Genomic DNA, 140,340 nt, shown 5'->3' on the forward strand with positions numbered 1-140,340 from the left:
ACAAGGCATTGTGGATGACAGGCTTCTCTCTGTTGGAATGGAGTGTTTCACTTGGTTGTGATTAGTAACACAAGATAGTAATCGAGCATTGGCCCCACACCCACTTATTTGGTTGTGATTGATAACGGATTGAATTGGTCCAACTCAAATCACCAGCCATACTCACCCTTATTCTCTTAGATCTTCCTCTCAATCTACCCGTATTGTCGCCTTTATGAAATGGTAATATCTAGCAACTTTAGCGTAGGCCTCAGCTCACGACAATGACCACCTCTCCAAATGCCCATCTCTCTATCTATGGACTTAAATAAAGATAATTTTGAATCCTAATATGCTGCAGTGCAGCACAACGTTCGTTTCATGACTTGACTATTACGATGCTATGTTTGCTTCGCGGAAAGGAATAAAAATAAGAACCAAACAACCGTTCCATAGGAACCGAATAGAGCGGGAATACGCATGGAATAGCTATATCTTCCATTTTGTTGTTACCTAATGAAATAATTATTTTTCAATCCAATTTTTAGCCCACGGGCCTCATGAAAATCACAAATCCAACCCAACCTGCAAAGCCCGGATCGACCCGACCCGACCCGACCCGACCCGACCCGACCCCGTTCCGCTAATTAAAAAAACAGCACACCGTTTTGTTATGTTACTCACGGTCGGTGGGATCGGATCGAGCCTCTGATATCATATTCAACCCGAGCAAAAGCCAAAAAAAAATTCCGTCGGGCCACCTCGTATAAATTCGTGGAACTGAAATCATATTCAATCTCGTATAAATTCGTGGAACTGAAATCATATTCAATCTATTTCCGTTAATTCTAATAAGGCGACAGCACAGAGGCTTTACATCTCTCTCTCTCTCTCTCTCTCTCTCTCCTCCCCTGTTCGTTTTTTGGATCCATCTGCGGCTTCGTCTCCGACAAGCATCATCGTCCAGAGGTAAAAATCGCCCCTTGTCCACTTGTTCCTCTTCCGTGGCTTCTGGGTTCTCTTTTCATCGGTGAAAAATGGTTTATTTCTCGTCGAGGATGAGCTCTGCTTTCTTGTTTGTTTGCTTGGTCGTTTGATTTGACTTGGGAGCTTCTAGTGTTTCCGATGCGAAATCCAGAACAGAGGCCCGAGAAAGTCGAAAGTAGCGAGCTTTACGTTCTTTCCTGTAATGGGTTCGTTCCGGACGTGTTGGGTCTTTTCGTGTCGTGGGTGTTGTCCGTCGGGCGGTGATTCTTCGGAGTCGCCAAGATCAGCGCCGCTCGATCCGATCGGATTTGTGGTGGCCTGCGAGTTCTGATTAGGGGCGGCCAAGGTGCTTTTGAACAAATTCATGCGTGTGGTTTCTTGTTTGTTTTCTTTTTCCCACGTGATCGTTCACATAGTTAAAATCTGGTATCAGGTGTTGATAAACTCGAGCTAATCGTTTACGTGTACGTAAGAACAAGCTGGAGGTCGGTTATGGTTTCTTTCAGGTAGAGGATTGGCCTCTTTCTGAGTACAACGAACATTAGACGTCTGCTTTCTTTTTCTGTCCATCTTGATTCATCGTTTCGGTTTCCTCTTTGGCCACGATCCTCATTAGGTTCGATGAGCTTTTGACCCTTTTCTTGAAATTGTTTCGAATGAATTTTTTAGCTACATATATTGTTGCAAAGAGGCGGGGAAAAGGGTTGTTGTTTGCGATGCATTCGTTTTGTTTCCGGACCTTTGCCATCGTTCAGCCTACCTCGATGCACCAATGATTTGCTCAGCCTATTTATTGTGATGTGCATTCATTTATCGTTCCTGCTGGACTTCACATGGTTCCTAGAAACTGATCTCTCTAGATTGGACTGATTTATTTATGATTTCTTTATTTTGTCCGTATTGTTCCTTCATGTCTTCACTCTGCTCTTTGATATGTATTTGCAAAGTCCGCATGCACAACCAGCGCACAATTTAATTCTAAGTGTATGTATGTCTCTGAGCTAGTTCTGCTCTAAAGTGGTCATGATTCCTGAAGGCATCTCATTAATATTCTATTTGCTCTGCGAAGGTATCCGATTTTACTTTCTTGTTTACTGGGATCCCTTCTGTATGTGGTAATAGCTTGTATGGATGTTCAAACGTTGATGTTTGGGTTTTTAGTGCCTTTGCTCTTTCGGAATGAATATCAGATACTTTTTCTTGTTATGTTCAATGAGAGTGTTAAAGGCTGTTTCATTGATTGTTTAGTAAACATTCTTCCTTTTGTATTCAGGTTGGAGGATTTATTTGTCTGAACATTCCCCAAATTATCAAGTCTCTCTTGAAAGCTTTAGCCTTTTATATAACGTCTTTCAGGCCTCGCTAGATCTTGCTCAACAGGGAACATTGGGAATGCTGAAAGATGTGTCCAACAGAATTAGACCCCGTCTCAAGTGTTCATGAGGTTGGAAGAGTAAGAAAGCTGTCCTTCCCAATGCATGATGAGACTGACGATTTAGCACGCGACTGTTTAGATCTATTGCCTCAACTTCAGAATGGATCCTCTAGTCATGTAACGGCTGTTGTTCTAGTGCAATATTTCTGTGGAGACGCTTAAGCAGCTTGAATATATTTACTCCAGCACCATAGCATTGCTGTTTAGATTTATTTATTTATTTTTAATTTGGTATGGAAAATAAACCCAGTGTGTTGACTCAAAGATATGAACTAGGAAGACAGCTTGGTCAAGGCGCCTTTGCAAAAGTCTACTATGGGAGAAGTCTTCAGACAAGCCAGGGTGTAGCTATTAAGGTCATAGACAAAGAAAAAATTTTGAAAGTTGGTCTGATGGAACAAATCAAGCGAGAAATCTCTGTTATGAGAATTGTTAAACACCCTAACATTGTGCGGCTTTATGAGGTAATGGCCACCAAGAGCAAAATTTACTTTGTCATGGAATATGCTAAAGGTGGCGAGCTCTTTAATAAGGTTGCTAAAGGAAAGCTGAAGGAGGATGTCGCCAGGAAATTCTTCATACAGCTTATGAATGCTGTTGATTTCTGCCACAGTAGGAATGTTTATCATCGAGACATCAAGCCAGAGAATTTACTCCTAGACGAGAACGACAATCTGAAGGTGTCAGATTTTGGATTAAGTGCTCTTGCAGAAAGCAAACGCCAAGATGGGCTGCTCCATACAACTTGTGGCACTCCTGCTTATGTGGCTCCTGAAGTGATTGGCCAAAAAGGCTATGATGGGGCCAAAGCTGATATTTGGTCATGTGGAGTGGTCTTGTTTGTTCTATTGGCAGGCTATCTTCCTTTTCATGATTCAAATTTGATGGAGATGTATAGGAAGATAGGCAGTGCAGATTTTAAATGCCCTAGTTGGTTCCCTCCAGAAGTTCGGCGCCTTATAAGAAAAATATTAGACCCAAACCCTAGTATGAGGATTTCCATAGCCAAGATAAAGGAAAGTTCTTGGTTTAGAAAAGGTTTAATCTCCGACAAACAGATTATGCGGAAAATGGAGAACAGGGACAAGGGTGTTGTGCAGTCAAGCAGTTCTAGTTCTTCTGAGAGTAGCGGTATTCCTAACAAGTCAAAGGCAGAGCATGAAAAACCTCCATATCTGAACGCTTTTGATATCATCTCTTTTTCTGCTGGCTTCGATCTTTCCCGCTTGTTTGAGGAATTCTCCCCGCAAAGAGAGGAAAGATTCACCTCAAGACAACCTGCTTCTGTCATCTTATCTAAGCTACATGAAATCGCCAACTGCTTTAGGCTGAAGGTGATGAAGAAGGAGATGGGTTTGCTGAAACTGGAATGGACTAAGGAAGGTAGGAAGGGGATCCTTGGCATTGATGCGGAGATCTTTGAGATCACCCGATCTTTTCACTTGATCGAACTTAAGAAAGCTAGCGGGGATACGATGGAATATAAGAAGGCAATAAAAGATGATATAAGACCTGCTCTTGAAGACATTGTTTGGGTTTGGCAGGGTGAGCAACACCCACGGCCACAGTAAATACAGGACCAGCTGCAGCCACAATTTTTTGATAACTTCCTGACTGACTTCTCCAGTTCTCTTCTTGTGCGTTTTTGCTTGCTCTTTCTTGTAAATGAGATGTACTTGATTTCCTCTGCTGTATGTATTGTTGCTTTACTTACCACCTGCCTTAGGTCAACTGGAGGCATATTGATTTTGTGTAACCTCTGTTGTGACGAAGAGAAAATAATGCACATAGATGTGCCTTGGAGCGCACTGTTGATGTGGCATTTTACGTTCTTATCATGCAAACTTTCTTATCTGGGTATTGCTTGTGGTGACCTGAATAAAGTCGCCAATGCGCCATTTGCGGTGAAATGCGAAGCTCATGATAGCTTGTAAGTGGTGACTGACTGCCCTTTGGTGTCCACCGGGCCAGGGCATGTAGAAAGAAAGAAGGGGGGAACGTTCAAATGACGTCGTTAATTTCTTACACTAGTGATTCCGAAAGGGAAAGGTTTTGTAAGAGCCTGTACATGACTCTCTAAGTTTGAGTAGTCTAGGAATCATAATCACATACATGGTTTTAATAAACCAAGTATTTTAAGCAAGGTTCTTGTGCAACTATGCACTTCTTTCTGTAATCTATTTTCTGTACCCAATGCCAAGCCAAGGTCAAGACAAGGATGCCATAAATCATAAGCTCAGCAATTAATAGATCTTCAAGAGGACGAGATAATTTCTAGAGGGTGGTAGTGGGGTCACTGCTCATTAGGGATGAGGCGGCAAATTGGATTGTAGCTTTCAGGAACGGTAGGTTCGTCCGGTTTTGAGGTCGAAACTTGGACTGCGGAACGATTTAATTTCCTTATTTTTCTTTCGAGGCTTTTCTTCTCTTCATTTGGCCGAAGGATGGTCTATAGTTGGCGATGCAATTGCACATAATTTCTAGTGTATATGGATGCACAAAGCAGGGAGTCTTGATTCGATACAAATTAACGACTCCGAATGCCCCAAGGCCTCCTATGTTTTTTCCATAAAAGTTTATGGACACCTTCCGCTGTTTCGCTCCATTCTGGCTCGAGCAGAACACTTGATGGGTTCGTGATATAACACAATATATGACACGTTGTTATATGCTCTTCCCTCAAAATTCGAACATTTTGCTGGTGTATTTCGTATATTCGCCAAAGTACAACTGCTGCATCAGCTTCTCCCAAAGTTAACAACAAGTTACTCGTCCTCTAGAATGCAACCAATCGCCTTCACAGGAAACAGATCGCCGGAAGTGATCTACTTCACGTGCGTTTATTATAAAGCACAAGCGGAAGTTACATCCTTACAGATGATTCCATCATTATTCTGAAGTTAAACTACAGCATCCTACACTCAACATAATTAGACAAAAATGGGAGACTGAGTCAAGTCGATAATTTTGGGACCTATGGTTGGAACCCTTCTCCTCTTACCCGTGGAAGATGTATGATTCGGCGATGGGGTGAAGAGGTCTATGATCTCAATTTCCTCGGATGCAATAAATCTACTGGTCTCTTGGCTGTTATTAGCAGTCGACGCTGTCTTGGGCAATTTTTCTTCTAACTGCTTATTTAACTCAGCACTCCTCCCCCCTTCATCTGAGGAAAAAGAGCTGGGGTTGACTGAAGATTGTACTCCAACTGGCGACAAGCCGACACCATAATCTTGACCATAAAGGGGCTGGTGTACCCTTGGTTCGTCGTCGCTCAGATTTTGAATCGTGTCATCTCTTGCCGACTGCTCCTCCAATCTGTGAGCATCACAGTCCTTGTCGTCAAGCTCCGCCTCGCCTTCCCATTCATCGTCTGGCATCGAAACTTCAATTCCATCAGAATAGCACGGGAGCTCATCCACTGGGCAAATCTGAACCTTCATGTGCCCAGGCAAACTCGGGCAACCAGCAGCATGCTTTGTGTATTTTGTTGAAAAGTAGTTCACTCTGATGTTGAAACTAGTTTCCAGGGAAAGAATGCGTAAGTTCCGGGCAGACCGACCTCAACTCTAACAACCAGCACAGTCCGACACAGGTAAATAAATGAGTGGAAGAAAAAGGGAAAGCCGGTAAATACCTTTGCCAGGATGGGAGATTAAGCATGGTGTACGCCAGTTTAATCTTGTTGCCAATCCCGGACAAGGATTTGAATTCCGAAGCTGCCTTCCTTACAGCCAAGGATTCCCTCGGATGCTGCCAGGCCCATTCGAACTGTGGTTTTTGAGATCGAATAAAAACGCATCAGGCAAGAACACGACATCGACCCATACGGCGACTACAGCTAGAGCTCCATTCAAACGCAAGACCACAACAGCAAAATCAAACCTTTCGGCAATTACACTTCAAAAGTGCACGAAAACTATAGGCTGAAAACCCAATCTAAGTCACCATCATGAGAAGCAACAGAGCGAACTGAGACCCTGAAATTGTTTAACTTTTTTGCAAGTCTAGACCCGCATATTAAGGGGATCTCTCACCTCGAAAACAACAGATAAATCGTGTCTCATTCGCGACGGCTCAATTCATGAAAACAGTCCGAGAAAGAGATCGATTGACTCGTGCTCTGCAGAACGAACTTCGAAAAAATTGCTATTGAAATCGTTCTTCCAATTTCCGAACCTGAAGAGCGGAGACATGGGAGGGGAAGCCGTAGATGCAGAAGACCATTTCCCAAGGTCGCTTTCGCTTGGTCCTCCACGCTCCGCACATCAATTCCCCGTTGTGTTGCCTGATTCGCCGTCTAGGGTTCACCGTGAACCTGCCCGAGATAGACACAGAAATCAAGCCGCCGGTTTCAAGGTCAGCCCGCCGTCGACGACGAGAGATGCGCAAGAGAGCCAGACCCGTCGCCGCATCGCGATCGGCGACGGGAAGTGAACGGTGATCGGAGCCCAAAACAAGGGAGAGGAGGAGGGAGAAGAGATGGATGGTTACCCGATGTAGGTTTGACCCTTGTGGCGAGGGCTGAGGGAGACCAAGAGGTAGCACGCGAAGAACTTCCCACCCCCGTCTCCATCTCCAACTCCTCCTCCTCCTCCTCCTCCTCCTCCTCCTCCTTCGATCTCCGTCGTTCTGGCGGCTAGGTTTTCCACCTCCTCCGATCGACGCTTTCTCCTCCCCATCTCTCTCTCTCTCTCTCTCTCTCTAGGCGCTTGTCTCCGTCTCTGCAATTCGACCGTTGATCATACGCGAAGAAAAAGGGGAAAAATCCAAGGGGCATGATTTGTAAATATACTTTGAAATTGGGGTTAAGATTTTGGGCTGGACTCTTCTGTTCAAGGATTGAGAGGACCGGTTTTTTGGGCCGTTCACGGTAAGATGGAGCGGGCCCAGAAAATCTGACATATAATATATGTAAGGTTGTCTTTGATTTAAGCTCATTTAGTGAAAAATTAACTCGAGAAAAACATTTTCCTCATTTTTCAGCATTTAGAATGTTTACGGAAAAATGGATCAATGAAAAACTTCATGAAACAACTGAAAATCTACGGTGGCTTCCTCTTTTAAAAATCAAGGATCATTTTCTACGTTACAATTTTTACTCCCACCTACACTGGATCATCTCCTATAGTTGGACCGAGATGTCCCACTAAAGGGCTTGAGGCCATGGATGGTCGGACTTGGGATCCCTCAAAATAGGTCCCATGAGACCTAAAACACGGTCCCAAGATGGCGAGCACTCGGACTCGGGTGCTCTCGTTGACGGGGCACAGAGCACCTGATACCCTGGTGCCAGGTCCAAGGTCCCCAAGCAATACTCAATTGTGTTTGGGCAATACTTACTAGACAAAAATGCAAGCATTACTCAAGTAACCTTGCCGGATATGACTTGGCATCCTCACCGTGCCGTTAGGAGCCACATTAACCTCAACTAAAACTTACACAAGAACACTAAAAATATGGAAAAATTGTCCAAAAAATTCAAGACTTATTGCACTTTTACCAATTTAGTCCCAAACTTTTTAATTTTATCAATTTAGTTATAAACTTTTTCACTTTATGCCAATTGAGTCCATCTGACCAATTTTGACAGAAATTTGCTAATGTGAATACTAGCCATATTACGTGGCACGGTCGGCGTTTACGTGGACAAAATTTATTAATTTATTAATAATTTTCTCTAATTTTTTAATTTTTTAATTATTTTTCTTTTTATTTTGCCCTATTCTTCCCCCTAGCGGGTCACCTAGCCTCTAGCAACCGGCTAGAGGCTATGACCATCGATGGTCAGCCTCAGGTGAGGTCACCCTCGCTGGCCTTCGGCGTGGGTGACCCTTGCTAGCTTCGGGTGAGGCTCAACCTCGCCAGATTTGACGGGGGCAAGCCTCATTCGAGGTCGACAAGGCTAACTCTTGTTGTTCATAGCCTTTGGCCGGTCATTGGAGTCTGGGCTATTGACTAGAGGAAGAAAAGGAAAAAAAAAATTCAAAATTCAAAAAATATTAATAAATTAATAAATTTTGTTCACATCAACGCCAATTGTACCATATCAGTAAATTTCAACTAAAATTGGCCGAATTGACTCAATTGGTAAGAATTGAAAAGAGTTAGAACTGAATTGGTAAAATTAAAAGATTTATAATTAAATTGACAAAAGTCTAATAAGTTTAGGACTTTCTAGACAATTTTCTTCTAAAAATATTCAACAAAATTTTAAAAAAAGGAAATTGTAACGCCCGAGAATTTCTCTAATTCTTTGACTCACCTTGTTAACCCCGCCAACATAAGCTCTGATATTAATACTTGTAACACCCATGAATTCACTCATTACTTGTGTTAATCTCAATTTCACCAATTAAGATTGCATTCTCTACTTTTGGGAATGTAAGTTTACATCCCATCTAGCAAATGAAATTTGTTAAAATGCCCTTCGAGAAAAATCCCTATAGTCCTAGCTTTCGGCCACTAAACCAACTCACCAAAGGCACCCCTCCGTCTAAGTCGGCCACCACCCTCCGCCATAGCCGGCCACCGCCTCCTGCGCATGTGACCACTATCGATGCCGGATCATTGCCAATCTCCCCTACCAGCAACCCCTTTGGCTCCATACCCACCACACCTTGAGGTAATGCCACCATCGATGCGACCCATCAATGAAGCACCACCGGCGACATCGGGTTCAACAATATCGCCACAGTAACAAATTATTTTTCTTATTTAGATCGATGGTTTATCAAATGACGTGACAAGCTTCGGTCGGCAATTTAAGCGATTGATTTTGCGTCGGGTTTCGATATCTCCAGCCCTGCGATCTCCTGCGATCATCACTATCCGTATTTATCATGCCAGATCCAGCTAGACATATAGTGTCGACCATCTTGATCTTGTTTTACCAACAAACGAAATGATACTTCCTCGTTTCCCCTCTACTCTATTACAATCGCATCGCAACCTTATTGACGTCGCCGCAACCACGAAACCTCGCTAGTAACCAACACGGTCGTCCTCGTCGTCGGCGGCGGCGAACAAGTCCCGGCACAGCTCGCGGTAGAATCGAGAGACCAAGTCGACGAAAACCGGGCACGTGAGGTTCTTCCAACAGAGGAGGAGCTCCTCCACGTCCATGAGATCCCTCACTTTCCCTTCTTCCACCATCATTTCCACCAAGTAGTTCTCGAAGCTCCTGCACGCATCCTCCACTTCGTCAACGCCGCCGTCGCTGTCCCAGCCCCTCCTCTTCAAGGACTTGGAGGGAGCGCTGCCGATTGCTGAAGGCGCTGCCGGCGTGATCGGCGAGGGAAACAGCAGCCTCTCGCGTCCGGAATACGAAGTAGCCGACCCGGAGAGCACCTTCCCGATCTTGCTGCCGCCCGGGGCCTTGCCCTCTCCGAGCCTGCCCCTCGCGCTCATCTTCTTCTTCAGGGATCGGACGACCGAAACGAAGGCGGAGACGGGTAGGAGCCTTTTGAGCGGGGAGGCTCGCCCCGACGCTGTTGTCGTGTAGCGTGGCGAGGACCCTCGCGCCCTTCTTATGGTGAGCTTCTTCTTGAGCCGGAAGACGAGGAGGAGCTTCCTGCATGGACGGAGAAGCTTAGATCCCAAGGCAAGGCCGACGCGTGCATTGGGTTTCATCTACTTTGGTAATGATTGAGGTTGATGAGGCAATGATGGGGAGACGGTGAGTGCGTTCGCGGGTGCTTCAACTTCAAGAAACGAAGTGGACAGGACCTTTGATTGGAAGAAGCTGGTGGGAGTGCTGTTTCGACCAACTTTGGTTATGTGAAAGTTTAAAAAATACAGAGAGAAGTTCGTGGGTGTGTAGGGTTTCTGGTGGCGTCTATATAACAGGAGATACGCTGAGTTGACCGACTGGGTTGGTTGGATTTTGGAGTGCATTTCACGTCTTCGAGTCAGAGGAGAGGAATGCCATGACATGCTTCCATGTTTCTGTTCTATATCTCATGAGAGGATGACATGTTGGGGTTCTTGGAAACTGATTTATATTGTATGTTGTGTTCTCTTGTCGGACTTTGGATATGGCCCGCTTATTTAAGTCTTCGTTCGTGCTTTCATCATTTGGAAATCGAAGGGAAGAGATTATTATGATTTGATAATTGCACGCATTTCAACGTATTGGGGACTTAAATCCACTTACACTCCGTGCAATCGAAGATGCGTGTACTAGTACTACATGTCTTGATCGTAAATACACGATGATCATAGCTGCCAGTGGGGATCTAGAAACTATTTTGCTGGTGTAATAATTTGTTCACTGTTCAATTTTCTATGCAAAAGAGGTAAAAAAGTGAAGAGGGGGACAACTAAAGCAACTATCTCGCTAGATGAGACTATATAGGCCGTCTCGCGTAAATGAATGTTTAGTTTGAGTCATAATTATTGCATATAAGCATGGGCTCAGTATGTTTGAGGACGGCTATACCCAGAAGATGGCGAGCTTGTTACCACAGCCCTACCAAGACGCGAGAGGTCGGCCATTTGAGTTAGATGCACGCAAACACAATCTGGCCCGAAGCCCTTCAACACAGACACAATGGACAAGACCCCTTTTCAGACATAACCTTAGAAATTTAATGATGCTCTTGAACATAAAAAGGGAGCCAGGTTTTGCAAGAAAGAAAGAGCAGCAATACACCCACCACGAGAGCAATCCCTAAGAACTTAATCTCACATGACCGGTGCAAATACAAAGATGTCATTATGAATAACCTTATATATTAGCAGGCATCACCTGATTATTTTTGCATCAGACACTCGAAATATGTATCATTTGCATCAAGCTAAACGTTTATATGAAACTTATTTAAGCTACAAGGCTAATACTTTTGATCTTTGCAGGGTGGATACAGTCCTAAATTGCTGACATTTTGATACAAATTACCATCTTTAGATGCTCATGAGAGAGGGCAGATTTCAGTTTCTTCTGTTTTGAATCCTGTGGCCCTTTTTATTCCTCGAGCTGCTGATGAAACTAGATCCGCCAATCCGGGGGGCGTTTCTTGATATCTCAAAGGGTGCCTGAAACCCGATGTTCTCAACTTCTCCGACTGTCCTGGACAGCCTCCGCTTGCTCACCTCCTCCAGCAATGAGAGGTGAAGTAACTGGCTATGAACATCTACCAGAGACCTATTCCGTGAAAGTCTGTGGCCGGCCATCCTCCGGTTAATGACGGAGGAAGAATCTCTATCTGACCCTGTCAGGACCTGGCATTGCAAGGTCTGACTCCTATCCTTGAATTGCCTTGGCCTTTGGTAGTCGTCGGCGCAAAACCTCGTATGTTTGTTGCTTCTGCTGATAAGGTGTTGATCTGGGTTTGAAGGACCGGGGTTCACTTCTTGATCTTCCGGGCAGAAGTAACTTGTGTGGGAATATGTGCCAGAATGTATGGAGCTTGGAGAGCTCATATCATCTGGCACATCTGCAAAACGGGGCTAATCTTCATGAAAATTGAGGTTGGATTTATTTCAGGTCGAATTATACAGATCTGGCAAATAATATGCAGTTAAGAAGCGATGACGTTCCCAAGAAAATGAGCATTTTCTATCCTTGTTCATTCATTTCCATGATTTGTTGATTGATGGAATAAAACTGCATGAAGTATCATAGAGATATTCACTAAACAAAGTTGTCTTTTGTCGTTGGCGTGTTAGACTCTAGATCAGCTTTTTGACTACCTTGTGTTGTATCAAAATCTTAATGAGCGAAAGGAGAACAAAGCTATACCCTGGAGACAACCGTAGTCAGACGCGATTTCATTTTCCCTGTAGGCCGTAAAGCCCGATGGCGATGCCTGTGATGACGAACCTGAAGAGAATGAGAGAAAAGGTGGAGCAAAGCCGTCGTCATTTTCCTGATTGTAGTCTGTCATGTCCTGTTTCGTCCAGTTAGGTACTAAAGCAGAGATTTCTCCACCAATCATGTCGGCTATCTCCTCCGCTTCCCAGTCCATGATCTCCAGTTCCTTGACCATTTCCTTCGCGACATCAATCGGAGTGTCATTTAGAACGTCAAAAGGAAAATAGACATTTCTCGCTGAACCTGCATGGGTAATGGGAAGGAAATGAAGACAACCTTCATTAGTTTCATCACTCTGGAAGATCTGTGAAGATAAGTCTGGCCAGAAATTTCTATAGTCTCTAATTTAACGAGTTCTGAGAATTATATGCGTTCAGCCATTTTCCCCTTCAACTTCTATTTAGGGCAATATATAACTAGTTTGAGGCATCGATTTTTTGCAAATGGTACCGGATAATAATCCACAATCTGCATGCTTTCTTCTTAACTAATTTACAAAACTTAGTACTGATGCATCAGAGAAATTGTGTACAGTGATTCTGTGCTCTCAATAGTTCTAATGGATTGCAGGAAGATACTTGGGATTCAAACCATTTCTATCAGCAATCTGAACTTTCAGAAAAATGGTGTCACCCTCAGGATTCAACTTTCCCGTAATCATCATGTCGGTCCTGAGTGGATTATCCCTTGCACGCAGATTATCTACATCTCTCCCATTCAAGAATGGCTCCGGCATTTCGAACTTCAATCCTGGGAGGCGGTCACCTTCATCACTTAGAAGAAATGGGTCGTGTAGCAACTCCCTTGCCGATACTCTACATGAGACGTTTGCTAAGCATTTTCCAATAAATTTCCGAGCTTTTGAGTCTTTGATACGGTAGAATGCTTCTGGCAACTTTCCCTGAGTAAGAGTGGCACGCTAATGAGGCGTAAATCTGTTACTGTCAGGATAAGTAAACCATTGGGACTGGACTTTACCGACGTGACTTTCTTGTAAATTTGAGCCGGATTGGTGCATTCAATGTAAGGATACTCGCAAGTAAGCATTTCCAAGACACACATGCCGAATGAGTAGACATCGACCAGCTCATTGTAATTCTCGTCGTAGAGTTCTGGTGCCATAAACTCTGGAGTGCCTGAGAGTGTGTACCATCGGTAAGTTGACAGGTAATCAGATATCCTGAAGCATCGATGACATTACCATGCTCATCGCTGGAAATTGTTACCTATGATGCTATGAGCTGCTCGAGAACCATGAAGGATCGCTGCAAGTCCAAGATCACCAATTTTAACTTGTCCCAGATGTCCATTAACAAAGAGGTTATCACACTTCAGATCTCTGTGGATTACTGGCGGATCGTGGCTGTGCAGATACACGAGGCCGTGAAGTATTTGAACAGCCCAATTCTTTATGGCTCGGATGTGCAATCGTGGGTATTTCTTCCTGTAACTGCATAACCAAGCAGACCTCTGTTACAAATTCACAAGCGAAAAGGCCTAAATCAGTCGATCACCAAATGGCAATCACAGATTACATCGAAAGCCTAAAGAGCTTGTAGAGTCGAGGAAATGCTTGGCGAGAAGGTTACATAGAGGAGAGAGATTACTTTCTGAGGGTGCCTGAAGTGAACATTTCGGTGATGAAATTGAAGGCCGTCCCATCCACGTCGACCCATGAAGTGTGGAATTTCATTATGGAGTCGTGATTGAGGGTGCTGAGGAGGTGAACCTCCGAGATCAGACGCTGATATTCGTCCGGAGACCGAAACGAATCATTCAGCTTCACTTGGTTCCACGCCACCTCCATTCCCAGGACCTCATCGATCGCCTTGTAAACTGTCTTGGTCGCCCCTTTGCCCAGAATTTCTTCAAACTGCTCGCAGAGATGGAGGAAAGGAATGAGAACGGCTAACGAAGAAAAATGAAGACACAAGAACAAGATAAGGATCGATCTGGCTATAGTTGCCACCAAACGACCGTATAGCAAAGACACTTGCGGGAAAAAGGCAAGGTGGAGAATCGAGGCCAATCTAGTTCTCCAACGAGCTAGGACAACACTCGACGCTATCGATGCGATTTCATCATCAGTTAGATGCATTCACAACAATCAGAGGAACTCCTGTATAAACAGAGGTTCTTTGAATGCTCCTTTTGCCTGCCAATTACTAGCTCAGGAACAAACAAACCATACAAACATTCAAACAAAGGTTCGAGCATGGAACTTTGTACACAGCTCATCCTAGAACCCAAACAAAGATACGGGGAGAGCTCCTTCACCAACGCAGCATACATCTCGAACCGAACCGACTAATGATTACGTGAAGTCATTAGCTTTTGCAAGATAAACAAACCCGCGAACCGAACTATAAAGTATTAAGATGGTGTCTGATGGGAGGTGGACTGGTATTTAATAAACAATCAACGACCGAATCGAATACCAACAAGAAAAACAGTATCGCCGGCTCGCGTACCCGAGCATACCGACCGGTGGGATCGGTCTCAACACAGTATCCAGGCTCGACCCGTGCCGCTGCTGCCGACCCTGCTTGTATTCTGTACATGTCGAGAGCAATCTGGACCGGCTTTGCCCCAGAAACTTTATCAGGAGAGACACAGACGATCCCCCTAAGGACATTATCCACGCAGAAGAACCGAAAGGCGGCGAATCAGAAGACAAAGCTTTCGAGCAGTCAAACGAAATGACGAGGTGGGTTCGGGCTGCGCTGATCAAGATGCCACGCCGAAAACGCCACGTGATCGTTACATGTCGGGCAACTTTGGCCACAGCTAGGGAGGGGGAAGTGGGGGAATATCGGGCGCTATACTAAGGGACGGATTTGACTCGAAAGTGAAAGGTTTCGGACGGATGTGGCTGTCGTGACGTGTGGCAAATATTCAGTGCTGCAGAGTTTCCTGCTCCTCTCAACCTTCGTGGGCTGCCCGAAGCGACTGCACTTAGGCAACAAGCTCGCGTGCTCCGACCTTCCTCCGTGTCGCGTGCAGCCGACACGTGGGAATTCGAGCGTTCTCGTCCTATGTGCGGTTGCGTAGGCGTTCTTGGCAATTTGCATAATCGGCTGAGCAGGGCCTGACAGAGGTGAATTGCGATGCCCAGGCCCGCCCAATTTTTACGCTCTGGGGGTCAACCGGGCCTGAGGGAGCCTGGGCAAACCCAATGCGACGCCTAAAGTATCACAAAATCGAAACTTTTAGGGAGATTGACACAAATTGACCCCAAATCAGGATTTAATATACAATATGATCATTGCCCTTTATTCAATATAATTCTTGAACTTTAGCCTAATGTACATTGTTCAATGTAATCTTTAAATTTTTTATACACGTTTAATTTAGTCACTGAATTATATGAAAATATTTAATATCGTTCATAATCTTGAAGTAATTGAATGACTACATTGAACATCTTCGTATAATCTAAGGATTACATTGAACATGTACCAAAAGTCTAGGGATTACGTTAAATTAGGTTAAAGTTCAAGAACTATATTGAACAAATTAAATTTTCAAGGACAACATCACACATTGAATCGAAATTCAAAAATCATTTGTGTCATTATTTAAACTTTTAATCACACGATGCCTTAGACATAACTTGTTTATTGGTTTTCGAGCCCCTTAGTCCCTGCAAATAGCGCCACATGACATGTCCGTTCATAATCCATTTCTTGATTCAGGACAGATTGGGTTCAAAAAAGGATCTTAAAGAGTTGGAATGGTCTCTTAACACCTTGTCTTGTTTGTTTTCTTTTCTTCGGTGTCTCCATGCTTTTTCTGATGTGGGTTGGGTTGGGTGTTAAATTATGACTCGAGTTTGAGGGTTTGCAAAAAACGCGATTCGCTGGATTTTTTGAAGATTTACAAAAGTGGATAATCCCACGGCATGGGCTTTCTTGTTTTAGCCGATGAAGATAAAATAAAAGGAAGAAAAAAAGGCCACGAAGGAAGCTGCATCGTAGAACCCATGAAAACAAAAGTCGGCCCAGGTCTTCTGTTGCGTTGCCGAATTCCTTTTGGCGTGAAGACCCTACACATAGACAAAAGGAAAGGTGGGGCCCAAGCGTATAAAAGTAGAATTTTGCAGGTTTCTCTTCTCTTCCTAAAAGTTGCACGCCGAAGACCTACAAAGAAAGGAGCCGCACGTCCGCCGAGCTGCGAGAAGCCGCACGCTGCTAAGAGAGAGAGCTAAGCTGGAGATTTTTCTTTTCTTTTGGCGTACGACTTAAACGCGATAATTTTATACCGTGAGTTTATTCCCAAGTGAGTTGTTTATTTATAAACACTTTAGGTTTGGGGTTAAATCTGGGTATGGAAAACACTTGAGCGATTGAGCGATTGTAAACTCTAATACTTCGATTATAGTGGATTATTTGCTGCTGGCTTTCCCCATGGACGTAGGTACCGATACTCAGACCGAACCACGTAAATTTATGGTGTCCTTATTTTTCTAATTTATTTCTCTGGCGATTTCGCATTAACGTAAATTGCAAGATCCTGTCGTTTCCGCGCAATATCCCAACAATTGGTATCAGAGCTTGGGGTTGGATTTCTTGATTGTGATTTGGGGCTTTTGCTTGTCTGATTATTATCTGGAAATTTTGTTATTGCAATTATGTCTGAGAGGAAATCTGAGATTGAGAAGTTTAACAGGAGTAACAACTTTGTGTTATGGAGCATCAAGATGTGAGCTTTATTGACAACACAAGGTTTGGCCAAGGTACTGGATGGTGAGGATGAGTTGCCGATTATAATGAAAGCCTCTGAGAGGGTAGAGCTAATGGAAAAGGCAAAGAGCATAATCCTGTTAAATTTGACGAATGAGGTCTTAATAGAGGTTGCTGAGGAGAAGGATGCCGCAGCATTATGGACAAAACTTCAAGCACTCTATGTAAAGAAAGGTTTGAATAATCGCTTGCATATGCTGAAGAAGATGTTTCAATTTAGATATACTAAAGATACGTTTATCAAAACCCACCTAGATAAATTTAATAAACTCATGTTGGATCTGAAGAACGTCGGTAAGATACTTGATGATGAAGAGTAAGGCATGATGTTGTTAGCCTCTTTACCAAAGTCATGGGAGCACTTTACTGATTCACTGTTGCAAGGGCGTACTACTATTACCTCAGAGGAGGTAAAGTCCGCCTTATTCTCTAAGAAGTGGCAGAGAAAGTTATGAGATAACGATTTGATGAAAGGAGCAGTGCAAGCACTGACGATTTTGGGTAGAGAACAACATCAAGAGCCTAGTAGCAACAGATGTAAAAGCATATCAAAATCATGCCATAGAAAGTCCAAGGGACGCGTGAAGTGCTTTGAGTGTCACGAGAAGGGGCACATCATGAGAGATTGTCCAAAGCGGAGAAATAAAGTTTGATAAGCAGAATGCCACAAGTAGTGTGGCAAACGTTGCTGAGTGGAGCACTAGTGATGCAGAAGTTGTCTAATGTGTGACTGCTACTTCGTTAGGAGACGAATGGGTGCTAGATTCGGGGTGTTCTTATCATATGACGCCTCATAAGAACTGGTTTACTACTTACCACGCTACAAATGGTAGTAGGGTTCTTTTGGGGAATAATGCAGTCTGTAAGGCTGTGGGGATAGGAACACTTCAAATCCGAATGCACGATGGGGTGGTTCGCACATTGACAGACGTGAGACATGTATTGGAGCTCAAGAAGAATCTTATTTCTCTAGGGATACTCGATGACATCGGGTGTAGATACACTGCTAAAGGTGAAGTACTGAAAATCTCTCAAGGTGCCATAACAATGATGAAGGGGAAGAAAGTGAATACTCTTTATCATCTACTAGGAGAGACTGTGACCGGAATCACTGTAGTTTCATCAGGTAAGTCAGACTCTAACTTGACTCAATTATGGTATATGTGTTTGGGGCACATGAGTGAGGCAAGTATGACGATACTGAGTGAAAGGGGGTTGTTAAATGGTCAAAAGACAGGGAAGCTAGACTTATGTGAACACTGCATCTATGGGAAACAACACCGAGTTAAGTTTACTACAGCTATTCATTCGACCAAATGACCAGTTAAATATATTCACTCAGACGTTTGGGGCCGGTCTTCGGTTCATTCGAAAGGAGGTGCCCGATATATGCTGACATTTATCGACGACTATTCAGTGAAGGTATGGTTTACTTTCTAAAGCACAAATATGAAGTATTTGATTGGTTCAAGAAATTTAAGGCATTGATTGAGAAGCAATCAAATAAGTAAATCAAGTGCCTGAGAACTGATAATAGCATGGAGTTATGTGGTAAAGATTTTACCGAGTTCTACAAGAAAGAAGGTATTATAAGACACCACACAGTACCTAGGACATCATAGCAGAATGGCGTGGTAGAACAGAATAACAGAACTTTGTTTGAGCGAGCTCGATGCATGCTTTCGCATGCAGGACTTGGCAATGAATTTTGGGCCGAAGCAGTGAACATGTCATGTTACCCGGTTAATCGATTTCCATCATCTACTATCGAGTGGAAGACTCCTAAGGAAGTATGGTCAGGGAAACCTGTTGATTATTCTGGATTATGTATATTCGAATGTCTTGTGTATGCTTATGCAAGTGATGGTAAGCTTGAGCCGAGGGCAAAGAAGTTCATATTTCTGGGTTATGCACATGGGGTGAAAGGCTACCGGCTGTGGTGCACTAATCCTAGATCACCCGATTTTCTAATCAGCAGAGATGTGATTCTCGATGAGACTGCAATGCTTCAAAAGATGAGTTCTGAGACACAACCAGTAGAGAAGACAGATCATGGTGTCATTAGTAAGGTGGAGCTTCAAGTGGAGACTCCAGAGAACTCGAAAGTAACTGAAGTTGAGACTGCAGATGAAGCCGCAGTTCCCGAAGTTGGTGATAGTGAACAACCAGCAAAGCCGCAGTAGACCATAGTCACAGATAGACAGATAAGGCAAATTAAATTACCGATACGTTATGGTTATATAGATATTGCTTATGCATTAACTGCAGGTGATGAGATGAAAATAGATGAGCCTTCGTCTTACTCTGAGGCGATGGCTAATCCGGAGTCGTCGCAGTGGCTAGGAGCTATGAGTGAAGAGATGGAATCACTCCATCAAAATCAGACATGGGAGTTGGTCAAAGTACCCAAGAGCCAAAAGATTGTCGGAAATAAATGGATCTTTAAATGGAAAGAAGGCATTCCCGGTGTTGAGGCAGCAAGGTATAAGGTGAGACTTGTGACGAAGGGATATACACAGCATGGGGGCATTGACTACAATGAGGTGTTCTCTCTTGTGGTAAGACATACTTCTATTCGTGTTTTACTTGTCTTAGTTGCTTAACAGAATCTCGAGTTAGATCAACTAGATGTGAAAACTGCATTTCTTTACGTTGAGTTGGAGGAGTAGATTTACATGAGGCAACCAAATGGATTTGCTATTCCGGGTAGGGAAGATCATATTTGCTTGTTAAAGAAATCTTTGTATGAGCTAAAACAATCTCCTAGGGAGTGGTATAAACATTTTGATGGTTTCATGGCTAGTCAATACTACACAAAAAGTCAGATGAATAGCTGGTTTACTTTAGGAGATTGGAGAATGATTATTTGATTTATCTACTTTTATATGTTGATGATATGCTAATAGCAGTTAAGAATATATCTAATATTGATGTGCTGAATAGGCAGTTAAATGCTAAATTTGAGATGAAAGATTTAGGTGCTGCAAAAAAAACATTGGGCATGGAGATTTTGTATGATAGGACTGCAGGAGTTTTACGTCTATCTCAAAAGAAATATATCGAAAAGATTGTGGCACGTTTTAATATGCAGTTGGCTAAAAATCTGTAAGTACACCTTTAGCAAAGCACTTTAAACTTTCAGATAAATTATCACCACAGACTAAGGAGGAGGAGGAGCATATGTCCATAAAATAAAAGGAAGAAAAAAAGGCCACGAAGGAAGCTGCATCGTAGAACCCATGAAAACGAAAGTGGGCCCAAGTCTCCTGTTGCGTTGCCGAATTCCTTTTGACGTGAAGACTAGAGGTGGCAAATGGGTGGGTCGGGTTGGGTATGGGTCGGGTCAAAAATGGGTCGGTACCTACGTCCACGGGGAGAGCCAGCAGCAAATAGTCTACTATAATCGAAAAGATTGTGGCACGTTTTAATATGCAGTTGGCTAAAAATCTGTAAGTACACCTTTAGCAAAGCACTTTAAACTTTCAGATAAATTATCACCACAGACTAAGGAGGAGGAGGAGCATATGTCCATAAAATAAAAGGAAGAAAAAAAGGCCACGAAGGAAGCTGCATCGTAGAACCCATGAAAACGAAAGTGGGCCCAAGTCTCTGTTGCGTTGCCGAATTCCTTTTGACGTGAAGACTAGAGGTGGCAAATGGGTGGGTCGGGTTGGGTATGGGTCGGGTCAAAAATGGGTCGGTACCTACGTCCACGGGGAGAGCCAGCAGCAAATAGTCTACTATAATCGGGGTATCGGTACCTACTTCACTGAAGACCTTGCAGGTAGACAAAAGGAAAGGTGGAGCCCAAGTGTTTAAAAGTAGAGTTTTGCAGGTTTCTCTTCTCTTCCGAAAAGTCGCACGTCGAAGACCTACGAAGAAAGGAGCCGCACGTCCATCGAGCTGCGAGAAGCCGCATGCCACCGAGAGAGAGAGCTAAGCTGGAGATTTTTCTTTTCTTTTGGTGTACTACTTGAACGCAGTAATTTTGTGCCGTAAGTTTATTCCTAAGTGAGTTGTTTATTTATAAATACTTTGAGTTTGAGGTTAAATCTAGATGTGGGAATTGAGTGATTGAGCGATTGTAAACTCTGATACTCCGATTATAGTAGATTATTTGCTGCTAGCTCTCCTCGTGGACGTAGGTACCGATACTCGGACCGAACCATGTAAACTTTTGGTGTCCTTATTTTTCTTGTTTATTTCTCTGGCGATTTCCCGTTGACGTAAATTGCAAGATCCTGTCATTTCTCCGCAATATCCTAACATTGGGGAACATGACACCAAATGGTCAATCGGCGGCTTTGACATATTCCTTGGCTCAAATCTCATCTCATGGAGTTTCCATAAGCAACAAATGGCCACCTGATCTAGCATAGAGGCTGAATTCAAAAGCTTAGCAGACATTACTACCAAACTCATTTGGATCGAGGCTCTCCCACGTGATCTCGATGTCTCTTGGCAAGGCCCTCCAATTCTTTGGTGTGACAACATCTCGGCCATCTATCTGATAGGGAATCCCACTTTCATGCTCGGACAAGGCACGTGGAAATTGATTACCACTCTGTGTAAGAATGGGTTGCCAAAGTACATCTGCACTATTGATCAACCTATTGATATCTTCACCAAAGGGCCCTCCATTGCTTGCTTTCAACTTCTATAGTCAAAGCTTACTGTGTGTTCCACCACATTAGCTTGCTAGGGGGACTATTAAAGGAAACAATGACGTATCCTGATTCAACTACAACCTCTCCACCACTTGCTCATCAAGTAAGATCAATTCTTTCCAAAGAGAAGAGATCATGACGACGTGTCTTAATTCAGTTACAATCTCTCTACCACCATCATCCATAACCTTGAAGTAATGGAATGACTACATTGAACATCTTCATATAATTTAGGGATTACATTAAATATGTACCAAAACTCTAGGGACTATGTTAAAATTAGATTAAAATTTAAGAACTATATTGAACAAATTAAATTTTCAAGGACAACATCACACATCAAATCGAAATTCAGAAACCATTTGTGTCATTATTTAAACTTTTAATCACACAATGCCTTAGACATAACTTGTTTATTGGTTTCCGAGCCCCTTAGTCCCTGCAAATAGCACGACTTGACATGTCTGTTCATAATCCATTTCTTGATACCGGACAGATCGGGTTCAAAAAAGGATTTTAAAGAGTCGGAATGGTCTCTTAACGCCTTGTCTTGTTTGTTTTCTTTTCTTCGGAGTTATTCCACGAACGCCTGTCTTGGTTAAGAAGTGAAGAACGAGCACGCTCGGGGAGCGCAGGACAATAGAGCCGTTTGTTGCATCCGATGTTAGCCGTCCTTGAGTTGCGAATTATACTACTCTCTCGAATCAATGAGGGGTTTCCTTCACACAAATAGCGTATGCTTTTACTTTATGGATTTGATTAATGGACTTGTTAAGGAGGGCAACGGTAGCAAAACCCACCGGGTAGCAAAGTCCAAGTACACAGATTACTCCACTAATATCATGGACCACAATCATAACTACATGTTGAACGTGCTTCGTAAGAAAAATACTTGATTTCAAAGTATCGAATACTTAAATTGTTGAAGAAAGTCAATCCATTGAAAATTCTCATGTGAAAGTGACATGCAAAATTAAATCTAGAGTAGGGGTGAGTATCAATTCGGGGTTAACCTTGGACTAATCCTAGACCGGTTAAGGGGCTTGAGTCAGTCCTTAGTCCTAAGACCCGTGGATCTCGCACTGTATAAGTTAATTCTCGATCTTCGGAGTTTAGGACTGGTCCAACGCAGACCAACCCTTTACATAATATTATATGCATTTGTCTAATCTAAACCTTATTGTCTCTTGTTCTATTCTTTTCATAGTTCAATTTGGCGTGTAAATTAGAAAGTAGAAAAAAACCCAACCTTATTCGACAAAAATAATAATAAATAAATAAATAAAGAAACCCTCTTGCTTGCCTTGGGCTCGCTAGCATCTATTTGCTCGCCTCACGTATTTGTTTTTATGGTTTGTTGCTTTTATCAAGTGTGAAATTTTTATTATTATCTTATCTTATATTTATATTTGATATGGATTGGTGTTCATATTTTAGTTATTCGATGTCATTAATTGAAATAGTATATTTATCCTTTTAAGGAAGACAAAAAATGAAAAAAAAAAACAAAATCAATCGGTCCATGGTCGACCTTGGAATTGGATTGGACGCATAGGGTCCGTTCGATTTTTGGTCATAGGCTAAACATGATCGGTTTTTGATCCAAAAAATTAAGAATCAACACCATGTGAATTGAATATTTGGATTAGGTGTTGGATTGACCCAATTTGAACTATGTTCACCTTTTAGTCTAGAGAAACAATGCAAAAGGTTTACAAAATTCAATTGATGCACCCAAGGTCAATGGGCAAAAGAGATAAATATTTACCCAATAGGGCCCGGCTTCCACTATACGCTTCATCAAAGATCCTTAATCGAATCTCCACAAGGACTTTTAAGAGTCGAAGGTTGGCTTTTCAAGAATACTTGCAAGCTCCCCCAAATCATCAACCTCTAACAAATAGGTACGAAGCGTGTTAGCATTGTCCTCTGTTCACCACTTGTCCAAGTATCGATTAAGCACAAATCCCGCACGAAAGAAGAGCCCTCCCCTGAATTTGTCGAGGACGGCGACAAGAATTGCCTCCAGGGCTCACATGCATCAGGATCATCTCATCCGATGATTCTCCATAGAGGAAGGTCGAAAGCAACGGTGGGGCCCACTCATTTGTCGTGGGTCGAGATGCTGATTTCAAAAATGGGCCTACAATCAGGTTTTGTCGGCCAGTCAGTGTACGCTCATTCCGAGCATCGCTTGAGAAACTCCTGGACGAAAATCTCACTCCAACATCCTTAACCTTCTCCTGTTGTGCTGTCTTCCTGTCAAATTCCCCCGTATTCTTAGCAACAATGTTTTGTGGTCGTCAAATTCTTGCTTGTCGCATACAAAACGATGAAGCATAAAATAAGCAAAATAGATAGTTCCGTAGCCGGAACATCTAAATAACAAACCTTTGAATCATCCAGCACATGGGATGGCGAGAGCGATATTTGCATCCAGTTAAGGGATGGCATTGAAGTACAAAGGCAAATTAATTGCTCCTAGCATTTGAAAGTTGTCATTCCTTTCTTTTACCTAGTTGATTTTCTGCCTACATAATCATCTCTCACTCCACATTGAATTGTAAAGCGAGAGAGAGAGAGAGAAGGGGGGGTGTTAAAGTATATAAGCCAAAGTCGAAAACAAATGCTGGAGATCAAGAGCCAAGCTTGAATGGAAACAAGGAAGATGAAGTAAAGAAGTTCAAATTAAAGTCAAAGATAGATACTGATGTACGGGAGTTAAGTTCTGGTGCAAACAGGGGAAGTAAGACAAGGCAGACTGCTGGCTTGGGAAGTGCAGTAACAAATGCTGGTGCTAATGATTCGATCAAGGATGGAAACGATAAACTCAACTCTACGTGCGAGGATAAAGAAAAGAAGAACAAAGAAAGCATGAGTTACATCAACAACACGTGCTCATTGAATAATAGATATTCAGTTTTAAGTCAAAACTGAATATTTTCCATGTTCTGTTATTTTCCCTCCTTCTGTTTTCATTTCTGTTAAAACAGTTGTACAAGTTTTGTTTCTCGCATATAAATACGGAATGTACAAAGAACGAATACAAGAAGCACTTTATGAAGTTTACTCTCTCTCTTTTTCTGAAGAGCAAGAGAACCAAATACAGAAGCTCAAGATCATTTCTTTTCTTTTGAGTCTTCATCTTTGTCAAGCTCGTTTCTTCATCTTCTCTGTTTCTCCTTCCTGTTCGTGTATTCTTCACAGGGGGGAGGGGGAGGGAGTGAAAACATTTCTTGCCTAACTTCTCTACAGCCCTTTCCATTCCATATAAAATTACTTGACAATAAATGTGCATATATTTATGGTCCCAATTTTCCACCCTCCTCATCAATTTTCCTACCTAATTTATCAGCCTTTTCTCTATACAAGATTAATAGTCTTCACATAACTACGCCTGTAGACCCCACTCTGCCTACTCTCTTTCTTTCCTTCCGTTTGGCTACCTGAGTCCACTATGTAGAAGTTTCCTTTACTGAGACTAATTCAATTCAGAGCAGAAAGTTCAAATAGAAAGATCTCAAATTTGGTTCTTATCTTGAGAAATTGCATTGACATTTCACATTGGTTCCTTAACTTATGCTTTAGAGAGAGAGAGAGAGAGAATGCTGCAGATAAACAAATTTTTCAAAAGATAAGTTTCAGTTCTCAAAGGACATAAAAGCTGTTATTTTCCCAACACAAGACACAACATAAGTTCTCATGGCAACTCCTGAATATGCTTTGTCCAATTCTTCATATTTTAATACTGTCCAAGTGAAATCAACAGCCACCAAAAGTTGAATCTCTGTGGAGACTAACTTCAAAAGGATCTTGGCTTCAAGACGATGGTGGAGTGCTTCAATATGTGCAAGCTGAATTGGCCACCCTTCTCAGTGGTGTCGAGCTTCGATTGTCCAGGGGGCGGCAAGAGCTCGAAGTTCTGCACCAACTGGCCGATGGTGACCCCGAGGATGGGCAGGGCCAGGATGATCCCAGGGCAGCTCCTCCGGCCGACTCCGAAGGGGAGGTACCGGAAGTCGTTCCCGTTGGCCTCGACCTTCGCCTCCTCCTCCAGGAACCGCTCGGGCCGGAACTCCTCGGGCTTCTTCCAGTGGGCAGGGTTGTTGGCCAGCCACCACGCGTTGACCAGGATCTTGCTCTCGGCGGGGATGTCGTAGCCCCCGAGCTTGGCGTCGTGGAGGTTCATGTGGGGCACGAGGAGCGGGATCGCCATCCGGAGCCTCAGGGTCTCCTTGATCACCGCCTGGAGGTACGGCAGCTTGTAGAGCTCGGGCTCGGTGACTGGCACGCCAGGGCCCAGGACCGCGTCGATCTCCTCCCGCAGCTTCCTCTGGATCTGGGGGTGGTTCACGAGCTCCGCGATTCCCCACTCAATCGACCAGAGTGTCGTCTCGATCGCTGCACCATGTCGACTCATCAGCATTCCATTCGACCACAAATGTACGGTCGAAGAAACAAATCGACGGCTCATTTTCTTCTATGTGACATCGACGCCCGTCAGTGCTCACCTACCACACGAGAACTACTCCCCCTCACGCGGGCACGAGCCTATGACCGACAAAAAGGACATGAACCGACGGGAAAAAAGGCACGGACTGGTGCGGTTGGTGTGGTGCGTCTTGGTAGGTGAGTATGACGCGGGAGAAGGTGGGCTTTTCGTGCGGGGGTTGGTCGGGCAACTTCGTTCATCAACCGTCGCGCACCCGCGCACGAAGTAGGTTTCCATCGGGCGGTTGACATTTCAACCCCCGCGTTGGAACGCAAGCCACGCCAATCCTTCCCACCTTCGGGACCCCACAAACGTTTCCTTTGCTTATTCGACTCGCACACCTTCTCCAATATCGGCTTTAACTAAGCAAATCGAATGGAAATTTGGAAAAAAGGCGCTCTCGAAGCCGAAAAGGAAAAGTTGGAATTTTCAATGCGCTAATGGCCTTTTTCCTATCATCGAAAATCGCGGCGGGAGATGGTCCATGAGTACGTCACGAGCCGGACGGGCAAAAAAGGGCCAACTTCACATTATCCTCTTGCTTATCCTCATATTAAATAAATAGCATTAAAGTGGGGCACCAGCCACACCGCTAGATCGGGTGGCAAATGGACCGTCATCGTTATCGAGCTTTTCATCTGAATTTTTGGCCAAATAAAATAACACGATTTCGCCATCTGATCATGTCCATCTCCCCCCGAAAATGGCTTTGCTATTTCCCCAGCCTATTTTATCGGTATTTTACCGAACTGCCCCTCTTGTCTAGCAGCAATGATAACTAGTCAAAGCGGTTGACCCGATCTTCCTCTTTTATCATGGTTTCGCTTCACCTATACACAACCATATATGGGCTCGAGAAGTGGCCCCCAACCTAACACGCGTCGCAATCTTAACGGCAAGAGAGTACAACGACATGCCACCCGGCAGCCGGCGTTACTTACGTTTTCTACCCCACAAACATCCAAGTGGTCGATTTGACTTCAGGCCGGCAATGACGTGTTCTTCTAAACACCCCATTTCTTCCATTCCTATCCTAGCTCTCCCCTGTTTTGTCCGACGAGTTCGATTCATAGGTTTTACTCGAAATGGGCAATTGCCCATTTACTTTGTGGATCCAATTGTAAAGATTTTTTGCCAGTACGGGCTTAATTGCAGAAAGAAAAGAAGGGCAAGCAATTTTTCGAGAGGTACCCGCAACGTTGATGTTCTCGACGATGTATAGAACGTTGTCCTCGTTGATTTCGCCCTTCTGCTGCGCCTCAAGGATGTGGTCCATCGCGCACTTCAGCCCCTCGTTGTCCATCCGCTTCACGCTGGCCAGTTTCCTGCAGAAGTTCTTGACATTTTCAGTTTCGGGCCATCAAAAACTAACTTTTCACAAACCCCCGGAAACTCCAAAATTCAATTCGAGCACCGACGGGTTACCGGTCCGCCATCGCTGGCGGCACTCGGCGGGACTTCCGGTTTCCACCATTCCACGTCAGCACTCAGAAAAGTCATAAATTTGCAGACAATAACCCCCACGGATTTAAATTTAATGCAGCTTTAAAGTGGGAAGCTCGATTTGCCGTTTCCAGCTCTGCCCCCCGTCACTACGTTTTGCATTCCTTATTTTCTGAACTAATTGCTAAAAAACAGAAGAAAATAAGATTATCGTCATGGTCTATAGGGCATGAGCCATGTGGTTGCTTTGTCACCGATGGAGCCATCTAATAACCATCTAAGTGGGTCAACTTAGCCATCCTCTCATTTTCACGTAATAACTACGCCGACAACGGCGAAATCAAAGACAAAAAGAGATCCACGTGCACTCATCAAGGCTGAGGACAGTAGCCTGCGACCCTGGCTATTTAACGAAAATAAATATAACTTATTTTACTAAAGAAAAAACGTAAATTAAAAAAAAAAAAAAAAAAAAAAAGAGTAAATGAAACTAGCTATGATCTGAGGTAGTCAGACGATATGGAAGAATGAATAAATGGATGAAGGGGGACGAGATTGCTTACTTCCTCTCGTCGACGAAGTAGTCCTTGAAGAGCTGCAGCCTGCGCTCCTTGACCTCCTTGCAGATCTTCAGGTAGCCTCGCAGGAAGGGCCTCAGGATGGGGATGAAGTCGCCGTAGTTGTAGTCGAAGCTCTGCGCCAGGCGGCTCCGCTCGCCGTTGAGGGCCTTGAGCTTGACGAAGAGCGGGTCGTCCTCGCTGTCGAACCGCCGGTCGAACATGATCCGGTACATGTTGTTGTACATCATCATCTGCAGCCTGCGCCGGAGCACGATCCCCTCGCGGGCGGCGGCGGGGTTCTTCTTGACGTCCTCGACGACGGCGGCGGCCTCGGCCTCCCACCCCTCCCGGTACTGCTGCACCACCTTGTTGGTGAAGAAGGGGACCGTCATGATGCGGCGCATCTTGCGCCAGTGCTCCCCGTACACCGTGAACACCATGTCCTGCCCCTTCCCGGTGAAGATGTCGAAGACGACGTTCCGGGTGCGAGACCCGAACTCGACGCCCTGCGTGTGGAGCACCTCCTTGGAGAGGTCCGGGGACGAGACGACCACGAGGTTGCGCTGCCCCATGCGGAGGAGGAGGATGTCGCCGAACCTCTTGGCGAGGTCGGTGAGGTTGCGGTGGTTGAGGTCGTCGCCGACCTGGAGCCAGTTGCCGAAGATGGGCACGGGGAGGGGGCCCGGGGGGAGGCGGAACCGCTTGCCCCGGAGCTTGGAGACCGCGATGGCCACGATGGCGGCGGCGAAGAGGCCCAGGAGGGTCTTCTCCAGGAGGAGGAGATCCATGGCTGGCGGTGACTGCGGACAGAGGCGGAGGGCTTTTGCGGGGCGACCAGGAGGAGGAGGAGGAGGGGGAAGAGGAGGAGGGAGGTGGCGGTGATGATGGGGGGTGGGGGTGATGGAGTTTCGGGCTTAAATAAGCGAATGCTAATTATTTGGTTTTGGCGAAAAGAAAATGAGAAAAAAAGACTGGAAAATGCAAACATGGACGGACGGACGGATGGATCGTTGGATGGCGTGACGCGCGGCGGCGTTAGGTGGAACGTGCGCGGGGTTCGGCCTGGGATCAATACGTGGAAATACGGACTCCGTTAGAGGACAGGAGGGAGGGAGGGTTGACGGCGTCACTTGACGGTTTGGGGGAGGGTGCGTGTTGAAGTGGGTGTGTCAACGAACGGGGTAGGTGAGCGTGGGGAATTCTTTCTTTTTTTCTTTTTTCTTTTTTCTTTTTAATTAGTAGTATCTTATTTATTTTATTTATTTTGGGAGTGGGTTGGTGAGGGTAAGGAACGCATCTGACTTTGAGGAAGTAAAATGCCTTGCCTTGGCCTTGCATTCACCCCTCTCTCTTTCTCTCTCTCTCTCTCCACATGGATAGGGCAACTGCAACTTGGGTGTAACTCTCTAATTCTAGTATCAAATTAATTAGATTGCGTTTGATGGACAATATTTGAAATGGGATAAAATTTATTATATTCTATGTTTAGATAGAATAAACTCAAATATAAAAGGTATATGATCCGGATAAAATTATCCCATGAAATAAGTAAGATAAAAGTGGATAAAACTTCTAATATTCATAATAGGAAAGTTATTTTTCTCAAAATAAAAATTTTATTAATAAAATTGAAATCATATTTCAATATAAACAATAAATGAAAATTCAAAATAACAAGAAATAGAAAATTATTTTTTATTTATATATTCAACTTTATCTCTATCTTATAATATAAATTAAATATATAAATATACATTTATATTTATTACATATTTTATGTATTTTTGCATTTTAGGTATATTAGTATAATTTACTATTTAATAAAATTTTATTAGAGAATGATGGAAGAGAAAAAAATAAATAATAAATAATATAATATTAAAAAAGAGGGAAAATATAATTAAAAAATAAAAAGTAAATTAGGAAATAGTGTCGCGAAAATTTTTTACCATCTCATTTGTGAACTTTTATATTCATTTACACCGATAAACTGTTTATACTAAAAAAACGTACATGATGTGATGCGAATATATTTGACTTTACTATTGTTATTTACTAAATAATGGATAGGACATAGCAAAATCTCTTAATGTCATATTCTATTACATCCAGTCCTATCTTAATTAAAAATTCAGACAATAAAACGTAATCTTAGTGTATAATGCCAAAGCATAATGCCCAAAAGAAAAAATTTAACTACATGAATTGAGAACATGGTAGTACGCCAGCATGCATACCAAAAGAGCAGAGGAAATTATTAAGAAAGTCCTAACCTACTACACCTATGCCAATTCATACCTAAAACCCTTTAATTTGGCCAATTTATTCTTACACATTTCGATGATTTGCCAATAAAGTCCACCCAACTTATTTTGACAAGAAATCATTGACGTAAACATTGGCCGTCCTACAGAGCATAATTGATACTAACATGGATAGAACCCAAAAGCTTTGAAAGAGACCATATGTGTATAAAGAGCTTATAAGCATTGTAATTAAGCGATATAAGATATTTTAACGCCCCTCTCAAACACAAGTTAGATTAGGAACAATGCGTGAAATTCGACGAATGGGGCCGCACGCACAAAATAAACTGGGCAAGACCTAACGCTGGTATCATGTCAGAATAACCAAATCAAAAACCTAACATGTCAACCAAGCCTCGAAAGGAATACCCAAAGTGGCGATTATTTAGGAATGGGTCTTATTAACGAACTCCTTTACGTCATTCTCCAAGCACTTGTCCCTCATTCTAGAAGGCCACCAGGAGACGTACCTTATATTAGGTATCTCATATTGGTCCGAGGCCAGTCTATTCTTGAACCCCACATGTAGCGATTCCTGCTCTAATAACATTCGCAACAAATTACTTCACAAGATTTCTCCCATCCTGAGACTAGATATGTCATTTTTATCGACTGTGCTCAATCGACTCTCTACGAAAAGACGGAGCAGCTTAAAGAGAATGCAAGTTAACCCTTGGGCTGTGTTTGTCAATCGGGATAAAATTCGGGATATGATATGATTTATCATATCCTACTTTTGGTACTCACTCAAGACGGGATAAAGTCGGATATAAAATGAATATAGACAGGATAAAATTATCCTATGATGGAGGTGGGATAAAAGTGGATAGGATTTCTAATCTTCATAATAGGAAAGTTATTTTTCTCAAATAACAAACTTATTAAATTAACAAAATTGAAATTATATTTCAATATAAATAATATTTGAATTATAATTTCAGAAATTAAAAATAAAGTATATATTTTTTAATTAATCTTATTTAATTCATATAGTCAACTTTAATTCTATCTTATAATAAATATTCAATCTATAAATTAAATATTTATATTTATTATATATTTTAGGTATTTTTGTATTTTAGGTATCTTAGTACGAGTTTACTATTTGATAAAATTTTATTAAAGAATGATGAAAGGGGAAAAAGAAATAATAAATAAAATAATATAAAAAAAGAGGAAAAATAAAATAAAAATAAATTAAGGAATAGTGTTACGAGAAATTTTCACTATCTCCGTTTATGAACATTTAGATTTATTTACAATGATATGCCGTTTATATATATATATATATATATATATAAGTATATATATATAATGTGAATATATTCGACTTTAATATTGCGATTTACCAAACAATAGATATGATATAAAAAAAAAATTCAAAGATTTCTTATCATATTATGTCAAGTCCTATTTCGATTAAAAATCCGGACGATCAAATATAGCCTTGGAGTCTTTTGTATGAAATTTTGGGGAAATACTTTTCTGAATGTGATGATCAATTGTCAACATGGGTTCAGTCAAATAGAGCGGGTCCAAGCAAATATTTCATTAGAAAGACGTCCAGGAGACAGAAAGAATCTTAAAATCAAGCTTTATATTTAATGTTTTTCTTTTTATATGTAGCTTCTTAGAGTTGTGATCTTAGGCAGATGTTTCGATATTTAAATGAGGGATCGGTGGAGAGATTTAAGGGAAAATAACAAAAATTCAAAACGAATGATACTTAGGAATTTAGATTAAGGGCTTGTTCAATAAAATTGAAAAAGGAGTGCTGAAAATTTAAGTAGTGAAGTTTATATTTCAATAGTTTTAAATGATGAAAATAGAAGTAAAAAGTTATTCGAGTTGATGATAAATTATTATTAATTTATTGACATTCATGGAATTTTCATCGTTATCGATGTGCTTTTGTGATATGATTGGTAAGATTCTAATTCCCAAGCTATTTTTTCTACTTCAAGAATTAAGTTTCCCCTTCTTTAAGTGACTAGTGATCTTTTATTAACTTAATTGAATCTTTTAAGTTTTTGTTAGTCATGATTATCACACAAGCTAAATATCATTTTTTTTTTCTTTTTTTGGGTCTGAAGCTGAATATCATTAAATGCTGGATTTAAAAAAAAAATTACAGCACTCAATTAGATAATCAAATAGGCTTAAAGTGTTATATTAATTCCATTCATTAAATGCAAAAAGACAAGTTAAATCAAGTTAACTTGCGTAAGAAATTAGTTCTCCTTTAGGAAGGGTATCCATTATTTGATAGTGATGAAACATTGTAGTATTTACTGTAAAGGGATTGAATTTTGCGATTCATGACTTCCACGGAAAATTGTTGTGCTCATAAAAGTTAACATATAGCCGTACCAATAATGAGGAGAAAATGTAACTATGACCACGAGATCCGCTATCATTTTCCAATGAATAAGCCAATCAGTACGATGCAAGGTCGATTGTGTCCAAATTCTCATTTGCCAGTGATTTAAAAAAGGAAAATGAAAAACTCATTTCCCTATTTAGGGTAAGAAAAACACACACATCATAGAGTCAAATTTGTGGATTTTGTTTAGGTATATGTTTGTTTTGTTTATTCTTTAGGAAAATTATCTAATCAATCCTAAATTTATTATGTGAATGTCACTTTTCAATTTTGTCAATTTAATTATAAACTTTTGAAATTCAAATGTATTCATTTCGATCAATTTTATTAGAAATAAGTAGTGTCTCAGTCCAATCATCGCTAGTCGTTTTGCGCGGAGTGCTGCCACATCAGCGATTCTTGGCAAAAATTGTCTTGAAGGATTATATTGAAATTTTGCGCAAATGTTATAACTAAATTAGCAAAATTGGAAAATGTGTAACTGAATTGACATCAATATTATAAATTTAAAACTGATTGGGTAAATTTACCTTAATACGGTTTTTTTTTTTTTTTGTCGTAAGTTTCCCTTACTATTTAAGCTTCTACAATAATGATTTAAAAAAATAAATCTTATGATTATGCCTTTTGCTATAGCTGAGTGTCTGTTTCAGATTAGGGTTTACTCGTGGAGGAGCAAGTAAGCATTGAGTACTTTCGCTGGATTAATTACTTATGATGATTGATTTTATTACCTTGAAATTATGTCTGGAAACATGTTTTATGTGAACTTAGGCATTTTGAACTTTATAATCTAATTTTCAAATATCAATGTGGTAAAGAGATAATTATAATCAAATTTTAATTTAAAACAGAAGAACTATTCTAAGGCAACGGAAATAAAAAAAAAAATTTACTACAATGCCGAGCCAGAAATATAACCTAATGCGATAGAAAAATTTACCTAAAGCAACAAGTGTTTTGTTACCTATGGTGGCCATTTGGCATGAAAATTAACTGAAGCCGACAAATTTTTGTCACCATAGACTTGACAATATGTCATATTTCCATCACCTATTGGCAACCCATGGCAATGAGAAATGAGTTTTGTCATCCTTGGCCAGACCATCTTATTATGTCCCTTTCGGTTTTCAAAGGTGATAAGTTTTATTGTTCGTATTCATATACATTTTGACATAGGTGAAAGCGACGGAGTAACAGATTGACCCTTTCTTCTCTACGGCGTCTCTCGCTCTCTTCCCCTCCCAACACCCGTCGGACAAGCTCACACCCACACGCCCAACACCACATAATCCATTTCATGTCGGAGGCCGTCACAACCGTCGCCCAACCTCGAAATCCGAGGTTTGGGTGTCTTTTTACAGACCGTAGAGATGTAAAATATAGGTTTGGAAATGTTATGATAATTCTTGACTGGAGATTAAAGCCGAGGATGATTCTTACAATTTCCCTTCTATTAGTAGCAACTCTCCATGGCCAAGCATACCTCGCAGTGTCTCCCATCCTCGGTATTATCCATGCCCCCTGTCTCTACTCGACCCAGTCAAAAAAATACATGAAGTTATTAATATTATTTTTTCTCGTTTTGTTTGGTGGGCAAACGGGAGCAAAAGTCGGACTGTCCATCACGTTTGGCCCATGCTCGCAGACGGTGTTTCTCTTACTCTTCGTCCAAGGAATGGAAGAGTCAATCCATCGTCCTCATGCCCACCTACCACCTCCTTTCAATTCTCGCATCCCCACCATCTCTTCGCCTCTACTAGCGAGGGCAATTCCCGTCAATTCAAGCCCGGTCGTAGTCGTCGAGTCTCATTGGCCATTCGATTTCTTAACCCTCTCCTCTCCGCTCTCGCTATCCTTCGATGCGATCTTCCATTCGTCTGATGCGGTTATTGTAATCCTATGAAAGAGTGTATCGACACTTGTGTCGAATAGGATCGAGAGGAGGTAGGACAAATCGCACAGCCACTGGTGATGCATTCTTTGATCCTATGATGTCTCTAGTATCCAATCGAAGTTTCGACAACAGGATTTTCATACGTAAATGCACACGAATGAACAGAGCCCGATGAATATCTACGCATCTAAACGGCATATCCATTGCAACATTAGGATATGCAGCGAACGAATAGAATCCGGTGAACATCAAACCGCATATCCATTGTAACATTAGGATATACAGTGGATGAATGAAGAATTCGGTGAATATCTACGCATCTAAGTCGCGTATTCATCGTAACATTAGAATATATAATTAATAAATGGAACCCGGTGAACCGCACGATTATCATCCTCGTGATGTCATGATTGCGACATTAAAGGCTAATGAAATTGCAATATGGCGGGGGGATATACGAAGAAGGGTCGAGAAAGCTGGAGAGCGGACCGGTTCAAAAGGAGGGGGGATCGCTTCACCTACCCCGACGGAAAGCGACGTAGGGAGCAACCACGACTCACCAACCTACCACCAAAAAGCTAACCCCTATCTTTCATGTCATGTTCTAGCTACCCCCTCCCTTTGATCATCGCCTTCGTCGTGCATTCGGCCACGTCAACGCCATCTCAATAATGTGATTATTTCCGCACGAAGAAAAAAGAGAAATTTCGTGACCATAAATTATTGCGAGAGGAAGGAGAAATTGTCATTGACGTCGTCCGCCCGTCTTGGTGAATTCCTTGTTTTTTTTCTCTTTCTTTTGACCCCTTTTTGGGCCGGACATTTACGGGAGTTCGTGTTTTTTTTTTTTTTTGTCAATCCTACTCTATTCCTATTCTACACTCACTCTCAAACATTTACGGGAGTTCATGTTGGTGTACTTAGGCAATGAGATCTCTTTGGGCTTTGCATTTATTTAATTGCATCGAAGAGAAAAAGTTCCGAGAGAGCAACGTGGATTTAACATCATTTACACTTTGGATTTTTGGGATTCATCTCACGTTACCGAAAACCCAGACCCTCGTTGTCATAATCTCGGTTTAGCGAGTGCCCCCGAAGACACAGGATTAGCATATATCATATGGATTCTTGAAAGAAAAAACAAATCAATAAATGCGTTAGAAATTGCAAAACCAACTTAATTGATTGCTTGATGAGTGCGCTCTTGCACCACCCTTCAACAAAATCGAAATTCAAAGTAGCCGTAAACAGGTGATCAGATGCCGCTTGTTAACAAAATCATTTTCCAAAATGGCCGAAATCTATGGCCATGGGACCATGGCCGCACGTCCATTTAGATATAAAGGCGAACCGGCCTATGCTGGTTAAGTTTCTTTTCAATACTACGGTACGTAAAATATCTTTGATGGATACTCGTTCGCAAGACCAGCTCTGACGCCGTTGCCAATGCATTGATTGCTTATTCTAATCTTTCGCAATTTGAAATGGCCGCTTTGATTGCGAATTGAAGTGAAATCGCCGGGACCACACCACATAGAAAACAAATGTGCAGTTAAGTGTTATCTTTTTTTCTTTTTTTCTTTTTTTTTTTTGTTTTTTGTGGACAGGAGGAACTGGTATTCAGCCTACAGTTGCGCCGTAATTAAGTGTTATCTTTTGTTCCTTCACTTTCGCGCTGAAAAAGCACACTTGTCCTCTTGAATTGCAATTCTTCAGCATTTTCATATGGCAATTTCACGACAGAAAGAGCTTCTCTTTCCTTTTCTTTTTTTTTTCTTTTTTTTTCTCCATAGCTACTTAGTACATGAAGTGTCTTCTTAATTATACGTAATGAGGTTTCTTGAATAGCCATTTCCACAATTTGATTTGTAGTGAACATTTTCCTTCGGTGATTGCGAAATAAATTATTTTGTTGTTGGGCTTTTCTTAATTAGGCTCCATTTATTTTGCAAGAAATGAATAATTTGAAAAATATTTTGCTAAAAATGGTCGCATGTATTGTTTAAAATAATTCGTTCCTAAAAATGTTTCCAGTATAGATAACAAAATATTTTTGAATATTTTCATAAATGACAAAATTAGTTTTCATTCATTCTTTTTTGTAAAAGATAAAAGTAATCATTTTTAAAAAATAATTTTTAAATTATTTATTTTTTGCAAAATAAACGGAGCCTTATTATCGTTTTTTTTCGTCCTCTCTCTCTCTCTCTCTCTCTCTCTCTCTTTATAACCATCATTTCTCACTTTACTTGCTATGTCAATCCTCTCTAGAATCTTATTAGACACCATAGTGTCTCTCTCTCGCATCATTCCTTTGCTTCACTCATTGTGTCAATCCTCTCCAGAATCTTCACATCACTCATTTATCTTACTTCAAAGACACCACCCCCCAACCATTGGGGGTTCGCCCCAGTGGCCACCCTTCCAACTTAGAAGGGGAAGGTGAGGGTTCAAGTCCTCACATTCTCAAGGGGGATTGGGGTGGGAATGATTTCATTTCAGGAGTGGGTTTCAACTCCCACGTCCTGCAAGGAGGTAGAGCAAAAGTCTGAGAGTGAGTGTTAGAATAGGATTAGAGTAGGACCGACCGAAAAAAAAAAAAAAAAAAAGACACCACCCCCCTTCTCTCTCTCTCTCTCTCTCTCTCTCTCTCTCTCCAATCAATCGCACCTCACGTTCAATTTCGCCCCAATGTTCACCCAATTCAGGAAATCATATCGAAATCCTAAACATATTAGAGTAATACAAAGCACAAAATCGTGTGTTTTAATGAAGAACGGAATTGACTTTCCTTTCCGTAGAAAAGAGTATCTCAATTCGATTGTTATTCAGTGGCAGCAACTTCACATGGTAGATGCTCCGATTCCTATGTATTATGATACCTAATAGTCGCTTTTTCTTTCTCATGCATATAAGCATTCTTACATGTGACTTAAGCCCGAACGAGTGATAATTGATTTCAATCATTCAACGCACCGTACTCACTCTTTGTTTTTGGCAATCATTCAATGTGTTCAAGTATGATCATACGAATATGCAGTTACCTCTCTCTCACCATCATTTCTCTCTTTACTCGCTATGTCAATCCTATCCAGAATCTTCCTAGACCCCATTTTAGCGTCTCTCTCTCTCACTAACCATCATTTCTCGCTTGACTCGTTGTGGCAAACCTCTCCAAAAAATACTAAACGTATTACAGTAACCACAAAGCACAAAATCTTGTGTTTTAATAGAGAATGGAATTGGCTTTCCTTTCCATAGAAAAGAGTATCTCCATTTCTCCAAGAATTTTTGCCGAACAAATGCAAATTTACATTTCTCAATTTGATTGTCCATCAATGGCAGCCAACTTCACACGGTAGATGCTCTGATATCTATGTTTTATTTGATACCCAATAGTCCATTTTTCTTTCTCCTACACATGAGCATTCTTACCTATCATCTAAGCCCGAATGAGAGGCAATTGATTTCAATCATTCAATGTGTTGTACTCTTAGTTCTTTGCAATCACTCAATGCGCTGGACCATGATCATATGCCTTTCTTTGTCTGTGTAGATGGGCATGTGTGGCATCCCTAGCTTAACTTACTCGATGTATTGTTTGTTTTGACCCGTCTTATTTCAAGTCTCGTGATTTAGTCCTTTGGACGTACACATAAACGCTCACCACAAAGTTACCCATAAAAATTTTTGTGCTCTCACCTAAACGTAATTAATATTGGAATTTTAAATGCTATATGATGTTATGTCAAAAACATGTCTTTTCATTTGATTTTAGTTTTAAACATAAAATTTAAGAACACTCTTCCTGTGTTTGGCACGAAATGTTTCAATCTATTCATGCCCTCTTCCCATTCTAGAAGGCTACCAAAAGTTGCTCCTTATTTGGATCCTCTCATTCTAGCAATCACTCCCCATGTTGGCTGGGCCTCCCCTGTGGTGGGCGACACAACCCTTGCCCAAGCAAGGTTGTCCGACCATGTCCTGTGACTAGTCACATGGAAGAAGAAAGGCAAAAAAAAAAAAAATCAGAAAAAGATATTAAAATATTATTAAAAATGGTCAAAGTTAGTGCTGACAGTGTCATGTAAGTTGACCAACGTCCATGTCAGCAACGCCAATCAAAATTAGTCTAAATGATTGAATTTGTACTACATTAAAAGGTTTATGACTAAATTGTCACATTAAAATGTTTAGAAATAAATTGACATCAATGCAAAACGTTCGTAGTTTTTTAACACTTTTCCCGACCAAGTGGTCACATTTGAACTGTCGGATTTCCTTGCACATATTATGGGACTGAACTAATTTATCAAGGGTAAATGAAAGAGGTAAGAAATTATCACATTTAAAAGCTGGAGATCTTTGAAAAATTTTGAGCTAATATCTTTATTATTCTCTATGTACCAGGATAAATGCAGGAACTGGATAAAATAGGTTTTCGAATCTCGGATACAATATCTCCTAGAGATATGAGCAAGTGATTCAAACACATGATTTAACAAATCCTAAACCTTTGATGAAAAAAAAGAGTCGAATAATATCAATGGCCAGTATCCGACGAATAATAATCGTACATTTCTGAAAAATAGACAAAGTGATAATTATTAAGTGTCCGCAGAACATTAATTTTAAAATCACATGAATCTCCCATAGATTCTAAATGTAAAACATTTCTTCCCGAATTTCATCTTCTGAAAAAAAGCCAAACCACATTCTTTTACGTTTAATCCTTTTACGCGTGGAAACACGCATGATACGTGATGAATGCGATGTGCTCCCGAACCCTAAAACTTCTGGGGAGCTGCGAGTGCTAGCTCGTTTGGTAAAAAAAAAAGAAAAAAAGAAAGGTGGATGAAGAGAATTTGCCAGTACCAATTCTGTTTTTAGGAGCTATTTTTAGACAATTTGGCCACGACCAGCTTAAATAAAATAATTGCAGAACAGCGAAGTTACGCATTGATTAAGTCCCAATTGATCGGATCATCTCTGTACCTGTTCCGTTTACTTTCGCATCGATCAGGGATCACGTCGGACATAAACGTCTATTGATGTTAACTCTCGAGCTTGAACCGGTCTTGAGATCTAGAGACGAAAGAGTCTGGATAATCACAACTGCCAGTTTCGTTCGTCATCATGAAAGCAGACGTAGAAAGAAGGAAGTCTTCGACGTTTTTACTATCTACACGTGAATAATCGTCTTTGACTGTAGCTTGCAGGGAGAAAAAGAAAAAAAAACCCTTTCCTTTCGGAAACTCAGACGAGTACAGATGGGAGTCCCACCTTCTGACGAATGGAAAGCTACTGTTCCAACACGTGATATCTGTACATCATCAATAACGTTGTCGCATTTGAAAGTAAAGCATGTATGTAATAACACCAGGCGATCCCAGAGGACAGGAGGCCATGAATTGGAATCTGCTTGCGGTAGTACCATGTGCATCTCGCCTGGATGAATGGCTTCTCAACCTCTATCTCACTGCGTTTTCTGGTGACGAAGTCGGTCTCTCCCTGCCCTTTCCGGTTTAGCTAGATGTTGAGTGTTTTTTTTCAGGCTATTAGAAAAATTACAATAATCTGGGTTTGAGTTCCCATGGATGGATATCATACCGGATTTGCTGCCATCTATTTCCAGAATTTGGGATCGATCTCAATTGACCAAAAACCCGAGCACTCGTTATCATAATCTCATGTTAGTGATTGCCCTAGAAACATGTGTTTTGCATATTTAGTATGAATTCTCAAAGAATGGATATCTAGAAACTGCAAAAGTATTTTAATAAATAAGTATCTTTGATGCACTTGCTAACTTCACCGGATCTGATTTTTACCAACGGATTAATGGCTTATTCTAATTTTTCCATGTAAATAGCATGCTTTGATTAAGCAATATTAAAGTGAAAAACCGTGACTTCGTCAGGACCATAACACATAGAATACGTAAATAAAGCAACCTTCAGCGATCGGTGGGAAATAGTAGATCTGATTTGGAGGTTCCATAGGAAAATTTATGCAAATCTTTCGTTTTTGCAGGGGTTTAAATCCTCACATTCTCGGGAGGAATGGGGTGAGAACGCATAAATTTTTCGACTCCCAAATCTTTCGTTTTTGAGTAGGAATAGAATAGGACTAACAAAAAAAAACTTTAACGTTGCAAAGTACACTTGCAATTTAAATGGGAAACAATAAGTGTTAAACTGGTATGCACGATTAGAATGAGCAAATAGTGCATTAATTAGAGGAGAGACATCAATGATGGGGCAAGTTTCGCTAGTCCAATTGGCTTAAACCTAGACGTTAATGCACACTAGAAAAGAGTAAAGAGTAATTTTATATAAAATGTGACCAGAGATCATGGATAATTGTTTATTAGTATTTAAGCTCCGATTCTCTCGCAAAAAATAAATAATTTTAAAAATATTTTCTTAAAATCGACTATTTGTATCGCTGATAAAAATGAATGAATGAAAAACATTTTCATCTTCTACAGAAATATTTAGACATATATTGTTGTCAATAGTAAAACATTTTTCATTGACTAATTATTTCCATAAACCATATTTAGAAAAATATTTTTAAAATCATTCATTTTCCGCAAAGCAAATGAACAATAAGAGCTACTTGTGTACACGAAATGTCTTCTTGATGATATAGAATAATAGTTTCTCCAACGGCCATTTCCACAATTTGTTAGGTATTGAAGATTTTCGTCCAGTGATTGCGAGAGAAATTATTTCGTTATTGGACTTTTGTTATTTCAGAGTTCATTCCCCATCCTCGTTAGACCGAATAGTCACATTATGAATTATCGAATTTCTTTCTGTGCTTGAGCTAATTTATCCAAGGGTAAATGAAGAGGTAAGAAATTATCACATATAAAAAGCAGGAGATCTTTGAAACATTGCGAGCTCGTATCTTTGTTATTCCCAATGTACCAGGATAAATAAGGAGGTGAATAAAATAACATAGGATTCAAATCTTGGATCCAATGAATCCTAAAGATATGATCAAATTAATTATTCCCCCATACATATGCATCAGCAAAAGCATGTGGTCCTAATATTATTCTACAAATGGAAGAGTTTGTGATTCAAACACGGGATTTAACGGATCTCGATTATGTCCTATTGACCGCTCGCCAATAAAATTCCTATTAAGAGTATATTCATGCCGGCTTGCGCATGGTTCAAGCAGGCTTCACTTTCGCAAATGGTTGTTTATATCTCTAAAATGTAGAGCAAGCCTTACACCATCTCCTTTTGATGAAAAAGAAGTCCAATAACATCTATGGCTAGCATCCGAATAACAGACAAAGTGAGGATTAGAAAGTGTCCATAGATTCTAAATCTAAAACATAATTTCCCTAAATTCAAGTTCATTTTCTTGGAATAAGTCAAAACCATATAATATAAATTCTTGGTTTTCCCCACTTTTAGGTGTGGAAAAACATAACTTCTGGAACACCGCGAGTGCCAGCTTGTTTGGAAGAAAAAAAGTGGATGAACAGAGTTGCCAATGCCGATACATTTTTTGAGTAGCTTATATTTGACAATTTGGCCACGACCAGCTTAAATAAAATAATTGCAGAACAGCGAGGCTGCGTATTGATTAATTCTAATTTGATCGGATGCGTCCGTACCTGTTCCGTTTACTTTCTCATCGATCCGGGGTCACCATTGAAAAAAGTCGACCCTCGTGCTTGAACCGGTCGTGCGACCTAGAGGCGAAAGAGTATTGGATAAACATGGCTGCGAGTGGCGTTCATCTTTATGCGAACGGACCTTAAAAAAATGAAGAAGGGAGTCGGCTTTCTGGAGAACGAGAAACCATTTGGTCCAACACGCGATGTCCATTCATGGTCAACATCTTTTTCATATTGAAAAATGGATCGCACCTGTAACTTTCCTGATGAACTAATCTTGTGTCAGCTATAACCATTCATTTTATCCATTGCCCTACAGTGCTTGGACAAAAAACGTCATTTATAGACCATATTACCGAGAAATGAAAGACGCATCTCCATTCTCCATCACCAAGAAGCTTTATCGTCGGTGTTTGCTCCATCTTTTCGGCTATAGAAGTAACATAGACCATGCCATTCGCATGCTTGCTGGTTGTGGTAGTGTTATGTGATGAAGCTCATCTACCTTGGACCGATGGCTCTTGAATGGTGTCGAGCGATGACATCTCTATAAAATTAAATCCGAACGTACCACAGCTGGGATTTCAAACTTCTCGTAGTAAAGCTCAAAGAAAATTGTCAGGATGATCCTCTGACTCGTCTCTCCCTTGCCCCTTCTGTTTTCTTTTTGCTTTCGGCCTGCCCTTTTTGGTTATAGCTATTAGAAATTGAGTTTGTTCCTGAGCTATCAGAAAAAATTACAAGAAGGACGAATCAAAAGGACAGACAAGATCTAGGTTGGCGGCTCATGGGTCCAAAGAGCCCCCCACCCATCATTCAGAATGGGCTTGTACAAAATAGTTTTCCCATGTTGGAGTGGCCCAAAGATGAAACGACTACGCACCGAGAAGAAGTTGGTCATCTTTTCCCTTTCTTTTGGCCATAAGAAGTTAAAAAAGGAAGCAGCATTAAAAATAGGAACGTGTTTACTTCCCTAGATATTTCCTAGAAAAAGATAAGACACATCTTTGGCGGGTAGAACTTGCTTGTTCGTTTGCCTCTTTAGTGCTGAAGCGATACGTACTAGCAAATCTCCACGATCCCAATATAATAATCCACTGTAGATGCTCTCTTTAATCCTAGGGACCTCCGCTTTGCAAGGATACATCCAAGAAGTTGTTCCTTCTGTCTTGATTTACATTAGCCCATGAACGCGTACCTTCTGCTTCTGCCTGTTATAAAAATGAATAAGGTTTTCGTCGGGCTTACCAAGCATAGTTCTTGTTCTTGTCGTTATAATTTATCAAATATTCGGAGTATATCTTGTCAGGGACGTTTGATTGCTGCTATGTGCTGTGTTTTTGGCGGCAACCGTCTTCTGGCTCATTGTTCTCGGTGTTTAAATGGTACATCGACAACTTGAATTTGGCTCAGGCAACCATCCTTTGGCTTATTGTTTTCCAGTATCTTGACTATTCAAGTTTGGCTCTCTTCAGCTTTGTGATCGATACTGAAGACACGGATTGGTTGCATTAGGGATGGAGTTTTCAGGGAAATTCGGTAGCAGAGCGGGGTTACTTTGGCTTTCCTTCTGCATCCTTCTCGCACTTTCCTGCGCCAAGACTGAAAGTTGTGCTTCGTTCACCTTTCTTCTAAAAACTAACATGAAAAACATTTAGGACTGCCCCGGGTGATATTCTAAAATCCTGTCTTGTGTTCTGCTTTTTTTGGTGGTTTCAGAGCCCCTACAGAACGTCAATTTGAGTCCGTTCTGGCAGTGGAGGAGCGCGTACGAATGCTTGCAAAATGTACTCTCTGTTTTCTATTCCATGTCAAATTGCGATTACCCTCTTGATGTGTTTTTGTTGATTTGATGTGCGTGATGCGAAGTTGTGGATTGATGTGAACAGACATCGAGCAAATGTGTGGGCAAGAATCTGGATATGACGGGAAATATCCAAGTGACTGGGAGCGAACTGACGGACTATTGCAATGGATGCAAGCCGTGGACCATCGACGTGCTCAACTGCATCCATTCGGTTAAGAGGGACTTCTGGTTCAGCAACAACGCCACCATCAAGCAAATCAATGACTCCATCAACCAGGGCTGTTCCACAAAATCAGGTAAGATTTTCATGAAGAGGCGAAACAAACGCATCGAATTTCTGCGGATAATTCAGACCAAGAGACCGACGATTCACAATTTGAATTTTGCAGATATCGTCGTCCATGGCTTCCCAAAAAGCAGCAGCATGAGGAATTTCAGCAGGACTTACATGGCTTTGTTCTCGGCTTTGGCCTTGGCAATTTTCTTGTTTAGCACCTGAGGATGAGGAGGGAAAGACAAGCATGCCGGTAGTCAATAAAAACAGATTGCCCTCACACAAATAAGGAAGCCATGATACCCATTGTGTTTATATTAAAGCAAATTACAGACACGTGATATCAAATAAACTAAAGAGAGAAATTAGATCGACGCAGCAATCTTCATCGTCCTAGTTTTTGGTTTTTGTTCACAATTGCGAGTTTACTGCTTGTATGAGTACAAAATCGAGTGCAGGTATATAGCAATTGGTAATCCTCATTGCGTGATGCTCTGCTGACTCACGATCCCAAAATAGCAGCCAAGTGCTTTTAATCACAACCGAAGTTTATTCCACTGTCCGACTCTATTGAAACTACCGTTCTGAGATGATGTATGTAACATCGGAAACCTGTATTGTTCCCAGTCGATAAGACCTTATAATGCAAACACTAGGCATCGCATCGAATAACATCAATGTCAACATGAGTCTTAGATGATCAAAATGAGGAGAAGAACGAATTCGAAAGATCGGCCAGCAAGGCAGAAACTTTGTTAACTGAATCAGAGTTTCCCTCGTCGAGCTCGAGTCTTGAGGGATAGAGACGTTTACTTCTTAGATAGCGACTAGCAGCCTAACATCCTTATACTGAAGACTCGAGAGTTACATTGGAATCGCTTGCTTTCGATGTTTAGATTTTCGATGTCGGAACAGATTTGTGGTAGGAAACTGCATTTCTCGGGCAAGTTATGGAGATTGCAGTTTCCCTATCTTTAGTGAACTCAACAAAAGGGACATCAACCTCCTGGCACCAATATGCCTCATCATCTTCTGTCATCCCAGCTTTTACGGCAAAAAAAAAAAAAAAAAAATGATGGAAAGATGAGCTAGTCATAATCTCAGGTTCAACCAAAAGTAAGAGACATCAACGGTTCGGATGTACCAACACAGTGACACAAGTTGGCGAAAATTATGAGATCGATAACATCGTTTTGGGTTAGGACCTCATAACGAGACTTCTATCAACCTTCACGGCGATGCTTCATCAGGAACATCATCAAGATTTGATGGCTTTACGAAACAACGTGTCTTTTCTTTCACACATTTCCCTGGATTAATTGCGCGAGAATGAGATTGAAGGCAAAGTTTATGTTAGCCTTTGTTCTTGATTGCTACAAAACATAATGATCTGGAAAGAACACGAGATTGAAGGCGAAGTTTCATTTGAACTGTTAAAAAAAAGCTACGCTGCTTCAAAGTACCGACCTATGTCAAAAGACTCGAATCGCATAAGTGGAAATTACTTAGGTACTGAAAATAGATTCAATCCATTCCTCTTGACAAGCTCTAATTGCCCTTTATTGGGATTGTACTGGAAATAGTGCGACGGGGTCGTCTAGATTTGGCCAGCAATGAGGAATCTCCACCCGACTGCGAAATGAGAAGGTGAAATACGATGAGATTCACAGGTAGCGGAAACCTGAGAGAGAGGGGGACATTCACTTGAAGGCGAAAATCCTAATGCCGCACCGGGGCTCCACCCCTATGTCGACCTCAGCTTGCTTGAGGTCGGTGCATTTTATTACGAACGGCAATCGATGCAACTTGAAACTTCCAAAGTTGAGTCCTAACATCCCGTTCAAAACCACATCGAGAACTATCGCTTTGCCCTTCGCATTCGATGGCAGATCTTGCCCGTCGTCCTTGGGAATTACGGAGCGGGTGGCTTGAGTCGCAATTTTGAGTATGGACCGGCTCCTCGGTTCCTGTAAGAACCCGGAAACATGCGCGCGCCCTATCCTGATTTCCTCCACAGAAATTTCTGCGGTCATCTTTTCGTACGAGATGCCAACCTTCGAGTTTTTGTTGGTGAAGTTGAGACGCAGGTCGACGCCTGTGTCCAGCCGGGTCTCCTTGGACAAATTGGCAACGCGCAGGCCTGGAAAGGACAGGCTGTGGACCCGCACCTCAGGCAGGTCGGACTTGACAAACGACACGAACCAGACTCCCAGGACTAGGAGGCCTAGGATCACCGCGACCACGCCGAGGCACGCCCAGGCGCAGCAGATGAAGCAGCAGGACCCGCCGCTTCTGCAGCACTTTCTTGACTTCTTCCTAGGGTAGGTACCCGGGACCGAAGAGCACTCGGAGACATCCGAGAAGGCGACACGCCGGGTTTCATTCTGCTTTTTACCCGCAGGGTGGCCGCCTTCCGACAGCGGCGGGGTCTCGATATCCGACATCGGACAGAGAGACTCCTAGGGACTGTTGGGGAGGAGAGGAGGCGCCTTCCAGTGCAAGATTGGAAGGCTCTCATTGGAGATCATTGGACCAAGATCCGTCAACAAAGTTCCATTGTTCTGAAACTTTCCTGAGGTGGACCGCAAGAATAGAGAACGACTCGCTGTAAACCGTAGCCCAAAAAAGCTGAAATTTTGTACGATCGATATCTCGTAGCCTTTTATGGACTTACTTTTAATGTCTCCATTCACGTTGTCCTTCATAGCGTTAGTAGATTATTGTACTAGCTATTCTCCTTCTAATGTCCACGATAGCAGGACTAATTGTCCTCAGATGCAATCCAGAAACAGGGCACGGACACGGATATAATCAAAGACACGAGAGAACGTGGGAAATTCATTTGCGAGTCGGGTGATATGTTCAACCCGAATATCGACATAGTTAGGAGAAAACCTTCTTGCGGAATAATCATTTAATCGGATTAAAATCACATGTTTTATTTATCTTTTAAAAGAAATTCTTAATAACACCACTCACTACAGGTTGCGAACCCCCAAAGTAATCGGATAGACTATGGGAATTTGAGAGATAGTGACACGTGATAGACATGCCATAGGGTAGGAATCACAATCCGAAATAAGAGAACGGTCGGTTAAAACCACGACATTCCTCGACCGCTTTCCTCAGGGCATCTTGATTCTGATAACAAGTATCTCGGACAGTAACTAAACCATGAGCAATGTTCTAATACGAAAAGCGGAGATTTCTTGATTTATTCTAGAGTAAGGAAAACGATATATCTACTTTGCATAATATTTCACAAATTTTACCTGGCGATTCTATTCTTTTTTTCCTCAAACCCCATCTCGAATGGCATTCTTGGGGGCATTTTCATGTTCATCTTCTTCAGTGGGCCGTATTGGTTTTGACCCACTTCCCTAGCAGCATTCTTGTTTGGGCAATGGCCCATGTTTCAGTTCGCCCGGCCTGCGTGTTTGATTATTAGCCTCTATTTGTTTTCCTGAAAAATGATGGTTCGAAAAATATTTTTATTAACAATGATCGCTCTTGTCACTCATGAAAATGAATGAATGGAAAAGAAAAAATTCATCGCCCACAAAAATGTTAAGACGTGAATTGTTGTCTATAATGAAAACATTTTTCATTAGCTAATTTATTTTGAGTAATACAAATGATCACTTTTAAGGAAAATGTTTCCGAATCATTTATTTTCCTAAAATCAATTGCTTGCATCGCTTAAAATAAGAGAAAAACTTATGTGACTACCATTAATCCGCCATGAGATTGGCAGCCTGCTTAAGGGAAAAAAAATACAAATAACAAGTACTTGAAATTTGTTGTTGAGTCCACTTATTTATAAATTTATAGCTCAAATCATATTGTTATTTTCACAATAGCTCAAAAATTATCATGCTAGCGAAATCCTTAAAATAATTAGTCAATGAATAATAACATTATCATAATCGACAACAATTTATGCCGAAACATTTTCGAGAATGATGAAAATATTTTCCGTTTATTCATATTTATAAACGATATAAACCATTATTCTTAGAAAAATATTCTTTAAATCGACCTTTTTCCACGGAACGGATAGCGCTTAATCTAATCGAAGAATGATCATTTTTCTTCTACCAAATGTGTGTGGGGGTGACGCAACGATGGTGAAATGGGGAGACCGTTCTCCATTCACGTGCTCGTCGTCAGGAAAAAAAATGGAAGAACCTGATTAGCGGTTGCAAATTACTTGTCAAAGCCGATCACCACCTAATAGATTAAAATAAAAATAAAAATGGGGTTTACTTGTCAAAGTCGCAGATCGCCCGGTTAAACAATGGCGAGAAGACCCCACAAAACTTGTTGCGCTCAGCAAAAGCTCTTTGGGGGACGGCATGGAAAATGGCGGTATCCGACGAATTGACCTCGGATTTGGACAATTCATTAGATCATCTCCTTCAAGTCTCCGTGGTAGGTAAAGGGGCAAAAAATTGAGACTATTGTTCGAGCACGATTGCGTCCGAGCCGCGGTGTTCGGAACCATCTTCGTGTTCGCGTCGCGCGATCCTCGTGCGCGGTCAGCGGTAATTCCCGTGAATCATTCTTGTTACCGGCATGAGTTTGCGGTGAAGATTATGTGCAAGGTGCAACGTTTGAGGGGAAGAAAACGATATAAATTGTGGAACAATGGAAGAATTGTTGAGTAAATGAGAAAAAGTCAATCCACTGACGCCGTTCGAATGAAATGATTCCACTTTGACTTTGGCCTCGCGTGAGGGTGTCCTTATTGGGTTGATGAGGAGTTTGGTCTTATCAATTATTGTCCTATTAATGATGACAATGGCGGCATGGGGGTCCTTGTATTGTGTTGATTAGGAGTTTGGCCTTAGCAATGACGTCACGAGGGGCGTCAAACGTCCAATCGCATCAGTCCGACGCAGAAATCTTGAGATATATATATTTTGTTTATTTAAATCTTAAAATTTTTAAAGTCCATCTATTTAGATATATATATATATATATATATATATATATATTTATGGGTTGCGGCTTTTTAATGTGATTTTCTCAACCGTTTATGTGGCTGACGAGCATCATTAATGTTGATGTCGAAATTTTTTTTCTATAATAAATGAAAATGGAAATTTCTAAATTCTAAAAATAGAAAAAGCGACTCTGCATATTTAAAAGCAAAACTAAATACGTAGAAGAAAAGTTGTTGGATCATGGGAGGACGTGGGCCAGCGGAGAGAAGGCGATGCTTGCCATTTTTTAACTTCAACGAAGCAAAGGCTCGACTGCGGTTGCCGGCCCTTGCGAGAATTTTTGAGGTTTTTCCACATTAAAGATAACTTTTTATAACGTGTCATCAAGATAAAATTATGTCACCATCACGGATATATTTAGAAAAAGGCAAAATTGATCAAGAAAAATCTTTGCACAACCTCTTCCGCCTTCAACTTTAATAGTGATAGTGAAGTCTTTAAATGCATTTCGCATGCAAATCTTAGAACATAAATACTCTAAAAATCTGTAGGACCGGAGCGTTGGATTGGTGCAAGTTCAACGAATCCTGTTGACAAATGTTACAAAGAGTCCATTTGTTTCAATCGGGATTTTGTTAACATCTTTTTTCCTTGACACTTGCTAAACATCTAATTAACAATAAATATATCATTTTCGAACGTGATATGTATCTTGTGTTACATATAATCGATGCATTAAAAGAATAAAAAAATATTTATTTTAATGGATATGATTAATTTGTCTAAATAGCACTCGTTAATAGTACTCTTTTAACTACCTAACTTTCTTTCAATTAAGTCAAGAGTTTGAATTACGACACATTTCACATTTTATCCAAAATCATCCCTAAAGATCATAAATTCGTGTTCCTAATAATTATCGGTTTACAATATAATGCACTAAAATAAGGCTCGCGATATTTTCACTCTCTTAGGCCATGTTTGGTAATGTTTCTATTATTTCTAATTTATGTTCTTTTGTTTCACGGAACAAAAAAAAGAACAAAAATCTATTTAGTAACGTCAATTGATTTTTTTATTCCCCATAATAGAAAAGTGGCTAGGGAATAGATTTAAATTAGAAACAAGAGTAAAAAAAAAAAAGTAGCTTAACCATCACCTTGGTGGCTGTGATGGTTTGGGCTCTCTCCCCCTCACGAAAGGGAGGAGTTCGAATCTCCTCACGGTCGCTTAAGATCTTAAATTGGATGCCGGGAGTGGTGAATCCTCCCGCTTATGTGTCTCCCCAAGTTTACTCGCTAGCTGCCTAGGAACAATTTCTATAAATAAGTTATTTTTTCTTTTTCTTTTTATTTTCTTCTTCTTTGTTGTCCCTTCCCTTCATTGTTGCCCCTGCTGTTCAGCCACCGCTGCTGGCTGGCCATGCCGTCACCGGCCAACTGCCATGCCTACCTCCCGCCGCTCACCGCCCATCAGTCAACCCCCTCCCTTCAGCCGCCGACCGATCGACCGCCAACTGGCGCCGTCGTCGTTGTTGTCGCTCGCCACGACCTACTGCCAATGACCATTGAGGCCACCGCTCGTCAGGTGGTCAATAGCCGGCCACCGTCACCACCATCAACTGCCGTTACCACCGTTGGCCGTCATTGTTGCCAGTTGCCGCACCCACCATCGATGACGGTTAATGCCACCACACGCTGGCTAGCCGACCAACCAACTGGCGCTGATGACCATTGCTAATCAACAATTGACTGTGGCGATTGGTAGCGGCGGGCGATAGTCTGTCGTTAGCGATCATTAGTGGCTGGCGGCGATGGGTGGCAATGGTGGCGGTCGACGGCAAACACCGATGGTCGGCCGATGGCGGTGATAAATAAGAATAACAAAAAATTCAAAAGAAATTATACATTGTGAATCATACCAAAGGCATTTCTATTTTTTTTATTCCAAGAATAGAAATTTTATATAATTCCCAAATGCGTTCTTTTTATTGAGAAATTATTCCCATGAATAGAAATAGAAAAAAAAATATTTCTAAAAAGAAATTGTTCCATAGAATAGAAGCTTACCAAACAGACCCTTATTGACTTTTGACATCCCATTTCATGTTGAATTGACTATATTATCCTTTGTAGGTCCCACTATTGATTTAAGATTATTTATTGCATTTTTCCTTTTTCTTCTTTTGTTTCAATTTTACTAGAAAATAAACTATCCATACTTCTCTCAAACAACATTTTTAAGGTTAAATATAGGGCCTACTTTGCTTTCTTTTCTTTTCTTCTTTTTTGGTTTTTGTTTTCCTTTTCTTTCTCCATTTGAAACAAAATTTGTGTACCTATTTTTAGAAAAAAAATAATTATTTGGTAGATAGCCAACTAGTTATTTGACCAGAAAAAGCTAAATATTGTGTTAATGAGTTGTATATTTCTTTTTTTTTTACTAGGATATAGTACACATTTCCTTTAATCATAACTTTAGCATGTGTCATTATGTTGTAATCCGTATATTTTAACAACTTATTTTTTATTTTATTCAGTGGATCTAATAGTGAAATTTTCAATTATTTATTGTGTTTAAGTAATTTGAGTGACCCCGATCCATTTTTTCTATTTATAGCAACATAATAGTCAATTAAACAAGATTCGGTCTTTCTTCTTTGATGTTTAATAGAAATATTATGTCGATCACGATAATTACCTCTCATTTCGCAACCAAATAACATTTCACCCAAGTTGCATCTCAAAGTACTTTTTCAATTATGGTTTACTAAATAATATTTGCATTTCATCAAATCCCTTTAGACTAAAGGCATTTGTATTTCCCCAAGAATATCCTTCCAAAGTCAAACCAAACGGATCCCATATTTGTGTCTCTTTGAACTTTTTATAGAGATATCATAACTTTGACTCTAAGCAAGAAGATGCATCTACACTCTACTTAAAAGATCCTCTAGTGTTGGAAAAATTACTTAGTAAAGTTTCAAATGAACTTGTTGACATGGTTTCATCATCAACAAATACATTAAGCAAATAATAATATTGTTTTCCATAGTGATTGCACTACAAAAAAATAATATAATAAAAAAATGAGTAAATTGCGTATGATGCATGTATTAACTATAATATCGAAGTAGATAAATTCGTAATTGTGAGGATAATCTAAAGAAATAAAGTAAATAATTCGCATATAGAATTTGATATATGATTAGTGCTTTGCTTATATAACAAAAATGGAGAATAAGTTTAGAAAAAGACAAACATGAAGGAAATATTGAATGTAATGAGTATGAAAGAAGCGATTGAGATACCCAACTACAGGCAGCGCAGTTGGTGTAAGTTCTCTTCCTCATCGTCGAGGTCAAAAGTTCAAACTCTTTTGTTGCCAAAGTGTCTTAAGCGGAGGTCCTGAATTATTTGAAAAGGATGTCGATAGTTTTGTCTTTTAGTAAATTAAAATAAAAGAAAAAAAGAAAAAGAATACAAAATATAATTTTCAGTCGAGAGTGAAATTTGTAAAGAATAATATAATCAATTCAATATAAAATAAGGGTCTCGAGAGTCGAAAACATATCGAAAAGTAAAACATATGCCAATAGCACGAGCCTACGATAAAACAAGAACGTAAACCTCAAGTTATATTTTGGGCCCCTCGTTGGACAAGATATCCTGCCATGGCCGAGACATAAACCCGGGATCGGTCGGGGGGGAGAGGCTGTCTGCTCGTACTGTGCAAAGAACAGCTTGCGCCGTCCCCACCTTCCATGGAGAATTTAAAAGCTTCCCCAATCACCACAACCACCCTCCCACCATCGAAAGTCAAGCACCCACTTAACAACTCCCTCTATCTCCGTCGCTGGCATTAAAAAAGTTGCTCTTTCACACCCATATTCGACCATCTTACCTCACGATGAATGGGACGTCTTTCACCACCTTCGTCGTCGTGGCCGCCGCCGCCGTCGTCATCATCATCACCATCGTCCCACTATTCCTCAATAACTGTTGCTGCCGCTGCTGCTGCTGCTGCATTGGCCTTCCTCGTGGAGACCCGGTCAGAGGATACCCATTTATCCCGTTCCCACCAAAGGTCGAATCTTTATTGTTTTTATATTGGTTTGGTTCGCTTTCGTGCTCGAGTCTTACCTTTGAAGCTATTTACCGAGTCGGACAACCACGAGAACGTGTTTTCGTCACTGGGTTGAAGAGCTTCTTATAGTTCGTGCGCAGTTTAGTGTTCCCCCACCTGCGTATTCGAAGTAAACCATTTTTAGTATTGCTCCTGACGCTATGTGGGAAGCGAAATATTCTGGTACTTGAAGGTGCTTGTTTTATAGGATATGTTTCAGTTCTTTGGCTTCAAGTTGTTGTTGTTGTTGTTGTTTTTTTTTTTAAATTTCCTGCTGAATCATGCTTGCTGGAGATTCGAATCTTTTGTTGGTGTTGAGCTATTTCTTTCGCCTGAGAGGTGATTTTTTTGGTTTCAGCTGGAGAAATCTTGATAGAGTAAGAGGTTTCCCTGGTGGGTGATAAAGATGCTGCATGGTTTTGGGGATTTTTGTGTCCTTCATAGAAGCAAGTCGAAAGTTCCGACTTATGGAGCGTTTCTGGCCATCTGTTTCTGTTTGCTTTCATTGCTTGCCCAAGCGCAGGATAACATTACAGACCCTGCAGAAGGTATGTGTTTGTTATTATCTGGGCGTATCTAAGCTTTACGTTTTAAGATTCTGGAACTTCTTGTTGGTCCTGGTTGGATGGAAAGGAAGTGTTTGCTTTTTTGTAGTTTTTGCATGGGTGCCTGCTGCAGCAATTAGACTATAGCGTGCTGTTAAGATTGAACTGAGGGCTTCTTGATGCTTGCTTTCAGCTGTAGTTACCTCCTGTAAATGATGTTAAAAGTTGTATGTTTTGAAGAGGCTTACATTGGTGTTGCCGGTTTTCCTGTTGCAGTGAAGGCTCTGCAGGACATCAAGAAGAGTTTGATCGACCCAAACAAGAATCTGAGCAACTGGAACCGAGGAGACCCGTGTACATCCAACTGGACAGGCGTTTTGTGCTTCAACAGAACTTTGACAGATGGTTATCTGCATGTTAGCGAATTGTATGATCCATCGTTCTTCTCCTTCTTATACTTTTGTTGGCAATCTCCTCAGTAAGTCCTTTTCCCTTTTCCCCTCTCTATGAGCGAGTAGCTTTCAGAGAAGCTCATCAACAGGGAAAAGAAATGTACCGATGAGGACAAATGTGATAACATGATTTGGTTCAGCAGTCTTTCTCTCCATTCTTTCTTTCTCATGCAAAAGACTGGCAACAGAATCTGCGGTCCCTTAGGGTATATTATGAATCTGCCTGCAGTGCCACCTGGAAGCAGAAGGAGATGTGTGAGTCTCTGTGGTATATGGTGTGTGTGCTTGTGTTGTGAGGGGGTGAGAGAAGCTCAGGGTCAAGTAAGAGGGTTCACAGGTTCGTTCACCTGAGAAGGGGTCAGTTTTTTCTTACATATAGAGGTCTGGGAGTCCCTTTAGTTATCCTAGAAATAATCTAGCCTTTTAATTGAATTTAGTGGAATCCAAAAAATTAGGCCACATGTGAGCTTGTATTGCATTCTGTCAGCACTGGCAGCAAACCTTGTTCTTCATAAGGTTAAATGCAGACCTGGATTCCAACTTCAAGAGTGGATTCTGTAATCTACTCTTAGTTTAATAGACACAACTATTTGTATTCCATAAAGATTTTTGTTTCAAACATAACTCATATTGGAAAGAGTGACTGCTGTAGTTTTGTTCCCAAGAATCTAGTTGATGCTATGTCATTATTCAAATTGTAATCTCACTTTGAGGAAATGTAGATCAGGTAAGTCGTTTGCTGAAGTTCTTTCAAAGTGCATGTTAATGTGTGCACTAATTCTTTATTTATTTGTTTGTTTGTTTGTTTGTTTATTTATTTATTTATTTTTGGTGATTTGCAGGCAATTGCTTAATATGAATCTATCTGGAACATTATCACCAGAGCTCGGCCGCCTATCTAAAATGATAATACTGTGAGGCATATTTCCCTAATTATTGTTTCCACCACTATAGAATAAATGACTTATTTAGAATCTCAATGGAAAATCTAAAAGCAATTTCTTACCATTTTTTTAATCTATTTTTCATCTTTTGTTGAAGGGACTTTATGTGGAACAACATAACTGGCAGTATACCAAAGGAGATAGGCAATATTACATCTTTGTTCCTCTTGTGAGTACAGAGTTTGCTTTTCCACAGTCTTTTAATTAAGAAGTTATTTTTCCTGTTCTCGTGTACAATTTTAATCTGTTGAAAGAAACTTATCCTTGATATTAATTGCTTCCAGGCTTCTGAATGGAAATCACTTAACAGGTCCGCTGCCTGATGAGCTGGGTTACTTTCCAAAGCTGGACAGAATTCAGATTGATCAGAACCAAATATCAGGACCAATACCTAAATCTTTTGCAAACTTAAATAAAACAAAGCACTTGTGAGTATATTTTATCAAATGTACTCTGAGAGTTGGAGCGGGTTTCTTTCATAATTGCTTTCTTTACATTTCGTTTCTCTTTTACCTTCATGAGCAGCCACATGAACAATAATTCACTGAGTGGACAGATCCCACCAGAGCTATCACGATTACCAAGTCTTGTTCACTTGTAAGTTGTTCATTCACTACAGCAAAGTCATTGTTCTGCACCATAATGAGTGTTTTTGCAGAGCTTGGTGATCTCCTACCTTTTCCAGATCTCTCTCTCTCTCTCTCTCTCTTCCTTACATTAACAGTTCATCTGACAAACATCTGCAGCCTGGTGGACAATAATAACTTATCCGGGTACCTTCCCCCAGAGTTCTCTGAATTGCCAAACTTACTGATACTGTAAGTTGTTTCATTTCTGGGTATTATTTATTCCATTAAAGACACAATGAATTCAATTTTCTTTTATTCTCTTGCTTCTGGTTATCATATTGTACCTACATTGTTGTTTGCTCATAATTCAGATCTCGATGACCATTCTGTTGCTAATTGTCTTCTTGCTGTAAAAGTTAGCTCTTCTATAACCACAATATAGAATGTGACTTTTGCACATATCATGAAAGAAGTGCCTTTTCACACATGCGTTAATACGGATTCATGCATCCATGCAGATAAACATATGCATGAGTGTGCGTGCGGGGCTCACACTCATGCATGCATTCATCTCTCTCTCTCTCTCTCTCTCTCTCTGACTTGTGAGGAGATATTTACATCTATTCACTGTAGTATTTTGTCACAAAAGTGTTAAGATACAAATTGTTTGTTTGTCAGAGTTGTACTAAAGATTTTCATTAAACTGTACCAAGACCATCTGAGATCTGAGTCATCATTCTTGTACTAGTAAGTCAAAAATTTTCTTGAGAAGATGACATGGTTGGGTGAGATAGGTGAGATACAGTGCTAGGAAAGTATAGCTTTGGGTAGATCAATATCTGCTACACCTTTGTCAGGCTGAAAGTGCAGAAAAAGGCCTGTTCATAAGGTGCATGATGAACTCATTACAACTTCTCCTCTAAACATGAAAACTTACCTCTTACTGGTATATAATTTTACAATATAAAGCTGCATGTCTTTATTGAATTTAGCAGGGGAGGGTAGGGTAGCATATCCTCGTCCTAGTCTTGTTTGCTTGCAATTGTCACGGTCAACAGATTATGCCTGTAGATCGCGGATATGAAGTCAAGTCTTGTGAGCATAGTACCAGAAGCCACTAAGGAGGCATAAAGAGGTCAAATGAATTCCTAGTCATTTTCCTTTTGCAGAATGTCAGTTACAGACAGAGAGGTGACTCTGTCGCTTAAGCTGAGTTATAAGTATTGAGCCTCTTGACTTTGCATGGAATGATAGATTTTCCAGTAATTAATCCATAAACAGGAACGAACTCTATGAACAAGTATGAGCATTTGCAAGTAATGACTTGCAACTTCTGTGGTTCTTGTACATGGTCTGCAAAAACTGGGTTTTATCCAATTCCAAATGTCAAGGTGAAGACAAAGTGGGTAGATGTTGTACTCATGGCATTTTGTGATTTCTAGTTTGTCCCATGACACTTCACCCTCATTGCTTGCAGAAAATTAATTAGGCTCTTTGATGAAATGAAAAATTGTTAGGCTTAAATCAAAGTCAACAACCATGCTGGTACAGAATCAGAAGATTTATGACAAGACATCTAACTTGCATTTTGCAGACTGCTGTCCAATTTCTTCTTTTCTAGCTTATACTTTGCTTTGCGGCATCCTGATAGCTTCTCTTACATTCTAATTGTTCTGACAGCCTTCTTGAGGTACCTGACCACCCAAATCTTTTTTCTGTTGTATGCAGTCAAGTTGATAACAACAACTTTGATGGGACTACAATTCCTCGTTCTTATGTAAACATGTCAAAATTGTTGAAGATGTAAGTTCTCTGTGTATCATACTTTAAGCTTCAGATAGTGAAAATGTTGCGACATGAATCCAATTTACTGATGCTATATGATTATTCCGAGCTCTGCGAATGATTTTCAGTACGCATAGTGCCTCTCTTTCAGTGGCATTGTATCTAATCATCAGACTAGGAAGAAACATTTGCCATCAGTAAATCTGTGGTGTGAATTAAAAGACAATATAACCCATATCAGGAGGAGAGAATCGTGGAAAATTTTGAGCATGATTTTTATGTGGTAAAACAAATTAGGTGGATGAATAGATCATTCCAGATCATATAAACCTGGGTATGTAAGTTTTGAATTTGTGAAAAGTTTGTTGCTTTATGCTTGCAGAGAGCACATTTGAGTGTTACAACAGTCTATCATGAAATTGCTTCATAACTCTTTTCTTTTTCAAATCATTTCTCCATACTTGATATTACATGTAAGTTGCCTTTTAAATCACCGAAGGGATTCACATGAACATGATTAAGTGTAATTTATTGGAGATTGTTTGTACGTCAACAGAAGAATTGGGTGACAGGGGATTGAATGTTTACTGAGGGTGAATCTTGGACCAAAGAGTGATGTAATGTAGAGGATGGCTAAGGATATTAATTGCATGTGCTATTTGTTCTCAGCAATTGCCATATCATTCTCCAACGTTTCCTCTTGTGTATCAGCCATAATATCTTAATTGTTCAAACTGTTGGCTTGTCACTAGATGCTTTCGTGTGTTAATGTTCAGCACATTGGAGCATGATCTTCAAATGTTGGGGGTGCATGTTTCTACTATTTAAGAAAGGTGTATACTCTTGGTCAGTTGTGAGATAAAAGATGATGTTGTTTCATCTAGTTGTTCCAGCAACAACCAAGCCTTATTCCACCTCAGTGGGCTTCATTTAGTTGTTTTTTTTTTTTTTTGTTTGGTAACCAGGCTTCATTTAGTTGTTCTGTCTCTTAAAAATCATTTTGTCATATAATCTAGTCATCCCAACTCCCATCAGAGATTACCCATGGGGAGTAGTGTATGATGTTCAAGAATGATCTTGATGATTTTGTTGGTCCTTTCAGGAGCATGAGAAATTGCAGCTTGCAAGGAACAATTCCTGATCTGAGCAGTATACCAGGTCTTGGTTATCTGTAAGTAATAACTATTCAACTGCTTCAATTGAATATAATGAGAAAGACCTTTTCAGCAAACTATCTGCTTTTTACAGGGACCTCAGTTCCAATAAGCTGAATGGATCCATACCAACAAATAAGCTTTCGGAGAACATCACAACTATGTAAGATCTGTTGATCATTGATGTGAAAAGCCCCTCCCCCAATCGATCTCTAATAATTTGCAGGAATTTAGTATATGATTTTTCTCATGTCCTAATGCTTTTCATTTTTTCAAATACTTGTCAGAGATCTATCAAACAATAACCTATCCGGAACTATTCCTGCCAGCTTTTCAGGGCTTGTTAACCTTCAGAGATTGTAAGCAATCTTTCATTTTCCTCTATTAGTATGTCTTGTGACTGTGCAGATGCGGTTATCAACTGAACGAAGGCCTTCTGTTCTTTCTATTTCCCCCCAATGTTGCATCCAGCGATTCAGTAAATTTAACTGTTTTCCTATAATCTCACTTATATGTCAACATAAATTGTTAGTAGCATATTGTAAGTACCCATGCCAAGTTGATATATCTACCTAAATGTCAATGGCTCAATTTTATCCATAATTCACTGTGCAGGTCACTTGCAAATAATTCATTGGTTGGTTCTGTACCGTCTGATATTTGGCAAAATAGGACTGTCAACGCAACTAAAAGATTGGACGTGTAAGAATGAGAATGTGAAAATCTGTGCAACTTTGATTATTAAATGTTTCTTTCTGGAAATTGTCTGAACTTTTCAATTTTTCAGGAATTTGCAGAACAATCAATTTGTCAACATTTCAGGCAGCACCAGCCTTCCTCCAAATGTCTCTGTCTGGTTTGTCTACTCTCCCACCCATCCTGGAATTCACACATTTCTTACACATTTCCTAGTACTCTGGTTGAAATGTGTCTGCTTATTTAGAAAGTATCTGAAGTTGCTGCATTGCTCCGCAATCAGTAGCTTCAGGAAGTGGAGTTGAAGAGATAATCATCTTCCCGCTTGAGATTTTATTTTCTCTGCAGGCTTCAGGGGAACCCATTATGCGGGAACAGCAACCTTGTTCAGTTTTGTCAATCTCAAAATATTGGTGTAGATAGCTTGCAGAATGTGACATCCAAAGACTGTCCCAGTCAATCATGCCCACCCCCCTATGAATATTCAGTTTCATCCCCTGTTCCGTGTTTCTGTGCTGCACCTCTGCTAGTTGGATATCGCTTGAAAAGTCCAGGGTTATCATATTTCAATGCCTATGAGGATGATTTCGTGCAGTACCTGTCAACTGGTCTCGAATTGTATGGCTATCAAGTGCAGATTTATACCTTTTCATGGCAAGAAGGACCTCGGCTGGCGATGTACATCAAACTTTTTCCCATCTATCAAAATGAAAGCAACTCCCATCTGTTCAATGTAAGTGAGGTTCTAAGAGTCAGGAGCATGTTCACAGGCTGGAATATTCCTGACAGTGATTTATTCGGACCCTATGAACTTCTGAACTTCACTCTGTTGGAGCCTTACCAGGAAGGTCAGTTGTCAATGAACTTTTAATCAAATTCATGTGTCATTTTTTTTCTTTCCTTTCCTCTTTTAATTCACAAAGTAGAGTCTAAGAATTTGAGTTTTTTTCTTCATTCACAATCGTTGATTTTGCACTCATCTTTGTTGACGTGGTGCCCTTTCTGTTGTTGGGATAATCTCTTCATCGAGGGTCAATGTCATTAAAGGACATTGTGGGGTCTGTCATTCTTGGTCTCTTTGTATTTCAATTTTGTTGCATGCTGCATTGACATTCAATTTCAATCAAGTTGATATTTCACCAAGTGCCTTTTAGTGAGTAGTGAGATACAAGGTTTGCTACATGATGTGGAAATTTGGCATGTGCTTTAGCTTTGCCATCATGGTTTTTGACTGATTGCTTGCAAAGCTCTCTGATGAAAGTAATCATGATGTTTGTTGTAAGGAACTATTGAAGTGCACTTACCTGAGTTAAATGGACCCAAAGGTTGGACCTTCTTTATTATTTACCCCTTTAAGTCTCTAATTCTGGATCTTTTCAGCTTGTCACCAGTTGGAAGATTTTTGACTTCTTAATTTTTGAAGGGACACTCGGATGGTTATCTATAAAGGTGTACCTCTGAGTATATATAATCCCTGCACTAATTAATTCAGGTTTTAGCAGATATTAGGCTACTATCTTTTTTTTTTCTTCATTAAATGCTTTTGGATGTATTTATTCATTTTCTTTCTCCTTAATATGATGTTTGCGTAACAAGAACCCTGTGTGTAATGTTTGCCACTATGACCCAAGTACATTTTGCATGGATTATGCTGCATGCCCAAATGTGAGGTTATATTGTGTTTCAATGTTTGATTTGTATACTGTGTCATTGTTTCTGGAACAGAGTTCCCAACTGTCTCAAAATCTGGCTTAAGCAAAGGGGCTTTGGTTGGCATAGTGGTGGGGGCCATTGCCGGGGCTGTCACACTATCTGCCATTGTTTCACTGCTCATCGTGAGGAAACATCTGAGAGACCATCCTGGCATTTCAAAGAGACGTCGATGTGAGTATAAGGAATGTTGAGGCATATTTTTCTCATACTTTGCACCCTTTCTACCAAAATCATTTGTTGGTTACATATCGATGTGGTCAGATACCTTTATCCTTGTGTCAAGAGTTGATCAATGACTGAAAAGACTATTTTCCCTTTCATTTGTTGGTGCATAATAAACTATGCAATGCTATCCTGGGATAGAAGCCAACTGACGATTGCCTTACGCACTTTCATGATACCTTTTCCTCAAGTGCTCTTAGGATGGCAATAGGAGGACACTAGCAAGCTTGGGCAAGAAAGTTACTGCTTAGATCCCAGAAGAGTTTTGCTTTCCCAATTGTTTTTGACAGATTTAATAGCTATTTAATGTGGTCCACTTGTCGGATTGTTGATATTAATCTTCAGTCCATTCTTTTGTTTTCCTGTTCTACTCTTTATTACATGCTGCTTGAAACATCATATGCCAATGGATGATTTTGATTAGTTGAGAGAGAGTATTTTGAGTTGCATGTTAAGAAAGGAACCCAAAAAAAAAAAAAAAAATTCATATTCTTGACCATGAGGATCCCTTCGAGAAGTCTTCTCAAAATATTGTTGAAATTGATGTCACTATTCGCTCAACATATCTTGTGTATGGCTCCATTAACAACTGTTCTCTTTCTTCTTAAAATTAAATTGAATACGTATCTTAAAGAGCTTTATAGTCTTCTTACTGAAAATTCTTATTCTCAAAGAAAATATTGAGCTGCAAATTGTTTAAATTAGTTGACGAGTGTCGGTATGTTTGAGTGGTATCTGTAACTCTGCTCTGTATCACCTGCAGCATCTACTTCATCCATCAAAATTGATGGTGTGAAGTGCTTTTCCTATGGAGAAATGGCTTCAGCTACAAACAATTTCAACAGCTCCACTCAAGTAGGCCAGGGAGGATACGGAAAGGTTTATCGGGGAGTTCTGGCTGATGGCACAGTTGTGGCCATAAAACGGGCACAGGAGGGGTCATTACAGGGTGAAAAGGAATTTTTGACGGAAATTGAACTTCTTTCAAGGTTACACCATCGAAATCTCGTGTCTTTGATTGGATATTGTGATGAGGAAGGTGAACAGGTAGTTGCTAAACCTCATTTGTAAATCCTTCACCAATATAATCTGGAAATTTCAAGCTTGCCTCAATCCAATTGCAATATATTCACTGTTTTCGGTCTACTGCACTTGATGATTGCTGGACAATTATATGCAATGTAGCTCCTGATCTTGTAGTTTATATATTGGAGGTAACCTTCTATGGTTTCCTAGTTTGTTCTTTCAAGCATTTCCTAGTCATTTAATGTATAAGGTGCAACATAGGAGAGCTTATGTGGTAGCATGTTTTGTTCTTATGGTATAGCTACTTACCAGGGAAGTTCTTAGCATCTCTGCATGTAATTGAAATGATTAAATCTGTCTAGATATTGTGTAATGTATAGATTCACATCACTTGAATGCACTCAATAGATTGGATTGAATAAGTTGCAATTGTGAACCGGGGACTTTGAAGTACCAAAATAGGAAGTGGATCTATTTCAATTGCTATGTCAATGCAACTAACAAAATTGTCAGAAAATGGATTTAGGAGAAAATAAAAGGAAGTTTTATTTTTTGCTCTACTTTGGCTGAGAAAAAAAAAATAACAGAACTTTTTGCTTTTTCTTTTATTTATTGATGGTTTGAAGCCCTAGTTCCAGAAGGAATTGATATCCTTCTAATAGGCCATGAACTAGATCAGAATCATTCTCAACGAGTCCATAAGAAGTGATCTCATTTTTTTTCATCGGGTCCAGGTAGAGACCAAAGGTCTTGAGCGATCGATCCGGCAGAACAACTCAAAAGATATTATGCCTAGGAAAGATATCGATCTTATTAAAGAATACTCCACTTGAAACTTATTAAAAGGAGAAAATAATACTCCATTTACAATATGAACTTAGCGAAAGCGATTTATGATTGGTAGTAAAAATCCTGTCTGGGTGTTAGATGATAATGTTATAAGATATGGAATATATTTTTTAGCTTAACACTCTTCCTCACGCAAATGCTAATATGATGAGAAAGCCTGAAGAGTACAAATACCATAAAAACCTGTGGTGATTGTGAAAATCCAACACATATAAAAGGGAGCTCATAAATGGGTGAAAGAAGGGTGTTAGGAATAGAACTTGAGGTCTCTAGCTCTGGTACTAATATTAATTTATGTAGGCCACCATTTACTCCAAACGTTCTAGAGTATGTATGGCATGAAATATATTTGTAGCTTTACAAGCATGAGTCGAAGTCTGCAAGAAATTAGTAAGTGGAATTTTGGATGTGAACTCCAATTTCTTTCATGTCTTCCACCCTCACAGCGTCCTTGAGATATCTTCTTGATTCTCTCTGTTCTGACATTTGGGAATATCAAAAGGTTGAATTGGATAGTTTAAGTTTATTTATTGTATATCTGTTATGCAGATGTTGATATATGAATTCATGTCCAACGGAACTCTACGAGATCACATTTCTGGTACTTTCTCGTTGCCCCCTCATATGGTCTTTAATGATTATTAGCTTGTCATTTTTTTTTTTTGGTAAAGATTATTAGCTTGTCATTCTTCTTCTTCTTTTCCTCTTTTTTCCCCTGGAGTCCATGCATGATGAAAGTCGAAACCTTATACCTAGCAAGAATACTTTGAGATATTATTTTATCCCTTTGTATCTGATGCTTAGAAGATTCTGATCATGGAACTCAAAATTGGTTACCAATTCTCTGAAATTATGAATTTTAAAAAGTCTTTAAATGTTCAATTTCAGGTCGATCTAAAGAACCTCTTTCTTTTGGGATGAGAATGAGAATTGCCCTTGGTGCAGCCAAGGGCATCCTATACCTGCATACAGAAGCTGATCCTCCAATTTTCCACCGCGATATCAAGGCCAGTAACATTTTGTTGGATCCCAAGTTTACTGCGAAAGTTGCTGATTTTGGACTATCGAGACTTGCACCTGTTCCAGATATTGAAGGCGTTGTGCCGGGTCATGTGTCAACGGTGGTCAAGGGGACTCCTGTAAGACCTATTGCTCCTATATTAACAATTTGCCAAGCTTTGCTTGATTTGGCTTTTGTATGTTCTGTGATTTGTGCAAGTTCTTCTGGTGTTTGTTACATATGTGCTAGTCAGTCTCAATTCTGCATCTGCCTTTAAAGCTACCTTGTGAGTCTCATTTGAAAAGGATATCTGCTTATTGCCTATTCTTTTTGGTGCAAATCGTCTGAATTTCTCTTTGAAAAAAATTCACTCATAATAATTACCTTGTTAGTTAGCAAAGAGTAGTAGGACTTACAGGAATATATTCAAGAGAAAATTGGAGGGTCATTGCTCTTTTTGTCAAGAGTTACTTTCAATCAAAAATTGTATTTGAACTTCAGATATTGTACTGTTCAATTGTTTTTACTTGAATACACTAATGATAATCTGTTAACAAAGTGTTAGCAAGTCCTACCCAAAAGCTTTAGGGCATGTCTGAATAGATCTTTACCTTTTCCTTTTGCATAACCTTAATTTTGTGACAGGCATTTTGAATTCTTTAACCTGGAACACCCAAAACTTTCACAGCATATAAATGTTGACATGTAGATTCTCATATAAATTTTTCAAATTATTTTGGCGAGAAAGCAAAGAAGTATTTTTGTGCTTTTTCTTAATTGTAAACAAACAGGCCTGCTATTAGGTGGTGGTTGACATGTGTATAAGGCCATTGTAAACCAAAAAAACAAGCGATGTGGGATACTTCAAACTTCCTCTCACATGTAGATCAGATTGAGAACAATATGTGCAGTTGACGGATGGGAAGCCTCACACTCAAAATAAAGCTCGAATGGAAGTTGGCTTTGATACAGCGTTAACGAGTCCAAAACAAAAACTTAAGTTATTAGGTGGAAATAGGTGACGTGTCTATACAGTCATTTAAACCACATAGACAAGTTATATGGGATACTTTAGCAAAAGAGTATAATGATACAGACATTTCATGCCATGTGGCATCTCAATGAGTGCTATGTCAATTGCCATCAGTTGTTAGCAGGATCTTGGATTTCCAATTGATCCAATTGATCCAATTGAAACCATTAAGGTATGGTGACATAAAGTTCTTATGCAATTGGTCGGAGAATTCAGTTCAACCTTTTTCTCTGGACATGGATGACACGATAGTGCAGGTGATGTTTGAAGCAGGAGGATACCATTGCAAAAATAACAATGTGGGAGGGCGTTTAATAACTTGTTTCAGCTATGCCTGAGAATAGTAGAAGAGGTCAACACCTGCTTACGTGTATTTACAATATGTCACTGAGATGTCAGAGCAAAGACAAATTATTGTGGTGAGGGTATTGGATTTAGAACTTATACACAGCTAATGAATATAGGACATGGAATTGTCAGAAACAGAAGAAAACACGGTTAATATTACTGAATGTCTTTTTTACTGAGTATCAATATATCTCGGCCCAAGTGAAGAATGGCTTTTTTAAGCCAAAAAGAAAAAGAAAAAGTGAAGAATATTCATGCTGATGGTATCCTAAAGATCTAACTGACTTGGAATTTAGGAATTTACTTCTGGTTCGTTGTATGGCATATATTCTTAATATTGAATTCACTGCTGATGCATCACAAGTAAGCTATTCAATCTCCAAAAGATTTATTTGCTTGCTCTTCTTCTTTGCTTATGTACATGCTAATCTCTAGAATTAGGCTTGAGCATGGTTCACAAGATGGGAATATGAGTATCTTGTCTATGTTAAACTTTTGCAGGGTTATCTTGACCCGGAGTACTTCTTGACTCATAAATTAACAGACAAGAGTGACGTTTATAGCCTTGGTGTCGTGTTTTTGGAGCTATTGACCGGGATGCAGCCCATCTCACATGGCAAAAACATTGTTCGTGAGGTAATATCATACTGTTTCAGTTCTTTTACATGAGCTCAAAGATAGCTATGACGTGGAAATTATCAAATAATATGGAAGGTTGCTTAGAAAGAGAGTATGTGCTCCCTAGTGGTATGAAATGGTGAGTGCAAAGAATGCGCATTTTATTAGATTGGTTCTAGTGCATGAGATTTTTATCATGTATACCTGGGAGCAAACAGGTTAGCAGGACATTTGAAGGCTTTGAAGTGGGTCCTGATTGTGCTGACTTCATAATTTGTTTCCTGATCTTATGAAAGTAGCCTTATGATTATTGTGGGACTTTACGTTTTGTTGAACACAGGAAAGTACAGCCCTTGATCCTTCATAGTGTCCTGATCATTCTATGATCAAAGATTTTGGTGGAATTTTCGTACCACATGATACTTTAGTAAAGGAATGATAATACATCAGTTACACTGTATTTCTAGTGACATGTCAGTTGGCATGGCAGGTGAATGTCGCATACCAATCTGGCACCACCTTCTCTATTGTTGATGGAAGCATGGGATCTTATCCTTCAGAATGCATCGAGAAGTTCCTGATGTTGGCCCTCAAATGTTGCCAAGACGAGACAGATGCACGGCCTTCAATGGCAGATGTTATGCGCGAGCTGGAAAGCATATGGCTTATGACACCCGAGTCAGATTATAGGACAACAGAGTCCCTCTCGATCGAGGCCACAAAGAAAATGACTCCACCGTCTTCTTCTTCTGAGATAGCAAATCCTAATGTGTCATACGATGTCTCTGGCAGCGATCTCATCAGTGGAGTTACTCCAACGGTCACCCCCAGATAAAACCGTCTCGCTGCTTTGTTCCGTTCTTTTTGTCAGGAAACCTAGGTGAAAATACCTTGATTGACCTTAGTTAGTTTGCTGATAATGTCGTCACCTTATACTCCAACCTGCCTCAGAGCAGTTGAATTAGCTTTTGTTCATTTATGCGCCAATACATGTTGCATAGGTCATTCGCAATGCTTGTTCATCCTTAGTAATAGATGACTGGAAGTTACTGATAATAATGGTATGTTCAGATATTGTTTGATCTCTCTCTCTCTCTCTCTCTCTCTCGCCTTGCTTGCGTTATTGCGTGTGTATTAAGGTGGATACATTTGTTTCTTGACCGCTATTTTGTTTAGGTAATGCGGCTTGAGTATTGAAATACTCGTGCATAAGCTAGGGTCCAGCCAAACTGGGTTCAAATCACTCAACAGAAGCCAAGCTGATTTGAAGATGTCCCGTTTGTCGCGGTTCAATCCAAAACGATCATTTGGTTTTACATGTTCTCATGCCTAATCGAGCTTGCATCAACACTAGACTGACAACTAGCTGAATTAGCAGGCCATGTCACTTGGTGCTTGGCCTGATTGGTGATTGAATCGAAACCTTGCATTTACTATGGCAGAAGTTGCTGACAGCAAGGGTTGATCCACCTCTAGATTGTTTATATTGGCACGTCAGGCCGGTTGAGATTGGAAGTCGAACCTAACTTTGTGACTCAAGCTCGTCTGCCATAAAGAACGAAATGTCGGTCTTGTAGGCTCGACCAAACCTAGCTCAATATGCCCGCCCATTTAACATTGGATTTAGCAATTTATTTTCCTCTATTTGTAGGCATATGTTATTTGGATATTGACTTCTTTTTCTTCAAGCAATCTACTCTTTACTATTAAGAACTAGTCAAACGTACTTTTCCTAGACATTTGATGCTGCAGATGCTCTAAAAAAACCTCCTTTTATATCACTAGAACGTGACCCATGCCATTCCCCAGATATACTGACTTAACAAGAGAAATGAATCAATACCATATATACCTAAATTCTTTGAGAGTTAATATTAAGAAACGATCGTGTGATTTTCTTGACGAGACAAACACTGGAACCCAAGCAGATGAATTTTTATTTATTGTTTCAGTATAGTAATAAATGACATTCTTATATGCAGCGTACCTAGTTATGCATATATTTTTTCAGCAATTGGTATGTAATAGGCCACCTCCGTGGGTCCAGTCGGTCTTTGTGCCCGTACTCGTTCCCTTATCTTGTTTCTCCACCACGCATGCAACGTCCCAACGTTTGAAAGCCACATTCTTACTTACTCCTTGAGCATCTTCTCAGTTTTTGCCCTCTCTTCCTCTATTGGACTGTAAGTCTCCCACAGGGATAAGCAAAAAATGGCAGCTGCAGTCTGCTTCAACTGCGCCACGCTGGCCAGCACCAGTCTCTGGCCGCGCAAGCAATGTCTAGACAGCCGTGTCGCCTTGGAGACGATCATCGAACAGCTTAACGTGACGAGGGTGAGCCCAGGACGAGGACGGCCTTCGAGAAGGTCTGGGGTTGGACCTGTAAGATGCAGCGGGATCGGAATAGGGGACTTCATTGGAGGTGATCTGCTGAAGCCCGACCTTGGCCGCTGGCTCTCGGACGTCGAGGAGCACAAGGCGCTCGCCATCTACACACCGCACGAGGGAGGCTATGAGGGCCGCTACCTTGCTCGCCTCAAGTACCAGGGCTACTACTTCCTCGACCTCACGGCTCGAGGCCTCGGCGATCCCGAGACCACTCTCACCAAGATTCACCCCGTTTGCCCCGTAAGCTTACAAGTTTCCCCGGCTCTGTTTCTTTCTCAATCGCAATCTCTTCCTTTTGGACATCCTCCTGACTTCGATCCTGTTCCTGCATTGGAGAGGTAGCCGCACGTCGGGAAGCAGCCCATAGCAAGGTGGTACTTCCCACCGGAAGTAGATTACAGGCTTGCGGCGCTACCCCCTGATGCCAAAGGCCTAGTCGTCTGGATAATCGAGGCCAAGGTAGGTTCGAGACGCGAGCCTGCTCAACCTGAATTCTCTGGAGGTATAGGCAGCGCGTATTGATTGTTGATGCCACATGCCCTCTTTTTGTTCTGCAGGTTCTGTCCAAGTCCGAGCTCCAGTTTCTCGCCTTACTACCTACGCTCCGGCCAAAAGTGAGGGTCATCGCTGAGTGCGGAAACTGGTATGCACCAACCTATAGGCTATAGCCGTCTGAAAGTACTTGGGAGATTCAGTTCCACATTTCATGTTCCATGAGTGCATTAGCTTCAAGCTGCTTCTTTCAAATGCATGTGTAGGCGAAAGGTCATGTGGAAGCCGCTTAAAGAAATCGCGGGCTTGACGGCAGACACCGAATCATGATCAACCCCAGGCAGGGGATACTAGCAGGGTATATCTGCAGAATTCAGGAATGCACCGCAGATTTTTTACAATACACCAGGCAATGACTGCTCCGACTTCGCTGTAGTCGGAGGACCTCTTCGTCATGCCAGGGAGAAGCACCAGAAAATCGATAAGAGTCCCTGGCAAGCTGTTGGCTGTGCAGAAATTACTTATGTGGCACAACTCTTTTTGCTATTCATTGCTCTTCGATTATCTACTCAGGCATCCAACGAGCATAATTCTTAAAATGCATCACTACCTGGAAAAATGCATAAGCAAGGAAGACATTGTTGCATCCATTGGATTACATTTCCCATCATGCAATCAACTAATAGATGGAGAATCACAAAAAAATCACACCGGAGCAGTTACAAGGAAAGCATAGCAGTTCCACGTTCTTCTGCTGTGGAACTCGCCCAATTTTAATTGTGCATCCTTTCAGAGGATAGAGGAAGAACACCCCATGATACAGACGAACAGTAAAGGGTTACTTAATAATGAATGAAGGCACGAAGGAAGTCACATAATCAAGACACAGGAAACATTGCTAAAAGGAGAACTAGTTAGGAATGAATTTTTGATTGCACAGTTTATAATACACACGTTATCACATATTCGATTCTACTGATCTATTCCGGAAGGAAAGAATATACAAATCGTGTTCTAAAGTTTTCTCTTCCCACGTCTCCCAGTGTCCAAATCCACTAGCCTTGATGATGAAGTCGGTAATGGCGTAGACAAACCAACAGATTCAGGGATATCAAGATTTACTCCCATGGAAGAGCCTAGAGCACGCTTGACATCAAGTTCATGATAATTTTGAAGTTCAAGTTTCGCTTTGTCAATCTGTTTGGCATAAGCAAAGATGATAATTAGTTTCAATCCTACAAGTTAACTGCCAGTCTCATCCCTGTGCTCATCACGACAGGACTTAAGTACAAATGCATAAGAGAGATGATCTTACTAATTCAATGTGGTGAATAGATGAGTGAGCATCAGCAAGTCTCTTCTGCAGATCTTCAACCTTCTTTCTTTGATATTCAGCATTCTCCATCTCATTTCCTCTCTCCCCTAATTCTTGATATAAAGCTGGACTCAAATATAGTGCACACAAAAAAGCAATTAGATCCCTCTTGTCTTTGCCCCCTTTTGCCAGACTAAAAAACAGCAAGGACTTCAAAGCAATAATGCAGGGAGTTTAAACTATGCCAAAGCCTATGAAAGGTAAAATTGCTTCCAATTATTGATGACTGGTGAGACATGCACGCCTTCCATCCAGCATCAGCATTGCTCTACGTTTGATCTCAAGAATAGCAGTGTCTTAAAGGTAACTACCAGGGAACCATGCTAGGCAACAAAAGGTCATGTAGAAAGTATAAGAATAACCAAAAAGAAAACAAATTCAGGCTGTGTAAATTAGAATGGGATAAAGGATATACCTGTTAATACAGATAATACCCAAATCTGAGTGGGAATATCAGTAAGTTTCTTCGCCAATGTAAGAGAAGATCTCAAGATCTCTCTGGCTTGTGCAGTGTCATGCAAGGCAAGTGCTAGACTACCTAGAATTGTCAAATACTGCGCAACAAGTTGAAGATTCCCCAAGTGAGAATGTGTCAACTGCAATCCTCTCGCTAGCCGATTCCTGAACCGAAGAAACCAATTTACTTCACCGATGGGGAAGGAATAAACATATTTTCTGCATTTTGATTAGTTGCCCCAGATACTTTCATAATTGCATTCGACAATCTGAGGTAGACAGAATGGCAATGGCTCCTTTACAGTTTTAGATATAATACAATCAATCATGTAAAATATTAATAAAGATCTCAATGGTAAGTGATTGTAACAGGAACATATCAAAGTCAGCAATTATATCCATTTCAATCCACAGAGAAAATTTCTTGGTTTCCTTTCTCTTAAATGCATTAGTTTCCCTCCAAAGTTGCATCAATAAGCATGCTACCCTAACCTGGGAAAGAAATCTCAAGGATACAAGAGATTTACCTAGCTTCTTGTAAATCATGCTGCCTCATCAATAGAAGACCATAAGCAAACAGGACACAGGTTTTCTCACGAACTCCAGTGAAAGAATCTATCATTCTGTAAACAGGCCCAATTAAGTCGAGTGCCTGGATGAAAACAATAACGTATTAGAATCTAATCCATCAGGAGCATCATGACATGACAAAAGCCAAAATCTCAGCAACCTCATTATTTACCTGTGCAGAGGAATCAGCATCGCCAATGCAAATGTAAGAGACAGCTGCATAAATCTGACACATCGCTTGCATTGATTTGCTTTCAGTTATCTGAAAGTTTATCATCAGTTTAGTTAGCTCAAAATTTGGTGTAGGTAAACAAGCATTTTAGTTATTGAGTGAGAAATTCCCCAGCAATTTTTCAAGATCATAATAATCTCAACTTTTGCTAGAGTCTGTTACTTGGGTTAGTTCAGATGACAAACCTTTGCTGCTTCAATGTAATGAAAAGTAGCTTCACTATAACAGCCAACTGAATGGGCGTATTGCCCCCTAAGCATTTCAATCACGCTCTCACAAGCCTGTAAGATAGTTGGAAAGCGCATAAACCACTTCTTCATTTGCACCAAAGCCTGCAAGTATAGATGTTAGTCTCCGTTTTTCTTAGCTTGTGAGATAACATTTTTAGTGATCATAAATAAAAAGAAACAAAGAACCAAGAACTCTCTCCCTCTCCCTCATTTTTACAATAATTTTTAGACAATGCTGTTCTATCCCTCAAGTGCAGATCAAGCAGTAGATCCATTGGACAGCCAAATAGCCTGATAAGGAAATTTGCTGAAAGTTTCGATAGAGAATTATCAATAGCTCCATAATGAGATTATATAAAAGAACTTTACTTCTTGCAGAGAGTCGAAATAAGCCTGTTTTCACCAAGCCATGTGATCTTAGCTTAATAAAGAAATGAAAAGGAGCAAAAAGAACCAAGCTTCCAGTCATCAAATTTCTTTATAAAGATGGGGCTTACAAAGAGCAATGCCAGATTCAAATCTCAAAGAACCACAGATGCTGCCAAATCCATTATTTGGCCCGTATTGTCTATTTATACTCGAACCCCATTCCTGAGTAATTCCATGGACTTAATTTATGTACACAGTGTAAAAGATGTTCTATGAAAGGCCAAGTATGGACTTGACCAAAAAAGAAAAAAAAAAAAGTAAAGGCTATCGATCTAGGAACTAGTTTATTTTCACTTCCTACAGAAAAACCATTTCTTTTATTCTTTCAAATTCCACATAATTCTGAAGGTGAGCCACCAACCTCTTGCGCTTCAACAAATTCAGATCGCGTGAGATCCACAGCCACCTTGTTTTCAAGAAATTGCATCAGTAGCATTAAATATACACCAGCCATCCAGATAGCAGAATGTTGCAAATCCACCTCTGCCAAAAAGAAATTTTGAAGCAGGAAGACCATTTAGCTTCATGCAAAGAAACAGTGCCCAGCTTTTCTGGTGTTCAAGCAGGAGCTTACCTTTCACACTGTCAGTTATGCCTAGCTTTACCAGCTCATCTGTGAAAATTACATGATTCAGATTATTTGAACTCATGTGCTTTCTCAGAGCAGACAAATGTAAATGAAAAGTAAGATGAAAGAATCATGCAAGTTTAGTATTCAATATGCTGATCTTGCTAACACAAATGGAAGGAATTGTCTCAAGAAGCACTGACCCTGGACAATAAGCATGCCAGATTCGATTCTCTTGCTGCATTCTTTGAACAGTCCTTTTGGACGTCCAGAAACTACCACCATAAGATCAACAAGTGCATACACAGCATTTCTAGGAAGCCATTCCCCATTCATGGGAGGAGGGGCCAGCTCCAGCTTATCTCCCCACAGCTGCTTTATATTTACATATTGATCTGGTTCCAGAGGCCCAGGTAAATTTCCGAAAGTCATGCTTTTCAGCTGCTCTTGAAGCTGTGCTTGTTTTTTAGACAACACTGATTTATCCCTTGAGTGCAGATCAGGCTGGGAGAGACGTTGATCCAAAGCATCGAGTTCTCTTGTCAGCCCTCGTATACTCTGCGACTTTTCCGAATCAGCCTTCATAGCATTATCCAATCTTTCGACATGCTCTGCGACACCCTTGTAGTCACAAGTCCGAAGACAATAGAAGATGTGCAGCAGCTCGTTGTAAAACAGTAAACCAAGGCAGCCTTTTTGCTATTGGAGTTTGGCATTATAGAATAGAATAAAGAACCAAATTTAATGAGAATTCAAGAATGCTTAGTATCAGAAACAGATAGCGAATCAAAACCATATGTTGGAAGTTGCTTTATGTGCATACCGAAGATAAAAATGGCATTATCCATCCTATGGATGCAAACCCAAACTTACTCTATCCAGTGGAATGGAGGCCCAGGCCCTGTCGCAGTTATTAACAGCTCTTTCTACAGTGCTCTCATCCTCCCATTGCATCAGGTGCACGTGCAGAATAGACGTCGCAAAGAACATCTGATCCATCATACATAAAACAAGGAGTCAGAACAATGCAAAGACCATGTCCCTCGAACTCATCCGAATGTAAAACTCAAGTAAAGCCAACGCTGCATATCTTCCCTAATACAATGCATGAAAAGATTCGAGGACATGCTAGGCCATTCAGATTGCCAGCGATATTAAGCACTCCTCGGATACTCGAACATCGGCAAGCTATTAAACAGCGACTAGCGAAATCAATCCAAGCTATGCGATAGAGATTCACCGACATATCTAAATCCGGAATCGGTGAGCGAATGCAAAAAACAAAAAACAACCTCTAGCTCCGGGTAACCCAATTCGGCGGCGAACCGGAACCCGCTATCCAAGGAGGACACCGAATTACGAAAGTCCCCTTCAATGATGAGAGCGTTGGCGAGCTGGGCGTAGAAGTTGCAGGACCAGAGCTTCACGGCAATCCTTCCAGAGAAACAAAGAAATGACCGATAACGACTTGAGAACTGAGAAACCGCCCGAAATCAAACCCTCGAAAACTGAAGTAAAAAAAAAAAAAAAAAAAGAGGAGAGAGAGAGGGAAATACGGGTCGGAGGAGGCGGCGGGGAGGAGGAGGCGAGGTCGAGGGCGCGGTGGAGGATGTTCTTCTGGGAGGCGATGGCGCCGATGAGGTGGTAGCAGTGGCTGAGGAGGCTGGAGCAGCGGAACTTGAGGTCGAAGGAGGAAGGGATGGAGTTGAGGAGGAGGTGGGAGCGCTCGAGGTGGGACTTGGCGGCGGTGACGCTGTGGGAGTGGCGGAGGAGGAGGGTGGCGATGCGGAGGCGGGTCTTCACCTCCACCATCGGGAGGAGGGAGGTCGGCCCCTGCACCACCGCCTCCAGGCACTTCACCGCCTTCCCCACCTCCCCTCTCCGCTCCGCGTAGTCGGCCAGCCCCCACAGCCCCTCCGCCACCGCTTCCATCCTCTCTCTTCCCGCGACGGCGACGGCGACGGAGAGAAGTGGCGAAGAAAGGTACGGCCGGAGATCGGGACTAACCGCCGTAAGGACTGCTCGGTCTTGTTGAGTCGCAGCGCAATGTCTCGTCCCGTCGCAAGTGATTTTAATTCGGTCAAAATTAAGTCAACGACACCGAGATGTACGGGCTCGAGGTTTTATGATCTTGGCTCGAGGCCATTTTTTATGATCTTGTATTTGCTTTCGAGGCCATTTAAACATGCTAAGAGTGAGTATAAAATTAAGTTGCAATAGTTATAAAATTTATCAAATTCATTTAATTATTTCTATCCAACTTAACAAAATAAAAAATACTAATAGTGTTAAGAATTTGATTATATCTTTTGAAAAATTTTAAATCTTAATTGCACTTTTATGATAAATTTTTAAGACTCAATTGCATGTTTTAAAAATTATAATACTCAATTATACTTTTGGACAAACTTTAGAATTTTCAATTAGACCATAGAACATGTCATTTTACCTATTTCTTAAGTCATATGTATATTAAATTAGTCATAAATATGTTAATTATGCTAAGTAAATAAATCATAAATAAATTTAAAAAGTATTAAATAAGTCATAAATAGGTTTCCAACTTATTTAAACTCAACCCACCTCTATAACTCTTTTTTGGTTCTTTATTACTCAATTTTGTGCTTATTTTCTTATTTTTTGTTCTTTATTGATTACTAGATTTGTATTATATACAAATGTATCAAAACAATTTGCGTGGATTTATTTGGATGGGCCTAATTTTGCCCAAATTCACCTGTTTGACAGTTCTACCTTCTGTATACTTATCACATCATTATAACAACATATAATACTTATCAAAGCGGGAGTTATCGCCACAAGTGATCACAAGTCATTCCGACTATGAGTAACCATGTGTATTTGACTATGCACACATCATTTAATCGACAGCATGATTAATGTATTCCCATGTGCTTTTGGAGGCACTTTATGGCAACAAGTTTTTTAGGCTCGTGGATTGATATGGTACGGAAATACGGAAATTGCCAATCTCCTAATGATGCTTTCGCTCCCATCTTCGTGTTTTACTTGATTCTTTCTTGTTTTGCCCTTTACTAGTACAAAACCTTTTGTTCCGTCTCTCCTTGAACCAGATGGGGATCGCAATTACTCGGGTCACAGAACAGAACAAGTACAGGATTGAATCAGGGCACGTGGGAATTAGGACGAGCCAAAAGCATCGGCTCGACAGGGACATTCCTGGACACGGCAGGTGCATCACTTGAGGTCGTGGGACGATTTGCGATAAAATAAGAGAACATTTAGCAATCGTCTTGCCTTATCAATGCTTCCTAACCTTCCTAACTGGATATATATTTTTTTGTTTCTTTATGAATACCAGCAGGATGAGCCGGAAAAGTGAAGTTTTACAGCTGAGAAATTCAAAGCATGTTAGTACCCAAAAAAGAGAACCTTAACTTTTAACGCGAGGCCTTGGCTGAAAACAAAAACCTTTCAGCGCAAGGCATCTTCCAAGTCCAGATCCACGCCTACACGGTTCTTAATGGAGGTGCTGGCGTCGAGAGGCGATCTGCACTTCTTCTGCAATTCCACGAATCTATCGACGTCGAAACTGTATTTTTTGAACAGCTTCTTTTGCCGTCTGAGGTAAAGCCTCTTCATTAGGTCTTGGTAAGTAGGGTCTCTGGACGTGAAGAGGAAATATGCATAGCCTAGTACTATGCTAGTGGTTGTAGTGAAAAATGCAATAGGTTCCATGACATCCCAGGAGAACTCCCAAAACGTTAGCCGAAAGAAAAGCCCGACCTGAAACACAGACAAACCCAGCCCTGTCCACAGGATGCGGCGGACTTGCTTGTGTGCCAAGAGATCGATTTCTTCCTTTTTCGCCTGAAGTTTCTTCAGCTCATCCCTCGAGGGGTCGTCGTCAGGCATTAGAGCAATGGGCACAGCTCTTCTTACCAGATCCACTACCTGGTTCATGCAAACAATGAAATACGGGTGGATTAATTTTCAACAACATTGAATCAGAGGGTAGAGAGATCCAGGGGCAAAGAGGAAGTGAAAGGTTCAATATTCAGCGCCACATAAAGCATCCGAACAAATGGACACTTAAAAGTAAATCTGCATGTATAAGCCATATATACACCACCAAATCTGAGTGCAAAATTATCTTTGAAGATGGATATGCAAAGAGAAAGTTCTGCTACAAAGATCAGATCTACCAACAAAATGTAGCCTAAATTGATTAAATCTATGATTTATAGGCAATCTCTGGATTGACTGAATTTCAATGGTGTATCAGTGGCTTCTTAAAATGGTATGGATGCATCACAGAGTTCAAATTGAATAAGGCTTAGTACACCTCTTCAACTAAGAATATTGTGAATATGCCAAGCAAATAAATCCAGCCATTATGGTCCTCGAGAGATTATATGCTGCTCAGGCTATTCATTGAACTATTCCCCTCGTTTTTTAGTAAACAATGAACAAACTAGATAGTATGCAGTCTTCACTAATTTTTACATTCAAATCAAGTTTCCACTGGCAAGCATGAGGATTGTTTCTCATAGCAAGTCAAAGTATATATTAGCGAATGCATGCCAAGGAGTAAAATGGTAATGGCAAAATTGAAGAAGGAAAACCCTCAACACAGTTCTGTCAACATACCTATACACAATTTTCTCCATCTACTAAGGTTTGGCATAAGTAAAGATGTTAGATCTTTTCCTTTACTCTTATTATTGGATTATTGTAGTTAAATGCAAAATGCCAAAGAAATCTAGATATGGATCTCCCTCTCCCTCCTCCCTTCCCCAATAGGGAAGATCCATGTTCTTTGTTATGGATAGGGGTGCAATCACATCAAGCTACTCTCGAGCCACTCGAGTTTAACTATAGTTGCACTTGAATTTGGCTCAACGCTTTTTCATGTTTTAGTTGAGCTCAGGTAGCTTTTCAAGTCAAACTTCAGCCTGTAGACCCTCAACTCGTGAGCCTGATCGAGTAGTTTTTGATTGTTCTAATTATATAAGGGCGACACAAGTCATCTGTACAAGCTTTCGTATGCATTTACTACCTAAGCCACATGCTTTAACTGTCCAATTTTCTTTACTTTCCCAATAAGAGGCAAGCATTGTCACACTTGCTGAACATGTGGACAGATATAGCAATTGGTATACATAAGAGGAAAAAAAAACCATTGATAACAGACGACAAGATGAGTGAAGTTGCTTTAAGAGGATCATAAACACAAAGGAATCAGGATACTCGAAAAAAAAAACCGGAGACGGGAGTTCAGGATTTCCATCAGTCAAAACGATCGGGAGAAGCAATACCCGAGACTTGAATTCATACCCCAAGCTTTGATTGAGTGCTTAACTAATAAGTGGGTTTCGAAAGTGCATTCCGACATACTCAAAAGATTTGAAAACCCAGAGAGGTGGTCCGTCCTATGCACATTATATAAGACCAGACAAGGAAGCTTGAAACGTTCAGGATATATTCTTGAGATCACCATGGCAGAGCCCGGAATGGAATGATGGGGCTCTGTTATACCAGTCAAAGAGCAACATTTTGGCATCGCAGGTATTGCAAGCGGAGCAGCTTAGATGCAGCAACAGCAAGTTAACGATATCCAGAGTAGCTAGGACACCGGACCGGAATACGAATCTCTAAGATGGAGGTTATACCTTATCGGGGTGAAGATAAACCTTGTCCCGGAAGAGAAGGACGACCCCGGCTTGGTCGAGGACCTCGGCGAAGGCGACGGCCTCCTCGGGGGTCTTGGCGAGCCCGATGCTCTGGCAGGCCTCGAGCAGCTCCCGGTACAAGATCACCTCCTTATCCTCCGTCCCCAGGTTCTTCTTCAGCGCCTCCACGTTCACCAGCCGCATCAACCTCTTAGCCTCCGCGAACGATATGGGATCCCCCTCCCCAGCCGAAGAAGGCGGCGGCGGCGGCGGCGGCGGCGAAGCCCCTCCGTTCCCCGCCGACTCGGCGCACAGCGCCCTGCTCAACAGGCGGAAAACCGCCGCCGTCGTCGGCGGCGGTACGGCGGAGCAAACGCGGTGGCCCCCGCCGTAGCTGGGCCCGGACGCCGCCGCCGCCGCCGCCGCCGCCGCCGCCGGGCCCAAGGCGCTCAGCCTCAGCTGATGGTTACAGCCCAACCATCTCCTCCACATTTTTTATTCTCCGCGGCTCCGTCGCCGAGGTGCTCGACGAAATGCTCCGGCGGAAAACTCTCTCCCTCCCTCCCTCCCCCACCAACCTTCTGCCGTCTCCGCCTAGTGTCGTCCGTCCATTCCCGAGGGGGCGGCTTACGTGGGGCTCCCCGCTCCGTTCGATCGGGACTCGGTCGCCGCGGCCGCGCGCTCCTCGCTAGCTAGATCCACTTCCCTCGGTCGCGACGCGCTCGCTGCTGTTAGCTTCGGTGCACCTGGTCAGCGCATCGAGCGGCCTCCGTCGCATTTATAGCTCTCTTCCCAATCCCAACCGAGGGTCAGTTTTGAACTGTGCCTAGAGATAATCTTCCTTCTTCGCCCTCGAACGGTTAATTTCGGCGACGCGCGAGCGCCGCGCCGCGGCTCCGTCTCAGCCGTCCGATCAAGCGTGTCGCTTGCTGCAAGGGATCGAGATCGAGCGGGGCTCATGTACTCTCGGAACGTGCGAAAAGAAAAAAGAGAGAAATAGAAACTAGGTTTCGTGTACGTGGACCACACAAACTGAACGCGGACCAGCGGTTGGATTAACGTTTAACCTTGTTTTATTAATCTCTCTCTTTTGTTCAGATAATGCGAAATACTTAAAAATCATAAAATATATATAATGATAAAATTATTTATCTTTTTTCATGGTTATAGCATTTAATAATTTTTTGATCGAAATTTTGAAACGGAGGCCTCAATTTATTTTTCCATGAAAATGCCACAAAAGTCATCTATTTCAGTTATGTTAATATAAATTTGAGATTTTTTATGACATAGAAAGCATTGAAGTACTCAAATTTTAAAAAAATCGTGATATTTGTGTTATAATGACTTGTAGTTCAAGATTTATTGTGATATTAATTTTTTATTTTATTTTATAGATATCGAGGGGGATGAGATTTCCATTTGCAGAACCAGGAAAAGTCAACAGAAACTTAAGGCAAATGACTCGGACAGCGAGGGAGGCGGCGCGGTGAACCGGACTCGACGCGGTTGGTAGGTATTGAAGTCGGCAGGGAAACATTGCTTTAATTATTACACGTCAAGTGCTGTAAATTTTTTTAATCCTTTATTTCAGAATATTATCTTATCTTTCGTCCGCGAAAAAAGCAATAATTAATTGAGATGACGACAAATTATCGTAACTTGAAAATGCCCAAAAATGGAACCTAGTCAGGAGTGTCCTCTTTAAGACCCGTATTGATAGAATGTGATTAATAAATACTTCGGTTTTAAATATAATTATTGCCGTAACGCGAGGAAGATAAAATATTTTAGATAGTCCAGCTTTTCCTGCGGGCCAGCAAATCGGACCGACGTGTCCATTTTGAAAGACAGCTCCGACGAATATGCAACTTTCCCTTTCTTTATATTCTTTACTCAAAAAGAGTGTTCTTTTTCTTTTTCTATTCATTTGTTTTGCTAAAGCTTTACTTTCTTTTCACTTGTTCGATAGAAAAAACATCGTGTGTTGTTCCATTGTAATTTCTTTATCGCCTCTTTCTATTTTGATTTTGATTTGAATGAAATATTTTATAATATAAGAATGAAATTATTACTTTTTGTTTCTCGGAAAAAGTAAGGCAGACTAACAAATACCGATCCGTTTCAATTTTATTACATATTAATCATCCAATACAATGTAATTAGGGTTTCATCCAACATCATATTTTCAATATCAAAGTTGCTTGCAATTTAGTTTAAACCCAAAAAAAGAGTTTCCGAATTTAATTTTTTTGAAAATAATAAATAATCGTGGAAACTCGAACTTTGGCCTCACATAATAAAGAAAAATTTAGAAAACTTGTCCTCGTAATTATTCATTCCAATTCGATGCGACGGTTTGAATCTAGCTATAGTTGATAGTCAAAAAGAAATTAGTTTATCATTATAGCCGCCGTCAAGTAAGAAAGTCAATTATTTTGTTGAATTTTATTAACACGTCTCCTCCATGGGCCTACTAAGCAATTGACTAAGGATATTGCAGAGTTTAATATATCGGGAATTCCTTTGTTGTGAGGAAGTGGAATAAAGCGAAATATTTTAAATTAAGCATTTTTTTATCGACAGGTGCACCGAACTTTTTGAGCACTTGCTTAGCCTCCATCGAATGTGATAGTCAACCCGTCCCATGCGGCCATACCCATCAAGTTATTTATTCCGAAATAAACATGCCTGATATAAAATATCATGAAACACCCATTAACACGATCTTTTTTTCTTGTTTTTGTCTTTTGTACTTTCGTTTCATACCATAAAGATAGCCCCGTGCCATGCAGGTGCCAAGTCTAGCACCTTGCAATATTTCTCAAGCTCTGTGCAGGAATTTTGATCAAGAAATTTAGGATGGAAGTGTCTATTTATAGTAATGCAATTGTAATCTGATAAACATTTCAGAGCCGTTCCATCATGTAGATACCTCCGGCATTGATTGAGATCAAGTGGACTTATATGCTCTCGAAACAAGTGAAAAAAAAATACCGGTTTAATTAATTGAAATCGTTAATTTCGTGCACATGAATAAAAGTGGGTTTGATAAATTTGTGTTTAACCCAGATTTATTAAATCTTCCTATATTTTGTAATTTGATATATTCAAGGCGAAATCCTTATAAAAAAAAAACGTGGGAAGATATACAGTAAAATTATTGATTTCTTTTTTCACAATTAAAACATTTTATACTTTTTAGCCTCGTTTTGTTTTTTGTTTGTTTGTTTCTCGATTTTTTTTTTTTTCTGGATCTTGAGGAGATGAAATTCCATGTGTGGAAACAAGAAAAGTCAACAAGAACGCAAGGCAGATGGCTCGGGCCGAGGGGCGAGGAGTACCCGATGCGACGCAGTTGGTACGTATTAGGCAATGAAGTCAACGTTGGCTTGTTTGGAATTTGGAGTTAATGTGTTCCGGGTCAAACAATGTTCCAACCCTATCCAATCCTAAACATATTTCTTTGCTTGTTTTATATCTGTCACTTAAATAGTATCAAGACCCGAAATATGTGTTATACTTATTTCGTGTTTAAGTTGTGTTCGGGTCGGGTTTTTTTGACACCCCTAGTCGGCAAGAAAGAAGTCAACTTGATCACGGAATTGTTTGTCCCTAGCGAAATTATAAATGTTAGTAACGCAAATAATCTATAAGTTTTAGTTCAACATGCGATATGATATTTAAACTATATAAAAATATTCATTACTATTTTTCTATCAATTTAAGTTTAGTAATAACATTCTATATTTTTAGAGATCACATTGAACACATTAAAAATCCATGGACGAGATTACATTTTGGATAAAGTTTTATGGATCTCATTAAACAAATTCAAAATTTAAACGCTACATTATATATTAGACCAAAGTTTATGGATTATTTTTGTCTTTTTTTCCAAAATATAATTGCGTCGCCAATCCCCATGTAAATTAGCCACCACGAAGGTTTTTTTTTTCCCTATTTCTTATCTTAAGATAATATTATATTTCAGTATAAAATAATAATAATGGTAGTACTCCATGCGTGATAATAAATTTAGATGATACAAAACAACATGATAAAGATAATTTTTTTGAAATAATTTTTTTGAAAATTCCAATCTTTCTTTTTTTCAAATGCAAGTTTACAAAAAGGTTTTGCTAGCATAATAATCTTTAGACTATTATGAAAATAACAATTTGTCATGAGTCATAGATTCTTAAAATAGTGGGTCCCACAATAATTTATAATTTTTGTTATTTAATTTTTGTGATCCAAACTAGACCATTATTTAAATAGTAGATTAAAAATTGTCATGCAATCATTTATCTTTACAAAATTGGTGGCTCTCAACCTTATGGCATGTTTGTTTTGAAAAAATTTCATTATAGAATGAACTGCTTTTTGGGAAATCATGGGAAATTATTTATCATGAAGACGTTTTCACTTTTTAAGCTAGTGAATTTGTTTTCTTAACTTTAAGCATGCATCTTTTTTCTTTTATCATAGATGCTTTTTCATTGACCAATCAATTTTAGCAAATTAAATGTGTGAAAGTCTAGAATATCTGATTCGTGGAAGAATTGTGAACCTATTATTGGATGTGTTTGTTTCAAAAAAAATGAACAATTTAAAAAAAAAAAATCTACGAAACAAATGATTTAAAAATAATTATTCGATAAAAAATGTTTCTTTATGGACAATAATTTATGTCTAAATATTTTCACAAACGATAAAAATTTCTTTCATTTATTTATTTTTATAAACAATATGAATGATTATTATTGAAAAAATATTTTTTAAATAATTTATTTTTCACGAATTAAACGGAAATTAATTGGGTCTTAACCTCATAAAATACGGTCGTGACTCGGATTCGGGTGACCACCCTTCCTAATGGAAACCTCCCCACTTTCTCGGGGAAATACGGGGAGTGGGGTCGTGAGTGTAGAGTAGGAATAAAGTAGACCGACAAAAAAAACATATTACGGTCGTGACTCCGCATTGGCATTGGTGGCGGCCAGTGACTCAGACCGGCCAGTGACTTAGACCGACGTCTCTTTTTTAATGCCACCTCGAACGAATTTGCAACTCGTCCTTTCCTTTTTCCTCTTTTCATGCTTTACCCCCCCCCTCCCCCCCTCCCAAAAAAAAAATTCGTTTTCTTTTCTTCTTTCATTTGTTTTGCCGACGCTTTTCGTTTCGTTTCCTTTTCATTTGTTTGATAAAGGAATCGAATTGTTTATTGTCGTACCTTGACCCATCTTTTCCACCACGCCATAACTTTTTCTATTGTAATATCAATCCGCCCATGTGCTGAGGGATTTTGCTAATTGCCTCTTTCGAATTTGATATCAATTTCAATTAAATATCGTTTCGTGAGTATGTATACGGTTAAATCATTTCACTATGTTCTTTCAAAAATTAAGACAAGGCTAAAAAAAAAAGTATCCGGTCCATTTTAATCTAACTAACGATATTATGAATGTTGTTATTACATTTCCATAATTTTGTTAAGCTACGTTTGATCGTCCAAATTTCTAATCATGATAGAATAGGATATAATAGGATATAATATTCAATGGATTTTGATATATCATATCTACTATTTAGTGATTGTAGTAATAAAGTCAATATATTCATATCATATCATATACATTGTTTTGTATAAATGATACATTAGTAAAAATGAACAATTTTTTTTATAAACGAAGATAATAAAAATCTCTCACAATAATCTTGCTTACTTTATTTTATTTGGTTTTTATTTTATTTTTTCCTCTCTTTTATTAATTAATTTCCTTTTTTTCTTCCCTCCTGTCATTCTCTAATAAAATTTTATTAAATAGTGGACTATACTAATATAAATATATAATTAAAAAATATGTAAAAATAATATTAAATTAAAATAACTAAATTGTTATTTTTTGTTATTTTGAATTTCTTATATTAGAATTCAAATATTATTTATCGAGATATAATTTTAATTTTGTTAATTTTAAAAAAATTCCTTCAAGAAAAATAATTATTACTCACACTACTCTTACTTACTTTACTTTATTTGCTTTATTTATTTTATTTTCCTCTATTTTATTAATTAATTTTTTTTTTTCCTTCTTATCGTTCTCTAATCAAATTTTATTAAATAGTAAACTGTACTAACATACCTAAAATACTAAAATACCTAATATATATAAATATTGAAATTATTTTATAAAATATAATTAAATCCGAATATATAAATAAAAATAAGATTAAATTGAAATAACTAAATTGTTATTTTGTTATTTTGAATTTCTTATGTGAGAATTTTAATATTAATTATATTGAGATATAATTTTGATTAATTTTATTGATTTTAAAAAGTCTGTCATTCAATAAAAATAATTTTCCATTATGGATACTATAAATCCTATCCACCTCTATCCCACCTCCTATGTGTGATAATTTTATCTGGTCTATATCTCTTTTTATCCTGTCTTGAATAGGCACCAAACACATGATATAATAAATTTTATCTTATCTCAAATTTCATCTTAACTGCCAAACGCAACCTTAGGGTTTATGTGATGAGATATTTTCAACAATAAAATCCCCTTTGATTTGGTTAAAAAAAATTAAAAAATGAAGGGTCTTGAAAAATAATATGATGGAACAATGTATAATTGTGGAAAATGCACTTAAGCCTCAAATAAGAAAAAGTCCAAAATTCGTCCTCATAATTACTAATTCCAACTCAATGCACCGGGATGAATCCTTTTTGTAGATAATTAAAAAGAATCTACCTTGTCATTACAACCGCCTTCAAGTAAGAGAGTCAATTTTTTTATTTATTAATATGTCGAGACACATACATTTTTCATATCAATAGATGCTTGGGGCTCTTTGAGCACTCGAGTAATAGTCTCTCCATCAGGTGCACCGGTCACTCATTTCATAAATATTGCTTTATTTATTCTCAAATAAATAAGTTTGAAAAATATCATGCGGAAATCATTAACGTGCTTTTAAAAAAAAAATTATTTTGCACCAACCAAGAACCAAAATTGAAAACTCGAAAAAAGTCATGAAATTTTTTATTATAGCGACTGGATAGTGTCGAGGCCAATTTTCAAAAACCTTGATTAACCCACTTCTCTGAGAAGCACCCTCGCCATTTCATAATTTTACAACTAAGTTATCCCCGACACGACATGACGTGAATTCAAGGATAAAATATAAGATAAAAGCCTTCATTGTCAAGTTAGCAATAAAGGATTCAATTCATTCATGATACCTACCCGGTGGGCTCCCATTTTAAATTTTTCATAAATCCTTTTCTCACTCACCTTCTCTCTACCATAAACACCCCCACCTAATCTCTCTTTTCCCACACCTTTTTCTTCTCAATCCTAAGTAGCACCAATACTAACACGCGACACATGACATGACACGATACGCCGGTACGTCATTTATAAAAAAACAGAGAATTCCGATACATTGAGACACGTTATAAATATATTATACATAATAAATTATCATTTTTATTATTATTTCAATCAAATTAATTTGAGTCAAATTCATAAATAACACTAATCCTCCATTTTTTAATATCATTCATTATTTCAATTTGACAAATTCAACTTTATTTCAATAATTCATAAAATTTGGAGAAAAAAAGTGATCCATATCATGAACTCGCATGTTAAATATGTTGGAAGAGGAGAAAAAAAAAATTAAATGGTGAATTGCGTATCACGGGAATGAAATCAAAAAATAAGAGAAGACTAGGTTTTTCTTCTTTTTCAACTTATTATTTTTATTATTGTGTTTTATTTTTTCACATATATATTTTTTGACCTCTTATTTATTGAATTTTTAAAATTGACATCGATATTGGAATCACATGTCGGAAACTTGTATGTCAGAATTCCAATTTGAGTTAGAAAATGTCGAGAAAGTTGACTAGGTGTTAGATTTTTCAATATGTCTTGACTGAGTGTCGGAGAGTCTTGGAGAGTGTTGGACACATATCGAAGTGTCCGATACGATACGAAAATTCTTGGAGAATGTCGGTGTAGTGAGAAGTTCTCACTAACCTTCTCTTTTTCATAAAAACCCTACATGAGACGATTAAAAATAATCTAACTTGCCATTACAACTACCTTCAAGTAAGAGTCATTTTTTTTTAATTGATACGTGTTCTTGAGAGCAGTCAATTAAGAATATTGTATAGTTTGATATATTAATTATTATTTTGTTATGTATAATCAAAGAAAATTAATCGAAAATAAGCATTTTGCGTATTCGATAGATGCTTGGAGCTCTTTGAGCACTTGAGTAATAGACTCTCCATCGGGTGCGGCATTCACTCGTTTCATACATATTGCTTTATTTATTCTCAGGTAAACATGTTTGAAAAACATCATGTAAAAATCATTAACATGCTTGTTAAATAAAAATTCTTCTGCACCAGACAAGAACCAAAATTGAAAACTCAAAAAAAGTCATATAATTTTTTTGATAGTGATTGGATAGTGGCCAGGCCAATTTTCGGAAACCTTGATTAACCCACATCCCTGAGGAGCACCCTCACCATCTCATAATTTTGTTACCAAATTACCCCAAACAGGACGTGAATTCAAGGAAAACATAAGATAAAGCCTTCATTGCCAAGTTAGCAATAAAACATTCCATTCATTGATCAACGTGTATCCAGTGGGCTCACATTTTAAATTTTTCACAACTCCTTCTCTCTACCATAAACACCCCCGCCTAATCTCTCTTTTCGCACGCTTTTTCCTTTTCACTCACCTTCTCTTTTTCATAAACACCCTCACATCATTAGAAACATGAGACGATTTGGATTTGTTTTGGACCATAGTAGAGAGTTCTTTATTCGTTGTTATGGTTTTTTCTGGAGCTTCGAGGAAGTGCAGCTGTGGTGATGATGATGCTGTCGATGACGAGGAAGATTGTGACCAGGTCAAGAAAAGCATTATTGTTTTCTTAATGATGAATTCGAAAAGAGGACCAGACCTTTATTCCCACTTTCTCAAATCGGTCCTCGGGTTCAACCAGCATCAACTCACCATTCTCGGCGATGGCCAACGACATCGACAGGAAGGTGAGTGAGAAAGAAACTTTTGAAAAATCTGACGATCTTATCGGACTATTGCTGACTTGACAGGCGAGTGTATCCATATTTTCTCGAGTTCGAGAGGGACAAATTTCAGACCATCTAAGCAATGATCCACGTCACGTTACTTAACTCCGACTAGTGCAACCATCATACGCGTCCATATCTAAATGACAAATAAAACAAGAGCACTCAATCCCACTTTTTGCTGGAGCGGATGTGGAATCGTACCATCCCTGTTCTTTTCCCCCTCACTTTCTTCTTATGACATAAAAGTAGCCCGAGCCATGCATGTGCGAAGTCTAGTGCCTTTCAATATTTCTCAAACTTTACATAAAGTTTTTGCAGAATATAATGAAAATATCAATTTACTGCAATATAGTTGTAATGTGATAAACTTCTTTTAGTCATTACATAAAAATATTTTTTCCTAGAAAATAGATGATTTGAAAAATAATCTTTTTAAAAAAAAAAATGATTGTTTATATCACTTAATATAATTAATTGTTGAAAAAAATTCTAACTATCAATAATGATTTATGTCTAAATATTTTGTGCACGGTGAAAACATTTTTCTCTCATTTATTTTTGGTAAGCGACTTAAACGATGATTTTTTAAGATAATATTTTCCAAATTATATGTGCTCTGAGCTAGGCCGGCCATCGAGCCCTGTCGGCATGGGCACCTCGCGGCTCGGCATGCCTGGGGATGGGCTATCACACTGACAGGCCCACTTGAAATGGGCCCGTACTAGGCACGGCCTGTTGGGCCCTCGGCCTGTTGCCATTTTCCCCCGACCTCAAAGGTCGATGGGCCAAATCCAATGATCCACATTCCACACGGGCCCGACACATGGGCCCAACCACTTACAATTTTTGGGGCTCCAAGTCGCCAAAATTTGAATGGTCATCGATACAATGATTGCCGGACAAAAATAACTTCCTCCGTAAATTGGCCAGCAACCTCCTCGTTCTTTACCATTAATCGATCCTTACTTACATCCCACTTCATCGAGCTCTCTTGCTCTCTAAATTTCGTCAATTTAATTGTTCTTTCTTCTCCTTGCAACGATTTAATTATCTTTTCAAAATGAGAACAACAATGATTGTTTCCAGTTATCTCAACTCAATTAAGAGTTTAGCTAACAAAACTCGTTCGAGTCTTCAATGAGTTTCACAACGGTAATATTTATGTGTTAGCTCCACTTAGCAACAAGCCCAATACGACAACAGTGAGACACAACAATCTTTGAGTTGGGTGGAATTATTGGGTCCGACGCCACAGGCTAGTGTCAGCCAAAACGCTACCTCTCATGATAACTTTACACTTGAAGAAAACCTCCAACAATTGTGATGACGGCTTCACAAAGAAGAATGTTTGGTGTCGGGAGGACATTCCGGCTCGGGATCAATGCTAATAGATGTTAAGAAGGTTGTTTGGAAGATATGTGGTGCCAAATTATCTAGTGATACACGTGTGAGATGGACCACTGGAGGAGGAACGAAGCCAAACATGATGTAGAGATGTACGCAGTCAAGGGAAGCTCTTCAAATACAATGCCACATGGTAAGTACAACAAGATGAGAAGTCAGTGGGAGCTTGTAGTTTATTAGCTTATCATCGGCCAACCCTTTGGCTTCGTAGAAGATCCCCGCTCTGTCTACTATGTGCAAGCCGCTCTTATATTTAAGAGGATTGTGAATTGCGTCACCAAACTCTTCCATTTAAGAAGTCGATATTTCCGCATGCTTCCCACAATATAGTCACTAAAATAATAAGAACTGTCAATAAGTTTTTCATCTTTGATAAAATTTACTCAATTACTTTAAATAATGCCAACATGAACACCTCTTTGACTTGGGGTTCCAATAGTTAAATCCTAGATGCAAAGAAATTTCCTTCCATATGTAAAGTGTGTGTTAATGCCTTTACTTTGTTGAGCTTATTCCACATTAGTTATGAAAGAGGCTGGTGGTCGATTCGTAAGTGTGATGGAAAGTCTTACATTTTGAATTAGCTTTTGAGGTAAGAGAGACTTTAAATCACCCAATGCTAGTATCAGAGCTTAGGTTTTCAACAAATCTGGAGCCAACAATCATATGAGAGAGTTGCGAGTTGTTATAATTTTGACTCTAACTTAATGTGTGAGGGGAGATCGTTAAGATTGTTCCATATTAGTTATGAAAGGGTCTAGTGGTTGATTTATAAATGTGAGAGAAAGTTTCACTTTTGAGCTACTTACTTTACAAATCTATGGCCACTATATATAGGTAGGTTCAATTTATTAGCCGTTGAATTGTTAGGGTATCAAAGGCGAGTCTAAGGTTTACGATGGGGTGGGATGACATGGAAGAGTATCAAGTGTATTTCAATGAGGAAGATAGCTATTTTGTACATAAATGTTTGTTATAAAATGTAAAGTGTTGAAGGGAACTCTTGTCAACCACCCTTTCGATTAACATGAGTTTCATATATAAACATCCTCCAATAGAAAAATACCTGAGTGAGGGTCCGAGCATGGCCTAAATGGACTCAGCCTAGGGAACAGAGGATTAAAAAGATTGGTAATGGATAAAGGTCTTTAATTTACCAATTTATCAAACAGTCTCTACATTTCACTAAACCCCTTTAGGCTAAAGGCATTTATATTTCCCCAATGGCTTTTCCTATAAGCTCGAACCAAACGTAGACTTAGAGTGGATCACGTGCATTCGGAGCTCTATGCCGAAATTAAGATCACCAGGGGGCAAAATGAAACGAACCTGAAAACGTGGTAGCAATTTCATGCTTATCTCGGATGTTAGGGAAGCAGGTTGTAATGTTTCTATAAATTAAATGAAGGTTTCCGTTCAAAAAAATAAAAATAAAAATTGAGGGGGCTGCGCTAAACGCGAGCGAAGCACCGACTCGATTGAGGGGGGACGGACAAACGGAGCACTGTCATCGCATATAAAAACTAAAACGTTCGAGCGGACTTCTGACGGCCACAGACAGAGAGAGAGGGAGAGAATTGTCGTCGCATATAAAAGTTCGAACGGACTTACGGCGGCCGGCGAGATCGATCGGCCGCCTCCGGAGGCGAGGCGAGGCCAGGCGGTGGAGCTGCGAGCCCGTTGAATCTGCGTAGTCAATCGTCGCGAGCGGCGTCCTGCGCCCGAAAGCTATCGAAGTCTCGGCCGGCGCCCCTTCCTTTCCGACCAAAGTCTCCGCGTCCGCGACAAAGGGAAGGGGGCAAGAAGAAGGCGGCGCTGAGATGGGGAGGCAGAAAGGAGACGGGGCTCGCGCCAAGGCGCGTCCTTCGAGCAGCAGGTAGTCGACCTGGGACACGCCCGTGCTTAATTAATTAATTATCATTTTTTTTTAAATTTCGCGTCAATTATTGCGGTTTCGATTGAATTCTACGTCGTCTCTTTTCCGGACAGCCTTGCAGCTTCGCTCTTGCCATCTGGCTCGGCGGCGACCGCCGGTTTCGGCGGATATCTTGGAAGCTCTCGGCTTGATTCTCCGCTCGGCGGCGGCGGCGGCAGCGGCGGCGACGATGCTGGTTTTGTACGTGTTGTTTCTGTCTTCGCCCTTTTAGTGAAGTTGTCTTCTTTACGACGCGGCTTAGCGTGAAGGCGAGTAAAAATGGAAGAAAAGATGTTGTCATTGTTGTATGGTGGAGTTATGGGTTAAAATCATTTTGCTAAGTGCATGCGATGCTTTGTGGGGAGCTCGTAGAGCGTCGGATTAGTGCGACGAATTAGAATTCGGGTGCTGTCCTGTCCTTATAGTAATGTGGTGAACCTAATGCAGGGCATTGATGGTGAATTGGGGCAGCAGTTGAGGCGGCTTGGGAGAAAGGATCCCATCACCAAGGTGCTGTACTTTGATCATGCTGTTGTTGCAAAAATATAAATCTTATCGCGAGCTGTGTTGCTTTAAGATGAGAATAACACGACCTTTTCATTTTTTTTTTTTTTTGTCTTTTTTCCATGTGTAGGTATATTTTGCTTATTATACGGTTGACAATTTTGGAGATTTAGTTGATAACTTACAGCTTTTGGGTTCCGGCGATGTTCTTTAAGATTTGAGCAAGAAGGCTGCAATTCATCTTGGCGGGGCTCTACTGTATTTAGTTGTTGACTCTGTTCAAATTATTTCCAGTAGTGAGAATTTGGCTCAGTTTTTGTCGCTGAGCTAGTTGTTTCACATGGTTGTACTTTGCACTACTTATGAAAGAGAGGGGTGGGGGGAACGACTGGTTAATTTTCTCTAACTGATGCAGTGCTACTATTGGGATTCTTTTCTTCTGCATTCTACTAGTGTTGCCCCACTCGGACCTGCTGGTGTATGGGCATTCTTGATATAATAGGTTGAATGGTGGCGGTGTTGCCCCATCTGAGGATGGGCATTAGGTGGTTGCGGGCCTTTCTACACCAATATAAGGAAGGACGGGTTATAGCCAGTCCATGGAGACCTACTTATTCACAGATCCCTCCCTTCTAGCTGCTAGTTTGTTGTCTTATCTTCTTGAGTGAACATTATTGGCTCCACCTAAATCCCTAGTGGTGCTTGGGCCTTTGAGCTGTTGTGAGGAGAGACAGATACGAGGTTAGGCCATGAAGCTGGCCTGCCAGGATCTTGCTAGAATATCTAGTGCAGAGTGAGTGCACTAAAGTATATGATGGGTGAGGAGAAGCGGGGTAGGATATGCTGGTTGTCTATCATTTTGTTTGTGTTTAGTTTACTTAAAACATGGTCTCGTACTGCTTGAGTGATTATTTGGTGCACTTAGGTTTCCGTTGCTTGAAGACATTCAATATGTGTTAATGTGGCACTAGAATACTCATCTCAACAATGTCAACATGCTGCCATCATTCTTCTGTTCATCCACTGTGCAATTTTTATTTGTTTTGGGATTTTCAGTTAATCTTAGATTCTGTATGATGAGGATTCAGTAGCTCTATCTTCTCCATGATGTTGTAGGGTCAGAGATTTGAGTTTTCATACATAAGAAGCTGAAGTTCAGTGGCAGTGTGGCACTGTTTATGCATTGGTCATGAATGGTGCTCCTGCTCGGTGGTCACTATGTAATTTTATTTATGATTGATGGATAGCAATGATGTAGATCATGTACTTTGGGTACTTGCTATGATTTTCATTTGTGATTGACAGCTTTTTTCAGTTCTTAGAGAAGATAAAACCATTATATTATGATGCTACCTCTTACTCTTTGTACTTTCTTCAACAGCTTAAAGCACTGGGATCTTTATCTGTCTTGCTGAAGGAGAAGTCAAAGGAGGATATAATACCAGTAATGCCACAATGGGTAAGGTCCATTTACATGTCCTTATAACACATCCTTTTTGGCTTTGTCTACATTTTCTGCTTTCTCTTTTGATCAAAAGCGCTTGTGAATGCTAGGACATAAGGTCGAGCCAATGTCATGGTTTTTAGAGTTTCTTAGAGTTGGAGGAATAGAGAGGAGAGGAGGTGGCATGTCAATGGAGGTTAATGGCACTATGGAACTATTTATCCTTGGCATTAGAATGTTATATTCTAACTTATGAGAAGAAAAGTAGTAGGAGCCAAGTTTGAAGGAAGGAATATCGGATGTATTCAGGTCCTTTCCTTCTATCTATATTCAAAGATTTTGATATGTGGCTCAAGGGAAAATGGAGTCACCTGCATTTTTATAAGATAAGGCGCTCTGTGGCATTCAACTCTTTATGTTTCATCCATCTCGGCTAGATGGCTTGCATTAAAGATACTAGATGGTCCTTTTGCTAGGTATTCGAAGATTAAATCTCCACTAACTTCTTGCCTGTCTATTTATTCCAGTTGTAACTTAAATTGCTTATTGCTCATATCTCCCTGTTGGCAATAAAAGCTGAAAGCATGGGCAGTTGTTAGTACTGCAGCTTTTTACAAATGCGATGATCAGTTTTTGCCTAAACCTTGGACTCATCTGATAAAACTGAAAAATAAGTGCTGAAGATTAGGTATTGAGTATTAAGTGCTGAAGTCTTTAGGTATTGATGAAAATAAAAAGTTAGTTTAATGATAGATTAAGATTACATAATAAATTTTATGAGTTTTCTACCAAACATAGAATAGTGAGCATTATTGAAGGGTTTTTGACAATATAAGATGTAAGATTTTAATTTCCATTGAATTTTTTATTGCTTAGCTTGGCTAAGTAAGCCCTTTTTTACCTCACTAAGCAATTTCTCACTTAAAAATCAATCAAGCTGTTTGTATTTGGAGATTATCGGTTGCTGAAAAGTTTAATCTTCAACACTTAATGTGGTCATCAAACACATCCTTGGTTTTTAGGCGGAAAGACTAATTTAGAATGATGTTATGCAGCTTTAGAGGACAGCTTGTGTTACCTTTTTGTCTGCGGTTCTTTTTGTTCTCTCCTTTCTTCGCTTAAGGAGAGTGGAGTGAGAAGGCTGAAGTTCAAGTAAATGTTTCAGCCAGGTGGTGGTAGTGGGGTTGGTATTTATGATTTTTAAGGATATTTTCTTCTTCAGGTCATTAAATGTTAAGATAATGATATGTTTCAGCCAGGTGGTGGTGGTGTTGGTATTTATGACTTTTAAGGATATTTTCTTCTTCAGGTCATTAAATGTTAAGATAATGATTTTTTGTTGTTTACCATGTTGAAGCCTTCTGACCGACTTTATAGTTAATTATTAGGGTTCTCTCACTTTTGTAGGCATTTGAGTACAAGAGGTTGTTGCTGGATTACAATAGAGAAGTTCGCCGAGCCACGCATGAAACAATGTCTGTTCTTGTTGTCTCTATTGGGTAAGTTTGCTCACCTTTTGTGCTGACTAAGTGGGTTTTTCTGCTTGCTGATGGAGTTTGCCATCCTGATTTCTAGAGTGATTTGCTTGCTATTCCTTATATATCTTTAGTAGACAATTTTTGGCGTGTAACCTTGCATTTTTTTTTTTTTTTTTTTGGGTGCTATTTGTTTGGTTTGTATATTCTATATGGATGTGTAGCTTAATCTTTATTAAGCTGTTGAGAGGGAATTGGCAAGTTGCTTATTATGAGAGGCATGCAAAAAATCCAGTGAACTGAAACCCTGACGGAACAGGAAATTTTCAGTCATTGTGTAGTTATTTGATTTTTGAGCCTACTAGGTATTGTTTTTCTTGAGGGACAGTTTGGTTGTCTGGTCAAAAAGTGTAAAACCCTGAAACCTGATATGAACTGAACAAACAGCTAATAGTTATTTCTGTTACCATTTTTGAGTCTGAGTGAAGATGAGACGGAACGCCTTTTTCTTATCCCCCTTGTTTATGTCTTTCCAAGGCAAAATGAACTCTCCTTTATGAGTTCACTGCTGAAGAAATCATCATCACTTCTGTATCTCTCAACTTCATTTAAATTCTTCTCTCACGATTAAATGCATTTTGCCCCAAACTTATGTAGACCCAATCCCTTGACAGAAAAATAAAAATATGCAGACTCGGTTGAGCTTTAAGTATCGTCAGGAACACATTACCATTTATAAATCCTTGTTCAACTTCTAATTGTCCAGATCCAAGCTCTATTGGAATTATCTTTGAATGCTTCTCACATAACTATGAGTTTGAGAAATTTCTGACCTCAAGTGTTGAGAAGAACTCAATAAGGTGGACAGGTTTAGGTTTAGCCATTGAATACCATTCCAGTTTAATTCGTTCTGTTTAGATCTTCATAATTCAGTCGGATATTTTTACTAAATTTCACCTCTAGTGACTCTTTGAATCATGCGCATTCATGCTTAGATGCTGAGATCAGGGGACTATATCCTATCTTTCAGTACTGAGTTGAAGAAATAATTCCTATCCAAAATTGTAATTTCTGATGCAGTTTTAGTGTGAAACCAAACTCGACTGAACTTTAGACACCCCTACTCCTTACATCTAAAGCTTTGTAATGACTATGATCTGCTTGCAGAATATCAGCCTGCCAAAGAAAGGGAAAAACACCCCTCTCAGTCATTTGTGCGTCAAGAACGTTTTCTGTTAACCATTGTAGGCAGATATCATTTTACTTTGTTGTAATCACGTGCACCTGAGTGGCTTTCATAATGTTGTAGATTGTTATGTAGCATCTCCAGATCTCCATTTCTTTTGCTGAAATCACCTTGGACGATGATTAGGGAAGAGCTTCTATTCTCTTAGATATATTTGCTCCTATTCCTGTCTATACTTTTGTGACATACGATCAGAAAAACATTCTCCTATGTGATGTGCTCATTGAACGTGCATGGTATATTGAAATGAGGAATATTAAGTGCATGGAGTAAAATCCTCCTTATTGTAGACCTATAGAATATCCCCCTAGATCAAGTGACGTCATGTTGAATTAAAAACTCAATGTGTACTACTTCAGAATGATTCAGAGGGATGCTCAGTGAATGCTTGTTATTTGTATTTACTTTTCTGGATGCAAAGAACATGTGGAAGTTCTAATTGCTTTTAAATCTTTCAGTCTTTTGTCAACGTTTTAGTAAGTTAATTAAATCTATCATATATCATTCTGGTGTCTAGTAAACCAATAATATTTCAAGAAAAGAAGGTATTTGCTTGCCTTTATAGGGGAAAATGGTATAAACGTTGGAACTGGAGGATCTTTGTTTGATTAAGTGGGCTTCTTATGGATCTTGGTGACGTTATTTTATTTGGTCCAGCAACCATTTTAGGGAAGCATTCATGAGATATGTCTTATTTTGGAGTTGCTGTAGGTCTTCCTTGAGATATGGAGGATTAAAGGGAAGAATATATAGCTCAACCTAACTATTTCTTCATTCTTTTCTTGTGGAATTATAATCTTTCAATTTTGTCTTTTGTGGATTTGTATTGTAGTTCTTGACTGGTCATTCTTCAAATTTGATCTGGCAAAATTTCCTCCACTTGATTTTGTGGGAAATTGTTGAAAGCACTCTTAATAATTGTTTATATCTTCAGGCGAGATTTGGCTCTGCACTTGAAGTCTCTGATGGGACCTTGGTGGTTCTCTCAATTTGATCCGGTTTTTGAGGTTTCCCAATCTTCCAAGCGGTCATTTCAGGTGCATTGGTTTCTTATATTGGTTAGATACCTTTTAAAATGTTTTGGACGGAGGTCTTTGCATTATGCATCAATGGTTACCTTTACAAAACTTTGTTTGGGTCACCCCACACGATGTTTACCTAGAGCGGGTAATCTATGTGTCATTGAACGGGGATAAGGGCAGGATATGCCTGCTTGTCAAGAAAGCAGTACATAAGAGATCAGCTTTAGTGGGTTTTTGATTTCAGTCCCAGAATCCTGTTAAAAATTGATGCATTTATCTGGGTCCTTAACTGGGTAATTTTGTAAAGGAACAGTTATTAGTTATTTTTGCTTTGAATTACTGGTAAGGTGCCACATTGACAATAGTTTATCAAATAAAGCACTACTGGCCCAACTTACTTTTTACAAATTTGAAAACCTAAATTAGACGAAAGAATGTGCAATATTTTATTATATTCTATAGTAAGCCGGTGTCTTTTGATTGAGAATATGGTGGGGTTGATTTGTTAGCCAATTTTAGAGATCTTTCATGAATAGTGCTCAATGGGACGTTGTATCCCTAGGGTTCTTAAATATATAGTAGGCAAGGATATCTTAAATCAGCTGGTTATAAATCAGGACGTGTCAGTTGAAGGCTCAAAGTTTGAAGCGGGCTTCTTCAAAGGTGTCATGCATGATACCTAGTGATAAACAATGATCTTAAACAGCTAAGCCTTACTATCCTGTGCGGAATTGGTCTTGTGCAATCTTTAACCAACAATTTTTTGGTCGTATTAGTCTTGGTGCAGGACATGCAGTATAAGTTAAACTATAAACATCACATGATGAGTTTGTCGCATTACCTTGGAAGCACAGTCAGAAAATTAAATTTCAAAACAGAAGTGATGACTTCATTGCAGCATTATAATCATGACAATAAGAAAATTGAGCATATTTTAGACTCTTGTAAAATCATGTACTTGCAAATTCTAATCTTTATTTATGTGGAGGATTTCAAACTATGCAAGTGGAAGAAGTTCATAAAGCCAGCTAAAGTTCTGGAGAATGAATATTACCTATTCACTTTATATCTAACAAGTGTGTTCTAATTGATGTAGTGCAAGTGAAAATGATGTGAACTTTTAGCGGATCAATGCTGCCTCTATGCATCCAGCCTTAGCTAGATGGTTTCGTCTGATGTAGTGTATTGGGAGAATTCCACCCGAATACATAAGCTAATGCAATAAATCTTTTGTATGTTGATATTTTCATTTGAAAAGCACTTATAGCATGAGTGCATAGGTAATGACAGAAAACTCCTCAGGCAGGAGTTTTAGTACAGTGGCCATTGTTGTTTCATGGGTTTCAATTGGTTACATCGCAGTGTGGACTTAAGTCTCGTCCATTTCCATTTGATGTTTACATGATATGAAATATGAACTTCTGTTGCAAACATTGGTGGGTCATTACACTTGGTGGAAACGGTTCATCAAAGTTTCACGATTGGTGTTGATAAAGTCGAGATTGCCTTGGGGGAGTTCCTCCATTGATCCATCTTCCTGGATGACTTTCATGTGCAAGCCTGCAAGGACTTGAATAAACCCATCGAGAACAAATTTCAATATACATTGTGGGGTTTTCTATGATGCTACAGATGTTTGGAAGGACTTTTTTTTTTCCTCGTTTCTAATTTCTGTGATTTGTTATGAAGATACAAACTTTTGGTTGCAGATCTTTTGACCTAAAAATATTTGACCAAGTGTTGGAAAATCTAGCAAGCATTCTTGTGTTCACTGTTATGGTTGGATGTTAAGCATCTGCTTTCTGTGAATAACAGGCAGCCTTTCCTTCCAAGGAAAAGAGATTAGATGCTTTAGCTTTATGTGCAACTGAGATGTGTATATATCTGGAAGAAAATCTAAAGCTCACAGCACAGGGCTTGTCTGATAAGGCAGCTGCTTTGGATGAAGTAGAACAGATGCATCAACAGGTATGAAATTAATGACCTTTTACGCTTGGTTTCTGAGTTTCGTTGTCCCCACAGATGAATGATGAATTCCATGCAAATTTGCTAATGCTTTTCCATTTAGTAAGTTAGTGCTCATCTCATGAACAATATGAATGCTCTGGAACTGTCTATTAAGGCTTAAAAGTCTTGGTTCCTGAGATAAAGCAAGTCTATAACTTTCAATTACCAAGAAATGTTGTGCCTCCTTTTGAATTAAGAACCTAAATCCTGGAGCTATATTTTTTCCCTTATGGAGTTCTGCTGAAGCAAGATCTTTGGCTTGTGATAGTAATGTGTTGATGTCCTTATCTCTACTATTGTGATTTTAATTTTCACTTAATCCTTTTGTTGCAGGTGATTTCCTCATCCTTGCTGGCACTGGCAACGCTTCTTGATGTTTTCATTTCATTGCAATCTGAAAGACCTGGTTTTGAGAATATAACCACTGAACCAAAGCATGGTTCAAAAGCCAGGTCTACTGCCATGGTTTATGCAGAGAAGTTGTTTTCCTATCACAAATGTTTTCTAGACTTCCTGAAGTCCGATAGTGCTGCCATTCGATCTGCTACATATGCAGTATTGAGGAGTTACATGAAAAATGTCCCTCATGTTTTTAATGAAGGAAATTTGAAAACTCTAGCAGCCCCAATATTGGGTGCCTTTCAGGAAAAAGATCCTTCTTGTCATGCGCTGATGTGGGATGTGGTGTTGATCTTTTCAAAAAGATTCCCAGATTGTTGGACTTTTTTGAACGCTCAGAAAATCGTTCTAAATCGGCTCGGGCATTTCCTCCGGAGTGGATGTTTTGGATCTCAGCAGATCTCTTATCCTGCTTTGCTAGTGTTCCTAGAGACTGTGCCTCATAATGTAGTTCGGGCGGAACAATTCTTCCTCGACTTGTTCCACAACCTTTGGGCTGGAAGAAAACCTTCTGTTTCCTCTATTGAAGATCGAATTGCATTCTTTCGTGCATTTAAAGAATGTTTCCTTTGGGCAATACAGAATGCATCCAGGTGGGGTGTTTTAGTTTTGTCTTGCAAGTTTCGTATACTGATCATCTTTCTGGTATGAGATTAGAAATTATGTCTGACAGCATGCTATGTTTAAGTTCTTTTCATGTAATACTAACAGTGTGTTTTCTCAACAATGCCAGGTTTAGTGATGAAGTGAGCTCTGTTCATTGCTGTCAAAGTGCTCTTGTTGAGAATATTCTTGTAAAACTTTTGTGGGAAGACTTTCTGCTTGTTTTCAGTCCAAAGGTTCAGAGTGGAACCCTCACAGGGATATCTACTGAATCACCTGAAGACCAGAGTCTTGATGTTCGAAAGAAGATTATGGAAAGACCTCCTCTTAGATATCCCGAATCCTATCCCCAGGACTTAGGAAAATGCATTGTAGAAATTCTTTCAGGCATCTTTCAGATAGAACATGATCTGCTTTCTTCTTTCTCTGTGGCATTTTGCGAGAGCTTTAGGGGGATATGTCAGCATTCTGAGAATGGAGGACAGGTGGAAAGTGTAGAGCGATTGATTCAGTTTCTGTTGCTATTGGAGCATCAAGCTGTAAGAAAAAGTGAATACTGGCCCCTGGATTACATAGTGGGACCTACGTTAGCCGAGTCTTTTTCATCGATAGAATCACTTGTAAGTTACTTAACTAATTCTAATGAAGTTCTCTTGGATTCTTATGGTTGCTTAATTCTGTCTTCCTTTTCTTCTGTAGCATTCATGTACTTGCTCATCATACATGATGCTTCGTTGGTCTTTAAGAATCTATATCCTTTAGCTTGATATCTTTCACTTTAGGGACTTATTCAGTGCTTTGTATTGTTGTCTTAGAAATATGCATCCTTCTTGGTATGCTTGGGAAGTAGATAAAAGAAACATGACTGGCTATAAAGGAATCTGACATTAAGATTCAATTTTTTGTGTCCTTTTGAACTGTTCTTGTTTCATTAAGTGGGCTAAAATTTCTAGACGTCTTTGCTTTGTTGCTGTTGTGATTTACCTTCAGCTATTGGTGACAAGTGCTTTGATTTCTCTTTGAATATCACTTCAACAAATTTATTTTCTGTTTTCCTACTTTGAGTTGATTGTGAGCTTACTCTTCGGACGCATCCTATTCATGAGGAGGTTTGTTATATCAAAATGCCTTTTTACTGTAGTAAGTCGGAGGCACTAGGTTGTTGAACTCTTTCTGACACCTGGCGTTTGTCATGAAACCAATGATTTCCTTGAACTTTACGACAACCCTGTTTTTTTTCTTTTTTTGGTTGGTCCTACTCTAACTCATTCTTAGACTTTTGGCCTGCCTCCTTGCCCTGGGAGTCGAAACCCACACTTGTCTCCCCATCCCAACACGCCCCCCCGAGAAGGTGGGGATTCGAACCCTCCACCTCCCCCTTCCATGTTGGAAGGGTGGCCATTGGGGCAAACCCAATGGTTTACGACAACCCTGTTAAATCTGTGCTCATTGTTTGAATAATGTCAATGATTTATATGTTTTCTCCTTAAAAGGAAAAAAGTTATATGGTTTGTGGTAACTTTTCTCCTTTTTTCAAACACTACACATAATATCGGTCAGTTTTGGGCATTCCCATGCGGTGCTTTTTTTAGCCATAGTTCCAATGTTGTGTTTCAACTGTTTACATTTCTTGAACCAGGATTCGCCGGATGGAATTAGATTCCTGTCAGCTGCAATTTCAATTTTTGGACCAAACAAGATGGTTAAGGTACTTCTAGTCCCAGATAAAGGGAGTTCTTCTCTTCTTCCATTTGAAGAGCAGAGCAGGAAATTAGAGTTGGAGCATTTCATGTATATATTTGAGAAAAGATTGGTTCCTTGGTGCTTGAGAGGAAGTGGCAGCTGTAGTGCTGCCCGTCTGGATTTGTTGCTTGCATTGCTTGATGATGAATGCTTATCTGAGCAATGGAGCCTTATTTTGTCTCACACAATTAAACTTCGAAGTGATGGCCCTGAACATGCAGCTGTGCTATGCCCACTGTTGCAGAAAGCAAGAGACAAAATAACTAATAGGCAGTTGGCAGAATCCAAACTGCATATAAATTCCTATGTCGAACGCTGGCGTCACGACCTTTTAGATTCATTGGCTGTTGCTGTGGCTAGTTCCTGTCCTCCCAATAGGATTCAAGAAGCTGATTTTTTGCGGTATGTTTGTTGAGCAGGATGCTGGAGCATTCTATCAAAATCTTTGTATTATCTGGTTCTTTCATATGTTTTCCCATGTTATGCATAGTTAATGGATCTGCTGGCAAAATAAAGAAAAAGAATAATCAGTGATCTTCTTCTTGTGGCATGATGAGCTTCATCATTTTCTAAACGACCTTTTCCCCTTCTTCATCTTAACCTGATAGTCCATTATCTTCTGATTTAAATCTTTTGTTCGCTGGTTATGCATTGCTGCGTGTGTAGGTTTTATGGTCTTTTTATGCCCAAGTCTTGGCTGCAGCAGAAACCTGGGCCAATTTCTACTACCGTAGCTTCTCTTCGTGTACTAAAGACATTGTGAAGTGATGCATTTTGCATGGTTGGCCTCACTGCATGCATGTTACTTCATGGCTCAACTAAGTTGTAATTACTTATTGTTGCTCTATCGATGTTATCTTTTTTGGGGACATGCTTGTTTATTTCAGAGGATCCTATATACTGTGTGGTTGTTGTACGATCCCTCGATCTCTTGGTCGAGTGGAACTTGGTTCTGTATTTCCTCAAAAGCCCAAGTTCACGATACATGTTGCTGAGGGTCTCGAATGTTCCTTTATCTCCTTGTGATTTACTGTCCTGTATGCAGCTTTGCTCTTGGTGGCTCCTCAAAGGATGATCAGATCTCTCTTCTATCGAGGGATTCGTGTGTGCTGGTATTCAAGGCACTTCTAGAGAAGTTGGTTTATTTTATCCTTGGGTCCTCTTTCAAATGGGTGAGAGATGCAGGCTCAACGTTGGCTTCAGGAATAGGAGATCTCATGATAGGTGGGGATAGACATAATGACCAGATTGACATGGCCAACTCTGCTCTTGAGGTTCTTCTGGGAAGCTTTTATTGCTTAATGACACTCAATGAGGACGAACTAGTCTCAAATATTTTAGCAGCAGTTTTTATTCTTCAATGGGAAAGCCGCATGGGGGAATCATTGTATGATGAATCTGATGACAAATCACTGAATTTGAAGGCCAGATTTGAAGTTGGCAAATCTTTGCATTCTTTTCTTCGCAAAATAAATGGTCATTTTTGTCAAGATCTCGGCATTCACTGCCTGAAGAAATCAAGTACAGTCTTGGTTCAATCTATCAGGTTTGCCATCTTAGAAGAACATGATCTTGACGCCAATAAGGTCACATCATTGTGCTGTTGGTGGATACTTGAAGTTATTGAATTTTTCTGTCTGGGTCAATATGAGGAGCAAATTCTGCTTGAGCAGCTCCTTAAGAAGAGTGATCAGTGGCCTGTGTGGATCTCAGTTGACTTCGACTCCAGATTTGGTGAAAATGTTCTGACTGGAAGCAATGTAAGTAAGATATTGATGTCCTCATTCCTAGAGCTAATTGTTATATTATTTTTGTAATCCTTGCTGCTCTTGAACTGCTTTGATTTGGACATCCTCCCCTCCATTATAGCCAACTTTACTACTACCTCCTTAGCTGTCTGTTTGACCATCGTTTCATTAAAAGTCTCTCTATCATCTGACTTGTGAATATGGATTTCCTACTTTTCTAATGGGTGAAGGGAAGTTTCATTCGGCTTTTGGTTAACTGAAATTGAAGTAGAATGAATATGTGTTGCATACTTTGCAGATTTCTGGAGGTTACAAGTTTGCTTCTCTGGTTGACAAGCTTATCTCAAAAAGAGGTGTTGATAGAGTATTTTGTCGCAACATTTCACATGTTTCCTCACTGTCTGAAGAAACATTGGAAGAGGTTACCCATCGAGCGTGGCTTGCTGCTGAAATGTTATGCACCTGGGAATGGCGTGGAGGCAGTGCCATCACTACATTCTTACCACTGTTGAGTGCATATGCTAAAAGTGAAGCACAGCCTCCTAAGGAAGGTTTACTAGATTCCGTTTTTGACATTTTACTAGATGCTGCTCTGGTTCAAGGAGGAAGTAGAGCTCACAGCTTTCCCAATTTTTATGGCACTACTGCTGATGAAGTGAAAAATATTAAAGAGCCCTTTGTGAGGGCTCTTTTGTCTTTGGTCATGACCCTTTTCAATGATGACGTATGGAAGTATGACAAAGCAAGGACCTTATTTCAAGTGCTTATCAATAAGCTTCTGATTGGTGATACCGTCAGCATAAACTGTCTTCAAATTCTTCCTTTGATAATGAGAATTCTTATCCAACCATTATGTGGGAGCCATAAAAATTTCACTGATTTGGAGTCACTAGCTTTAGAGGATGATGAGGTGCAGGAAACAATTATTGGCTGGTTACAGAGAATATTGTCATTCCCACCTCTGTTCACATGGCAGCGGGACAATGGTAAGTGAATATTTTTCTAAATGTGCCTATGTAGTGATATATAATGATCTTCTTCTTGATGTGCTGAATGTCACTTCTTCTATCTGAATTAAAAAATATGTCAATACTATTTCGGTAAATAATAATAATGCAATATCTGCCATCTAGTCCTGTCTATTTGGTATGAAATTTAATTTAATTTTCTGGTTATTCAATGGATTTTATAAAAGTGACGTGCTACAAAATGTGAGAGTAGAGTTATGCTGTCATCGAGCAATTATGTTAATTTTCTTCTGGGGTACACTGAAGGACCTTGGAGGTGTGAGTGTTGCGAATTGTAATATTGAATGAGCGTCTTTCTTTTGGTTATTGATGCAGACATGGAGGAGTGGTTCCAGTTGGTTGCATCTTGTTATCCAATAGGTGCAACGGACAGATCAAATGTGCCAAAACCAGAAAGGAAGATCAGCCTTAGGGAGAAAACTCTCTTGCTTGATTTCTTTCGAAAGCAGAGAGTCGGCATAGACTTGTCAAATGCTTCGAATCATCTGCAGATGTTGCTGTCAAAGCTAATAGTCTTTTCAGTTGGTTATTGTGCCGATGACTTCAATGGAGAAGATTGGGACTTCGTATTGTCCATGACAAGGTATTGGATTCAATCAGCAGTTGTAATGATGGAGGATGTTGTAGAGAATATAAATGATTTGATAACTGATGACTCTTGTTCTGACAAGTTGGATCATAGCATCATTAAGAAGCTAGAGCAAATTGTTTTAATTAAGGATCATAATCGGCTAGACACAGCAAAATCTGCACTACTAGCATATTCTTCTTTCTCCTGTTTCCAACTAGAAAAAGTTGCAGATGATCAAGATCCTTCAAGAACCGAGAAACAGGAATCCATAAAAAATAGAATAACCGAGGGTATACTTAGGATCTTTTTATGTGCTGGTCTTGCTGAGGCCATGGCAAGTATACACTCTCCTGAGGCTGCTTCCGTTGTAGCATCATCACTGCTTGATAATCTTTACTTTTGGGAGACGGTGGCGCGTGGAGTTAATGAATCCTCTCCCCTTGCTAGAGAAAGAGCAGTGAGGTCAGTAGAATTATGGGGTATGAGCAAAGGATCTATAAGTTCACTTTACGCCATTCTATTTTCTCCCAAGCCAGCACCATCGTTGCAGTTTGCTGCTTACAGAATGCTTTCCAGTGAACCTGTTTCTCACTTGGCCATCGGAGAAGAAACTATGCATATATTGGATGGCGAGCAGGATTCCAGCAACATTGATTTTCTATCAGAGCAAAATGTCCATATGAAAGAGGAAATATCTTCCATGATTGAGAAATCCCGTCAGATGTTTGAGATGGATTTGCTGGCAGAAGAACGGGTATTAATGCTTGGTCAATGAGCATCTCATTTCATTTATATTGATATCACATAGTGTTAGAGTCAGACACCTGCGTAGTTTAGGCTCTTTCGTGTTGAACAGATTGATGTGGTCATGAAATACCATTTCATTTGATGTTTCTTTTGCAGGTGCACATACTTCTTGCTTGGTCCTTGTTGCTGTCACATATATGGTCTTTACCAACTTCACCTGCAAGAGAGAGATTGGTTCAGTATATACATAATTCTGTTGATCCAGTTATTATTGACTGCCTATTCCAGCATATTTTGGATGTGGCAATGCCATCTAATCAGAAAAAGAAAGATGCAGAGTTTCCTGCTGTAGTATATGAGGCTGCAACAGAGGCCATCACCAGTGGTCGTTTGTTGTCTTCAGTGGAATCTCTTTGGCCTATTGAACCACTGACAATGGCGTCACTTGCTGGAGCAATTTTCGGAATGATGCTTCATCTTCTTCCTGCCTACGTGCGAGAGTGGTTTGGATATCTGCGTGACCGGTCAACAATAGAATATTTCACAAAAACATGGTGCAGCCCTCCCTTAATCTCAAATGAGTTAACCCAGGTGTGTGTATTTTGATTAAGATGATGTCAGGTATTTTCTGTTGAAGAAACTTTAACATATTAAATTTGTTAGGTTTTGGATGAAAATTATAAGTTGCGATGCAGTTGAATGTTCAAGAGAGTTTGATTACGGCAAACTTTCTTTAATTTATGATTAGCTTGATAATATGACTTCTTCTTTTTGAAATTGTCTGATGCATCAATACTTGTTGCAGATCAAGAAAGCCAGCTTCATAGATGAAAACTTTTCAATTCGGATGAGCAAAGCGGCAAATGAGGTTGTTGCTACCTATACAAAGGAAGAGACTGGATTTGACCTAGTCATACGTTTTCCTGCATCATACCCATTACAGCAAGTTGATGTGGACTGTCCAAGGAGTAAGGGTATTAGTGAAGACAAGCAGAGGAAGTGGTTATTGTCCATGATGTCATTCGTACGCAATCAGGTAAATGCTTTGTATGAGTTTCTAGTTCAATGTATATTTTTCATTGCCTTTTGGAAGGGGACGTTCAGGAATCTTAAACAAAATAATTATATGACAAGTTCAGGCCGCTATATTGTAGGAGGTCAAAATGAGCTCCCTCCAAGCCTTTTTTATGTACAGATAATTTGTGTGGGTGGGCGCCTGAGGGTGCGATTATCCAGCAGAAGTAATATTAATAATCAGAAGTACCTATACCATCTGTCCCCCAAATTATCCTTATTTAGGAGAAATGAGTGGCTAATATTTATAAGCTGATGGAAGGATATTTTGTAACTTAAATATTATGTCGTCATGTTGTGCAGAATGGAGCTTTAGCTGAAGCTATTCGAATATGGAAACGGAATATCGACAAGAAATTTGAAGGTGTTGAAGAATGCCCTATCTGCTACAGCATTATCCACACAGAGAACCATAGCCTTCCAAGCAAGGCTTGCAAAGTCTGCAAACATAAATTCCACAGTAAATGCATTTTCAAGTGGTTCAATACTTCACAAAAGTCAAATTGCCCTCTATGCCAATCTACTTTCCTATGAGGAGATTAGAAATGCAATATGAATTTGGCATATATTTATGGGTGCCACTATGTGATTGGTGACGATGATCTGCCACCGTATGGTGCAACCCACTGGAGGTCATTGAGTTGGGAGTTCATAGGATGAGCAACCATCGAAATTCTCTCTTTGCAGCGGGGTGTATATTTTCCTAGGTAGAGTCGTACGATGTTTAACATGCAGAGTTGTAGGTACTCGATCTCCTTCCCTCTCAAATGTGCGTGCCCATACACAGAGCCATCGCTAATTTTGTTCTCTCTTTTGTTTCTCTAGAGAAGCGCTGTTTAACATGGCGCAGCATTGGAGCTTGGCTCAGAAAGGCAGCAAAATTGTATCTTTAGATGATTTTGTGAAGGCCTTTCGTGAATGAATAGAGTGCCTCATCTCAAGTTCTGTACCTGCTAGGTCAGTCCTCATAGCTTCTTATCATGATCCAACAACGGACATTAGATGTGAGATGCATTTTTTGACATTCAAATTGTACATATCTGATATACTCATCGCGAGAAACCATGTGGTCATATACAGGGGAGGCATGACTTTTTAGCTTTTTGCGATTATAAGCACATCATGGAGCACTTCCACACTTACTGCTAGAAACAGGGATACAAGTGATACCTGTTAAGTGTCGTACATGATGTTGTAGTTCTTTTTACCTTTGTAATAGGTTCTAGTTTGTTCCTGTCAAATGGATATTTGCACCGGTTGAGTTATTATTTTGGGTGGCGAATGCGACAATGTCTGAGATGAATGGAATTGTTATGCACAACTTTCATGAATACTAACAAAAGATGAATGATCAAATTTCTTTTCCATGGTGCGCTTATCCGCGTGTAAATAGTGCACATTTTAATGGCAAAAGCAGATGAAAATAAAGAAATTAGAAGAAATGTGATGGAACGGAAAGTCGACGGCACTCGATCAAAGGCTACCGCCATAAACTAAGGAGGCATTCCAATATTCGTGTGAGGTACTCTTATTAATTTGGATTATAATCCAGATTTACTTGATCGAGTGTTATTTGATAATTGTGTGCATAGGGATTTGATAAAGTAGTGATAGGAGAAAACTAGGAAAAGAAAAAGCTCCACAAAAATGGTGCGTTTCATGTTTCTCCGTTTTTTTTTTTAATAAGATGTCAAGATTCCAATAGGTTCAATCTCGTTGTGCCTCAGTAGGTGTGTTGATTTTTTTAGGACAATTATACAGATGGTCCTTAAATTTGTCTTAATGGGCAATGTGATTTTTGAACTTTTAATTTGTTCAATGCGGCTCTTGAACTTTAGCTTAATGGTAGCACAGTTCTTGAACTTTTAATTTGTTGTTCCGATATTTGGGAAATGTGCAATCCAAGCCTCGGGTTATTATATCCTTGGATTATCTGGTTTAAGGATCGCATTAATCAAATTAAAAATTTAAAGACCTCATTGCATATTGAGTGATCATATATCATATATTGAGGCAAAGATTGGATCTATTTTTCTCATTTTTCTCATGTTTTTTGTGAACAAAAAGTAGGTATTATGCTTTTTACCAAAAAAAAAGTAGGTATTATGCTTCTAGGCTCCAAGGGGAAAAAGATAAAAAAAAAATGTTTGCCTTGGTGAGCTTGAATTTCTGGGTACGCTTGGTTTTCCCTTTTCGCTCGGCCTAGTTTCCTCGAAAAAACATCAACTTTAGGTTGGGTTTCGTCTGACCCAATTTTGGCCGAAATTTCTTTTGTTGTATAAAAAAGCACAAACTTTAAGTTGGATCCTAATTTTGTCCCAATTTTTTTTTTTCAAAATAAAGTATTAATCTTTAGGTTGGATCCTAATTTTGCCTCATATATATTGTTTCTCTAAAACAAAGTGTTAACTTTTAGTTGGTTCTCAAACTCATCTCTTGTCAAGTTTTGTCTAATGATACTGTTAAAGATTTGATGTATTATTCCATGTTTATTTGGTGAAAATTCAACGGAAACTCGATGCAGACTAGGTAGTATCTGAAAGTTGGTTCTTTTCCATGGGACAAAAAATAATTTGTTTCAGAATTTGGACACAAGCTAAAATTGGTGTTTTTCTAAGAGATGAAAAAAAGTTCGGGTTGAAATTGGAACCGTGATAAATTTGGTGATTTTCTATGAGACAGAAAAAGTTTGGGCCATAATTGGAATTTAAGTTGAAGTTTTTGGCTTTTCTTTTTTTATTTTTTAAACTCAAAGGGCATGAGCATGGAGACTTCAAACTTGCCTATTTGGATGCTGTAAATGTATCACATTGGTACAAGTTTGAAGTTTTTGATATCATCTTATTCTTTCTTCAACAATTTCTAATCTTTAGTGGATCTCTTAATAGGATTCGAATCCAGATGAAGATCTCTTAATAGGATTCGAATCCAGATGAAATTTTGACCATTTGTCAGAGAAAAAAAGAAAAAATGGATCATGTAAGATTCTCAAACAATTCTTCGATTTTTCCGAAAGCAGATGATTCTAAGAAAAAATTGTAATAAATGTGTCATGGTGGATGTAATTTGAGATTTTTTATATTGTAATTTTTTTTATAGAGTAAATGTGTTATAATGGACATAATTTGAGATTTTCGATTGTTTTTTTCCTTTGAATAAAGCACAAACACAAGTTGTACAGAGTTTCTCTTTCGATTTCCTAACAAAGGAGAGTGAAACACGAGTGCTAACAGGCTGTGTCTTGAGACTTAGTAATATATGAGCGATTAATTGTAATTCTGTAACTTTGCTATATAGTGAATTCTTCGTGGCTTGCTCTCCTCATGGAGTGGGTATCGACACTCGCGTTATCTTTATAGTAAGCCTTTTATTTCATACATGAAAGAGAAAGAAATGCAAAAGGAAATGGAACACACAGATCATATAGCGAGGATGATGTCCGGCAAGGAGCGGTTACGATGCAACCGGGGCTCGCTCTGCCACACGCTAACCTCCTTGCCATAGGACCGGACAATGACGGTGAGCCACGTCTTGAAGTACTCCCGGAACTCGGCGATGACGGGGCGGGAGCCGTCCATCTTGAGGGTCCAAACGTGCACCCAGTACGCATCCAGCCCGTCCCATCCCTCGACGATGACCCGGTCGCGGAAGGCCGTGATCCTTCGCGGCTTGAACCTGAACTTCCGGTCCTCCGGCTCGTGCCGGCGGTGGTGACCCGTGAGCGCCCGCATCATGTACTGGCACTGCGGAGGCCCGTGGTACCTCCACTCCAAGTCGTCGTTCGACGTCACCAGCTTCGAAACCCCCTCCCCATCGCCGGCCGCCAGCGCCTTGTACAGCATCGCCACCACCTTCTTGTTCAGCGCCTTGTGAGTAGGGTTTCTGCCACCATCTTCCTCCTCCATCTTCGCCCTCACTCTCTCTCTCTCTCTTTCCGATGTCGGGTCCGGCGAGCGAGACACCCGCGGACACACCGGAGAGATTCGAGACTTTCGATCGGCTCAGCTCCCGTGGGGAGAGATCCAATAAGCCCGCTCTGCTTATATATACAGAAAACCGAGGGTTCCCCCAAAGTCAACAACTAATGCAATTAATTAGTCAACGAGAATCACTACCCCAGAAGGAGATTCGGCAGCGAACAGCAGCGCAACTACGGTCGGGATTTCTTTAACGAATTGCATGCATGATCTTACGTAAGATCTACCAGTGAGATGAAGGAGACAGCTATGAAGATTCATCCTCGCTTTCCTCGAAGCGTGCTGATCTGGGGAGCAGATTCATCCTTGCACCCGATCAAGACAAATTTCATTTTGAGATCGGTCGCCAAACGTGACGACACAACCCTTCAAATTCAACTTCTTTTCGTAATTAAATAACGACTCTGGAATTGTCCAAAAAAAAAAAAATAACGACTCTGGAAGGCGACAGAATACTTAATTAGCATGCTTGATCATGAAATCAATGTACATTCATGGACAACTTAACTCTTTTGGCTAAATTACACAACTGCCCTTTATACGGACATAACCACGCTGGCTTAGAGGGCTTTCTAGGGTTGAAGGACGAGATTTTCATTAAAAATTTAATTTCCAGGAGATCTTTTTTTTGTCCTCTCAAATTTCTTGTGGAAGTTAATTCGTTCTAGGATTCATAAGCAGAGCGACCCCCAATTATATCTCGACCAAGGAAAAATTAACAATTCCCAAAGCTCTGATTAGTCAACTTATCCACTTACTGAATTTGAAAACAGCGAGCCCTTCCTACTAATTAAGAGATTTTTGGGACAATATGGGTATCACCAACGTTTGGAAATATAATTTGATTCAAATAAATTCCTTTTTTATTTTTATTTTTATGAACTATGGGTACAGCGTAGAGATCCATCTACTTGGAAACTTGTAAAACACCCTTTAAGCCCTATACAAGGGTTTATTTTAAGGTTTTGGGTCGTGTAACTGACTTGAAAACAAAGCAATTTCCACGCAATTAGTGGAATTTAAACGGATGACCTCTTGTTCATAAGTTGAAAATCCCTGTAATATCTCAATCAATTATGCCAACCTCGGAGTTTGGTTAAATTGCATTCCTTGTTGTATGTAAAGACTATCATCAAGAAAACCTGGTGATATATGCGGGGGAGAAATGGTCAAAACCAATTCCAAACATAAGTTTAAAATCCGGGATGTGAGGAAATCTAAGCTTGCTAAGCATGTATAGTATAGTACTCCTACGGATGTATACGTATATATACATATATGTATGTCTCTATCGACATTTTTGTCTTTTTATGTTGAATTGATCCATAAATCCATTACTCGATGTCTCAAATTACATTTTCTTCAATAGTTGTCAAGAAAAAGGTGAACACATAATCAATCACGTTGTGTAGAGATTTCTTTTCGGATTAATTTTCCATAATTTGTTAGAAAAATGTTTTGCCGTCTTCGATGCAGACGCAATAAGCGTGTAATATACAATAGAAAATATTACAAAACTCATCTCGAGATTAGTATCCATGTATAAAAAATCGCCTCTTTAAAAAACCATCAATTTTGCATCTCCAAACTCAAAAGATACGTTTGCCTCCACATCCAACACTCATCTCTTTCCCTTATGCTCACCCCACAATGTAGTCTCTCTCTCTCTCCACCAGTTGCCACCATCGCCTAATGCCGCCTTGGTGCCTTCTGCTGCCGAGCACTTCACCCACCCCCTACCTGCCGGCTGCCCTTTGCTTGTCGTCTAGAAATTTTAAGGCCTATCAAACTTTGTCGTTATTAAACGCGTGTTTCTGCTTAGAGACTTGTCTAAAGAATAGAAATAGAAAAATTTATTGTTGGCAAGAAATTATTTTCAGGATTAAAATGATTAACATTCGTTCCCTAAGTCCCTAAGTCTTCCATGGTGGCAGTCATAGGAGATCAAGCCCCAATTTTGTCTAGACTGAGTTGCCTATATTTGGACTGGATCTAAGGCTGTGATCATTGCCGGCCTCAAGTTCAAGGTCAGCCACGGGCTAGGTCGGGTGGTGGCGGCCGGATAGTGATGGGGCAAGAGAGAGACGTTGGAGGAGAGAAAAACACATGTCAAGATTTGTGGGATTTTTTATTATTATATGGCAGTGTGTAAAGGAAAAGATGACATTTTTTTTTATAACTGAGTCGGGTTGTGAGGATCCAAACCAATATGGAAGTGGCAAAACTCAGGATGTAAGTTGAAAGTATTAAAAGTGGAAACGATATCTCATTTGTCGGTACAAACGTCATGAGTTTTTCTACTGTTATCCCTATAAAATACTCGATCGAAAACATGCGTGGAGCTTAACTACCCCAGTCCATTTCCACAGGATCACTCGAATATGCGACATGGTTATACCCTTTGGAAGAACTCTCCCATCACGTGTTGATTCCTCCTCAAGCCTGCCGATCGAGAGAACGAGACAAGCTGTTGCAGCTGACGTTTGTACAGTACACGGCACCATTCGCAGGTTATATCAGGCGAAAGAAGTCTTGTCTGATAGATGCTTTGTTCCCCAGATACATGGAAACGCACGCATAAGAAAATATGTGGTTTTAATGCACTCTCGGCCGTCGCTCTACGAAGGGAAAAATAAACTGGTCAACGCTCAAACATCATGGAGCTAAGAATATATAATGAAATGCTCTGAAATGTGTGGTTAATCGGTTTAAATTAGAGTAGGGACGGCTGGCGAAACGTGAGCCTTGATTCTTCCAAACTAAGCGGGTGCGACCATTAACAAAATAACTAATAATTAGGGTTTGCAAATTGCTGTAGATTTATATTTGGGTGGGTTTGTGGGGGGGGGCGGCGGGAGGTATCAATTAGTTTAATAACGAAGTTTTTCTCTGTTATGCTAGGTTTATCCGCTGTATCTTTAAGGGTTGGTTAAGCAAAAAGAAAAATAAAGTTTTGTTTTCAGATTTACATGGAGGTAACATGATGTCTAGTTATCGCTTGCCGACTCTACTACATGGCATGCCGATATAGACAACTTTATTGAAATGACATCTTCCATGAATTGTCACGTCAGTGATTTTTGGCAACAATAAGTCGAAAAAACTATATTGAAATTTTGCGCAAAGGTCTAGGACTATTTTGGCAAAATCGAATGTTTGGAATCTGATTTGGTATATGCATATAAATTTAGGATTGATTTGGTAATTTTTCCAAATCTATTAAGTCACGCTTATGGATTTTGATTTTGTAATGTTTTCAAGCTTAGTATTTAGTCGGTTAGTTTAGAGACTGATTAAGTCACTTAATTAGTTTTGTGCGCGTGTCTATATATATGTAGACACATATATGACTAATTAAGTGACATATATCTATTCCCTATTTTTTTTGCTCAAATCATAAATTTTTTTTATCATGTGAACCCAACGTGATTGGGGTGATATGGTGATAAACCTATTATAGTTTAAATTATGGAGAGAAAATCCATAATTGGTGAAGGAAGTGCAAGATTGACCTCAATTGAGGATAACTAGGGACAAAAGTAATGATAAAAGTTCACGTGTATTGTGACTACTAAGATTTACTCTATCTTATTGATTAAGTAATGATAAAAGTTCGTGTTAATGACTAATGACTAAAGCATGTATGCTATTAGGGAAACTTGGTCATGTATACGCTATTAAGGAGACTTGGTCATGTATGCTATTAAGCATATATACTAAAGATTAATCTTGCCAACCATCCCCCACTGTCGCTGATCCATCCTGGCTTTGGCGCGCTGATCCATCCTGGCTTTGGCGGGGCAGCGGTAGCAAGGGTTTGCCGCCCTCCCCCTTTACTCTCTCTCTCTCTCTCTCTCTCTCTCTCTCTCTCTCTCTCTCTCTATTATTTAATATAATATTTAAGTTTAGCTTTTTTTTGGAATTTAATTTAAATAAAATTTATATAAAAAATCAAATTTGGACCAAAACAACATCGTTTAGTCATCATCATCATCGCGTAGGATAAAGATAATAAAAACAGCAATGTTAACATTTTTCGTTAACTAAATTAGAAAAAATAATAGAATGATTTGATTGAACTAATTCGGCAAGTTTTAGGATTATGTTGTACTTTTTGTAAGTTTGTGATTCAATTGTACTTTGGTAATAAGTTTTAGAACTTTCATTGTATATATCCCTAAGATCTTTGGTTTATTTGACAGGTTCATCCAATTAGATTGGACATGTGTTTGCCATGCATCATGAAATCAATTATAGTTGGATTACAATAGAGCGGTATACTTGTACTCATCCAAATTGCTCTCTTCAAGCACATGTCTCCCTATACAATTTCTGCCTTATGCAAGGATACATGAGAGTTGTTCTGTTTTTGTTGTTCGATTCCTTGCTGAGTTCGTGGTTTTGGACTTTGGATCGAAGCTTTAAGATTATGTCAAATATGACCGAGAAGATTGTCCTGAGAATGCCCCGGGTCAGGGTTGATCTAGCGACCCGACCCCACTTAGGCCGGATTGCCGGCCAGCAGACGGGAGAGCGTACTACGCCGGTGTCCCGTCGGAATGTGTGGTGACGAGCAAGTTTCTTCTCCTATTTTGAATGAAACACAAACACAAGCTGTACAGAGAGCTCTTATTTCATATTAGGGTTTACTAATACTCGCGTTATCTACCATGTTATTTTTACAGTAAGACTTTTATTTCATACATGAAAGAGAATCAAATGCAAAAGGAAATGGAACACGCGGATCAAATTGCGAGGACGATGTCCGGCAAGGAGCGGTTGCGATGCAGCCGGGGCTCGCTCTGCCACACCCTAACCTCTTTGCCATAGGACCGGACAATCACGGCGAGCCAAGTGTTGAAGTACTCGCGGAACTCGGCGATTACAGGGTGGGAACCGTCCATTTTGAGGGTCCAAACGTGCACGCAGTAGGCATCCAGCCCGTCCCAACCCTCGACAATGACCCGGTCCCGGAAGGCCGTGATCCTGCTGGTCTTGAACCTGAACTTCCGGTCCTCCGGCTTGCGCTGCTGGTGGTGACCCGTGAGTGCCCGCATCATGTACTGGCACTGCGGAGGCCCGTTGTATCTCCACTCCAAGTTGTTGTTCGACGTCACCAGCTTTGACACTGCCTCCCCGTCGCCGGCCGCCAACGCCTTGTACAACATCGCCACCACCTTCTTGTTCAGCGCCCTGTGATTAGGGTTTCTACCATCATCTTCTTACTCCATCTTAACCCTCATTTTCTTTCTTTATGATCGACTAAACTCCCCTGGGAGATCCAACAAGCCTGCTCTGCTTAGATATGCAGCAAACCAAGGGTTCCAGAAAGTCAACAACTAATTAAATTAATTAGCCAACAAAAAGCACTGCCACAAAACAAAATATATCAACATCGAGAGGCACATCTAGGGTTAGGAATTAATGGTGTTATTTTAACAAATTGCATGCATGATCTTGCTTAACATCTACGTGTGTTGCAACGAACATATAGGATGTATAAATCTAATCCTCCGTCCACCTTGTAAGCAACTGTGTAAATAATAAACTTTAAAAAACAGCTATCAAAATTCCATCATTTTCCTCAGAACGTGCTGATCTGGGGAGCAGATTTATCCTTGCCCCTGATCAGGGCAAAACTCCTTCAAGATTGGTCGCCAAATGTGACGACAAAACCCTTCAAATTAAACTTTCTTTCTTAAGTATATTTCAATGTCCCCATTTCTAACTAAATGACAGGAAAGAAAATTCTTAATTAGGCTTCAAACAGCCAACGCATATTTTAGTTATTTATTTATCAGCACCCTTGATTATCAAATAAAAAACTATAGCCTAGATCCTAACGGGATTTGGGCTAAATTCTGCAACTGCTCTCTATGTACTAATTATATAACTCGAAAACCCATGAAACATTCTGTAAGCTCCCTAAATTGGTTAAGTTTAAGCCTTTGACCTGTACAATTGATCTTGATATAGAGCAATTTATATGAAGTTGGTGAGTTTTTAAAGAGTGACCTTTGATTTATGAGTTGGAAATCCCTAATGTCACAACCAATTGCACCACCCTCAGGAATTTATTAAATTGAATTCCATTAATTCTATGTAAAGACTCTCACCAAGAAAATCTCGTGATGAATGGATGGGAGACAATGGCTGAACCCAATTTTAAATGAGTTTACTTGACGTGTGAAAAGATAGGTATACACTAACTATCAACCAAATATATGGCCATCAGTTTTGAAAGTTCTGGAACCCTATCTTTGGAAGTTGGAAAGTATCCTATTTTATGTATTTTTTTCTTACAAGTAAATCTTCTAGAACATACTCTCCGGATTATAAATAGCCACCTAAGCTTGATGAAAATAAACAACAATTTCTATCTCAACATGGCATCAAAAACAATCTAGGGCTCATGCCTGTTCAATCCTAGCTTTCTTCTTCTATTTTTTTTTTTAATTTTAATTTTTCTTTTCTACAAATCAACCAGCAAAGCCATTTGGGATGCTCTCAATGCCTTTTTTTTGGCTTAGCTTCCACTCTGCGTATGTTCTCTCTCCATCTTAATCTTTAAGGTTTGCAGTAGAAACAGGAAGAATCAGTTATTAATTTCTTTCGTTGTGCTGAGTCCACTGCCGATGAGATGGGTGTTGTAGGCAAGCCTCTTGAACCTGAGGATTTCAAAGTCCACATCTTCTGTGGTCTCCGATCTAATCTCTAGGACATTGTAAACACGTTACTTGGCCGCTCTGAACCAATCTCATTTATTGATCTTCAAGGTCTTCTCCTTGGTCATGAGAGTGCTAAGGCCTTTCCAAAGTTACAGATCTCTAGACCTTCCGCTTAGGCTCATTCTGCTTCAGCGAACTCTGCTCGACGAGATTCCTCTAAGGTAGTGACCATCGCCAGCCTTGAGTCCGATGTCGGCAATGGTGAGAGGCTAGGCTAGGGAGTTGTCAGCCAGCCGGTGATGGGGTAGGAGAGGGAAGTATATGTTAGGGTTTGGGTTTATTTATCTATTATAATTTATTTAGAAATGGCGGCCTGGGAATGAAAATTAGCAATACCTGTAAACAAGCGGACTTATGAGAATGTAAATGGATACGAAACCTAACAATATCAGCATGCAAACTGAATGCATCAAAAGTGGAATTGGTATTTCATAGGAAGGTGCAAACATCAGGAGGCTTTTTACAATGATCCGCAGAAAATAATTGATTGATAGCAAGCGTGAAAATAAATTGCCGAGATAATTTAAATTTAAAAAGGATGACGCGAATATGCGATCGGGTTACGCAATATGGAGGACCTCCTCCATAGCTTGTCAAAGTCATATGTAGATTTGATGCGGATGAACCACAAAACTCGAGGGATCGTTTATCACCTTATGTCAATTACTTGTTCTTCACACGGCCCACTAAGCTCTTAGGCTTGTGTCTCCTTACGGCCCACCAAGCTCATTACTTGGCCCACTTTTTCAATATTCCAAGTCCATACTAGTCCAATCATAATTATAGAAAAAAAATAAAAATCTAGGGTGTCACAAAATGTATTCAAAAGAAAGTATCAAAAAAAATCTTAAACCTATTGCATTTACGTCATTTCAATCTTAAACCATTCAAATGGATCAATTTAATCTTAAAACTTTTACATTTGTGTCAATTGAGTTCGTCTAATCAAATTTGGGTCGAGAATTAGTTGACATTAATGTCGGACATCCTACATGGTATAATTGAATGCTGGTGTTGATATTGAAATTTTTAATAATATTTTAATATTTTTCTTTTTTCTTTTCTTTTTTGTTCCTTTCATTTTGGCTGGCAACCCTCACCAAACACTAGGTGAGGGCCGGCTAATCCTCCCCGGCCACTAGTGAGGGTTGTAACCCTCTCCAAATCTGGCGAGGGCCGCCTCACCCAAAGCTAGCAAGACAGCATTGGCCCTAGACGAGGGCTACAACCCTCGCTAGCCAAAATGAAAGGAAAAAAAAAGAAATTCAATCTTTTTTTAATTGGAAAAATTATCTATGTCATTATCAGTTGTGTCACGTAGAATAACCGGTGTTGACATCAACTATTTCTAGTTAAAATTGATTAGATGAATTAAATTTGCACAAATATAAAAGATTTTGAACTAAATTGGTCTAAATCTTTTATCACAAATTGAAGGCCACAAGCGTGGGCTTGATGGGCCGTGAGATGGGCTCAACATGGAACGGGTTGAGTAAAGGGCCCATAGGGCCATGAGTTGGGGCCACTATAGTAGGGATGTATGCATGAGGCCTGGTTTGAGTGAAAATCTTTTTTGTTCGTCGGCAAAAAGTTTTGATTACCCGCATTTAATTTAATATAGGAATTTATGCACAAATACAGGATTAATCTCAACACTTTCATATGATTCCTCTTAGTTCTTGACCGTAGGCTCAATTTGTGACATTAATGCCACTTTAGACATAAGCAAATCAACAAGGCCTAATCTCTTCTTGTATGGTTGAACGAGTGGAGGTAGAAATGGAATGAAATAAAAATAAACTAGGACTAATGATTGAAATACAAGAAATTCCTAAATTAGCCCCCAAAACCTTTATGCACTGAGTACGTATGCAAGGGAATTGCACGCAAGAAGCCACCTTACCCGCCTCTTCTTCCCTTGGCATCTTCACCCACCCTTCGGTCATCATGGTCTTAGGATTTTTTTTTTTAATCATGAGTTGCTTAGGGACTCATGAAGATTTAGGGAACATTCTCAAGGCAAAACTCATCATTGTTCTCTCTTCCTCACTCTCCACTCCGACTTCTCTCTCTCTCTCACCCTCTCGTTTCTTATCTCCTCTTCTTCTCTCTTGGCTCAGCAAAAGACTTCTACTTCTTCTTTTGTGATTTTTCTGCGGTTTCGAGCTCTAGAGGCTCGAGATCTTGAAGAACTAGCAAGTGAGGAAGGCAAGGATCAACCGGGTAAAGAAGCGGTAGGGTGCTAAGCTAGGATAATCTGTGGTTGCTGAGTGAGGCGTGACACACGTGGGTTTGAAGAAAAACGATCCTTGATGGTTTTGTTTCGGGGTCTAAGTCGCTGATCGTGAGGTTAGATAGTCCTTTTGTGGCTTGCATGTGGGTTACACGGTGGATTTAAGAAGCATATGCATAGGAGAGGAGCTATGGTTTCGCCGTTGGTTCGATAGGTGGTCGGGTGTGCTGCAGTAAGGGTCGTGCATGTTGATCTAGGTAGGTGAGTAGCTTGCTCGCGGGTCGCAAGCTCCGTTCTAGTTTGGGAAGGATTTTTGGTGTTTGGTGTGGGGTTTAGTTGCTGCATATGTGTGTGCTTGAGGTTTGAACAAGGCTAGTACAAGGAGATGTAGAGAAATAGAGGCCAAGTTGTAGGAATTTCAACGATATAGATGGTCTGTCCAAAATTGAGCTTTTTTGGTCCTAGAGTTTTCGTAAATTTCATACCAAAGAATCTGTCATCAATTTAGACTTATTTCTTCATAGAAGATGTAGCAAATTGCATAAAATTTGTCATATATTTTCCTTGGATTTTCTAGAAGTAGCACAAGGAGTGCAAATGTGATTGCTTTCTATGGTAGTAATTTGCGGATAGGTGAAAACATGGGATATCAGTTTGTTATTTGATTTTTCTGTCATTTTTGAGATAGAATCAAGTCTTGCTTTCTTCATCAAAGTTGTAGGTTGGTCCTTGTGTATAACATACTAAAATTTGGTGGTGATTGGTTAATTTTTGAGTATCAAAATGCCTTTTCTTATTGTGCAGTAGAGTCTGGAAAATTTTACAGGTTTTAGGGGTTAAGTCAATGACTTGATGCTTTCTGTATAGCAAGAAATAGGACTAGAATCCTTATGGAAAATTTTATCAATGTCTTTTCTAAAATGTATTAAAATTTCACAAATTTTTTACGTGATTTATTATGGTTTTGACCCCAATGTTTCAAACTATTTCAAATTACCTACTTTCTGTTCTAATCCGAATTTTTACAAACACTTGTAGACAACTTGTTTGAACTTTTGGCAACCCCTTGGGAGTCCTACGGTCTCTTTTATATTGCCAATTGATATATCTTTTCCTTACTTGTGATAAGATGACTTTGAATTGTTAATGGTCGAGTCTCTTGTGTGTGATGAATGGTCGAGTCTCGTGTATGTGAGCATTGAATCTTGGCTTTGGAGTGGTTTTATACACTAAGTTGGTGAGCGTGCTGCTGTGGTGTGATTATTCTAAGGTGTGATGCATGAAATGTGTGGAATAAACTGAATATAAAAGATTTCCATCGGCTTTGTGATATTGGTGATGCCTTGGGGAGTAGGATGCCCATGCATGTGATCATGGATGCTTCTGCTGTGTGATACTAAGATGACTCGGAGTGAGATGCCCTTGTTGTGTGATCGGGATGCTTCAACTGTGTGATATTGAGATGTCTTGGAGTGAGATGGCCATGGTTGGGATTCCACGGAAGTCCAGATGAAGGATTTGGAAGCGACTCTATTGGATCGGCTAGTGATTTGGCGAAAATTCGATTGGAGGGTCGATATTGAAATATATGATGAATTAAACACACTCTGCATGTGTGTTTGTGTGTGGTTTGTATCATATCTTGGCTTGGTCGGTTGCATAAGAATCGCGTGCTAATATTGTTGTGCTTTGCTTGTGGTGCATATGAATGTGAATAAGTGTGACAATGGAGTGGATTATGTGATAGTATGTTCTAGTCTATGTATGCTACTTATTGTTGAATCTTGCATTTCCCTTAGCGATTAATGGATCACCTAGTTTGGGGCCCTATTGTTTCTTTATTGCGCATTGCTCGTTCCTTCATCTTTTTCAAATCGTTAGAATAGATATCCCTGTGGCACGGTATGGGGTCATTGCCTATATTGATGTGTCTTTTCACGATGTCTTTGACCCCGACATTGACTTGACTTATACTTGATATGAAGCCACTCTATGGATGGATGTTGGGTGACTAGATCCCCATGCGGTCTGAGGCATGGTTCATTAACCATGAGGGAGAGCTATTTGGACCTCTTTGGTTTGGCAATGATGGGCTGGAGTTGGAGCGAGTGATGCTTAGAGCACCTAGATCGAGTGGAAGCTTTGTGTCACGCCCCGAACCTCGTGCGCACATCCCTTGGTGGTCGATCAAATTGCGATGTTTTCAGGATGTGTCGCTGATCCATTCATTTTATTGCACATGCAAAAGCGAATTAAACAATCTCTAGACAACAAACACATGTATATAAAGGCAAGATAACCAATTAACACAAAACATATTTTATAAACAAACCAGATTTATATACACAAGAGTTTAAACCAAAAATAGCTATTGAGCCTCCTAAGCTCTGGGCTCTACAGTCATGGGCTTTGGGTCCACCATGACACCATTAGGGGTGTTGATATTCATAGGGTGCCCTACTTCCCACTCCCCGGTCCCAACACGAGGCTCGTCAAAACCCTACAAGAGACCCTCCCAACCCCCTTGAGGAAAGTTAATGAACCACACTATGAATCGATGAGGTACTAACTGAGGTAGGCCATTCTCGACCCAGATCGTGGACTCAACTAACTCCCGGGTTAGGGTGGTACCGGGAATAGGGAAATAGGTGTGCTCAAAGTCCATCACCTGCGGGACCCCATAACGCACATGGTGTACTTTCATCTAAGGACCTGAAAAGTTTAAACCGCAATGGGGTGAGATAATGTTTCAGCGAGGCTAGACCCTAAACCCCGATTAGGAAATTAATTCACCTAGAAGCAGCCTAAGCACATCAAATAAGGCTTACCTCGCCTCAATACCTCCCTACACATTAGTACAGCTTATATACATATGCAAACAGAAAATGCACTCAATAATTGGAACACTTCACTTTCCATATATCAATCAATCACAGTGGTCTCGATTATAAGGCCAAATTGTTATGATATGTTCTATTCCGTGCCACACAATTTTGTTCCATAATCAGACGCGATTATTTCAATCATTCACACGTGTCCCAGTTCTTGTGATCCATCGGCCATGTCCAACTCAACAGTCGGCAGTTCTCCGGCATAACTGGGCATCGTCTTGCCCCGTCGAGCATGTCAACGTCTACCTCTAGACAGCAGTCCCGAAAGAGCATCGGTTCGGCCTTTACCGTGATCCGGCATCCATTGACGTGGGGCAATCCATACAGGAGCATCGCTCACCTGACTTTCATTGGGTGATGGGTTCTCATAGAGATCACACGCACATCCAATCGCGGCCAAGGATATCGTGCTTTGTGCTTAAATGCCTCAATTTCAAATAATGTACTTGACTTATTTTCTTAATATTAAAAACACGCAATAAAATAATTGTGCGTGAACACTCGATCAGATTGAATCATAAAACGTGATATTCTCCCATTTTAAAATTTCACGATTTGATATAGTACTTAAAATACTTTTTGGCGTGAAAAACCGACACCCGGTATTTTTCTAATTAAATACCAAAATTTCCTATTTTTGAAATAATAATTCAAAAATCATCACTTAGCATCCAATTCAATAAATTAGCAATCAATTGCATAAACCAACACTACCACGACGATCAACATGAAATTATGATAATCAGCTATCTCGGTATAATTTACACTAATTAATAAATAATTAAATAAATTGCAAAATAATCAAATTAAACCACTAATTAATCTACATACACTAATCTGGCCACCTAATTGGACTAATTAACTAATCTAACTAAGATAAGTGCATTACACTAATTAGTCTAATCCTCTAAACTATCTAACCACCTAATTAACCTAACTAAATAATCCTAACCGATCTAATTAAGCTAACTAACTCTCACTAATCATAATTAGCCTACCTAAGCCTCTAATAAGAGTAATTAACCCCTAATTACAGTTTATGAGGCTAACTCATTGGTTTAGCGCGAAAACCGGTTCACGGTGATGGCGGCGCGATGACGACTACAACTTGGGTTTATGACGACACCGAAGGAAGCCGGGAAAAGGGCCGGAAATGGGCCACAAAGCTCATAGCTTGAGCTGGCCTTCGGCTTTGTGGGCTGAACCGAAAGGCTGGATTGCGCTAGGCTTGGCTGGTTGAGCGGTGCTGCTGGGACGGATGAACCAGGCAGATGACGGCGGCTTGTAGGCGGACGCGAGGAGCTGGCAACGGGCGGCCCTGGCCGTGGCTGGACGGGACGCGAGTGGCTCGGGTGGGCTTGCGGATGTGGATTGGAGGCAAACAAGCGATGGACAGTTGAGCGGTGCAAGGAGCGAGCTAGCGGTGGCTTGCGGTTGGTTCGACTGGACTGGCTGGGCTTGAAGCTTCAATAATGGAGGAATAAGGGAGGAGAAGAGCTGAAGAAGATGATGCTGCAGTAAAGGGGGCGGTCGAGCAAGCTAAGGGGGAAGAATGGAGAGAGAGAGAGGAGGAACCAAGGGGAGACAAGAGCCTCAAAAGTCAACCTTAAATATCCAAAACACTTGAGTGGAGCCCCTAAAGTCTTCAGCCCTTATGCAGCTGCCAAGGCTTCTTCCATAAGCCATTTGCTTCACTATTCTTCACCAAACAAGGCCAAATTGAAGGCCAAAATAGTAGCAGCCCACAACCTTACGAATTTTGCACCCATTCACCTTAATTCACACCAAACAACTTTAATTCAATGGCTACACATGCATAGTAGTAGACCACACAAATTTCTTGCATTCCCTTCACCAAGTAGCTTACTTTGGAGGCCAAAATTCCACCCAAAAATGGCCATCCGAATTTCCTTGAAATTAATTGGCCAATTTTGATTTTCCGCCATAATTCTGGACTCATCGAAAATTCTTTAAAGGATGAGACGATATCCTAAAAATAAATCGTGACACGCTAGAACTTTCGATCCCTGAAACCGGCTTCAATTTCGTGGTTAATTTCAACCGGACGCGATTTTAGCGTGACCTAACCTACTGGGTAGCTTTTAGGATTTTTTTAGCGCGTTTGACCCGTGGTCAATTATTTTCAATCCGCATTGTGCATATCCGAATCATAGGCGACTCTCGGTTGTTGTAAAATTTTCAAGGTTTCAATTACGGGGGTACAAAATCGGCAAAAAAATCGGTTTTGTGCCGTTTGACATGAATTTTGCAATCAGGTGGAATCACCCACAATTTAATTACGTGCTTTTGTCGAATCGACCTATCTCCGGTCTCTAATCGATTTTAACGGTGCCATATTGACCATTGCCGATTAGCACGCTTTAGCAGTCGATTTCTGATCAAATTCTCAAGTCTGTTGCATTTATATCCCTTAATGACTTCACCTAATAGATTAGTTATCTCATGAGTAATCAGCTCAGAGAAAAAGGACCATAGGTGCGTCGATGAAAAGCCCATATCATAAAGTCGGGACATGGTCGAAAATTTAGGATGTCACACTTTGGATGTTTTGTTTTTAAGCGACATGGGTTAGCCTAAGGGGTAGTGAAATTAGTCTCCTTTTGGCCCATTCCTAGGCTTGACGCATACACTTTTGGTTAAAATCATGTAAATATTTCTCTATTTATGCGTGGTACATGTAAGCTTCCCATGTTTATGTAAGTAAGAACATGCGATAATCGCTAAGAGAAATGAAATGGTGCCAATCCATCTATAATGAACCATGTATGTTAATGGATGAATTGTTGATAGAAATCGATAGGATGAGACGACTGTGCCTTAGAAGATTCCAAGACCTAATCATTTAGGTTGGAATGCCTTAGCATAATTAATGATAAAGATAGGTTCTATTAATACATTGATAATTAGTTTCCACTTATGTTTAGTATGTGACGCTACTGGGATGTCACACATTTGTAAAGTACAAATTAGGCAAAAAATTTCTTGGTAAATACTTTGTTCCCCCAATATGTGGAAATGCACTTGTGTGAATTTGTGATTTTATGGCAATTTTGTCAATCGTTCTACAAAAAGAAAAATAAATTGGTCACCTCTTGAACATTATAAAGCTATAATTATAGGGAAAGTACAAAAAAAGCCCTAAACCTATTGCATTGGTACCAATTCAGTCGTAAACTTTTTAATTGGACCAATTTAATCCTAAACCTTTTATTATCGGTACCAATTCAGTCCATTCGACCAATTTTGGCTGGCCGGTGCTGATGTGGACATTGGCCGGATGCAGACGTGGCAATTTTTATGATTTTTTATGATTTTTTTCGATTTTTTTATTAAGTTTTTATTAATTTTTTTTTCTTTTTCCTTTTCTTTTTCGACAGTGATCGGCGAGCCTCACCGGAGGCTTGCCAGCCATTGAGCGAGGGTCGCAAAGCCTTCGCCTGCCGTCGGCGAGGGTCGTGACCCTCGCCCGACCTCTCCCGGGCCGTCGGCGAGGCGGCTTCGCCCGGATCTAGGCAAGGCCAGCCTCACCCTGGCCTTGCTGGGTGAAGGCGGCCTTGCCCGCGGCTAGCAAGGCCATGGCGGCCATCGCTAGGGCGGAGGCGAGGGCCACGAAACCCGCCAACCGCCCGGCGATGGCCGCCGTGGCCTTGTCGGCGGCCCCGGGAGAGGTTAGGTGAGGGCCACGACCCTCACCGGCCACTACTTGAAAAGAAAAGGAAAAATAAAAAAATTAATAAAAAAATCGAAAAAATAATTAAAAATCATAAAAATTGCCACATCAGCGTTTGGCCACCAGCCGACGTCCACGTCGGCGTTGACATGCTAAAATTGGCTGGATGGACCGAATTGATACTAATATTAAAAAGTTTATGATTAAATTGGTCATATTGAAAAGTTTATGACTGAATTGGTACCAATGCAATAGGTTTACAACTTTTTTGGTACTTTTTCCATAATTATATAATGAAAATGCTTAAAGTGAATATATCAACTTAACTAACTCATGGGTTTATTAAGCAAAAAGAAAAAGCAAAAGTTATTTTCGGATTTAAAGGCTTTACATCTCTTTAATCAAGCTTATGATGAATCTTGATTTTGCAATTGAATTTAAACGCATTGCTAGGTCGGCTAGTTTAGTGACTGACCAAGTCACTTAATTAGAGGCTAAATCGAGATGGTATGTCTTTTTATATCTTAGCTTTACTTATTTTCGGTAAAACTATATAATTTTCATTATCATGTGAACCCAACATTTGTAGGTGAGATGATAATAACCCAACAACATTTCACAATAATTCTATGTCTGGAGAAAGAAAATCCATAATTGGTGAATGGAGTGCAAGATCAACGACCAGAGAAAATCAAAAGAAAAACTCAACTAAAAGAAAAACCATTTCTCTTCGTTATGCACTTGTACGTTATAGTTTTAAATAATTTAGAGTATTGCTTAGCGATAAGCATTCCGTCGCAATGTACATTATTATAATAATTAAGCCTTTTATTTTCAACCTATTGAAAATTAATTAACGGGTAAGTTGGTTATCATGATCAAAATGCATGTCATTACACTAATTAGCCCAACCATCAGTAAGTTGGTGGGCTTCATGTTCCTATTGTTAGATATCCCTAACACGTGGTGGGCTTAGAAAACCTAAGATCTCTCAAGGCAAGGTGCGTTCCTGTTCAATAAAAATTGATGCTTCTGGGCTCTCCTTTTCCTCTGTTCAGCTTTCAATGATTCCAAATGATTGAGAAAGAATCGATGCTGAAACGATGCATGATTCAGTAAGTTGATTTCGCAACTTGAAAATGGTCTCGAATTTTATTCTCTCCGAGAGACCATAGCAACACATGAAGTAATTCCTCGCTAATCATCTAACCTAAACATGGATTAGCATAGGTTTGAGTGGATCGAAAATGTGATATTAGCCATGTGCGTAAAAGGCAACTTGAGATGCCAATTGACCCCAATACAAATGAAAGTAAGGGTAACACTATGCAAATCCCCTTGTCTAGGAGAATTATCTTCATGTTTGCTGGAAAGTAGACCCGTCGAATAGGAGGATTGAATTGAAAAATGGTGTGATCCAAATTGACCAATTTAACCTATTTTCACCAATTTTCATGTAATACAAATCTAGCGACCCATATACATATCCAACCCGACCCATATTATTAGAATACTTTCATATTTAATCCAATCTACAAAGACTCATACCCAAATTGAGATAAGAGCGTGTAATGATCAATCATGAGATTGAGTGAAGGCGAAATAGAGTAATAGATGTGAATTAGGTCTAATTAAGTTGTGAACCCACTTAATACTCATATTATTTTTGGATTTTATAATTTTAAACCTAATTATGAACCATTTACTGAACAACTAACCCATATAACAACTTGGGAGAATTACGAAAAAAGTTATAAACCTATTTTAATTATACCAATTTAGTCTTAAACTTATTTTTTTTTTTTTATCAATTCAATTTTAAACCTTTTACATTTGTGCGGATTCAATCCATTCAACCAAATTTGGCTAATTAGCTTCGACGTGGATAATTTTTTAATATATATATATTTCTGAATTATTAATTTTTTTAATTTTTTTTCTCTCCTTCTTCTGCCTTCCTCTAGCTAGTGAGGCTCACCCTTCACCGAGCAACAATGAGGCCGCCTCGCCCAACCATGGCAAGGTTGCCCTAGCTGACGACTAGTGAGGTCGAGCCTCACCATGGCTGAGTAAGGCCAAGTCTCACTAGTGGCTAGTTAGGGCGGGCTTCGCCATGGTTGGGCGAGGCTTGCCCTCGCCAGTGGCGGATGAGGGTGAGCCTTGCCATTGGCCGATGAGGTCAACCTTGCCGGCCCTCAACTTTGGTCGGTCTAACCAAAGGAAGAAAGAAGAAGGAGGGAAAAAAAAAAAGAAAAGGAAAAAAGGAAAAAGAAAAAAAAATGAATAAAATAAAATATCATTAAAAATTTGTGCATGCCAACTTCGCTTAGACGGCTAGCGTTGACCGGCATCCACATCAGTGCTAGCTAGCCAAATTTGCCTAAATATATTGAATGGCACAAATACAAAAAGTTTATAATTGAATTGGTTAAAAAAAAGTTTAGGAATAAAATTTTTAGAATTTTTTTGGTAATTTTTTCTAACAACATGACCTATTAATATATGGGTTCACAAATGGGTTTGTGATCCATTTTGATAGGTGTATTAGAAGAATCTATTTGGTCCATTCTAAGGAAGTATGAATCGGCATTCTTATTATGCGTTCTTTATAATCATTTTTTTTACTAAGTTTTTAAATTAGGTTCGAGATGGATGTGGATGATTTTTAGGAGGAGAGTAGTAAAAAAGATTTACAGAGTGTAGCACGTGGTATACGAAAGAGGTTGGGAGAGTACAGAAAATTGCTTAAATTCAAAATCTACATAAAAAATACTTATTGGAAAACAGAAACTTATGGTATGACTTAAATTACTATTTCTCCATCATTCAGTAAAATCATTATCTATCTTTTAGCCAGCTAGGATAGAAATTTCTGATAATTGATTTTTTTTTTTAACTACAGGGGCTGCTAATATTAAAATGATTTGAGTAAGGAATAGCGATGTGGTGATGTGGCATGCTTGAGAGTTTGACTTGGTTTTCCTTTTCTTTTTTGCGGACTTGTTGGGTACTAATATTAAAGTAATTGAATTTTTTGCCTGTTTTGTTGCCGCTGTTTTGGCTGTTCTTTCCACTGTTTGGCTGTTTTGCCACTGTGTTGGCAGCTTCTGTTTTCTTTTCACGGCACCCTTATACTCGACTTGGTTGTCATTTTGAGTGTAAATTTTTTGATGCTGAGACCCGCTTTTGTATAGTTTGGTTAAAGTCAATATATTCTTACCTTACAAAAAAAAAAAAATTGGATTTCGACTTTCATATTAATTTTAAATTTTTACTCATTATTGAAAAATGAAAAAGTCAATACTCACTTTTTCAAAAACAAATTTGCAAATTAACCGTGGAACTTCATTTTATTGGTAAAGAAAGCAATTTCTAGCATTAAAGCGGGCGGTGCAAGGAGCAGGCTGACGGTGGCTTCCGGTTGAAATTGCTAGTAATTTTTGTGGAGATTTGCAAGACCAATCCTTAACTAATTTTTTGCGTCAAATTATGTGAATTGGATATTTCGTGTTAACCAACCATTGGATCTTAAACCTTTATTAATAAGGTTTTCATAATAAATTATTAAAATACTCCAAAACTCTCACGAAACAAATACATCATGAGAGGCATTGAAATTGATCGTTTTCATTTTGTCATCATACCCCATGCATTGTAGAGGCTCTCGTTCTAGTTTTCCCATTAAAACAAGGGCTCCAATGGCAAACCACGGTTCAATACGGCCTAAAAATATAGTTCCGTAGGGGTTTGTCCTCTTCTTTTCTGATTGGGCGATCAGATAGGTTCGGGCTAATTTTCGCGCACCTCAAGCTGTCCATCTCCTAGGAAGTTTTGAGTGCATTCCGTTGTATTCGCAATTTCGCTCCTAAAATATTCCTGCTAAGACTTAAACCCAAAATCATAATAAAAAAAACATAAACTCTCGCACTATCTAAGCCGACGCTTTGTGGGTACGTAGTTATTTCAGGTGCCTAAGGTCACGGAAGGTTTTTTGATTATTTTATCTCTGGGTGAGTCACTGTCATGTCATCATCTAAATATTCTATTGTTTTGGTCAAGACATGGATGATTAATTAAAGTTAGCGGGCCAACCTCTATTGTGCCGTCGCCCACAGGCTAATACTATAAAGTACTTTGGCATGACATCCTCCTTTTCTTAATAAAATGAAAAAAAGATTGGTTTGGTCAAAAAGTTCAATAGCAAATACATGTTCTATCCAACTTCCTTGGTCGGCTAAAATTGAAATCAATTTGCAACTAAGAGCTCAAAATTAGGTCAGATTCGGATAAATTGGATGTGACGAGATTGAATATTCAGCCCCAATTTCTATTACCAGCACCTGAAGATTAGATTTCATTCACTTATGTCTCAGCAAATCAAATTGCGTTTGTACTCTCTATAGTCAAGTTATTCAGTAAAAGAAAGCATAAATAGACAAATTTATTAAAGTACGCCAAACGATAAGATCGCCACTAAATTTGCTTGTTAAGGTGATAAATAACGAGAAGGAGAAAATGAGGGCATTGGTTGCACAAAACTTGAATATGAGCGTCTTAAAGAGACTTTATCGAAGTAATTCCTAGTTTGTGAAATCGGGAAGCGGCCAACCTAGTCCTCTAACTAACCCTAATAGGCTAGTGGCATGTTCTATATAGAATTCTTGTAAGGTTAATCAAACTAAGGCTTCAATTATCATGTGGAATATGTGAAATTGTTGGAAATTTGTTCTAGAAAGTCATTTTCTAGGAATGACAACACTTTCTTGTGTTTGACTAAAATTTGAAAATAAAACAGAAAATATTTCTCATTGTTTGGTGTCAAAAGTTTGGTTTGATTTTTCTAAATAGACATATACTATTTGGACGCTAGTAACTTGTGCATGGGCAACTGAGAACCACATATAGGCACTAGAATCCTGGGTCTAGCCACAACAGAACCTGACTTGAGCACTGGGGATCAAGGCATGAGCACTTGGGTCTCGTGCTCAATCTTAATGGACTTGGACTTGGGCACAACCTTTGTGCAGCCTAGCATGGCCTTTACGGACTTGGGCCTTGTTGTTGGGGATCCGAGCTTGGGTATGGAGATAATGTGTTCTATCTTTGTGGACCCTAGCCCAAGTGTTATGGCTTTGGCCCACCTCGATGGACTCGAGTGTGGGTGTCGGAGACCCGGGCCCTAGCACCAAGGTTCTGGGCTCTGCCTCGATGGACTTGAGTAAGGGTGTTGAGATCCAGGCACAAGGTACCAAGGCATTGGGGTTATGGGTGCTAAGGTTATGACATTGGCCTCGATGGATCTGGGCTCGGGTGCTAGAGACCTAGTCTTGGATGCCGGGGACCTAGGAATTAGCATTGGGGTTTTCTTGTCGAAGCATAGTGTTTCAACCTTTTAGGCCCAGTGCTAATATTTAGTCATATTTTGAAAAAAAAGAGCTTATGAATTTTAAAGAGAAAATTATTTTCTTGAATTTAAGTATAGGCTTTTTGTTGATTAGGAATGAATTTTCTATTGACTCATTTGCTTAAGTGAACCAAAGCGATAAGAAATTATTTTTTGGAAAATATCTTCCATGAAGCAAATAGAGCCTAAAATGAAAATTCTGATATTGCATGAGGTAAGGATTTAGGATAATTCATGATCCCTAACTAGACATTACCTTTAAATCCATCATTTTTCCGACACGCGTTCAGTAAGGTTGCGATAGGTCTTGCACTGAGATTCAGACCGCTCGGTTCCATCCAATTCGTAGGTGGGTCTATAATCGCCCGTTCACGTTTTAGCCACAAATTGGAGTACAAAGACTACCTTGCATAATCATCAGTGTCAACACTAATAGATATATCCAAATAAAATATCCATTATTGACTCTCCAAAGCAAGAAGCACAGTGGACCTTCTCACAGTGCAATTTCTCCCGGGGAGACTACTCGAACCGGAGAGGGATCGAGCACTTACGTGAGAGAGGGAGCGATGGATAAAGGGTGGCGTCCGTCTAGCCGCGAGCGAGGAAGGCGTCGTGCAAGAGAGACAGAGGGTGGCGTCAAGTCACGAGCGAGAGGGACTGAGGACAGTGAGGAGGGAGGTGCGAGCGGCGTGGCTCGTGAGAATAAGAATAAGCGTTGTCATTATGAGTAAAGAGGCATGATTAGGAGAGAGCGTCATGAGTGAGGTTGGGACTGCGAGACCCGTGAGTTAGGCTGCAAGAGGCATAACCGAGAGTTTGAGAGTGAGCATTGCGAGCGCGAAGGAGACGTAAGTAAAGAAGGGGACAATTAGGATTTTCACTTTTCAATGTGATTGAGCATAAACTATGACAAATGGATAATTATTTGGGATAAGTGTATTAGGAGTCTTAAAACTTGTAACGAAAATACAATTGAGTTTTAAAATTTGTAACAAAAATGCAATTGAGTCTTAAAACTTTCAAAAAGTGCAATCAAGTTTTAAAATTTATCATAAAAATGCAATCAAATCTTAAAAATTTCAAAAAATATTATTAAAGGAAGGACTTAATTTGATTAATTTGATAAATTTTAGAACTTAAATGCATTTTTTGTTGAAAATTTTAGGACTCGATTGTACTTTTATGACAAGTTTTAGGACTTAATTATATATTTTTAAAAGCTTTAGAACTAAATTACACTTTATTAAAGAGTTTTATGATTTTTAATACACTTCCCCCTAATTATTAATTAGGATTTTTAGTTTTGTAATAAGAAGAGTTAAAAAAAAAATATCAATTTGATCCGAATTGATGGGTCTACACTTGAAATTGAGAAGTTGATCAATATTCATCAATTTTAACATTTCGGAATAGGGAGTTGAATCGGTTCTCGAAAGGATCAATTTGAACCGGCCGATTCGATTCAATTTCCAATTTCCCGGCACCATTCACTCATTCAGTGTATTTCACTATTCATCAAGGTCTCGTCATGTATCACCACGTCCTTTTCATTAATACCCTTATTTAGCACGACAAAGGAACTGATGCGGACGAGGACAATGATGTATTGCCTGGGTTAAAACATGCGGGGCCCGCGGACCACATCAATGATGCCGTACCCCATGTGCACTTGGAGTCTGTCCTTCCCCAGATCCTCACTCCACCGCATAACCATTCCCCCTCCCGACTCCAAAATTTCCTTATTTAGCAATATCCTGAAAAACAAAGGAATATAGGATGCGTTTGGGAAAACTTTTTGGGGAAAGTCTTTAGGAAAATGCAAAGCCTTTGAGTTGAATGTATTTTTCAAAATGTAAATTATGTTTGGTAAATTGTAATTTAAAAGCTCTTTATGAAGTATCTTTGAGCAAAATGGTATTTATGGGACAAAGGACTTTTGTGAAAAAAAAAATATCAAAAGAAAAATAAAAAAATGAAAACCAGCAAGGCCAGGCGGCAACCCTCGGCGACCTCCGGCGACCCCTGATCTGGGCCGGCGAGGTCGCGCGATGTCGTCGCGACCTCCGGCGACCCCGGATCTGGGCCGGGGAGGTCGCGCGCGTCACGCGACGCCGCCTCGACCTCCGAGAACCCCGATTGGCCGTCGCGAGGCTACGCAACCCTCGCCTGAGGTCGGGGGACCTTGGCGAGGGCCGCGCCTGAGGTCAGGGGACCTCGGCGACGCGCTCGTCGCGCCCGGGTCGCGCGACCCCCGATCGGCCGTCGCGAGGCTACGCAACCCTCGCCTGAGGTCACGCGACCTCGGCGAGGGCCGCGCCTGGGTCGCGCAACCTCGCCGGATGTCGCGCGACTCGAGCAGCTGTCGCCGGGGCCACCTCGACGGAGAAGATGAACAGTGCTCCTCACAAGGGCAAAAAACGAAAAAACAAAAAGTTCGTAAGGATAATTTTGGAAAAAAAAATATGAACAGTGACCTCGAACTGCAGAAAGCTAAAAATGCCTTGGGAACTTTCAGCTTTCAAAAGGCAAGTTTTGAGCTAAAGATACTTGCAAATATTTTTGCCAAACACCAATTTTTAGCCCAAAAGGCTTTAGAAGCCTAAAGTGGCTTGGAAAAGCCGAATCCAAACGCAGCCATAATCGTTTGATTTCCGATGATGTCGCTATATCTACTGCAATATCTCTCCCCTCCACTTACCGATCTTCCCTATCTCCAAAAACTAAACTATAAAAAATCAAGGAAAGAAATTATATTAAAAAGTAGCTTAAGAGCCTCCTCAACCATCTTGACTGGACCACGAGACATAATCATAAAACAAGACCCACGTTTCTTTTTATCCTCACTAATCAAAAGGAATCTTGTTAATGGATGCTCCATTCAATTATCGATTGCCTTGAATCATCTGACATATTCGGGTGGGTAATTGTCAAATCGCCAGCATGTCGACTTTCTACCTAGCCTTTAAGGCATCCCATAACACAATTTCAAGTCACCAAAAGGTTGATACGATGTGGTACTCTGACGTTGCCTTAGCGTCCGACAATAAATTTTTCCTAATTATATGTTATCTTAATACCGTGGTTCAATAATGTTGCTTGGGTTACAACACATCTAATCCGACCGTGATATAGGACATACCACCTCCCCGAGTTCAACTTCCAGCTCCAGCCCGAATTCTCAGTTTCTTTTTCTTTCCTTGAGTAGCATGAGATTTCCCCAGATCCGCTGCTACATCTATTACTGTAAATGATGCATGCGGAAACTCCATGGCAGCCTCTGCGTCATCTAACCAAGAAAACCTTCAGATGCTGCAAGCGTGCGCAGAGCGCATGTCAGTCCACGCCACGAGGCCGTACTTCGTCTTCTTCTTCGGGCCGTGTGAGTAACTGAAGGCCGCAGCATTTTGCTGGTTCCGGAAGACTTGGGGGGAGGAGGCGGAGGAGGAGGAGGAGGAGGAGCGACTATTGCGGTTGCCTGTGTTGGCTGCAGCATATGAAGAAGCTCAAAAACATGGAGGGGGGAAGAAGAAGACGCCGCCGCCGCCGACGACGACCGACCCAACAACCCTTTCGATGCCCTCACCGAAGAGATCATCCACCTCATCCTCGACCGCCTCGGCGACGACGACCCTCTTGCCCACAAGTCCTTCTCCCTCGCCTGTAAGTCCTTCCTCTCCGCCGAGTCTCGCCACCGCAGGTCCCTCAGGCCCCGGTGCTCCGACCTCCTCCCTCTGATCCCTCGCCGCTACCCCTTCATCTCGCGGCTCGATCTCTCGCTCTGTCCCCGCGTCGACGACGAGGCGCTGGCCGCGCTCGCTCGCTCCTGGAGCTCCACCCTCAGATCCGTGGATCTGTCCCGGTCCAGGTTCTTCGGCCACGCGGGGCTGTCGAGCCTGGTCGCGAATTGCGCCGGCCTGGTCGAGGTGGACCTGTCGAACGCGACGCAGCTGACGGACGGGGCGGCCAAGGCGATCGCCGAGGCCAAGAACCTGGAGAGGCTGAGGATGGGGAGGTGCAAGCTGATCACGGACATGGGGGTCGGGTGCATCGCTGTCGGGTGCAGGAAGCTGACCTTGCTCTGCTTGAAGTGGTGTTTGCGGGTCAGCGATCTGGGAGTCGGGTTGATTGCGATGAAGTGCGCGGACATGCGGAGTTTGGATCTATCTTACTTGCCGGTAAATGCTTCCTCTCCGTTCTGTGATTACATTGGTGTCCTGTCCGACCACCGGCCCATAGACTGGTAACTTCCAATTTCGGCGACCAATCATGTAAACATATGTACGGAGATGGAGCCCGCTTGTGGAATGTTTTTCTTCTACCGTCTTGCAGTGTGTAGAAATTCAATTTGAGCATCTGTAGCGCTGGCTTCTTCATTGGTCGATTGACTAGTTGGAAGAACTATTGCGGCTATTGCGGTCGAACCGGTTCCGAAATAGAAATTGGCAAACCTTAGCAAGAGCTTTCACAATGGACCTAGATTGACTGTGTTTGCAGGGTCATTTTGGTGTGTACCATTACTTCAATCGCCTTGCTTACAGCTGTTTCATCTTTGCCTTTTCAAATTTAGGAGTGAGTGTGTCAATGGTTAATCTAGAGGTGGTTGTTCTTCGTATTCAACTTTTACTGAAATGAATTTTGTTGGGTCTGCTAACCACAAATTTCTTTCTTGTTGGGGATATTAGATCACAGAGAAGTCTCTGCAGCCTGTCTTGAAACTACGAAATCTAGAAGAGTTGATTCTTGAAGGATGTCCTGGTGTACATGATGATGGACTTGCTACCCTCAAAGAGAGTTGCCCATCACTGAAGGTATGCTCACGGTTTCTGAAGTCTGTACAAGCTGCTATGTTTCAAAACTTTTCTCTGAAGAATGCTATTTCTATGTAAGTTGATTCAAAGTTTTCTCTAACTACTAGCGCAAAGAACTAGGTGAATAGTTGGGCAGCTGAAGTATAAAAAGATCTGGCTTTTCCATGTCCAACTAACTATTTTTGAAAATTGGCATTTGCACAGGTACTTAATCTGTCAAACTGCCAGAATGTGAGTTATGTAGGTTTGTCTTCCTTGACGAGTGAAGCTCAGTGTCTGCAGCAGCTTATCTTATCCTATGGTTCTCCTGTAAGTTCTGAGCACCTTATGCTATCGTGTTGTATTTGACATGCTTCCTTTGGTTCAAACTTCTTCTTCGTGCTGGTTCAGGTGACTGCTGACCTAGGAAAGAGTCTGCACAAGTTTTCGGGTCTGCAAGTGGTTCGACTGGATGCTTGTATGGTTACATGTTCTGGGATGAAAGCAATGGTGAACTGGAGCGCATGCCTGAAGGAGCTAAGCTTAAGCAAGTGCGTGGGGGTAACAGATGATTGTCTCTCCTTACTTGTGCAAACCCAAAGAGAATTGAGGAAGCTGGACATCACATGCTGCCGGAAGATAACATATGCCTCGATAAATAGCATAACAAGTTCATGCTCCTCCCTCTGCTCTCTCAGGATGGAATTATGTACCCTGGTATCAACAGATGCATATCTCTTGATTGGTCAGCGTTGTCAAAATTTGGAGGAACTTGATCTTACAGATAATGACATCGATGATGAAGGTTTTGTACTGGACTTGATCCTTCTGTGCAAATTTACTCCAGTCAGAGCAAAAGCCTGACATTTCCTGATTATTGCAGTGCTAATGTCCATATCAAGATGCTCCAAACTTAGGATTTTAAAACTGGGCATTTGCTTGAAGGTCACTGATGATGGGCTTAAACATATTGGAAGACACTGCTTGAGTCTTACAGAGCTTGATCTGTACAGGTTTGTGCAGCATTCATTATGTAATGCTTTTACACTGTTTAGTTTAGACAGCAGAGGAGACGCAGGTGCTTTGTCATGTTGCTCGCATTGATTCATTGCTATTCACTTGCTTCAGTATGTCACCTTTACCATGAAATGAATAGGGAGAAAATAATAATGATGGAATGGAGGAACTGGAGAAATTGGATCTCAAAGAGAGAATGTAGTGAATATGTAGTCAAATTTTCTCCCTTTACTTTGTAAGTTGTAAATAATAAAATTTCATTATGCTCATGTTTCACCTGCCAACCTATGAGTAGGAAAGTACAAATATCATACACGTTCCTTCATAATGACTCAGTAACTTGGTTTGTTGTGTTAAGGAAAAATTATGAACCCGTGGTACTTATAATTTGAACTCAACAGACACAAACTATAGTTTGAACTTAGCAAACAGAAATATGGCTGCTAGAATTTTTCTATCTAGGTGAGCTTTTCTTTCTAATGCTATGTCGTTTTCTGGATTTATTCTCATTGATTTTTCTTTGTTAGGTCTATGGGAATAACTGATGCTGGCATTGCCGAAATCGCTCTTGGTTGTCCAGCACTCGAAATGATTAACATGGCTTACAATGAAAATGTCACAGATGCCGCACTGATATCATTGTCTAAATGTCCAAGGCTAAAAGCTCTCGAAATTCGAGGATGTCCTTATGTATCATCAATTGGTCTGTCAGCTATTGCTAGAGGATGCAGGCGTCTTACCCTCCTCGACATAAAGAAGTGCTACAATATCAATGATAATGGAATGCTTTCACTGGCCCAATTTTCCCCAAATCTCAGACAGGTGCTCATCTTTTTTGTTTCTCTTATTTGAAAAGCGGCCAATGTTGATGCCTGTGGTGTACTGATAGGATTCATCGGTCTCATCATTTTGCAGATAAATTTGTCATACTGCTCGGTCACTGACGTAGGGCTCCTAGCACTGGCCAGCATCAATTGCCTGCAGATCATGACTATCTTGCATGTGGCAGGATTGACACAAAGTGGTCTCGCAGCTGCTCTGTTGGCTTGTAGATGTTTATTGAAAGTTAAGCTTCACATGTCCTTTAAATCCTCATTTCCCGAGTCTCTTATCAGTTACATCGAAGCCCGCGGGTGTGTCTTTCAGTGGAGAGACAAAGTGCGCCAGGTATCATTTCCCCCCCTTTTATTATCGGTTGTCTCGTGGTTTATCAATTTTTATATTACTCATTCTTTACATATGTCACCGTCACTTGCAAAGAGCAATGCCAGAGCCTCTCGCTTTCTTTCTTGTTCCTCTCTCTGAATGTGATAAGTTAGTCAGGAAGATGAAGCCAGTGATGGAATGAGGACAAGATTTATTTAGAGCCTCAACAATGTATTGCATGTGCTGCTTGCGCATCAACGTGGGTCCGATATAAGTTACCAGCACCGATTGCCCTTTTCTTTTCACTATGATCAGAGAACTGGTATACTGTGCTTTAAGCGAGAATAAAAGCAGAGAGAAGCAAAACATGTGAGAACATTTCTTACCACTACATGAAGAAAACAGTAACACGTTGTAATGGCTAAAAGGTATGCTGAAGCTGTTGATCTGCTTGGACAGGTGGAAATGGATCCGAAGGGGTGGAAGCTCCATATGTCGAAGAGTCCTTACGGCGCTTGAAAGACTTTTAGTTGGCTTCTCCTTTTTGAAGTGTGTGCCATTGTCGTCCGAGGGAGGAACACGATGGAGTTCGTGTGTGGTGCGTGCACGCTATGAAAGTTTTATTTGCGGAGGAAACTCTTCATTCTTGATGCTTATGCTCCCAGATTTTTCACTTGGCTATGATCCTTTGTCTGGTAGTTGTCGCTCTGATTGAGCTCCAAAAATTTCGGGTATCAAATTTCACTCAAAGGATGGAGTATCAAACCACCCAAAAACCAACTTCCAAAATTTTCTATTGAAAGCACTCTTTGTATTATCATCGCTAGCCGAGGAATTGAAAAGAATAGGAAGGAGAGCAGTGAGCAACCACAGCCTAGTGAGTTGTAAATCTTTTATAAGAAAAACAAGTAGCTACTATGCACGTATACGAAGTTGTTATATTGCAGTGGTTCATCCATGATGGGGTGTGTTTAAGAGGCATCGATTTATCTTGATGAGATGTGATTGAGAGACATCTCTTCAAGAGGTGTGGTGCAGTGGTTCATCCATGATGGGGTGTGTTTAAGAGGCATCGATTTATCTTGATGAGATGTGATTTAGAGGCATCTCTTCAAGAGGTGTGGAGAGTTATCTATTTTTAAGGGGAAGTTAAATCAACTTCCCAATGATAACTTCCCTATGACCAAAAAAATAACTTCCCCCGGAGACTATAGATAAGAGATAGAAAAGAATGTTCAGAAAAGAGAACTTTCTGTTTCTCTTTCTCTCTCGCCATCAATGAACAACGCAAAAAGGCTTCCGTTTATACTTTGAGAAAACAACCACTGGGGATTCGCCCCAGTGGCCACCTTTTCAATATGAAAGGGGGAGGTGAGGGGTTCAAATCCCTCACCTTCTCAGGGGATGGGGTAGGGACGCGTAAGTTCGAGAGTGGGTTGCCCACGCCCGCAAGAGCGGGCGCAAGTCTGCAGTGAGTGTAGAGTAGGAATAGAGTAGGATTGACCAAAAAAAAAAAAAAAAAATTGAGAAAACAATCGTCATTAACACTTTTTTAG

General features: G+C 40.1%; 14 protein-coding genes and 1 long non-coding RNA gene across 30 annotated transcripts; 6 read left to right on the forward strand and 9 right to left on the reverse strand.

Moving 5' to 3' along the window:
* Window positions 1-790: 790 nt before the first annotated feature.
* LOC104422333 (CBL-interacting serine/threonine-protein kinase 10) lies at window positions 791-4,223 on the forward strand. Of its 12 annotated transcripts, none has more exons than XM_039303086.1 (3): window positions 811-948; window positions 2,323-2,419; window positions 2,678-4,223. In XM_039303086.1, exon 3 carries the CDS (start codon window positions 2,794-2,796, stop codon window positions 3,970-3,972), a length of 1,179 nt encoding a protein of 392 aa, XP_039159020.1. In that variant the 5' UTR covers window positions 811-948; window positions 2,323-2,419; window positions 2,678-2,793; the 3' UTR covers window positions 3,973-4,223. The 12 variants fall into 12 exon arrangements, with proteins under 12 accessions (XP_010032933.1, XP_010032937.1, XP_039159020.1 ...); XM_010034632.3 differs by lacking the exon at window positions 811-948 and adding exons at window positions 959-1,312; window positions 1,400-1,472 and having other exon boundaries at window positions 2,240-4,223; XM_039303082.1 differs by lacking the exon at window positions 811-948 and adding exons at window positions 959-1,312; window positions 1,400-1,472 and having other exon boundaries at window positions 2,323-4,223.
* A 955-nt stretch (window positions 4,224-5,178) lies between these two features.
* LOC104422335 lies at window positions 5,179-7,242 on the reverse strand. The gene is made up of 4 exons (XM_010034637.3): window positions 6,896-7,242; window positions 6,581-6,719; window positions 6,039-6,172; window positions 5,179-5,920 (listed from the first exon to the last, which is right to left on the reverse strand). The coding sequence occupies exons 1-4, from the start codon at window positions 7,081-7,083 to the stop codon at window positions 5,332-5,334; spliced, it is 1,050 nt and encodes a 349-aa protein (XP_010032939.2). The 5' UTR covers window positions 7,084-7,242; the 3' UTR covers window positions 5,179-5,331.
* A 1,490-nt stretch (window positions 7,243-8,732) lies between these two features.
* On the reverse strand, window positions 8,733-10,048 carry LOC104422336 (transcription repressor OFP17). The gene has a single exon (XM_010034638.3). It carries the CDS (start codon window positions 10,031-10,033, stop codon window positions 9,386-9,388), a length of 648 nt encoding a protein of 215 aa, XP_010032940.1. The 5' UTR covers window positions 10,034-10,048; the 3' UTR covers window positions 8,733-9,385.
* Window positions 10,049-11,091: 1,043 nt separating this feature from the next.
* Window positions 11,092-14,973, reverse strand: LOC104422337 (probable serine/threonine-protein kinase WNK4). The gene is made up of 7 exons (XM_018864377.2): window positions 14,687-14,973; window positions 13,823-14,088; window positions 13,442-13,665; window positions 13,194-13,351; window positions 12,807-13,116; window positions 12,144-12,458; window positions 11,092-11,838 (listed from the first exon to the last, which is right to left on the reverse strand). Exons 1-7 carry the CDS (start codon window positions 14,774-14,776, stop codon window positions 11,333-11,335), a joined length of 1,869 nt encoding a protein of 622 aa, XP_018719922.2. The 5' UTR covers window positions 14,777-14,973; the 3' UTR covers window positions 11,092-11,332.
* Window positions 14,974-25,221: 10,248 nt separating this feature from the next.
* LOC104422338 (trans-cinnamate 4-monooxygenase) lies at window positions 25,222-29,014 on the reverse strand. Its single transcript, XM_010034641.3, has 3 exons — window positions 28,123-29,014; window positions 27,308-27,441; window positions 25,222-26,025 (listed from the first exon to the last, which is right to left on the reverse strand). Exons 1-3 carry the CDS (start codon window positions 28,905-28,907, stop codon window positions 25,427-25,429), a joined length of 1,518 nt encoding a protein of 505 aa, XP_010032943.1. The 5' UTR covers window positions 28,908-29,014; the 3' UTR covers window positions 25,222-25,426.
* Window positions 29,015-43,690: 14,676 nt separating this feature from the next.
* Window positions 43,691-44,806, forward strand: LOC104423811. The gene is made up of 3 exons (XR_005546909.1): window positions 43,691-44,134; window positions 44,237-44,450; window positions 44,544-44,806. It is a non-coding gene; the product is annotated as an uncharacterized LOC104423811 (long non-coding RNA).
* Window positions 44,807-46,128: 1,322 nt separating this feature from the next.
* Window positions 46,129-46,872, reverse strand: LOC104423812. The gene has a single exon (XM_010036257.3). It carries the CDS (start codon window positions 46,870-46,872, stop codon window positions 46,129-46,131), a length of 744 nt encoding a protein of 247 aa, XP_010034559.1.
* Window positions 46,873-53,254: 6,382 nt separating this feature from the next.
* Window positions 53,255-67,539, forward strand: LOC104422339 (probable LRR receptor-like serine/threonine-protein kinase At1g06840). Of its 3 annotated transcripts, none has more exons than XM_010034643.3 (21): window positions 53,255-53,460; window positions 53,858-54,047; window positions 54,321-54,471; window positions 55,339-55,410; window positions 55,538-55,609; window positions 55,725-55,868; window positions 55,966-56,037; window positions 56,187-56,258; window positions 57,738-57,812; window positions 58,897-58,965; window positions 59,043-59,111; window positions 59,236-59,307; window positions 59,564-59,650; window positions 59,736-59,804; window positions 59,993-60,492; window positions 61,370-61,528; window positions 62,343-62,626; window positions 64,004-64,055; window positions 64,343-64,593; window positions 66,337-66,471; window positions 66,944-67,539. In XM_010034643.3, the coding sequence occupies exons 2-21, from the start codon at window positions 53,906-53,908 to the stop codon at window positions 67,286-67,288; spliced, it is 2,892 nt and encodes a 963-aa protein (XP_010032945.1). In that variant the 5' UTR covers window positions 53,255-53,460; window positions 53,858-53,905; the 3' UTR covers window positions 67,289-67,539. The 3 variants fall into 3 exon arrangements, with proteins under 3 accessions (XP_010032945.1, XP_010032944.1, XP_039159354.1); XM_010034642.3 differs by lacking the exon at window positions 53,255-53,460 and adding an exon at window positions 53,502-53,692; XM_039303420.1 differs by lacking the exon at window positions 53,255-53,460 and adding an exon at window positions 53,502-53,682.
* A 1,016-nt stretch (window positions 67,540-68,555) lies between these two features.
* Window positions 68,556-70,003, forward strand: LOC104422340 (NAD(P)H-quinone oxidoreductase subunit N, chloroplastic). The gene is made up of 4 exons (XM_010034644.3): window positions 68,556-69,081; window positions 69,184-69,300; window positions 69,399-69,484; window positions 69,600-70,003. Exons 1-4 carry the CDS (start codon window positions 68,665-68,667, stop codon window positions 69,661-69,663), a joined length of 684 nt encoding a protein of 227 aa, XP_010032946.2. The 5' UTR covers window positions 68,556-68,664; the 3' UTR covers window positions 69,664-70,003.
* A 148-nt stretch (window positions 70,004-70,151) lies between these two features.
* LOC104422341 (sister chromatid cohesion protein SCC4) lies at window positions 70,152-75,262 on the reverse strand. The gene is made up of 12 exons (XM_039303711.1): window positions 74,764-75,262; window positions 74,486-74,627; window positions 74,067-74,183; window positions 73,397-73,892; window positions 73,200-73,238; window positions 72,987-73,108; window positions 72,152-72,298; window positions 71,907-71,996; window positions 71,692-71,816; window positions 71,124-71,329; window positions 70,649-70,773; window positions 70,152-70,530 (listed from the first exon to the last, which is right to left on the reverse strand). Exons 1-12 carry the CDS (start codon window positions 75,123-75,125, stop codon window positions 70,348-70,350), a joined length of 2,154 nt encoding a protein of 717 aa, XP_039159645.1. The 5' UTR covers window positions 75,126-75,262; the 3' UTR covers window positions 70,152-70,347.
* A 1,206-nt stretch (window positions 75,263-76,468) lies between these two features.
* Window positions 76,469-79,692, reverse strand: LOC104423813 (calcium uniporter protein 6, mitochondrial). Its single transcript, XM_039303143.1, has 3 exons — window positions 79,286-79,692; window positions 78,848-79,111; window positions 76,469-77,129 (listed from the first exon to the last, which is right to left on the reverse strand). Exons 1-3 carry the CDS (start codon window positions 79,337-79,339, stop codon window positions 76,650-76,652), a joined length of 798 nt encoding a protein of 265 aa, XP_039159077.1. The 5' UTR covers window positions 79,340-79,692; the 3' UTR covers window positions 76,469-76,649.
* Window positions 79,693-90,920: 11,228 nt separating this feature from the next.
* Window positions 90,921-108,228, forward strand: LOC104422342 (E3 ubiquitin-protein ligase listerin). 3 transcript variants are annotated; one of them, XR_721188.3, is made up of 17 exons: window positions 90,921-91,257; window positions 91,371-91,497; window positions 91,744-91,806; window positions 93,182-93,259; window positions 94,652-94,743; window positions 96,900-97,002; window positions 98,803-98,955; window positions 99,328-99,986; window positions 100,127-100,616; window positions 101,636-102,141; window positions 102,785-103,499; window positions 103,786-104,473; window positions 104,831-105,840; window positions 105,990-106,424; window positions 106,639-106,869; window positions 107,211-107,650; window positions 107,733-108,228. XR_721188.3 is itself a non-coding variant. In XM_010034646.3 (16 exons), the coding sequence occupies exons 1-16, from the start codon at window positions 91,202-91,204 to the stop codon at window positions 107,439-107,441; spliced, it is 5,637 nt and encodes a 1,878-aa protein (XP_010032948.2). In that variant the 5' UTR covers window positions 90,921-91,201; the 3' UTR covers window positions 107,442-108,225. The 3 variants fall into 3 exon arrangements, 1 of the variants encoding a protein (XP_010032948.2); XR_721189.3 differs by having other exon boundaries at window positions 107,211-107,646; XM_010034646.3 differs by having other exon boundaries at window positions 107,211-108,225.
* A 2,098-nt stretch (window positions 108,229-110,326) lies between these two features.
* On the reverse strand, window positions 110,327-110,812 carry LOC104422343. Its single transcript, XM_010034648.3, has one exon. It carries the CDS (start codon window positions 110,810-110,812, stop codon window positions 110,327-110,329), a length of 486 nt encoding a protein of 161 aa, XP_010032950.1.
* Window positions 110,813-115,629: 4,817 nt separating this feature from the next.
* Window positions 115,630-116,052, reverse strand: LOC104422344. The gene has a single exon (XM_010034649.3). It carries the CDS (start codon window positions 116,050-116,052, stop codon window positions 115,630-115,632), a length of 423 nt encoding a protein of 140 aa, XP_010032951.2.
* Window positions 116,053-135,331: 19,279 nt separating this feature from the next.
* Window positions 135,332-139,742, forward strand: LOC104422345 (F-box/LRR-repeat protein 3; the record flags this gene model as incomplete). The annotated part of the gene is made up of 8 exons (XM_010034650.3): window positions 135,332-136,009; window positions 136,517-136,642; window positions 136,847-136,951; window positions 137,033-137,426; window positions 137,505-137,634; window positions 138,166-138,460; window positions 138,554-138,805; window positions 139,244-139,742. Coding segments are annotated over 8 exons (2,040 nt in total), but the record flags the coding sequence as incomplete, so codon positions are not given.
* Between the last annotated feature and the right edge of the window lie 598 nt (window positions 139,743-140,340).

This window comes from Eucalyptus grandis, chromosome 10 (genome assembly GCF_016545825.1).
Source record: "Eucalyptus grandis isolate ANBG69807.140 chromosome 10, ASM1654582v1, whole genome shotgun sequence".
NCBI classification, from domain to species: domain Eukaryota; kingdom Viridiplantae; phylum Streptophyta; class Magnoliopsida; order Myrtales; family Myrtaceae; genus Eucalyptus; species Eucalyptus grandis.

Bases quoted from the DNA above. Each gene is read 5' to 3' on its own strand.
- LOC104422342 (XM_010034646.3), top strand. From the start codon at position 91,202: ATGGGGAGGCAGAAAGGAGACGGGGCTCGCGCCAAGGCGCGTCCTTCG. The intron at 104,474-104,830 runs GTAAGTGAATAT...TTATTGATGCAG, and splicing joins CACATGGCAGCGGGACAATG to ACATGGAGGAGTGGTTCCAG. The intron at 106,425-106,638 runs GTGTGTGTATTT...TACTTGTTGCAG, and splicing joins TCTCAAATGAGTTAACCCAG to ATCAAGAAAGCCAGCTTCAT.
- LOC104422339 (XM_010034643.3), top strand. From the start codon at position 53,906: ATGCTGCATGGTTTTGGGGATTTTTGTGTCCTTCATAGAAGCAAGTCG. The intron at 56,038-56,186 runs GTAAGTTGTTCA...AAACATCTGCAG, and splicing joins TTACCAAGTCTTGTTCACTT to CCTGGTGGACAATAATAACT. The intron at 59,112-59,235 runs GTAAGATCTGTT...AATACTTGTCAG, and splicing joins TCGGAGAACATCACAACTAT to AGATCTATCAAACAATAACC.
- LOC104423813 (XM_039303143.1), bottom strand. From the start codon at position 79,339: ATGTGGAGGAGATGGTTGGGCTGTAACCATCAGCTGAGGCTGAGCGCC. The intron at 79,112-79,285 runs CCGGCGGCGGCG...CCGCCGCCGCCG, and splicing joins TGAGGCTGAGCGCCTTGGGC to CCGCCGCCTTCTTCGGCTGG. The intron at 77,130-78,847 runs GTATAACCTCCA...TGCATGAACCAG, and splicing joins TTTATCTTCACCCCGATAAG to GTAGTGGATCTGGTAAGAAG.
- LOC104423812 (XM_010036257.3), bottom strand. From the start codon at position 46,872: ATGTCGGATATCGAGACCCCGCCGCTGTCGGAAGGCGGCCACCCTGCG.
- LOC104422343 (XM_010034648.3), bottom strand. From the start codon at position 110,812: ATGGAGGAGGAAGATGGTGGCAGAAACCCTACTCACAAGGCGCTGAAC.
- LOC104422333 (XM_010034631.3), top strand. From the start codon at position 2,635: ATGGAAAATAAACCCAGTGTGTTGACTCAAAGATATGAACTAGGAAGA.
- LOC104422341 (XM_039303711.1), bottom strand. From the start codon at position 75,125: ATGGAAGCGGTGGCGGAGGGGCTGTGGGGGCTGGCCGACTACGCGGAG. The intron at 71,997-72,151 runs GTTTGTCATCTG...ATAAACTTTCAG, and splicing joins ATTACATTGAAGCAGCAAAG to ATAACTGAAAGCAAATCAAT. The intron at 71,330-71,691 runs GTAAATCTCTTG...TCTTCGGTTCAG, and splicing joins CATGATTTACAAGAAGCTAG to GAATCGGCTAGCGAGAGGAT.
- LOC104422344 (XM_010034649.3), bottom strand. From the start codon at position 116,052: ATGTTGTACAAGGCGTTGGCGGCCGGCGACGGGGAGGCAGTGTCAAAG.
- LOC104422337 (XM_018864377.2), bottom strand. From the start codon at position 14,776: ATGTACAGAATACAAGCAGGGTCGGCAGCAGCGGCACGGGTCGAGCCT. The intron at 13,666-13,822 runs GTAATCTCTCTC...TTGGTTATGCAG, and splicing joins ACTTCAGGCACCCTCAGAAA to TTACAGGAAGAAATACCCAC. The intron at 13,117-13,193 runs GTAAAGTCCAGT...ACTCTTACTCAG, and splicing joins TTTACAAGAAAGTCACGTCG to GGAAAGTTGCCAGAAGCATT.
- LOC104422340 (XM_010034644.3), top strand. From the start codon at position 68,665: ATGGCAGCTGCAGTCTGCTTCAACTGCGCCACGCTGGCCAGCACCAGT. The intron at 69,082-69,183 runs GTAAGCTTACAA...TTGGAGAGGTAG, and splicing joins AGATTCACCCCGTTTGCCCC to CCGCACGTCGGGAAGCAGCC. The intron at 69,485-69,599 runs GTATGCACCAAC...ATGCATGTGTAG, and splicing joins ATCGCTGAGTGCGGAAACTG to GCGAAAGGTCATGTGGAAGC.
- LOC104422338 (XM_010034641.3), bottom strand. From the start codon at position 28,907: ATGGATCTCCTCCTCCTGGAGAAGACCCTCCTGGGCCTCTTCGCCGCC. The intron at 27,442-28,122 runs GTAAGCAATCTC...GAACTTCTGCAG, and splicing joins TACTTCGTCGACGAGAGGAA to GAAACTGGCCAGCGTGAAGC. The intron at 26,026-27,307 runs GTACCTCTCGAA...GACATGGTGCAG, and splicing joins CGAGAACATCAACGTTGCGG to CGATCGAGACGACACTCTGG.
- LOC104422335 (XM_010034637.3), bottom strand. From the start codon at position 7,083: ATGGGGAGGAGAAAGCGTCGATCGGAGGAGGTGGAAAACCTAGCCGCC. The intron at 6,173-6,580 runs GTTCGGAAATTG...CAAAAACCACAG, and splicing joins CCCATGTCTCCGCTCTTCAG to TTCGAATGGGCCTGGCAGCA. The intron at 5,921-6,038 runs GTATTTACCGGC...CCTGGAAACTAG, and splicing joins AATCTCCCATCCTGGCAAAG to TTTCAACATCAGAGTGAACT.
- LOC104422336 (XM_010034638.3), bottom strand. From the start codon at position 10,033: ATGAAACCCAATGCACGCGTCGGCCTTGCCTTGGGATCTAAGCTTCTC.